The sequence below is a fragment of the Salvia splendens genome, chromosome 10, assembly GCF_004379255.2.
Source record: "Salvia splendens isolate huo1 chromosome 10, SspV2, whole genome shotgun sequence".
NCBI classification, from domain to species: Eukaryota; Viridiplantae; Streptophyta; class Magnoliopsida; order Lamiales; family Lamiaceae; genus Salvia; species Salvia splendens.
The window spans coordinates 693,477-814,507 of record NC_056041.1 but is presented as its reverse complement, the minus strand read 5'-3'; the positions used below and the strand labels follow the sequence as shown (position 1 = coordinate 814,507).

The 121,031-nt window shown below is 35.9% G+C and overlaps 17 protein-coding genes across 29 annotated transcripts; 7 read left to right on the top strand and 10 right to left on the bottom strand.

Annotated features, from left to right (window-relative positions):
* Positions 1 to 2,988: 2,988 nt before the first annotated feature.
* LOC121751536 lies at positions 2,989 to 7,818 on the bottom strand. 4 transcript variants are annotated; one of them, XM_042146290.1, is made up of 4 exons: positions 7,708 to 7,818; positions 6,380 to 7,444; positions 3,777 to 6,304; positions 2,989 to 3,263 (listed from the first exon to the last, which is right to left on the bottom strand). In XM_042146290.1, the coding sequence occupies exons 2-3, from the start codon at positions 7,431 to 7,433 to the stop codon at positions 3,789 to 3,791; spliced, it is 3,570 nt and encodes a 1,189-aa protein (XP_042002224.1). In that variant the 5' UTR covers positions 7,434 to 7,444; positions 7,708 to 7,818; the 3' UTR covers positions 2,989 to 3,263; positions 3,777 to 3,788. The 4 variants fall into 4 exon arrangements, with proteins under 4 accessions (XP_042002224.1, XP_042002223.1, XP_042002226.1 ...); XM_042146289.1 differs by having other exon boundaries at positions 6,380 to 7,551; positions 7,708 to 7,801; XM_042146292.1 differs by having other exon boundaries at positions 2,989 to 3,222; positions 6,380 to 7,551; positions 7,708 to 7,801.
* A 1,076-nt stretch (positions 7,819 to 8,894) lies between these two features.
* Positions 8,895 to 12,888, bottom strand: LOC121750622 (nuclear transcription factor Y subunit B-1-like). The gene is made up of 7 exons (XM_042145194.1): positions 12,776 to 12,888; positions 12,322 to 12,544; positions 9,991 to 10,120; positions 9,779 to 9,784; positions 9,612 to 9,695; positions 9,434 to 9,496; positions 8,895 to 9,196 (listed from the first exon to the last, which is right to left on the bottom strand). Exons 2-6 carry the CDS (start codon positions 12,513 to 12,515, stop codon positions 9,434 to 9,436), a joined length of 477 nt encoding a protein of 158 aa, XP_042001128.1. The 5' UTR covers positions 12,516 to 12,544; positions 12,776 to 12,888; the 3' UTR covers positions 8,895 to 9,196.
* Positions 12,889 to 18,493: 5,605 nt separating this feature from the next.
* On the bottom strand, positions 18,494 to 21,123 carry LOC121751015 (NADH dehydrogenase [ubiquinone] 1 alpha subcomplex subunit 8-B-like). 2 transcript variants are annotated; one of them, XM_042145711.1, is made up of 3 exons: positions 21,036 to 21,123; positions 20,006 to 20,194; positions 18,494 to 18,867 (listed from the first exon to the last, which is right to left on the bottom strand). In XM_042145711.1, exons 1-3 carry the CDS (start codon positions 21,077 to 21,079, stop codon positions 18,738 to 18,740), a joined length of 363 nt encoding a protein of 120 aa, XP_042001645.1. In that variant the 5' UTR covers positions 21,080 to 21,123; the 3' UTR covers positions 18,494 to 18,737. The 2 variants fall into 2 exon arrangements, with proteins under 2 accessions (XP_042001645.1, XP_042001646.1); XM_042145712.1 differs by lacking the exon at positions 21,036 to 21,123 and adding an exon at positions 20,711 to 21,029.
* Positions 21,124 to 23,695: 2,572 nt separating this feature from the next.
* LOC121752441 (protein RETARDED ROOT GROWTH-LIKE-like) lies at positions 23,696 to 26,727 on the bottom strand. Its single transcript, XM_042147518.1, has 7 exons — positions 26,309 to 26,727; positions 26,108 to 26,219; positions 25,678 to 25,837; positions 24,972 to 25,120; positions 24,724 to 24,875; positions 24,206 to 24,320; positions 23,696 to 24,123 (listed from the first exon to the last, which is right to left on the bottom strand). Exons 1-7 carry the CDS (start codon positions 26,662 to 26,664, stop codon positions 23,986 to 23,988), a joined length of 1,182 nt encoding a protein of 393 aa, XP_042003452.1. The 5' UTR covers positions 26,665 to 26,727; the 3' UTR covers positions 23,696 to 23,985.
* Positions 26,728 to 28,033: 1,306 nt separating this feature from the next.
* LOC121750592 (putative general negative regulator of transcription C16C9.04c) lies at positions 28,034 to 32,883 on the top strand. 5 transcript variants are annotated; one of them, XR_006039897.1, is made up of 11 exons: positions 28,034 to 28,190; positions 28,365 to 28,428; positions 28,691 to 28,839; positions 29,521 to 29,648; positions 29,718 to 29,865; positions 30,023 to 30,120; positions 30,969 to 31,052; positions 31,145 to 31,190; positions 31,272 to 31,363; positions 32,276 to 32,672; positions 32,780 to 32,883. XR_006039897.1 is itself a non-coding variant. In XM_042145154.1 (11 exons), exons 5-11 carry the CDS (start codon positions 29,554 to 29,556, stop codon positions 32,577 to 32,579), a joined length of 867 nt encoding a protein of 288 aa, XP_042001088.1. In that variant the 5' UTR covers positions 28,034 to 28,190; positions 28,365 to 28,428; positions 28,711 to 28,839; positions 28,973 to 29,157; positions 29,521 to 29,553; the 3' UTR covers positions 32,580 to 32,883. The 5 variants fall into 5 exon arrangements, 4 of the variants coding, with proteins under 4 accessions (XP_042001088.1, XP_042001087.1, XP_042001086.1 ...); XM_042145154.1 differs by adding an exon at positions 28,973 to 29,157 and having other exon boundaries at positions 28,711 to 28,839; positions 32,276 to 32,883; XM_042145153.1 differs by lacking the exon at positions 32,780 to 32,883 and adding an exon at positions 32,044 to 32,182 and having other exon boundaries at positions 32,276 to 32,572.
* On the bottom strand, positions 32,815 to 35,957 carry LOC121750591 (ethylene-responsive transcription factor RAP2-7-like). The gene is made up of 9 exons (XM_042145149.1): positions 35,047 to 35,957; positions 34,713 to 34,738; positions 34,588 to 34,618; positions 34,418 to 34,505; positions 34,194 to 34,339; positions 33,867 to 33,958; positions 33,655 to 33,785; positions 33,460 to 33,549; positions 32,815 to 33,348 (listed from the first exon to the last, which is right to left on the bottom strand). The coding sequence occupies exons 1-9, from the start codon at positions 35,517 to 35,519 to the stop codon at positions 33,124 to 33,126; spliced, it is 1,302 nt and encodes a 433-aa protein (XP_042001083.1). The 5' UTR covers positions 35,520 to 35,957; the 3' UTR covers positions 32,815 to 33,123.
* An 8,931-nt stretch (positions 35,958 to 44,888) lies between these two features.
* LOC121751740 (F-box/FBD/LRR-repeat protein At1g80470-like) lies at positions 44,889 to 45,758 on the bottom strand. The gene has a single exon (XM_042146534.1). It carries the CDS (start codon positions 45,756 to 45,758, stop codon positions 44,889 to 44,891), a length of 870 nt encoding a protein of 289 aa, XP_042002468.1.
* A 1,612-nt stretch (positions 45,759 to 47,370) lies between these two features.
* Positions 47,371 to 50,338, bottom strand: LOC121752329 (putative late blight resistance protein homolog R1B-14). Its single transcript, XM_042147335.1, has 2 exons — positions 47,711 to 50,338; positions 47,371 to 47,622 (listed from the first exon to the last, which is right to left on the bottom strand). Exons 1-2 carry the CDS (start codon positions 50,309 to 50,311, stop codon positions 47,542 to 47,544), a joined length of 2,682 nt encoding a protein of 893 aa, XP_042003269.1. The 5' UTR covers positions 50,312 to 50,338; the 3' UTR covers positions 47,371 to 47,541.
* Positions 50,328 to 52,098, top strand: LOC121751739 (50S ribosomal protein L10, chloroplastic-like). The gene is made up of 2 exons (XM_042146533.1): positions 50,328 to 50,349; positions 50,670 to 52,098. Exons 1-2 carry the CDS (start codon positions 50,328 to 50,330, stop codon positions 51,428 to 51,430), a joined length of 783 nt encoding a protein of 260 aa, XP_042002467.1. The 3' UTR covers positions 51,431 to 52,098.
* Positions 52,099 to 55,099: 3,001 nt separating this feature from the next.
* Positions 55,100 to 59,837, top strand: LOC121753176 (protein TONNEAU 1a-like). Of its 2 annotated transcripts, XM_042148377.1 has the most exons (8): positions 55,101 to 55,396; positions 55,741 to 55,873; positions 56,200 to 56,288; positions 56,371 to 56,493; positions 56,674 to 56,807; positions 56,898 to 56,923; positions 57,001 to 57,157; positions 59,515 to 59,837. In XM_042148377.1, the coding sequence occupies exons 1-8, from the start codon at positions 55,310 to 55,312 to the stop codon at positions 59,549 to 59,551; spliced, it is 786 nt and encodes a 261-aa protein (XP_042004311.1). In that variant the 5' UTR covers positions 55,101 to 55,309; the 3' UTR covers positions 59,552 to 59,837. The 2 variants fall into 2 exon arrangements, with proteins under 2 accessions (XP_042004310.1, XP_042004311.1); XM_042148376.1 differs by lacking the exon at positions 59,515 to 59,837 and having other exon boundaries at positions 55,100 to 55,396; positions 57,001 to 57,333.
* Positions 59,838 to 62,218: 2,381 nt separating this feature from the next.
* LOC121752513 (probable adenylate kinase 6, chloroplastic) lies at positions 62,219 to 64,761 on the top strand. Its single transcript, XM_042147629.1, has 4 exons — positions 62,219 to 62,641; positions 63,440 to 63,580; positions 63,912 to 64,184; positions 64,295 to 64,761. Exons 1-4 carry the CDS (start codon positions 62,360 to 62,362, stop codon positions 64,436 to 64,438), a joined length of 840 nt encoding a protein of 279 aa, XP_042003563.1. The 5' UTR covers positions 62,219 to 62,359; the 3' UTR covers positions 64,439 to 64,761.
* A 350-nt stretch (positions 64,762 to 65,111) lies between these two features.
* On the bottom strand, positions 65,112 to 66,911 carry LOC121750605 (elongator complex protein 6-like). Its single transcript, XM_042145170.1, has 5 exons — positions 66,576 to 66,911; positions 66,365 to 66,437; positions 65,755 to 65,963; positions 65,526 to 65,672; positions 65,112 to 65,425 (listed from the first exon to the last, which is right to left on the bottom strand). The coding sequence occupies exons 1-5, from the start codon at positions 66,900 to 66,902 to the stop codon at positions 65,303 to 65,305; spliced, it is 879 nt and encodes a 292-aa protein (XP_042001104.1). The 5' UTR covers positions 66,903 to 66,911; the 3' UTR covers positions 65,112 to 65,302.
* Positions 66,912 to 75,262: 8,351 nt separating this feature from the next.
* Positions 75,263 to 78,526, top strand: LOC121753170 (probable serine/threonine-protein kinase PBL7). Its single transcript, XM_042148370.1, has 5 exons — positions 75,263 to 75,530; positions 76,771 to 76,964; positions 77,060 to 77,249; positions 77,353 to 77,744; positions 77,838 to 78,526. The coding sequence occupies exons 1-5, from the start codon at positions 75,446 to 75,448 to the stop codon at positions 78,102 to 78,104; spliced, it is 1,128 nt and encodes a 375-aa protein (XP_042004304.1). The 5' UTR covers positions 75,263 to 75,445; the 3' UTR covers positions 78,105 to 78,526.
* A 565-nt stretch (positions 78,527 to 79,091) lies between these two features.
* LOC121753164 (TBC1 domain family member 9B-like) lies at positions 79,092 to 85,467 on the bottom strand. The gene is made up of 18 exons (XM_042148362.1): positions 85,151 to 85,467; positions 84,513 to 84,582; positions 83,827 to 84,411; positions 83,595 to 83,744; positions 83,392 to 83,505; positions 83,138 to 83,196; positions 82,902 to 82,968; positions 82,716 to 82,767; positions 82,520 to 82,612; positions 82,269 to 82,352; positions 81,735 to 82,120; positions 81,326 to 81,387; positions 80,834 to 80,903; positions 80,425 to 80,505; positions 80,256 to 80,357; positions 79,947 to 80,080; positions 79,684 to 79,771; positions 79,092 to 79,495 (listed from the first exon to the last, which is right to left on the bottom strand). Exons 1-18 carry the CDS (start codon positions 85,210 to 85,212, stop codon positions 79,385 to 79,387), a joined length of 2,370 nt encoding a protein of 789 aa, XP_042004296.1. The 5' UTR covers positions 85,213 to 85,467; the 3' UTR covers positions 79,092 to 79,384.
* Positions 85,468 to 91,457: 5,990 nt separating this feature from the next.
* On the top strand, positions 91,458 to 94,646 carry LOC121752917 (CDP-diacylglycerol--glycerol-3-phosphate 3-phosphatidyltransferase 2-like). Its single transcript, XM_042148018.1, has 7 exons — positions 91,458 to 92,015; positions 92,440 to 92,537; positions 92,623 to 92,673; positions 92,948 to 93,061; positions 93,722 to 93,778; positions 93,882 to 93,967; positions 94,079 to 94,646. Exons 1-7 carry the CDS (start codon positions 91,571 to 91,573, stop codon positions 94,197 to 94,199), a joined length of 972 nt encoding a protein of 323 aa, XP_042003952.1. The 5' UTR covers positions 91,458 to 91,570; the 3' UTR covers positions 94,200 to 94,646.
* Positions 94,647 to 94,974: 328 nt separating this feature from the next.
* On the bottom strand, positions 94,975 to 98,199 carry LOC121753232 (probable protein phosphatase 2C 38). Of its 4 annotated transcripts, none has more exons than XM_042148443.1 (5): positions 98,074 to 98,199; positions 97,114 to 97,625; positions 96,097 to 96,464; positions 95,591 to 95,827; positions 94,975 to 95,509 (listed from the first exon to the last, which is right to left on the bottom strand). In XM_042148443.1, the coding sequence occupies exons 2-5, from the start codon at positions 97,454 to 97,456 to the stop codon at positions 95,279 to 95,281; spliced, it is 1,179 nt and encodes a 392-aa protein (XP_042004377.1). In that variant the 5' UTR covers positions 97,457 to 97,625; positions 98,074 to 98,199; the 3' UTR covers positions 94,975 to 95,278. The 4 variants fall into 4 exon arrangements, with proteins under 4 accessions (XP_042004377.1, XP_042004378.1, XP_042004379.1 ...); XM_042148444.1 differs by having other exon boundaries at positions 98,079 to 98,199; XM_042148445.1 differs by lacking the exon at positions 98,074 to 98,199 and adding an exon at positions 97,932 to 98,038.
* A 12,291-nt stretch (positions 98,200 to 110,490) lies between these two features.
* On the top strand, positions 110,491 to 112,711 carry LOC121750341 (probable aquaporin PIP2-5). The gene is made up of 4 exons (XM_042144862.1): positions 110,491 to 110,863; positions 111,286 to 111,581; positions 112,218 to 112,358; positions 112,436 to 112,711. The coding sequence occupies exons 1-4, from the start codon at positions 110,575 to 110,577 to the stop codon at positions 112,559 to 112,561; spliced, it is 852 nt and encodes a 283-aa protein (XP_042000796.1). The 5' UTR covers positions 110,491 to 110,574; the 3' UTR covers positions 112,562 to 112,711.
* The last annotated feature ends 8,320 nt before the right edge of the window (positions 112,712 to 121,031 follow it).

Sequence of the window (121,031 nt, the reverse complement as noted above, 5' to 3'; positions counted from 1 at the left end):
AATGGGGATGATCTCTGAATATAATAATGCTATAAAATGTGACGTGTCTTGACTGTAAAAGTGTAGAAGAGTAATTATACTACATAGTACTTCTTAGTTTGTGGTATAAATGCTTAAAAATCCATCCCTTGTTGCTTCAATAAGCCTAGATTAAAACAATCCAGATTCATTATTTTTTATCATAAAAAATAGTTTTAACTTTTAAATTCGCTCGATTAATCTATCTATAGTATCATACATATATCTTCACACAATTTTCTCTCTTGCTATTAAATTTAATATTAATTAAACAATCATTTTTCCCTAACAAATACCACATAAACCTTATAGTACAACCTTAACAGTTAAAGTATATAGTTATCAACCGTGAAAATATAACCAATGTTTAATATTTTATACATAGGTTATTAAACATCGTTTACATTTTCACCCTTCATTGGCATAGCTACATTAAATATACATAGCACAGATAAAACGCGTATTAATAAAGTAGAATGTTGAATATAACAAATTCCACCGATTTTTTGCAAATTCATCAAAAATACTATACTTTGACATAAAGAAAATTTATTTTCAAGCAAAATAATCCTTTGATAGATAATTTTTTTAAATGAGAACAGAAAACCTGTACAAAGGAGAAATTGGCATGATCGAATTCTTGTTTCTCACACAATTTAAAAATTAACAATAAAAATTGTAAAGTTTGAATTCATTCATGATGAAAATTTTGGTAAAATTGTACTAGTATATGATATGGCTGCCAGAAAATTATAGCGGGTGATGAGTTTAATATATGATGTCGTCTCTATTAGTACAAAATCATAATATAATTAAACGTATAGTATTAGCAATATATTGATCAAATTTTTTCGTTACATGAAATGATCCAATTTTTCGAAATGGTATCCGCTAACAAAATTGTACTACTACCTAACAAATATATCACCAAAAGAGTTAATTAATTGAATAGAATTATAGAAGTAAGTAATGTAAATTGTGAAGTATATGTATAGCCACCTGGCTTTCGACATGTTCCGATTTGAACGCATTAGCTCTCAACATATTGACACCTCTCTTTTATGTTGTTTATTTGTTATTCTTTTTGTGGCTAGTTTTTATTCATTGTTTTTCTTCCCATCCAAATTCACCTCTTTTCACAAGAGAAAAAATAAAATAAAATAAATAAATTGTTCATATTTGATTTTGTGAAAGGAAAAAAGAAGAAAAATTGATGGGTTCAGAGACGTTTCTCGAAGTGATTCTGGCAATATTTCTGCCGCCGGTTGGGGTCTTCCTCAGATACGGCCTCGGAGTATTTCTCTCTCTTGGATGAATAAGAAAATGATGATTTTATAGATATGATATGAATCTCATACAATCATTTTGATTCAACTTATGTATGTTTCAAATTGATGATGTTCTTGACTTATTTCCAAAATTAAAAAAAAAAAAAACTATAGTCTCGTCTTTATAGAAAAAAATTGAATGTCATATTCGATATAATTTAATTCAAATTTTTACTGCTAATTTTAAAATTTGTGAAATTAAACTAAATTTGATCAAAATTCATGATTTTTCAGTCAAATTCAATATTGTATTATTAAAAATTTTCAAAATTCAAATATTTGGTTGACACCGGATTCGTATCTATTCATTCTTTTGGTCACTGGTTTACTTTTCCCTTATAATTTTTTCTTAATATAAATTTAAGAATTAAATTAGTATATTATGTTCAATTACATGAAATTGCAATTAATATACTAAACACGTTCATGTTTTTATTTTGCAGATAGAATTTTGGATCGATCTATTATTAACGATCTTGGGGTACTTACCGGGCATACTATATGCTATATACGTGATAGTCGTATAGATCCCGATGCCGATGCCGATCCCGATCCCGATCCCGATGCCTATACCGATACGGCAGCAGGAGGCGAATGGGTCTCGTTCTGTACATAATGATTTCGAAGGCATGTCTGTTGTAGTAGGTTTTTGGTACATCGCACCATAAATTTTGATTCTCTGTGCAATAGAAGTTCATAATCAAATGTTCATCTCTTCATCATGCATGACTTTTCTAGCTGCAATAGAAAAAAAAATGTTTAATAAATAATGCTCTTATTAGATGTTTAATCATTTCACCATATATAAGTAGAGTATAGTATAATATGATTCTCAATATTCAGAGCTCTTATTGTAAATCACATTTAACTTCAGGCTAGCCATGTATTAGTGTTTCTTTAGCAATTTGTATTTTATGTATTGTATACTTCTCCACTCGCAATGAAGTGTAGTTCCAGATTTGCATTTATTTGATCAATTCTTGGTGTGATTAAGTTCACATTAGTATTATTGCCAATGCATTAACTTCACGAGAAAATTATAGTTAGACTATGATTAAAATTTATTCAGAATTTAATGATTTTCAATATAACTAATACAGTATATAGATTTTATTAATTAAGATTAAACCGACAAAAGAGACTTTATGAATTAATGAATGAATCCGAGTATATTGATTCATGACTTCATGGGAATTTTTGGAAGTGACCCAAAAAATAAATTCGTGCGGGCTTGACCCAAAACAGACAATATCAATCTAATGTTGCAGTCGACGATCCTAACACAAAGTTCTAGTATAATGTATATTACTTATTTAAGTTATGAAATTTTATGATAATTAAATAATTTGACTAATGAAATTTCAATTTTTTTAAATTTCAGATCCGTATATGTCTCAATTGGCAATTGTCATTGTGTAGACCAATTTGTGGCTCCACGCAACTTTGTTCGATTTAGTTTTCTAAAAATATCAATAATGATTCTTGACTCATCATGTAGACGACTTTGTGAGGCTCTTGCGACACAAAACTGCTATGTTTTTTTTTTATTTTTTAAAAATAATCATGGCTACTTATTTATTCTCATAATAATTTAAACTTGTGAGTTTGGATTTGTTTGCAACTATCAATGGATAAGCAGAAGTAACAGTAAATAGGTAGTGAATTGACGTTAAGCAAGACAATCTACATGCAATTAAACGCTAAGATCTTCAACAGAGTAGAGCATGTGATGATACAAATTAAAGAAGCAACAAAGTAACATCTCTCCTACTACAATGCAATTATGCAAATACACAACGGATACCGGGAAGAAAAACTTGGCTAGGTACGACTTCTCCACCACCCGATCCCGACTCCAATCCGCAGCTTCACCTCTCTGTATATCGGTTTATGTAATGCATAAACAAGCCAAAAATTCTGAAATAGATGCAAAAGAGGTAAGCTTTGTTCATGGCAAAGTCTCAGCAATCATAGTAAGCCCTAAACCCGAGCAACAGACATTAGATAACAATCACCATTCTTGAGCCGGTTTGATCGTCTAATCCTTCCAAATGTTCAATCATATTTGTTCTCTTATCTAATATATACCTTACACAAACGCTCCCTAAATCATGTAATCCTTAAAATGCTTAATATTTGTTCTCGACTCCAAAACAATCGCTCCCCAAAATCGTCAAATGATCATTAATACTCGTTCTCAATTTAATATACGCTCCCTGAAATGTATAGTGGTATAGCTAATGCATAAACAAGCCAAAAATTCTGAAATAGATGCAAAAGATGTAAGCTTTAATCATGGAAAAGTCTCAGCAATCATAGTAAACACTAAACCGCCATTAAATAGCAATCAGCATTCATGGAAATAGAAACCATAACGCGACAAATAAAGGAAGCATTCTGTGATGAATTTAGTGATGAGGAGATACTAACCATACTTCCAATCTATAGAGCGATAGCTGCCTCTTCCTGCGGCAGGGAAATTGTAACTGGTGAAATTCGTACTGAGATCACGGGCGAGTAGCCTATCTCGTAATTAACGAGAACCGGTCCGAATATGTTGAACTTTTCAGCACTGTTGCGAGCAACTTCAGCATCCGAGCCCCGCTTAAAGATCACTTTGGCAGAGCCGGCTTCATGGTCAACTTCCGTCTCTGACTCCATCAACGGCCCGAAACGTCTAAACATTTTGTTTAGATTGATTTCCGAAGGGACACGGTTCCTTTCTGCAAAGTTCAATATAAGCTCTGCTGGAGATGTCTCTTGCTTAATCCTTTTGGCACTCTCATCAGGTTCGGGGGCTGAAGTCGGCGAGTTCCCAAGGGAGAATCTCTTTCTGGAGTAAGGTTTGCGGCCCGGCTTTGCAGGTTTCTCCGCGCCAAACGTCACTAGCTCGAGATTCCCAGATCCGTTCATTCGTTCGTGCATCAGTTGCTCAGCTGAGTAATTTTGCACGATTCTGTCGGTCCAATAAGAGTCGTTCACATCATCAAATTCAAATTCCTCACCAGATCCTCCGACTGCTTGCTCGGATCTTTTCTTTCTACCTCTTCTGCTTAAAGCAATCGAGCTTCTAAAACGCATGAAGAAAGCACGGATATCGGTCTGGATGCCAGGCCTTCTCTTAGGATCTTCCGCCACCAGCTCAAGTCGAGATAGCAACTCGTTCACCGATAAAGATTCCACTGAAACCACAACACCTTGCTTTTCCGAAGGCTCATATACACTCGGAGAATCATCAACTGCCGTTAGCTGGCTGGCTACTCTACGTATACAATCACCAATTTTAAAGGAAGGCTTCGGAGCTTGACTTGTTGGTGTGGGCACTTTTGCTACCCTTTTGTCCGACCCTTCTGCTAGAGGATCAAGAGCTTTCCGTTTCTTTCCAGCGACTGGATCGTCTTCAGCATCTGGCCAGTATTCCCCGTCGCCCATTAGATCATTCAAGCTTCTCTCTTTCCGCGACTGAGCACCTTCCTTTGTTCTGTGTTTGCGGGAAGCAGCTATTCCGTCACCTATTAGGTCATCTATCTCGAGTAATTCATTGGATGCGGGAAATTCAGGCGAGGAATGGTTTTCCTGAAACAATTCAGGCGGTGAACGATACCCCTTAAAACAACAAAACGCAGATAGCTGCGCTCGAGCAATCACAAGGTCCAGTCCATCAGCTCCAGAAGATGCACGTGGCGCCACACCTTTGATAAACTCAATAAGTTCCTTGGGTTCAAATTGAGATGCACAGCTCGACTGATCCACGCCATGTCTCAGGCTTGATTCTTCACGTATCCCCGTGTTCTCCACAACCTGAGTTTCAATCCTAGCATGTTCATCCTTCGGTGTGCAAGAGCACGACAACCCTAGTTGTACTCGTCTCTCAATCTCTTCCAAGGCGCAGCCGACTGCATTATGGAATGATTCGGAATTGCTTTGCTTCTGAATCTGGGAAAAATACGACCTGAAAGGCTTCAAGGCAGACGAATCGTTCCAAGCAAACGTTTGATCGCCAAAATACGCTACCAAGTAAGAGTCTTTCTTGTGATACTTAACGGCCTTCTCTGAGGCATCTGCTGAATTGAATATTTGTCCTGGCCACCACGGATGGCTGCGGACTTTACCCCAGACCAAATCAGACGGGGCAAAACAACCGTCTTTTCCTGGGGGCATCAAGTAACCAAATTGCTTCATCCTCAACGCGCCCGCATAATTGAACAGTGCTTCAGTTGATATCTTAGATTTATCACTCTCCAAAAGGGATCCCTCGGATGCTAATTCTGCATCGACCTCCCGCCCATCATCAACATCCATAGGTTTTGCCTCGGACATATGATCCTCAGGGGCCTCCATCAAATGAAATCCATTAGATTCGCTAAGCATTTCTGCACTCCCAGTTCCCTCTGGAACGATGGAGACTTGAGCAATACCAGAATCAGCTGCCACATCAGTCACTTCACTTTGCTCCATAATCGTATTCTCAGCCTCAGGATTTGATACTTCTGTTACAAGCCCTTCAGTCACCATCACATCAGCAGTCTCGACCTTTGCATTTGCACCTTCTTCGGCAGGAATTTCAGCACCTCCGTGCCCAGTTGAGGATCCCCCTAAAATTTCTGAACCAACCTCCATGCCCTCGTCCACAACGTCTCCATGTACATCTTTTTTTGAAGGAATTTTAGAATCTTCATGGCCAGCTACTGACTTCCCCAAATTTTCTGAATCAATCTCCTTGCCTTCTCCTTCAGATCCAATCCCATCCACAGCTTTCACGGGAGACATCACAACATTCTGATCACCTGTTTCTGCCCCCGTCTTACTTTGCACGGTTTCCTCTGCCTCATCTTTAATTTCAACATCGAGGCATCTCCCTTTGTTGGCTTCAGTAGTATCACCTCCATCCGCAAGTTCAATAGGTGTGACAGAGGAAACATCGTTTTGAGCTTTATGTGTTTCTAAATCATCCTTACCTGCACAAAATAAAACTTGCATATTAGTATTTGATGCTATACCTTTAATATCCAGCACATTACCAAATACCTCACCTTCAGTTTCTCCTGCCCGACTCTCAAAAGTACTCTTATGAATGGATTCTGGACCAGCATGAGAAATATCATCAGTTTGATCTTTCAGCTCAACCTTAGCACCACAAATTTCGTCCGATCTCTTTTCACTCTCATCTGGAACCTCTGAGACTATGTCATCCATTTCAGGAACCGAGTTCCTGTTTTCAGCAGCACAAACATCTTTCTCACCAATAGATTTTTCCTCCACGCCCGAATCATCATGATGCGTTTCCCCATCTTTCTGACCATCCGAGCCTAAAATTGCCCCATCATTACCATGACATGTTTCTTCAGTTTGCCCTTCAGACTTCACTGAATCTGCAGCAACATGGTCTTGACTAGCAGAATCATCACCAGTGGGAAGTTCAGATTTTTCATCAGAAATAGCTTCCACGGGACGGTTTAAAGATCGAAGCCTCACTTCCTCAGAACTCTCCTTATCAACCATTTCATCCTTTGTATTCTCCTCTTTACAAATCTCCATAGAAACTTCTGCAGGAACCTCACTAACCACTAATGAAGACCCTCCTGGTTTTTTAATCCTTGAACTCTCCTCGTCCTTGACACTACTAACCCCTCCTCCCAGCAATGCACTAACTTTTTTCATCTCAACACCAACAAAATCACTCAAATTGATGTTTATTTTCTCAGTAGCACCACATTTTTCATCCCTCGACTTAGAAACCCCCAAATCACCTTCAGCAGTTTCTTTCTTTTCCTCCACCACACCACCTTTCCCCATCTTCTTCCCATCCCCTTCAATTGAAACCTTCGCAAATTCCTCGTTTTTGTCAACCACGCCAACCTCCAAGTCCCCGGCTTCTCCCATCTCTACATCACCCTCTCCGCTGCCACTAATTCCATCTACAAAAACATCCGAACCCACAACCTCCACCATTATTTCCTCACCATCTTCGTCCCCAAAAACTTCTGCAGCTTGAGTTTCACTACCCATGTTTTCCACAGCCAATTTAGTACTCAAACCCGGGTCCGGGCCGCCATCATGACCCCCTGCACCTCGCTCATCTTCCATAATCAAGATTTCTGGATCAATTTTTCATAATTCAAGAATTAAAGACTTGACCTTGACATGAAATCCCAATAATTAAACGAAACCCCAACACTAAACAGAAATCCATAAAGCATAAAACCTAACAGATAAATAAAAAAATCAAGAAAAAATCAGCTGAAAGAACTAATTTTGGGCAAGAACAGCGAGATGCACAAGTAAATTCAAGATGTGAATTTTGCGGTAAAAATAGCGAAAATCAACGAGCAAGAACACTGATAGAGTAAAAGAAGAGTACCTCAAGTTGTGTTTTCTTCAGCAAGCGGGATTTGTTTGAGGGTTTTTAGAGAGAGAGAGAGAGGCGAGAGAGACAATAAGAGCTATTGTTCGAGTTGAGATTTGAAGTAAAAATACGAAAAATACAGCACGAGAGCTGTAAATACAGATATGTTAAGTACAGTACTAAAGTCACTTAGCGGTCATTTACGCTAAGATAATTGATTGCGTGTCAGTTGATGATTCGACGGTGATTTAATAGATAATATTCGAGGGTAACTCTGTCAATTTTTCCAAAACCCAACTTTTCGTTTTTTCTGTAATAATCTTGAAAGTTTGCTTATTTTAGTTTTTCAATTTTTGTGTATGTGCACAAATATATGGTATAAATAAGACAATTATTGTATTCTTTGCAATATTTATTTTATGTAATCTATGATAGTACTCAACTGCAAAGTCTATATAAAATACTAGTATGTCATAAGTTTTAAAACTACTTATAATTTAATCTTTTTGGCGGATGAACTAATAATTTTAAATGCAAATTATTTGAGCCAAAAATATATTGTCTATCCTTTGTGTTTACTTGAACTTAAGCACATGAGGAAGCGACTGCAAATTTCAGTATATGGAGTAATTTGTTGATACTATTATTAAGATTGACAAATTCAATTTCCATGTTATTTTTTGGTTGTCATCTCAAATTCAAATTTAGGATCAAATCAATCAAAAGTATACTTGTATACTATATGTAGCTAATATTAATAGGGTAAACTGCCAAAAAAAAACTAGTAGTAGTATGCATTTTGATTTAAAAAATTCTGATAATTTAGAAATTTGCTCACAATTACTCCTCGATGAGAAAATGAACCAAACTTAATGATTTTTAAAGATATTTTTGCCATATCAATATTATTAGCATTATGCTCATGGAGGAGTATGATTGCTCTATATTTTGCCCATATCAATATTATTAGCGTTATGCTCATAGAGGAGTTGGCAGATTTGTGATATAAACAGTTTCAAGATGGCAAACTTAGTTGGTAAGATACTAAGATGCATCCATTTCAGCTATATAGATCAGAAATTCAAGTCACTACAAACACAAAGTTAATAAGAAACTACTATTATTGATCATCTTAAAAAACCAACACCTTAAAGATCGAGCTGCACACAACACACGCGCAAAAAGCAGTCATAATAAGTAGCTAAAAATGAAACCCTAATGCCTTTGAGATCACTCGCAGCATCAAATATGTTTTAAATACTCGAAAGCAATTACAAAGAGTAGAATATTGAGATTGCAGAAGCATTCCCTGATATACAATACCAGAAACAGCCATGCATAATCACACAAACTATACTTCGTTTACATATATTTTCCTATAGAAATCCCAGCCACGTCGAACCTATATCAACTCGACATTGTATCCCGAGACAGGCTCAGCAAAATGGGAGCTCTACTTTGCAACAATCTCGCGATTTTAGAGAACCAAACAACATTATGCTTCCTGTTCAACAAATACAGGTATTATAAGATATGTGCTTTATGGAGGTATGGTATTACTATATATAGAAAATACATGCTGTTTGTATCTTTAGCTCAGTATCAACATTTTTCATATCAGCAGAACATATATGCATATATATTTACATGTGTGTGTGTGGAGAGAACATGAGATGTGACTAAAGAGGTCTTCTTGTGTTTATTTATGGGGAGGGGGATGGTTTGGAGAAGGAAAACTTACTTAGTATTCGATTTGGGAGTTTGAGTAGCCGAAGCCTTGAGCATACGAGTCTTGATGAGCAAACTGTTGTAGTCATCCATGGGGTTAGAGGTTGAGGAAAATGCACTACTTTTTAGTGACATAATTTTTTAGTGCAAGAGATAAATAATGGTGGTATCTAAGGAAATTTGAAAGTTACCTGTGCATCAGAACCTAGCTGAGTTCCGACTGTCTCTCTCTTAGGAGCTCCATCTGCACCCCTAGCAGATCCCTTGGTGTCACCCTGGCCATAGGTCACAATTTAGAATGATATCATGAAACATTAGCAGCTTAGAAGAAACGAAAAAAACTGTTTGGGTTGCTTACCTCTAACTGTAACATCAAGGCCGTTCCATATCATCAACCAAGGCAAAAAACAAGGAACAAAAAGGAAAGACGGGTTACTTAAGACTCGTGCATCATTACTCTTGTTTTTCAACAGATTATGGAAGTGTAGTAAATATCAGGAGGACTGAAGGAGAAAGGGAATAATCAAAGTATATGGAATAGGGATTGAAAAACAGGAGAGATTCAGATACCTCTCTGTACCTAGCCAAGTAGACCTTAAGTGGAGTAATATAATCCTCAAAACCTAAGGTCGCCATAGCCCACAACAAATCATCCCCGTTTATTGTCTTTCTTTTCTCTTTCTGGCATTTATCACTAGCTCTATAAGAAGCAGAAAAATTCACATGTTATTCGATAAAGTAAAAGTTTCATCAAAATAGATATTCAGTTACATATCACTTGCAACCAACTATGAGGCACTCATATAAATCTAATTATGAGCCACTTATATCTCATCATACCTTTGTGCAAATATTTGCACAATGAGCTTAGCTAGCCATTTATATACATTAGAAATACCATAATAGGTTGACAAATTTAATACGGAGTACTAATCTAAGTAAAATGTCAAGCAAAAATATAAGCAATACGAGTAATTTGAAGCTTCGAATTATTTATGAAAAAACAATTTCAGTGCAGAACAGGGATTTTACCAATCAACATAGTACTACTTAAATCTCTTTAACAGAGAAGGGATTAGCTGGTCGACTGAAAAGCGCTAATAATAAGGATTTACTATTGAGAAAAACCAATTGTAATGGGTCAGCTATGAACCAGTCCGGTAAATACACAGCAGCAGTACCGAGGGTGTAAGCTATGGTTATATACACTCAAGATTTAGGTATGCGTGAACATACTGCTCATTTCACAACCATTGAATTGATCAGAATGAAATACAAAGTTCAATCGGATAGGAAGCGAAACAAAAGAAAGGAAACTGAATGAAAACTAACACATCGTGGAAAAGGATGAACAACATTAACATGAGGACAAGGTGGTGAGTTGGACCAGATGGTGGTGGCTGCCTGGCAACCAAATCCAGAATGCATCAGCCAGAAGGTTCAAACAAAGAATAGAAGTTTGCTTACATTTGACATTTGTTAAGCAGTTTGAAATGCTGCTCATAATGTATGAAAGATAAGAGAAACATTGCCAACGTGCAACCAGAAAACGACAACTCTATGATGACACGTGTAAAAAACTGACTTAGCAACAGCATAAGGTGTTGGAGAATGTGAGGGTTTTAGTCAAAAAGATTTCAAATTATCATTGCATCATCACTAAACATGAGAATCTCCAGGTAGCCAAAAATTTAAAGGTGCTGGCGCAAATAATGAATGTACATTGGCACTTTCGCTAATGCTCTAGGCAACAACTCAAAGAATATGATACTGGATGTTTTATTGGAAAGCAATCTTAAATAGTTGTTAAAATGGCTAATTTTTTTCCTTATAAATCCTTTGGGAGATTGAAGTTTATGGAAACAGATCCACAAAGATTTAAAACAACTTACACAAACAAAAAGCTCCCAAATTGGATATCACAAATAACTACTCATTTTAATTATGTGGGCGATTCACTGCATTTTTCAGTCTTTATTGTCTTTAATTTCATGGAAAAGTATTATTTGGGAAAAGATCCAGATAGATAACAGAAAAGTAAACATACAATCACATAATAAATGAGAGAGATACATATACATAAACCCAGTAGGATCACACAATGAAGCATTCATAATCAAACGTACAACCCAGTAACAAAAATTCAAAAGTGGTAACCAATAACAGTTCCGTCTGACATGTCTAATGGCCATGCTTAAAAACCTATCGAGTTGAGACAAAGTATTCCATGTCTACAGGAATCACTCCTCAAGTACACGTTCTTGAAGCAAACTCATACCGTCGAATAAATAAACTGAATTTGGTAACAGACACAAATGTTGACATTAACAAGACCACACCATTCGAAAATAATAACTGATTATCTAACAAAGGATCCAATGCCATATCCAATTTCCACCTTGTGTTCAAAGAGGCAATTCCTCAACTAGAGTTTCACAGCACATAGTTTCTAGGGTTTCACTTTCGATTATGTTATTCGCTTCTCGAATTTTGTTATGTAATAATGGCTTATGACATGTACAACTTTTTTGATCTACTCTTCAATCAACTGAGATTTTAGCTTAGAAAATCAAACAAAGGATCAGTTTGACAAGCAATAAACTGAAGCAGCAATCCATCCATACAATAAGTAGATTCACATATTATACAGCACAATTTACGCACGTAGCATCATGACTGTAGAGAAAAACCTAAGCTCATATCCTTAACAAGGACAGCTTTAACTTTCAACCAATCAAGGCATTCAACACCAAATTCAATCAGACCACAAATTCAATCAACCGTATACCAAATGCAAAGGCTTCACATCACAAAAATCAGCACAGGCTCAAATCAAACTACAGAAACTTCAATTAAAAAAAATCAAATTCAAGCGTAACAGAAAAGGGAATGAGCTCATACTCGCTGGTAACAAAGCTAATGAACTCCGAAACACACTCCTGAACGGTATCTTTAGCATCCTTAGCAATCTTCCCATTCGCCGGCAGACCTTTCTTCATTATGCGGCCGATGTTCGCAATCGGAAGAAAACGGTCCTGCTCCCGAACACTGGACTGCGGGCTGTGGTCTCCGCCGCCGCCGTTGTCGTCCGACATTCTTCCTCCAAAAAAGGAGAAAAAAAACCCTAGAAACATACACCAAACGAAACCGAACTAAAACCGATAAATAAAGCGACGAATTACGAAACAGGCACAAGCAATCGATGCTCGGGAGAAATAAGCTGGAATTCATGCCGAAACGTTCATAGATGATCAAATAAAACGCAAATTTTTTGTGTGCGTAAGCTTATATGTATGAAATTCACACAGAAATATACATATATGTGAGTATTTAGAAGCAGGAGCAGTGAGTTTACCTCGAGGATTTGTATTTGGCGGGGAGAAAAGGGAGAAGTGTGATTGGGCGAAGAGGGAGAAATCTGAGAGGGGAGAGAGAGAGATCGGACGACGGAGAGCTGAGGAAGGAGGCTTATTTATTACTGCCGCGGCAGTAAAAAATAAATATATTTATTAATTAGTGTTTGTTACACTACAATTTTGACTGCTGAGGTTACTGGTTTCATGTCATTTTTTACTGTGTCCAGTTAAGCATGCACAAACCGAACTGGTCCGGCGGTTCAACGGTTCAAGCGGGTCGGATCGGTTCAGGTTCGGGAATATGACAAACCGTAACCGGCGGTTCAACGGTTCCAACGTGCAGATTCCAGCTAGGGCGTAGTGTTGCAGGCGAGGTGTGCAGAAAAACCGGCGGTTTCTGACGAAAACCGTCGGTTTCCGACCGTTCCGGTGCTTTTTCATGTGGCAGAGCGTAGGTGACAGTGTATAGGACTGAAAACCGGTCAGAACCCGTGGACTGAACCGCAGGTTCAGGCGGTAAACCGGCCGAATTTGAAATTAAAATTTTTTATTATTTCTTCCAATTTTGCTCCTATAAATACCCCACTTCCCCCATCATTTTTACTCACCCCATTTTTGTGTTAACAATGATTTCCTTCTCAATCTTCATTTCTCTATTTTCTCCTTATTTTGTCTAATTGCTCAAGTTGTTTACTAGTTACTACTTACTACTATATTTGTTGTTGTGTTCGTAATTTACCATTTATTCAATACTCCATATTCCATCCATACTACTTTCATTTATCACTATGTCTTCTTCTCGTGGTGGACCGGGATGTGGTGATCGGGGCAAAGGAATTGCCCAAGATCAAAGTAGTCGTCTCTCAAAATCAAGGCGACCTAGTCGTCGAGAAGTTATAGAAGAAGTTTCCCGAGTGGCGGCTGAACGCATGCAAGTAAGTTCTAAAAAATTATTTTTACAATTCATAATTTCATAAGATTGAGTTTTTAAATTTTTTTTGTGTTCCTACTTATAACTTCAACTTATATAATATTTATAGATAGAAGAACATCATAGGATGGTCATGCTACTCGCTGAAATGCATTAAGGTGGGGGGAGGGGCGGTGGTAGTTCCCAACAACAAGATGACGAGTACGACGTGTCTATATCGTCGGACTTGGACAACAATGATGATAGATCTCATTCTCGTATTCCGTGTAGCACCGGCGGAAATGAGGAGATGTCTCCTCCCCCTCCACCCACTAACATTACAAAAGCTTTGAAATCTGATATTTTTGTTAAACACTACAAGAAGGTCCGGGTGGTGATTCCAAGTCCTCATGATCCGCGCTCTCAAGAAGTGACATCGGCGTTTCATGCATATTGTAACTATTGTGATAAAGTCTACAAATTTGCGAATGGTGGGGGATATGGCACCCTCCGTCGTCATTTGTGACAAAGCACCCGGTAGAATGTGGCACTACCTCTACCCAAACTCAACTAAACTTCCAACCCGGTGGCTCAGGTTCGTCAAGCACGCCTCTTTTTAAATATGATCAAAAAATTTTTGCTAACATTATGACTAGATGGGTTGCAATGAAGCATTTTTCTTTTAATGTTTATGATGATAAAAAAAATTGAGGTTACTTTGCAAAGTGGTTTAAATGTAGCTATCAAAAGAGTAGGTCGAATAACCGTTCAACGATCTACCGTTACACAATGTTTAGAGAAAAAAGTTGAATTATCACGTCATTTACTTAACTTGGGCCACAAAGTGAACATTTGCTCAGATGTATGGTCTGGACTGATTGTTTTAACCGGCATTCATACATGGGCTTTACGGTTCACTTTGTGGACAATAGTTGGACTTTGAACAAACGTTTAATTGGTTTTAGAGAATTTGAGACACCACACACTGCACCCGAAATTGCTTCTTTAATTATTCAAGTTTTGAATGAGTTTCAATTATGCAATAAGATACTTTCTGTTGGTTTTGATAATGCAATTGCTAACACTGCAAGTATTAGTGATTTTATTGCTGCTTGTGCTCCGGTTATTGGAGGTAAGTATTTTCATCAAACATGCATATGTCATATTTTAAATTTATGTGTACAAGATGCGCTTGAATTATGGCAAAAGCATGTTAGTCCTATTAAAACTGCAGTTAGATTAATCCATCAAAAGCCAGCTATTGGCAAAGCTTGGAATAAATATTGTCATCAAAAGAATGTAAGATATACATATTTTACTATGGGTGTGTCTCATAGATGGAATTCGACATATGATTGTCTGAATTCTACTTTGATGCATAAAAATTCTTTATGTGGTTTTTTTAGAACCTATCTCGTTCATAATTTATATCTTTCGCATAGTTGTTGGGAACATAGCGTGGCTTTATTTAAATTGTTCAAATAATTCAAAAATGCAACTGTTGAATTATCGGGTGTTTATTATTGCACTGTTGTTCGTGTTTAGAGCATTGCATGTATATATCACTTGGTTTTAAAACTGCTATGAAAAATGCTTACTCTTCACCTGAGCTGAAATGGCTTAAGTATTTCAGTGAGATTCCAACTGTGTTTTTTATTGCAAAGGTCTTGGATCCAAAATGGAAATGACATAAAGCATTGCAATCGGATACCATCGACGAATTCAGAGTAGACCTCTCAGAAACATTTCAAATAAACCTCCCGAACCGGTCAATTATCCAACAAACCTTCGAGTTTAACTTGCGTGCTCTCTACACCGAATATAAGTATGATAGTACCCACCAAGTCAGAAGACCTCCCCCTCCTCAACAACATAACTTTGGCTTCGCATTTCAAGCCGATTATGATGACCCCGACGCACAATCCCAATTAGCCGACCTATACAGCTACAGCACCGGCGGAAGGTCCTCAGGTATGGTAAGTGAGTTTGGTGATGAAGGTCCTACTCCTCCCGCCCAAATCGACGTCCTCGATTGGTGGGGAACACACGAGAAAGAGTTTCTCATACTTGCGTCAATGGCCAAGGAGATTTTTTCTGTTCCGGCTTCCACTGTCGCCGTCGAGTCCGCTTTTAGTGTTGGATGAATCAAGAAGTAAGCTCTCCGCGAAAAATATGGAAGCTGTGATGTTACTTGATGATTGGGTCAAAGCTGACGTCAGAGAACAAGAAAAATGGTTGGGATGATCATCAGGATGGATCACAAGAAGAATTCACCGGGGATAAATCGTAGGCCAACTGTCAACCGCCGGCTAAGCCAAATAGGTAAGTAAGGTAAGAGAACTACGTGGGCTTTGATTCCCTAATGCAAATGAGCATTTGGGATACGTAAGCACCTCAACTTAAATTAAAATTTAAGTTGAGCTCAAGTCCTTTTTCCTTTATTTCTTTTTTTCCCATTTGTTTCTACTTTAAAAATATGCAAATACAATTAAATAATTGTATTTGTATATACTGTAGTCGATGAAATAGATTTCTATATAAGGCTAAATCCGGGAAACTTTTTATAATTCTACTATAATTATTGATTGTTAGACTAAACTCAACATTTAAAGTTGAATTGCTAAGTGTGTCCTCAATTTAGTTATGTAGAAAGATCTCATTCGCCGACTAAGAGTATATATACTTATAAAAGTATTGTTCAGAACTTCTAAGTCTTTTTTATAATTTGTAATTAGCTTCGTTGTTGACTAGTAGTCTCGTTGTATTTAAATTTTTGTTTAAGACTTCAAGACCTCAAGGTTTTTGTGATTTGTAATTGTTGTAACTTGTAATCTCAATAAAATTGCAACTTTCATCGTGTTTTTTGAATTTTATTTACGCACATTTCATAGATAAACAAATAAAAAAATGCAAAAATAAAAATTGACGAACCGCCGAACCGGCTCGGAACCGGCGGTTCAGGCCAAAAACCAGCAGTTTTGAACCGCCCCGTAAACCGACGGTTTTTTGAACTAGAACCGGAACCGCCGGGACCCTTGGCGGGCCGGTTCCGATTCATGGGAATGATGAACCATGAACCGCCGGTTCATGAACCGGAACCGGCGGTTTCCGACCCGTGTGCATGCCTATGTCCAGTAAATTTACGCGAATACTTTATTGGACCCTTTCATCTAACTATTTTATTATATTACTCTTTTTGGTCGCTGAAAATTTATCACCTAACTTATTCCCATTCACATTTTATTATAAATTAATATACAAAAGTAGGTATCGTATTACACTAACTTTTTCAACTCACTTTCTATTATGTTTCATAAAACTCGCACATAGTCAAATGGTGACAGATTATTAAGAACGAAGGGAGTGCATATTATTCCTTAGTGTTATTTTGTTTATATTTATTCCTTAGTGTTATTTTGTTTAACGTACTGAATGTTGTTCATATAGATTGTGTGGTGTAATTTTGAAAAAAAGTTTAAGATAATGTATATGGTAAAAAATGTGTGAGGTAGATGATAAATTTAGTCTAACACATTTTTAATAAATTGTTACTTTTGAGACATGGAAAAAAATTAATTTATTACTATTACATCATTGACGTCATTGGTCGTTTTGATGGAATAGAGATAGAGTCTTATTGCAATTGTTCGTTTTTATTTGATTTGGTAGATATGGCATGATACTTTATCTAGCGATAAGAATGTATAGATTAATCTTGATGGAGAGGATGGAGAGACAAGATTGAGTCTTATGAATATTGTATGCTTTTATTTGATTTGATAGATACGTCACGATATTTTATTTCGGAATAATAGTGTCATAGGCTAGTATTGACTTTTTAGTTTTGCTATAAATTGTTAATTATATTTAACCTAAACTAGAACAATAATCAAGAAACATTGTATAATCTGTTGTGATGGAAAGATCTTATCTGAGTCTTATGAATATTGTTTGCTTTTATTTGATTTGGTAGATACGACATACTCCCTCCATGCCACAAAGTTTGTCTCAGTTTGACTCGACATGAATTTTAAGGAGGTGTGTAGTTGAATAAGAGTCACACATTGAGGAGATTGATGAATGTATTTAATGTCCATTTTTTGTATTTCCAGGTGAGAAAACTTTGTGGGGTGGACGAAAATGATAAAATTAGACAAACTTTGTGAGACGGTGCTCGGAAGGAGTAATACTTTATTTTGGGATAACAAGTCTTGAATTTTGAGCTTTGGTATAATTTGATAGTTATATTTAACCTAAAATAAGAACTATAGTCAAGAATCTTGGTATTATTCGTTAATTATACCTAACCTAAAACAAGAAGCGTTTAGATGGTTAAAAATTTGCAGAAAATGTCTCACTCATGGTTCATGTTTCGAATCTACATTAATGATAAAAAAAACTACTAGATAGTTTTAATTCATCAATTTTCGAATTTGTGTTTCCCAATGAATTCGTAGAGTATTTCAGCAGAAATTTTTATTTTCTTGGACTACCATCATTTTTTTTGAAATCATCTTACTTTTTTTTATCAGAGTTTGTCTGATTTAATGATTATTAATTCTCTTTTATTTAGTAATTTTTATTTGACGTAATTAGGAGTACGACGCATATATAAAAAATTATTTTCAAAAATCTCAAACGCGCATATATTGTTAGTATTTTTAATGAAGATGGAAATGTATAGAGAAAATGGGCCCTTCAAATAATAAGAGGAAAAAAGATGTACACTGTGTCTGATATAATTCAATAATCACAGATCCTCAATCTTGATATATAATTGAAAATTTGAGCAACTAATACCAACAAGTTGAACAAAGTATATATATATCTTTCATACCCAAAACAAATGTATGAGAATAATAGCAATGAAAAATATGGCACATAAAGTTGAACACGAAGATAAAGGCGAAAAGATTTCCCCAAGCATGGCATTCCACGGTATAGGAAAGAGTTCTTGCTGGTTAAAAGATCGATCTAAAGTACATTCGACAGATAATCCGCAGGGTGATTTTATTATCACAATCTCACAGGATGGAGGTTCTTGCTGGTTATTAGAAGGGGCATGCTTTCTCAAACGCCTGCTGCTCCTTGCGACAAAGTTCGAATTCATTTGTGTGGTAATACATGCATCCGGCATAAGCATCCATTTCCTTGCTGCAGTTCTGGTGGAGATCTCTCAGCCTACAAACACATTTATAGTTAGATTTTCTGTTGATTAGGCACACAATCAGGTGCCCTCAAGATGGTAACAGTAAAAAATATATGGATGAAACTGAGATGAAGTATGATCTCTTCAATAATAATCTTGACACTTTATTCACAAGTAGTGAGATTTGTCAGGAAAACCACTCAGTTCTGTCCAGCCTGTACAGCATTGCATCATGAAAAAGTTTCCCTTTCTGATTTTTTCAGGGCAGTTTCCTAACAATAGGACATGGTACAATACAATAATGACGACGATGATGATGGAAACGCAGAAGAAGACAACACTGGGATAGGACAATGGCTTTCAAGATAGGCTACACATATAAACCATCAATTTTTGGACCAACTAATTCCATATTCTGATAGCTTGTTTTATAACTTTTGAGTTCCTGCGCAATACTTGAGTCTAGAACATGTAAGACCTTTAAGACATAAAGTTCAGGAAGAAAACAAATCAAGCATCAATAATGGTGATTGAGAAGCACATATTTCCTCTAGTAGTGCTACAACACCATTCAAAAGTCAGTGTTTGCTCAATCTTTAATGTCAAATCTGACTTGTAATTATGGGTTTCGTATTGCGTTTCTACTATAACTGTCTTTAGATGTAGGGGCCACAAAGAAAGCCCCAGAACACATATAAACGGAATCTCTACCAGATGAAAAAGGGCATAAAGATAAGTGGTTTAAGAAAAAATATAGATAAGAGGGAAAAGACTGATGAGAAAGTCGGAGGAAGAGGCGTGAGAAGAGTAGTTTTTATACTATCAGCAGATTGCTCGTTTCCAGACAACTTAACATTAATAACTATCCAATCACAAAGTAGCCTGGCAAGAAAGTATAACCATCAAGATTTATGAACCTGGAACCAAATTAATATAAAAACACTAAACTCTGTAAATCCAGTGGTCTCCGTGAGTTTTATAGCATTATAACTCACTTCAAGTAAGACCTTCAAGCATTAACATGATAGGACAAGGCACACACTTTCCATGGCCACGACACTCTAACAACTCCAGATCATAATTTGGCAGCAAGCAAAAATTACACAGTTAAACATGACTTAGAAAGAGCCTGTCTTGCAACCACTCTACAAGTCACAGATTTTAACTTACAGGTGAAGCACGCATTCAGTTACTTGACGTCCTTTATCAAGGCATTTCTCGGGGTTGGGATCATCCTTCTTGCACTTCAAAAATGCTATGTTCTCACCACGGCACCTAGTCCCTATATGCTTCGCAGCTGCCATCAACACCGATGATGTTGGGATTGGTTCTCCTGACACATCCATGGTGCTATCCATCCTAGACCAACAATAACTATCAGCACTCAATGAATATATACCCGCCTTTTAATGACTAATCGTCTCCTATGAAACACGCGGACGCACCACAGGTCCAAGTACTCATTCCAGGGACGTCACAGGGACGAATACGAAAAAAAAAATCTAAGAATAATGTGTGAACCATAATTATTTAGAAAAATGCAGCCTCTGCTTATTATCATGTTAAACAGAAATAAAGCTGTATTTTTTATGAATTGAATCTTCATTTTTTTGAAAATGAATGTAGTAAGTACCCGAACCATATCATACACGCATTTCATATTCGTCCCATGCTTCTTATACCATCCCCAATGCCCAAACAAAAATCAGAAAATAAAGTGAACATTCGTGAAGTTCCAAATTGTCATCTCAAACTTACTTCCAAGTTACAAGATAGCCATTTCAAGTGATCCAACATTTTACATTTCCCCTAATCTTCATAAACGAAATTAACAATTCTTCAAGCTACATAGCAACATAGTGAACAAACCTTTACCTGCATAACCTCAAATCCCTATTTTTCAATCACTGAGATTGATCAAAACGCTACATTTCACCTGTTCTTCATAAACTCATTCGATCTACTTCGAAAATAAGACAAAGCTAGAAAAATTAAATACATCAATCAGAATCCGTAAAAAAAAAAAAAAAAACTTTTTCCACAATGCAACCCTAGCTAGCTGAAAATACACCCAAAATTAACGGAAATTCACCAATAGCCAAACACAAGTAAAGAATAAAAGAGCTTCCATGTGTTCTTTAACTGAAATTAAATAGAGATTAACCCCCGAATAAAATGGAGAGATCACTCAGTCACTCACCTTCTGCAGACGAATTGCGTTCGATTTATCGGTTCCATTATCATACGGATTAAAGGTTATTTTCATCTCTTTCAAAGTTGGGCCTTTTAATTGGGCTTTGTCCTAATTAAATTGACCCATTAGGCCCATTGGAAGAAAATATTAGATGGGTCAATTAAGGCCCATATTTGGGGAATAGTTTCTCAACTTACGCCATCTCACCAAACACTACCAACTCATGTCTCAAATTCACATTGTAAAAGGACACCTCAAAAGCTAATGAACACAAATTTGGAATAATAATAATAATATGTCACAATTTGACTTGTAGAAGGAACGAAAAAATAAGAACGCTGGATTACTGATTTTACTTTAATTAATTAGCTTATTTTATTGCTTACGTTATTAAGGTATATCCCAAATTTACGTAGTCCGATATTGTCTAATTTAATAGTTCAACCATAAAATACAACCTTTGTCCCGCTTTAGCAGTCACAATTACTTTTGAGCATTCGTTTTGTAAAATGATAATAAATAGAGTAGTTAAAGTGGAGAAATGGTAAAGTAAGCCAAAGAATAATGTCTCTCAAAAGTAACTGGGACAACTAAAGCGGGACATAGGAGTACAAATTAGTGGGTAATGTATAGATAAAGGTATGTATATGAGCATTCCCAAGTACTTGGTATCATAGTTAACTATATGTTAGGCCTGTGTTTTTTCTCCATGGCCCATCCAAGCCCGCAGATTTTCCCTCAAAATACATAGATATGTATCTCACAAATTTGGTCGGATAGTATTCTGCATCAATTTGTTCAGTGAGAACAATAAAAGTTTCTCTTTTTTAGCCTTGGATCAATCTTCCACCCGTATACTTTTCCTCTGTCTCATATGAACAAGTAAATCAAAAGTCCACTTGTGAATTGTGATAATATTTTCACGATGAATTATGTTCACTAAGATTGAGTTGGATCAATTTTTTTTACATAAATTTTTGAAGAGCCTTGTTTGTGGCTTTAAATCCAGCATAGGTGATTATTCTTCTTCGGATACGTTTGAGGTTTTTTCACAAGTGAAGTTAAGTCATTATCTTCCTCCCCAACAAGCATTCTTCCATTTTTTTTTTCTGCAAATATTAAAGCAATACTTATTCTCTAATAATTTGGTTCGTTTTGTTTGTTTTTGAATTTACACCCCCAACAATGCTGGTAGGTAAGCAATGGCGGAGCCACGGTGGGCCCCCAGCCATTTGAATATTTAGCATATAGTATAATATATGTATGCGATATGAATAATATTAGTAGCTAGAGCAGTTGGCGTGGAGACAAGCTTCTCATTAGCGAGATAACAAGTTCGAATCCTGTTGGTGCATTTGTTTTCCTAACTGATGCTTATTTTGGATTCTTATACTCTACAACAAATCCTGCCGGAGTATGTCTATTTAGAGGGATGTTTAGTTCATTTATGGCTTTTCTGATTTATTTTTATCATATTCATTTAGAGTATTATTGATTTTCTCACATTACTATTTTTATTGATTTTCTCTCTAGTAATTTTGCATAAATGATTTAAATTTATATTCATAAAGAATGATATTTATAATTTAAGAATAAAAATAGTTCTATAGACATGTAAATATATAATTCGGTATAATATTAGTAAAATTGATATCAATGCTATGCCCTAAAAATATATTCATATTTTTCTTATTATCTATTTCTCACGCACGACTTTTTCTATAGCTTATGTTCGAGTTGTTTCCGAACACTGAACATACTCAATATATTTTAATACTTCCTCCGTTCATGAAAAAAGTATCATTTTGTCATTTTGAAATGTCCACAAAACATAGTTTCATTTATAAAAATGAAAATTTTCGTCTCATACTTTACCCACATTTTTATACATTCTACATTTTCTATCTTACTTTACCACTTTCTCATTAAAACTCATGCCGTCTATAAATGATAGTACTATTTTTTATGAACGGATAGAGTAATTGTTTGGGCCACCATCGTTAAAAGTCTGGCTCCGCCACTGTAGGTAAGTGCGTAACTCAGGAACGTGGTGATTGGAGCTTAAAAACTTTTCAATAATTTTTGTTGGTGTAAATTTTGTTATTGTTTGATAATATAGCTGCAAATTTATTTGATAAGATCAAATCCGTCATTGCATATTTTTTTTTTCTGATTTCATAACTTCCGTACAAAACAAAATAGGCTTATTAGAAAAAAATTAATTAGAATATCAAATGTGTGTTAGTAAAATCAAATATTTCCTTAACTTGGCCCTAAATTTTAATCACTAACTAACCTAGGCATATCCCATATTAGTTATCAAACAAGCCTAAGTACTGTACTTGCTTAATTTCATCCGTTTTATTTAAATAGTTTTAGATACAATTTTATTGATTTTTTCTAATAATCTTAAATATTATTGACTCTTCACTATAAACTCTCTTACTCTCTCTCTCTCTCTCCATCGCGGTAAAATCTCCAGCAATTTGCTTTTCCATTAAATGGTCTCACGGTTTTCAATCGATTTTCTCTCTCTGCCGCGTAAAATTTCTGCAATTTTGTGCTTTATCGTCATTCTTAATACACGCGATTTCTAGGTGGTTGTTGAGACAGTATCATGCCCAGGTGGGTTGTTGAGACAGTACCAAACATTTGAGACACAAGAATTCATAACTTAAGATTGTCTTGCCTTCTGAATCTTCTGTCACATAGTAAGATTTAGTACATTAGCACCAATTTGTCTATACTACTGCATTGTCTGCAAGGCTCAAAGATTCAAAATAAATTAATACAGAACTCAAAACAGCTAAAATATGGTAAAAATTTACATCATAAATTATGCATGCGACTGTCATCAAATTGCACGAAGCAGGAAAAAATTATAAATCCAGATTCGTATAAACAGCATATCTGCAAGTATTCATGAACTCATATTATTTGGACTGAGTGGTAGCTTCTATAACGCTGTAACGGACCTATGAGCGATGTCATATACGGATATGAGGATTTCAGCACCAATCAGAATGATAATCAGCCACTCGAGGAAATCTGACTTTCTGTTCTGGAGAATTTCTTGAAGGAAACGAATGTTATGCTGCACGTAAAGAAGACAATTAATCATTTGGTCCCAGCATTACTATGGAAATTTTGGGTGCACTGTAAAAGGTAATAAATACCTCGACAAATTTCAACTTGAAATCAAGGCTCGCGAATCTCTGAGTCAATTCGAATTCATCCCTCAGGTACTCCCAAATCTGAGCATATTTGGCATCCTTCCACGCGATATCTGATCTGGATCAGAAACACAACTTCATCTCAGTTCAAGTTAGAGCATAAGCAAAGAAGCGACATGCTCGTATTATTTAACTAATCCCAAAAAGATGATCTTCTAGGGATACATACAGGAAATATCAATATCAAATAAACTTCCCAACTAAAAAATTCCAATTTTATTCCAATTTTAAGATTCTGCTACTAATCAGGCCAGCGAGCATGCTAGCTATATTATGTAACACGCGCGCGCGCGCGCGTGTGTCATTCATGCTTGATAATAGACAAAAATCTCAAGACGTACAATAGGAAGAGAGAATACAAGTATTCTCTTATTCTCTAACTCTGTCCAACAAAATAGATTCCAGGCATATCCATCCACCTTGAATCAACCAATTACAAAATACTAATATTCACATCATACCTCTCGAAAAGTCCGAGTTTAAGTATTACATCAGCAAGATTTGAATTTGCCTTTCCAACCAGTTGAAAAAGCTTTTTGCGTTGCATTGTAAAAGTTCCAGTTTTTTCCATTCCCCGATTGATGTCAGTAAATTCAGCAACAATTCCATCAACCTAAAAGACCAATTGGAAAGAGCATATACACATAGATTGTCCAAAGTAAATAGCCTGATCTTATAGTTTGATTGTGACGGTAGATCGAAAACCAACCTGACGAACATAATAGTCAAGAGCAATACTTTGGCCAAGAACACTGCCAATTGTGCGGATTCCATCAGTGTTCAAGTATTGCAATGTTATGTAATCAAGTCCCCCCTGCATCCATGTATGTAAAGTAGGTTTCTCCCGCACCTCATATTCTGAATCCATAGAGAGAAGAAAGAAACTAGTAAGGCAGGAGGAATGGGTTTAGAGAAGACTATGAAATGAAGTATACCTATTTCAACAGATGATAGAACTAAAACTATTACAATAGAAAACGGACCAGGCATCTCAAGAAAATAAGTACTACTAGTAATTTAAGTACTACAACATTACTCTAAGCTCTAACATATGGTCGAAAACTGTTAACCTAATCCTTAAATCACTTTTTTAACTTGGCAGAACCCTGGTTATACATTATTCACATTCTGCACTGTTTGCAGAGTAAGATAATCCTTTATTAGGAGTATAAGTATGATATTTTAAACATCTTTTTGCGTTGCTAATTGCTATGTAAAATCACGGTTGTAGGCTTGTAGCCCTTACAAAGTTGGAAACATTCAATCCTTACACAAAGTAGATAATCAGATCCTTCTCAGTTTATGTACTACATTAGCATTAAACACAGGTGGGAGGAATATATATACCAACATCATAATTAGGCAATCGAAGAATACAATTTAAAATTCAAGGCAGAACTTACAGGTGAGCTTACCATCCTTTCTCATCTCAGGAAGCAATCCTGAAGCATGCCTTTCCACAATTTTAAGATATCCATCAATTTCATGGTCGCGGACATTGAATAGGACAATCGAACCATATTGGAAAACTACGACGAAGCAGCAATCGTTTCCACTTAAACTATAACCTAAACCCTTAAAACAGCAACATTCAACGACTTACTATCTACAAATTAAAGATATATATAGCACAAATATCAGTAACGAATTTAATTTGTCCACCAAAATCATTCCACAAGTACTACAGGTATCATCCAATAGAAATTATCTTCCAAAGCATATGCATGGTCTACAAAAAAGACTTTTCCAGCTACACAGTCATGACAAAATCAAAAGAATGTATCATCCCTGAAACTATGATACACAATTATGCAAACACAGCTTGAATACTAGATGAAAGCTTACATTAGGATCGGGTTTCAAATCACCAAACCGCAGAACCACATAATTAGTCATTCTAGACGATGGTGGAATAAAATTCTGCTTATTATGCTCCACTAAGCCCTTCAAATCCACACTGCCACAAAATCATTGCAACAAACAATAAAAAAACTCATTAGAATACGAAATTAATCCACAATTCTATAAAATAAAATCTCCACAAACCTAGTCGCGAAGAAATAAGCCCTAACTGGAATACAAGACTTTGATGCCTCACTAACGTCATCCTCCTCCACTCGGACGACTGCGTCGTCCGTCTCCAGTGTTCCGGAAGCAGAATACGAAAGCGAGGATACGCATCTCGACGCCGCGAAACCGGAATTGAGCTTCAGAAACGCCGCCGCGGGAGAGGAACGGCCGAAATCGAAGGAACCGGAGCCCCGGTGGAGACCGATGTAGGATGAAATTTTGAGCTCGGGATTAGGTTTCCGGCAGAGCGCGGGGAAGCACCGCGGTGCGGCGGTGGCGGAGGAGAATGTGAACATACCTCTGCTGCGGGAAGTGAATGTGAATACCCTCATTTCTGCGCGATTTGGGGCGAGGTGAGCTCCTTTGTTCTTTCCTCTAGAATATTATAAGAGCATCACATTAGTGATCTTTGGACGAATTAGGGTCTGGACTCACTTTTATTATTTTTTTACTTAATACTCTTCCCCAAAAATACACCACTCATATTCATACTGGACATGCTTCATGGCTCCACCATTCCATTATTTAATTTAAATATTTTAATTACTAAAAATACATTAAAATATAAAAATTACATAATTAAATCCTAAACAATAAAAATTACAAACTTAAAATCCTAAAAATTAAAAATTACATAATTATAAAAATACATAATTAAAATCCTAAAAGATAAAAAAATACATAATTAAAGGCTAAAAAATACCCCGTGAAAGACTAATTCTCCGGCCATATCCTCAATGTTTGTCGGAGACCCCGTATCATTGCCAAATGTGAATCAAGTTGCTCGAGAGTCATATTTGACCTATCGGCCAAATGTAAATCCTAAAATTGTTTTTTAAAATTAAATTCGATTTAAAAAAAAGAAAAATCGACCGTGCCGCCACTTCAGCCTGCTCAGCGGCAAGGACGTGCTCGATGCATCGAGCAGCGCCGTGCCAGCGGCAAGAGCACAGCGGCGGACAACACACCGCCGCACCAGCAGCACGGACGCCGTCCATCCGAGAGAGGCAGGAGAGCAGCGCTGCGGATGCTCTAACACTCTAATTCGTTGATTATGCTGTGATTTATTCACGGTTTAATGGTGATTATGCTATGGTTTACTGTTAATTATTGGTTCAATGGTGATTCTGCTATGAATATATGTATACATTTTTTTATTTTTTTAATTAGATTTAAAAATTTGAGTGGGGGTGAGTTATTTTAGTTAGAAAAATAAGAATTTTTTTATCATAAATTGAAATGGACTATAAAACTAAAGGAGTCATAAAATAAATAAACAAACAACTGAAAATACAAACAAGAAATATACTCCTTTTATACCTAAAAATTGGTTTTATAAATGGACTTTTTTCCATAAATTATCCCCATCAGACCATAATACGCTAGATGGACTCGCATTAACAGCATAAAATACTCATATAGTAATGAATTTATTTAGAAGAGTATTTAGATTTGGGAATGTGAAATATTAGGATAATCCAATTTTTTCACTCAACAAACGGATTATAACTAAGTTACCAGATTTTGCGATGTAAAATGAGTTGAATTAAATTGACTCCCCTTCCCACTCTAACAAACTAAATATAACCACCTGATTTCGCACACTGATTTAAGTTAAAACACATTGACACACACACGCACGTACCCGTGTTTGTAGGTGTATGTACTTATAGGCGCCAATCATAAAAATTGAGAATGTATATATATCGACAGGCAGAGCTCTGAAGCTAAAGCATTTTTTCCATTGAAGCGTTTTTCAATCATCACTCCTTGTGCCGCCATTTCCAGTTGGTTTCGCCTCTCTCTCTCTCTCTCTCTCTCTCTCTCTCTCATCGCTCCGCCATTTCCTTCCCCCTGGGTAAAATCTCTCGGCAATTTTACTTGTTTTGTATCGTTTTGTTTTTTTGAACGTAATCTCAAAACCCTACATTATTGTGCATTTCATTCTGGTTATTCGCGAATAAATGTGTGTGTGTGTACTGTTTGTGGTGCGTTGTACATGTTTTATTAACTATGTAGCTGTTTAATGTAGATGACTTGCACACGGCGTTTTTGAGAATCTCTTCGGAGTAAGCAGCTCTGTTTTTCCATTTCTGGTATGGAATTTGAAGGAACAAATTACATTTTGTGTTTTTTTTTTTCTTGGAGTTGTGTTAATGGCATTGTACCTTTCTGTTAGGGTTTGTGTTTCGTCTGTTTTCTTTTCTTTATCTGTAAATAGCATTTTAATGGGTGAGGTTGGAGGTTTGGGGCGAGAGGGAGGAAATGTATATGAATGTTTGTGAGTTTATCATGATTTCTGGTTTTGTGATAAGTAACTAATAATTGGATGACATTTTTCTTGTTTCTTTTGTTGAGCTTTTCTTGGTTGCGAAAAGATTTCTTGCAAGTGCCAAAAGGAAATAATGAGTGACGGGGGTAGCGAACAAGAGAAGAGGTGTCAGGTTTGTGATGAGGAGATAGATCGGGTTGACCAGCAGTTCGTACCCTGCAAATGCGGTTATCAGGTGATTAGCTGTTGCACTTTCAAATTTACTCTCCATGTGAATCGCTACATTGTTTCGTTTTGGTTTCTATTTTTGGAGGTAGTGTTACTGATGTATGGAATGAAGTCTAAAGCTTACGGATTTCATTATTTAGGATCTCGAAGCGCATGGCTGGGAATTGGTGCCTTGCGAATTTCATTACTCATGCTGTGAGAATTGTCTGTTCTGGGTGTTTCATGTGATCGCCGATGTCATATCTAAATTAAATGGATTAGAAGTTGGGGTTACAACCGCCTCAAGGGTGGCTTTTATGACTTTCTGCTATCCATATCGTAAAAGGTTTGCTGGATTTGTGGATTATGTAATCAGTTATGCCTTTGATTTTAAGAATATTAGGAGTTTTAATATGTGGCAAATGCAATGACTGCCCCATATTTTAATATATATGTGCAAGAGTAGATCTCTGGTCAAGGGGGATCCAGTTATGGGTTAGCTATGGTCTACTAAGCAATTTTACAAACTTTCCTATGTTTTCCCCTCAAAATAATTGTTTGTATAGTTGTATGTATGCCTGAAATTACATACCATATCATTCTTCATGTTTGCATGAAGAAGGGGAATGTTATCTGTATCCTGTTTTTTTTACTTGCAATGTTGTTTCTGAGCTTCCATGCTAAGCACATAGAGTTATGTATATTACAGATATGTGTTTGGTGTTGGCATCATATAGTAGAAATGGCAGAGAAAGATACATCAAAAGGGAAATGTCCTGCATGTCGGCAACCATATGAACAGGAGAGAATTGCGAGGATGCAAGCAATTGGTGAAAGGTGATTGTCTAGTTGTTTCTCCCCCCCCCCTGAATCTAACAGATCAATTAAAATGTTCATATGTCACAGGTCAGCGTCGGAAGCTGTTAACAAGAAGACCAAACAACCAAAGGGCAAGCGAAAGGCTAATGAAGTAAAGGACTTGACAAATATTAGAGTGATTCAGCGGAAAATGGCATATGTCACTGGACTACCTCTCAATCTAGCTCATGAAGATGTAAGGAGCAGTTCAATTAATTTGGTGGCTATAAATCCAGTGCTTCATTCTGTTATAATGGAATTGCTTTCATATTGTGATGTTTTGTTTTCATAAGCTTATATCTGTCATTGCTTGATTCTTGCTAGTTATAATTAGATTTGATCTGCCTCAACAGGTGTTGCAGCGGAAGGATAATTTTGGTCAGTATGGGAGAGTGACTAAGGTCTCACTTTCACGGACCATTCAACAGTTCAGCAATGATACCTGCAGCGTGTGAGTTTAATACAGCAAATATGTGAATATGTCTTCAATTAATGTGGGCAAATATGCTTTGTAAAATGTCACACTAATGAAATTTAAACTAGTTCAATAATTTATCATGCATCTAGAATGAAATATAAATTCAGAAAAGTATTCTTTGTATATTGCTTATATTTCAATTCCTGAACCTTGCTTCTCATTTTCCTCAAATACAGAATTAAAATATGGAGATGATTGTTGATTTGGTTCCACCCTAGGTAACTTTCTCAAATGGGTGCTTCTTTTCTGTTTACCAGTTGATGATCACAATAAAATACATGCTAGACTAACGCATATTCAGCAGATGAAAACTACCGTGGGAGGAATTCCATGTTTAGTATGACTTTACATCACTGAAAAAATTGAAGATTTCTTATTTATATAGTAATCGTATAGTATGTGTTTTAGGTGTAGAATTTTACTATAGATTCACTAGACATTCTTTCACGCCAGCACAACTCTTTTTCATACAGTTCCAGATTTAAATGACAAAACACTCATCTGTAGACGCACATAATGTGCCTGCAACCTCCTTTCTCCCACTCCTCTTCCTCCTCCTCATTCACTGCCTCCCCCTCCCCCCTCCGCCCCCCTCCTCCACCGTTGATGGCTTTTTCCCCATCCTCCTCCCCCTCTTCTTCAAACTGTATGAGCAGTGTATGGGAGATCTTCTCTTTTCATATTGGCTTATGGTATGTATCGTCGTATGAGTTGGCTTATGGGAGATCTTCTTTTCAAACTGTATGAGCAATGTATGGGAGATCATCCCGGTCCTCCTCCTATGTTCTTAATTCTTATTCCCTAATTATATGATTCTTCAGATATATAACATATGCAAAAGAGGAGGAGGCCTTGCGATGTATTCATGCAGTTCATGATTTTGTCCTGGATGGTAGAATTTTGAGGTAAATATCGTCGCCATTCCCTTCTTGGGCCCTGAACAATGCATCTAACTTTGAAGTTCTTATGCATTACGTAACAATATTTACTTGTGCAGAGCATCATTTGGAACTAAAAAATACTGTCATGCTTGGCTAAAAGCGGTATTGAGATGTCGTATTTATTTCATTTCATATTGAACATGTGAGTACATAATTATTCTGGTTTGTTGTTATTCGTTTTAGGCTTGCAACAATCCAGCTTGTTTATATTTGCATAGTATTGGGCCTGATGAAGACAGTTTTGGAAAAGATGAGGATGCTGCAGAATATACAAGGTATCATATGTACAATCTTTTCTCTTTTTTGTGGGTTGTCTTCCAGCATTTTAGTTGTGTTGGGTCTGTTTCTTTTGATAAGCATTTTCTGCCAACACTATGAACTAAGTTCTTGTTTTATTAGGAACAACCTTCATTTTAGGAGTCGGGCTCTACCTGGATTATAAATAATAGATCCTGTTTCCTGCAAATTAATTTTATTAAGACTATGATGCAGCTGGTATAAGCATGTTTCTTTTCTCTCCTTATTTATTTGGAAAGCATGAGAGCTGCACCCCGTTTAAATTGCTAACCTATGCAATTTATGTTGCCCGGTCTTTAGTAGTTTGGAAATGCTATGCCACATAGTATTTGACACCACTCTTCTATAATAAAAATGGATCGCGAACTTGTCAAACTAGCTTGCTGATAGCGGTGAAGGTTGTGAATATCTACTCTTCAATTGTCATTGGTTCTTTTCTTTTCTTTTCTTTTTTCCACTTAGGCTTAACTTGTTTTGTTGGGTGGTTTTTCTGTACCAGTTGTTTAGTTTGGGTATATATATGTGTATATTCCACAAGCAATGGATGAGTATATTAGATTTATTTCTTCATATGCAGATCAAAATTAATGTTTTGGCAAGTGTTGTATTTGCTTTTTTTGCAGCCTTTGAAATGTCCATTTTTTTTATTATTTTAAAGGAGTAGAGTTCAACAAATAGCTGGTGCTGGCAACAATGTCATGCCGCGCTCTGGTACTGTGTTGCCTCCTCCAATAGATGATGTCCATATTAGATCTAGTGCTTTTAGTGACAAATGTACCGCAAGAAGTAGCGTATCTGTAAGTCCCACTTATAAGAGTGTATTGTCATAACTGTGGTTGCCATGTATTGAGTTTTTCTGAAACATTGTCATTTCTGGTATCACTGTCCAGGATGGAGCTCATGGTTCTGGAGTTGGCACACGTGGTATGCATCCCGCTAAAGACAAGGAAGGACCTATTGCACTACCCCAGAAAATGTTGTCTTATGCAGATATTGTTGGGAAATCAAGTTCTGCTGCTTCGGAAAAAGATGGAACTAGTGCCTGAGACTCGACCGAGTTGGATGTGGCTTGCCTTCACGCTCGGTCGAGTGTGTTGTGATGTCACACCGTTGGATCGAGTGGTGTGCTCTGGCCCCCTTTGGCTCCCCGACTTCATCCCAGTTCCTTTCACACCTCAAATTTGCAACACGTGAAGGGAAAATCACATCTATTGTTAGTCCAAAAATACATTAAAACTCATGAAACCTAAGGTAGTGATCTCAATAAAAAAACATCCTGAAAACAAGGTACACACATTTTGTGAATGAGAGTTACTTTAGATATCACTAGTTGAATTCAAACATGTGCGCATCTGAATTTAATGAGATGTCTGCTTGCATTTTTCAATATGTAGGTGTCATCACTAGAACAAAACAATGAAGTCTTGAGTTGATCCAACATCTTGAACTTTGAAGAGTTCATAATGGGTTGTGAATAGCAATCAAATTATTCTTTCAAGTAAAGAATCTACACAATATTCAGACTCTGCAGAATCCTAATCAGCATTGTTCCAATATATACACATCATATAACTTGGTCAATCTATTATTTCTGCTATACGTGTATGGCTGCTGAGACGAATAACCCCGGTTGTCCATGGCTTCTTTTGCTAGCCAAATCTCAAACGGACTAAAACGATGCCGTTCCATTCCTGTCACTGATGATGCTTTTCAGTGTAGTAATTGGGACTTGCAAGGGTCACTGGAGGCTGTGGAAAGCCATTGAAGGAAATTGTGCACGATTTGTCAATGGCATGGCTGAAGTGAAGTATGGAGAAGTCGTGGGAGAGAATCCTGATGATGCTGCAGAGGAAGCCAATATGGGGACAGGGGTGACCATACCATGGCTCGACATTTTCCATTGCCAGTTTGAGCTATATCCAGGCAAAGGAACAGCTTCACCACTTGCTAATGTAGCTAATTCCTGTCAAAAAAATACAATTCTAACTGTTATTTATCAGAAGCTTCATAACTCAAAATGAAAGTTTCTGATAGCTTGAAAAGCTGCAACATATGTTTGACAATCAAAACTCACCTTATTGTTTGGGGCTGAACCAGAATAGATGCTAGCCCATATGGGAGGAAACATCTGCATTAGTTCTTGAGGGGCAGAGCTCGGCTCGACCTATAAAATTACGCAAAGATATCATTTCGATATGATCAAGGATCCGAAGATGGGGTGGAATCAACTGTTCTAGCATCATAGAAGGCTTCCATTTAAACTATATACCTTTAACCTCTTCCCATCAGGCAATTCACTCGACTGAACAGGAAAGTGTGGATTTCTGGTAGCCTTGTTCCCCTGTTGACCTTCGCTAGATAAAGACATCCCGAGGTTGAGATCAAGACTGCTGCCATTACCTGCCCATGCAAGAAAGATCAATCTTTGGTAAGAAACCAAAGTTCATCTCTTGTTATGAGAGAGATTGATTTGCCATATACCTCCATTTCCAGAATTAAATTCATAGTTACTAAGCTCAAAGTTTGCGATGGCTTCTCTCCCATTAGATTTGATGGCTGCTTTATCATAAGCCCTGAATCCACAACAGGAAACGACGGAAAGGTTATTACCAAAGATAACAGAGAGAAACTCGTCCTAACACAACACGGAGGCCTAATGCTGTACGAATTCATGACCACAAGGACCTTGCAACCTCTACTATCCTAATCTAAACTTGTACTCCGTGATCAGAAATTATCATGTACTACAAGGAAGTAAAAAATCAAGCTACTGTGATTAGTAATGAAGCAATGAGAAGATTCTCTTACTTCTTTCCAAGGAATTGGCCCATTCTTGCCTCCCAACGGCCGCATTTGTGCAGGGTTACGCCTCTATACTTGGAGCTGCCCCGGGCGAACCCATTGCTCTGGCGACGCAGGATGTGAACAAACTCTTCCTTCGTCAAACCCTTCATCTGCAAATCACCAACTTCATAAGCACAAACTGAATCACAAGAATCCAAATGTTGGCCATACACCTCCAATGTCCAAACCTGTTTCATCTCCTCATCATAATCACTGGTGGTGAAATTGATGTCAGCATCGAGTCCACGAAACTTGATTGCAGCACGATCATACACCCTGAACAAACATTTCGATATACGATCAGCACTAACCTGATCAAGAAAACATCCAAAAATTCAGTATGAATCATGATTTATACCTAGCTGCAGCATGTGCGGTATCAAACCCTCCTGAAGTAAAATTCAAGAAACCAATCACTAAAACAGATACATAAATTGATATTTGCAAACCTAAGCCGAAAAATAGCTCATTCATTCTTCTTACCCAAATATACTTGTTTGCCACAATCCCTGCAAGAAAAGGCCAAAATTCAGTAAAAGAGCCACAAAATACATACTACTACAAAATTGTCCACCAAACTTCATCCAATCACTAATCTCATCTGCAGATTCCAGTTTTATATGGTGATTGATCTCAAATTCATCAACAACAAGACCAAAATATATCCCCCTCTTTCTTGATCATAGTCTAACATCATTCTAGGGTTTAATCGGGAAAATATTGAAAAAAATCAACCCTGCCAAAAATAGAATTTCCCCCAAATTAGGCATGCATGCAATATGGGTGCGCACATATATATATATATATATAGACGAACCAAATATGCGATTCCCATCTTCCAGTCCGACGGTAGAAGGTAACCCCTCGATACTGCGAGCTCCGGGAGCGGGGCCCACGCCTGCTCTTCTTCGCTTGCGGCGGCTGAACCGGAGTACTCGCCCCCTTATTCACCCCCAATTCCAACCCGCCGACCTCCGGCATAGACAGATTCAGCCAATACTTCGCCCTAACCATCGCCGGCGACGTCGAGGGCGGCGAATCGGCGATCGGAAAGAGCTGCAGCTCGTTCCCGGCGTCATTGTCGGGGTCGTCCTCGATCTCGATCACGTCGTTGTTCAGGATTGCGAAATTGAGCGTGGAGGCCGATTTCTCGCGAGTCCAGCTGCGGCAATCGGGCTCTTCGGCGGCGGCATTATTGTTGGCGGAGGTCGTCTTCGTCGTCGACGCCACCGAATCGGCAGCGGCCTCCGCTTTGCCGCAGTCCACGGCGTCAACGTTCAGATCCAACATTTCACTCCACAGTGCGTGTTTGTGCGCGAAAAAAAAATAGCTACAAACAAACAGGCGTAACTAATCCAAGTGTGAGTGTGAAACGATGGAAGCTATGTGTATTTGCAATATTTGTGCAATTCAAATGAAGGATGGCGAGATAGAAATAGAGAGAGGAGAAAACGGAATCTGTGTATGCATTTCTTTTACATATAATTTACCTCTACCAGAGAGAGAAGAAGAATAAAAAAAACTGCAACAGAAACGCAATAAGCAAAAGAGAAGACAGATACAGGTGTGTATATATATCCACAGAGAGAGAGAGTGAGGGGTTTTCAAGTGTTTGAAAAAACGAGGTCAGAGGAGTTGCATTTTAAGACTGGCGGGCGTTGATTGGTTGGTTACTTTTATGAAAAAATTAAGAGAGAGAGAGAGAGAGGGGAATGCATGATGATGAAGAAGATGAATTGAATATGGGTTGATTGGTAATGTAAAAGCAATATGCATTCACTACTACAACTTGTGTGTGCCAATTGCCTTCTATTCTCATTTACTACTATACTTTCTTTTCAAATATATTATCAGATCAAATCACGAAATTCCTTTTTTTTCAATCGTCTTATACATTCACAAAATACTAAGGAGTAATATTTTTGGTGTTATTTTATTAGAATAAAAAAGATAAAACTAAGAGAAATCGTGACGTGATTTTATATTAGTATGTTTTTAAATCTTATAAATTTATTCAGAATTTCATTAAATTTTCGTGATTCAAATTGGAGTATTTATAATACTGTATGTGTTGAGCTCTGATGTGAAGAAAGTAAATTTGATTTGAAATATTGTTAATATTAGTAGATTAATTACTTGAATTATTTTGTGGTTGTTCATAAGTCAACATATAATGTTGATGGTGGTACAAGAAATTATTAAATCACCCAAGTAAAGTCTTATGATAGCCGACATATATAGTACAAACAATGGAAGTTTATTTCGGAAATAAGTACAGTTCGAAAAAGTTGTAACAGCATAATGAGATTGGTACATAGACAGCTGCTCTTCTTACCTGTTGGCCCATAAATGTCATATAACCACACACATTGAAAAATTCTAAGGGTGTCCACTATAGGGGCGGGGTGCCGCCTCCATTCCGATACCGCCCCGCCGACCTATAGTGGAGGGAGCGTCCGCCCTGAGGCGGACGATTTTTGTTGGGGCGGACGGCACTCCGGCGAGTTATGTGCGAAGACGTGCCGGTCCCCGATCGTTGCGCCTATAGGCGCGCAGGCCGCCCCCATTAATTTTTTTTTTCTCTGAAAATTCTACTATAAATACCACTCCACCACACCCATTTTACACCCTTTTCAAACAATCTCCATTCATTCACTCTCTAAAAATGCACGGTGGAGACGACGAATCACCCAGCACTGACGAATCGGGATATGGCGGCTATCCTTCCCAGCCGTCAGGATATGACGGCTATCCTTCCCAACCGTCGGATTGGAGTCAAACTCACCCTCCGTGGGGCTATTGGAAGTGTCCACCTTATAGCTGCGGATAATTTTTTTGTGGGCGCGGACAAATAAACTGGGGTTGTGGACAAAAAAGGGGCGGGGCTATTGGGTTGTCCGCCTAGGACACTCTAAACATATTAACTAGATTTTGTTTTCTTGTGCTATACATTATTTTTTTTCTAATTTTGTGACTTAAATCATAGCGTGTAAATTATAAATTTATTTTATTTTGTCATTTTGATAGTTCTCATTTTTTCCGGATCATACTAAGTCACATTTTATTTTGTAGTCTGAATATCAACTATAGCCCAGATTTCAAAAATTGATTTAATTATAAGTAGCAAGAAAATTTTTTTTCAATAAGTGTAGTATATGCACCAAAATGCTCAAACCCTCATCGAGAGATGAGCAGAGAGTTACAAAACAAAAAAAAATAAAATAAAATAAAACAACATACCAAAGCCACTTGGAGCAAACGTGCACCAAGCTAAGACAGTACAGACAATGAAACAATATTTTTTTTAATATATTTCTTGTAACCTTTGTAATTTTGCTTTTATCCCCTTATTTTCCTATGCTTTTGGTTTTGTCAGGGTGTGTAATGATAGTTTTAATGTTTTTTTTTTGTGTGTAAAATAAAAGGTTGCTTTACCTAGTGGTCATCTTCTTCTTCTGTATATTTTCTTTACTGAACACACCGTTACAAACTTAAAATATTGTATAAGCGTTATTATTTTTATTTTCCAAAATAATTCTTAGTTCTGTAAGAGCTCAAATTAACTTAAAGATGTAACTATTTTTCTCTTAAAATTATAGATAGGATCGATAAACTTCTTCTCAACGTGGGGTGATAATGTTATTAATTAGTACTAGTATAATATATAAAGCACGAATAAATAACTAACCAGATTAGAAAATTATTTCACATTGCATCGTTAGACTAGTCAAACGTAGGCACATAGAATAAATTTGAATAAAGATATGTATTGTAGGTGACAATTGATAAGTTATAAGTAACCGAAAAAAGTGCTTATCATGTAGTAGCATATATTTATATAAAATAGTTCGATAATACTTGAATATTTATACATATTAACAATCCGTGCATTTTATATTCGAAGTCATCCAGTTGATGCATAAAAAATAGTGAGGGTCATAAAAATACTTATTCAGTCTTAGATTGTATCATCGGTATAAGATGTCACGAATGATGTAAAATACAACATAGTACTATTATATTACATTCAATCTAAAATTGATTTTTATTTAGACCAAATTATTAATCATATTATTTTCTTAATAAATTTTCCTGATTATATTTTAAAAGATACCATTAAAATGCCTTGATTTGAAAATTCTATGATAAATAATAAAAAAAAAACTAAATTTGAAAATATTTATTTTTAAGAAGTTAATATTTTCCTTCTAGTTTTAAGAAGTTAATGTTTTCCTAAACCATCGCAGAAAGGTAAATATATAATATTTAAAAAAAATTAAATTATTTTACATGTATAAATTGATATTAAATGTAAAATAACTAAAAACACTAATTATATTTATAGAATTTATGTAACGAATTATGTTAAATAGAAATTTAAATAAAATATAACAACAACGATTTACTACCCATTCTTCCCTCAGACATAAAAATAAACATATCCACATCTAATATTAGTTTAATCAAGAAAATAAACCTCATGTCATCCTCAAATCTTGTATGATTATAAAGTTTTGAAAAGGGTCAATTATATTATAGTAATACTACAAAAAAGTTATTGAAAAAACCATCATGGATGATGCCATTTTCCCATAAGGGGGCATTTCAGTCATTCTATCACCCATATATTCCCATTTCCAATCAAATAATTGTATTGCCTCACTGCGAAAGAATCAATCCAAACTAAGAATATTTAATGAAAGAATATAGATAATAAAAAGAAAGTTGATTTGTCAATATACATTTATAGATACCCACACACCAAGAATCTTGACTGTACTAACTACTAACTTTCCCTTTAAGGCAAACTATTATTCCTTAAATTTTTTCTTGGTTACATTCCTTTTTGGGTAAAAAAACCACTCACTCATTCCCTTTTATTTGTTCTTTTAATTACAAAACTTTTTTATCGTAGGAATTTATACAAAAGATTTTGGAAACCACTTTCACTTATGTAATTGAAGAGGCTGAAACGTAATTGAAGGGTGACCACACTCTACCTTAGCATGGGCAATTCCATATGTTTGGTACTTACTTTCTTTTCACAATTTTATAAATAATGAACTCTTATTTTTTTCGTTCGTACATGATTGATTCAAAATACCAAAAGTACAATTATTGTTATAACTCGTACCTTCGTCTTTGTATTGCGTATCAAATTCCATAATGTGTGGAAATGGATTTCTTGTTTATTTACGAATATTTTTGTTGTGTAAAATTTAGTACTACTAGTATTTGAAAAATTATAAATGCTATGAATCATTATTTATTAATTACGAATATATTATCAACAATCAAGTTGTATTTTATACCACGTGTGGGTTGAATTGTTTTTCATTTTAATTTTTTTTTTGTCTTGCGATTTTGGATATGAGATTGGGGTCATTTCTCATACTATATAATACTAGTAGTATTGATAGCTAATAGCTAATGTCTAAATAATGTTTAAATTAATGAAAAGGAAGAAATTTTGCAAGACTAGTAGCTATCCTATAATTAGAACATTATACCCTTCTAATTTTCTTCTTAAATAAATATGTGAGGCGTATGTAATAATCCCTCGTTTCTATATTGATCATCTAGTTTAAAAAACAATATTTTTCTACGTTTAGTTGTGTTAATATTTTATAATTAACCTTCTTATAAACAAAAAAATGAGTATTTATAGGAAGAAACGCATATTTAGGTTTTGCCTATGCGAAAAATAAGTTACCTAACCTAACCCTTGATTTTTTTGGCTTGTCCTAACTCCTAACCCTAGATATTATTAATGCTTATAATTAAGTGGGTAATCTTTCAAACCCTAAATCTTACTATAATAGTATAGTATAAAATAATATACAGGGTAGTGACAATTGGTGCCCACCACAGTAGCCCCACAATTTTTAAACGATGAAGTTACTATTCTAATTTCAATTTCCTTATTTTGTTTGGTATACTTTAGAGTTAATCTTATTTAAATACATCTATCCTATTAAGAAAGTGGTCCTTTTAATTATGTTGTTTTAATTTAATTCGGACTTTTTATTCCCGCAAACAGTACTCCATATTATTCACCAATAAATATTAGCCTCTTCCCGCAAATAGACACGCGGATTTGCCTTAATTTGATCAACTATAAGATTAATAGGTTGTAGAATTAATCAATATATAAACCTTAGTTTGTTGTTCTTTAAGTTGACTTGATTATTCTATAAACATTATAAAACTAATAGAATAATTTATTAGGTTATCGATATATAGAGGTAGTTTTTATATTCTTTACTTTGACTTTGATTATTCTAGAGAACATTATAAACCTAATGGATTACATTTAAAATATTTTCTATATATCGAGATACTTAGTACATTTTGATTTGTTGAGCTATTATAAGATAAATTGATTCTCGCCTAACTAAATTAATAAAAGTTGAAAATATCTATATAACATTGAACATGACACTGAAACGTTAGTTTTAAGATTTCTAACCAAACAAAATTGTTATACAAAAATTTTAAGTTTGGTGGAATTTAATCTGGTCCGTTATTAAATTATGAATTTTAAAATTCTTTCAATTGTTTAATCCATATACAATAACTAATTATTTGATGATATTAAAATAACTAGTTGTTTAATCCATATACAAAATTATATAATTAAAATAAGAATTATTTTAATAAGAATTATTTATTTTAATCCATATCACATCCATGATAAAATTATAATTTCGTGCTTTGATATTTATTATATCAAATAATAGATGATCAAAATTTAATAAAAAAATGTGATGATTTAAATAATTACTCTCTTCGTTTCTAAAAAATATAATTTTTCTTTTAGTCCGTTTACTGAAAATAGAAACTTTTCTTTTTAGGAAACTTCTCTCTGATAAGTTGGAATCCGTTTTCACTAATACATTTTCTCTTTTTTTTCTTATTTTACTAATTTTACACTAAAATTTGTGGTGTTTCAAAAAATTTCATTTTAAGCAAAGGAAGGAGTATTATTATTAAGGGACTAAATATACTGAATATATCTATTTTTTAATAGTATAAATGATCAAATCGTGAAATCTCTCCTAATCGCCTCTCCCTAATAGTAATTCGCCACGTGTCCCCATAAGCGCAAATTCGGATAAGGTACGGTCGGCGCTTCGCAGGTTTAGTGGTACCTTTTCATTTCGACCCTACTGTCACTTACACGCTCTATTTAGCGCGTGGGTATTCCTTGCCCAATGCCCAAACGAGGAAGATTTGATGGACGGTGAGGATTTCTTCAACAAATGCCTTCTTTTTTGGTCCCTATTCTATTATCTACAATCATTAAATTATTTAGGACAGTGACACCAAGTTTGTAATTATTTTCTTGCATAATTTTCGTTTGCTTTAATTTTGCCAAATCATTATACTATCTTGTAGGATCTTGATCCCTTGTTGTTTTCGCAGCAAATAAAATTAGATAAGCATGTCATTGCCTCGTTAAAAACTATCGTAGATATTTTTGGTGCAATATGGAAACTGTGGACATACCACTCACAATACTTTTGCAACCCCATATACATAATTACCAAATTTATGATCCAGTCATAATTTTACTGACAATATTAAATTTCGCACAAATAATGTTCTTATATTCGAGTTAATTTTAATTATGTGTAATTTTAATCAAAAGAGTTGATGTTTTGGTATACTATAATATAGGACTATTCAGACACCTAGGATTCCAAGGCGATCATATTATTGAATTCACATCGCTAGCAAAACAAAACAAAATGAATTGATAGTTAACAATGATTTTCATGTAGACTTCTAAATTGGCATGAAATTCTGATCAAAGTCAAATATTCTAAAAATCATTATCTTATTGATAGTTTATCATGGGAGTTTGCATATTCAAACATGCGTGTAAAAAAAACAAAAAATAAATAAAATTAAGGTGCTGATATTAGATTTGGCAACACTATCAAACTTAATCATACAATCACCCCATTTACAATTATTAGTCATAATTTCTATCTTGGGACGTCAATAAAATTTAGTCTCCTATCATTTTGAAAAATTTACCTTTTTAATGAAATTTACCTCATTTTTCATTAATAATATTTTATATTTTATCTCTAGTCTATATTACTAATTCGCATTAAAACATTATTCGTCCTTAGTTGACACAAGTAGAATATGAAACATTTATGGAAGAAGCATACAGTTTGAAACCTGACATCTTTGAAACATGCAATTCTTATTTACCACCATTCCATGATCAAACACTTTTTTAATTTACAAGTTTTACTTAATATATATTTGTACAAACAAAGGACATACTATGAATAGGTGGCTAATCAACCCCCATAAATGGAGGCCGCAATCTTGAAATTTCATTAATCTTTTCCCAAAATGGCAATAACCCCCCACGGCCCACCCCAACCCCCATTTTTTCTTTCTTTTTTTGATTTATTCTACAAGAACAAGAGTATAAAAAAAGCAGCACATTCCTTAAAGATTGACATTAACTCTCCCAAAAAGGCATAGCCTCCTTCACTACTTAATGTTATCTTGCAAGTATCTGATGTTCTTGTCTTGGCAACAAAAGTATATGACCATGATATGTGGTGACAAAGCATCCCCCGACCCCAACTAGGACAGGAGAGTGGGTCCCATCCCAAATATTTTATTCAAATATTCTGCAAGTGGGCATATGATTTAAGTATTGTTATGGTATAAAAAAAGAATTTGTTGTGAAAAAATCAGGGGCGGAAAATAATAAAAAAAATGGTGGGGAAAAAGTAGATAAGATATCAGTGTACAGGGTGTACTTGTCGGCAGGGGTACGAGGTTTTAATGCTTTTTGGCTGTCAAAGGGCGACGTGGCCGCTTCTGCTCCTTTTGTATGTTGAGACTTCTCTGTTTGGGCTATTATTTCATGGGGAATTTCCGGAAATGCCCCGCCCTTTTTCATACTAATAAATCACATGTGGTTTTCAGGTTGGGCCTTTTATAGCAATATCATAGTGGGCTTTGTTGGGTATGGTGGAATTTATGCAATATTTACATTTTACCTCTTCATTTCTCTTATTTTCTATCACTTTTATGGAGTATTTAAAATTCGTGTTGTACACCCTCAAAACTATTATATGTAGCCGGTTAGTTAAGTTCGAGTTCGGCTTGGTTCGACTCCTTGACGTCCCTTCGTAGTGATCTCTAAAACCTACCCAAGAAAGGTTATAGAGACTAGAGTCGCAAAAGAAAAGTTTTAAATAAATGTCATCACATTGCAATTCAAAATGAGTAGTAATGAAGTGGAAATATTAAGGCCCAATTTGTTATCACATGGGCTTTTGACACTGGGCCCAATTTAAATAAATGTCATCACATGGGCTTTTGACACTGGGCCCAATTTGAACATAAATCAAAGGCCCAAACTTGCAACATGTATAGTACATTTCCAACACTCATTTTGATCTGCAATGTGAAGAAGATATTCAAAACTTTTCTTTTGAAAACAAAAATTAAGTTCGGCTCGTTTGTTACCAAGTTGAGCTTGAGCTTAATTAACTGGGTAAATTCAAAGATCTAACAGCTGAAGTTGAATCATCTATTTTATAATTATTTAAAAGTTCAATCATCTATTTTATGTATAAAATTCAAAACATGGAAGATTTGAAATTATAACTTAATTTTAAATCCAAATTTTTTTAGGTACGTTACACTGCTTTTTGTTTTTGATACCAACTAAATTGAAATATTTATCAATACTAATAAATACTCTCTTTGCTCCAAGTTAAATTATTCATAATTTTTATGGGATGTTCAAAATTAAATAACTTATTTTTTCTTTTCAAGTTTATTTTCTCTTCAACTATTATATTTATATAGTTTTCTGATTTTTTATGCCAAATAAAATATCTGGGTTAAGTTGGAGTGGAGGGACTCATTTTATCTGATCAAACACAATAATAAATTCTAAAAAAATAATTATATATCCTAGTTTGGTGATTCTACTAAAGCATAAAAAATTGTCCGATGTAAACTAAAGTCAGATTCATTTGATCTGATCAAACGAATCCGATGGTTCATGCCTCACACCTACTTAGTAACTCGCCGTCGTGTGAGTATGTTTGAACATCGGTTCGAGATTTCGTCATTGTTTCAAATCGTGCTGTTCAATAACATCGTACACTGGGCACCAAATTGTTGTAGTACTTTGAAGAATTCTACATTGAAACATTGTTACTTTCAATTCTGTGTGTGATAATAAAATGCTACTCATACAGGGGCATGCCAACATTGAAATTTGAGTATAATGAGTTAGATTACCTTACTGAAAATGCTTTGCAATTTTCAATCCAACATTGAAATACTCTTACAAACAACGAAGTTTCCTAAATGTAAGTGATTATTGCCACAAGTTTGAATCTCATCGATACATTTCAAAAACTCCAACCTTCAATCAGGTAAAAAGCTAAATAAAAAGGGCTCTTAGATTTTTTAAAAAAATTACTTAAAAGCATAGGAAAGGTTGATAAATTAATTAGAAAGTGCATAAAATAAGAAAAAAAATAATTAAACAAGTCAAAAGCTTATACTTCCATCTTCACAATTGGCATCCGCCATAGATTGCGTCGGATATATTTTTCATAATCACGAGAAAGCCTCACGTCCTCATGAAATACTACTACTTTATTACTCCCTGAAACACCGAAACACTGAGCGTAATAGGCTACCTCTTTTCTTCACCTCGAAGGGGCCATCATTGTGTTCAAGACCCTGTAAGTGAGTTCCAAATTCAAATCTATATGTGGTGGCATTCCCTAATAATTGATCAGACATCCTTATAAAGTTGTTATGATTGACACAATAACGATGGTTATAAATGTGTACGTAGACTTGTTCCAACATTGGGAGATTCACCTTTTCACATTCCCAAGCCTTATTACCACGGTATATAAACGAGGTAAGCAACGGGGCAGAAATCTCTTCCACTTTAGGGATATCGATGATTTCAAGAAGTCGAAGCTTTGGAGCCTTTATAACAATGCCATCCCGCGAATACTTGATCAGAGTAAGCTTCTCCAGCTCCGGGAGCCCGGAAAAGGGCTCCATGCTGATGTCATCATCATCGAAGACCAGAAGGGTTTCGAGATGAAAGGTTTTCAAATTTGGTAAAAATAGGCGTTGCGGTAGTTTGACCGAGCCGTACGGATTCCAGAGCTCGAGCTCCTGCAGCGTCTCGCAGGTGAGAAACGCTGCTGGAAGCCTCAGTTTGAGGCTGGTGGGCGCGAGGAGGCGGAGGGATTCGGCGCCGTGATTGATGGCAAAGAGCACGCACTTCTCCACGGATTCCGTGTCAGCGTCGAGTGGTGAGAGGTGGAGTTCGTGGATGGCGTATTCGGTAGCGAAGATGAAGAGGAAGCGGAGGCGGGGGAGGTGACACCACAGGTTTTTCCATCTATGGGAGAGGATGCTGGTTTTAACGGCTTCAAATGTGTTGATTTTATCGAGGATGAGTAGAAGAATATCATCTGAGAGATTGCTCATTCTGTCTTCCTTCATTCTTTAACGTCTCTAATCAATTTACAAAAAAGACAACACAGGATCAGATTATAATACTCATTCTATATTTATCAAAATACAAAAACAAAAAGCATGGAAAATAGTACTTGCACAGAAAGAACACGCGGGAATAAGAAATACTGTAATAATTTAATTTAAATTATTAATATCAAGTTAGTTAAGATTAGTGGGATATATAGATTAAACTAAAACTTCTTACTATTATTATATAACAGTAAAAAACAATGTTTAATAAAATAAATTAGCATGGAATTGGCTGATTCGTCTTCCTCCAAAAAAAACATTAATTGCAGCATATTTTGATTGACTGATTTTTAACTAAAATTCTAATAATGCTTCCATTCCATATATTAATTCATCCTCACTCCAAAGTAAAATATAGTTGAATAAAGATACCTGAACCAGAGTGGCAGACGGCGGCGGCCGGTGGCGTCGTGTAGGATGGAGAGGGTGGCGGAAGTTTATGGAATTTATTTATAAATTGGTGATCACTGCCCTCTCTATATATAATAAATAAATCAAATCAAATAAGATTGTTATTCTAATACTAGTATCTGTAATTTAGGCATCAAAATAATTAAAGGCCATGATATTTTATTATTGTAGTTATATTCGCCCATAGGGAAATTAATAAGAATCGCAAAATAAGAAACGAAAATTAAGAATAGAGAAATAAAAAAGAATGCATTAAAAAAGAGACAGAGTTGAGGAAGTAAAAGAGGTTTACCGATTTCTTGCGGCTGCTAGTTTGCTACTGAATTGAATTCGTACAAGACGTGAAAAATTATTGTATGTATATATAGATATTTATTATTCTAATAATGTTTGTAATTTAGGAAAATTGTAATAACGATTTTGGAAGGAAACCGATAGAAAGTTTAGGAGATTATAATTTTATTCTTTATTCATTATTTCTTACCAAAGTATTATACAAATATATGAGAAAAAAAAATTCATGGAAAAACAAGTGGGTTTCAAGATGGAAGGTTTTCAAATTGGGTAAAGGTAAGCGTTATTAAAATAATAAAATTATTATTGTAATCATATTTGTAATATAGGCACCAAATAATTAGAACGATAAAACAATATAGAAGGGAAATTATTTTGGTCATATTTGTCCATAACGAAATAAGAATCGCTAATATATGCAAACGAAAGTTAAATTGTAAGGAAATAAGAATAGAGATGCAATTTACTAAGATGTTTCCATAAAGAAATAAGAATCGGAGATAGGAAAGTTTAGGAAAATATTAATTTTATTTTTGATATTGATATGTGTAGCGGAGATGTTTCCATTGCCACATTTGGAAAATCTTTTTTCTTGTTTCGGTAGGTTTCTTGTTATGGGCTATAATATTTCGGTAAAATTTGAAGACGTCAAGACATTTATGTCACAAACAACCAGAACATGTATGTGAATATGTGATCTCTTGAGTTAATGTTTAATTAAGGAGCCTTTAAATGCTGCATTGTCTTTTTTCAATGTTTAATTTGGTGTTATATGGGCTTTTAAATCCTTATCATACAAATTGTCCAAAATCATTAGACAAATAAATACCAATTGTAAGAAATTGAAGGGTTGGGACTTAAATTATAGAAGTTTTGAGCTCTTATATTCACATAGGAAATCGAAACATTATCATCTTCTAAAATTCATCTCTCACATGTAAACATGGAAGATGAAGATAATAAAAGAAGTACGAGGTGAAAAATCAGTAACAAATACAAGTCCCTGTCAATAGAAATGAAAATGCTGACTAGTTTACCTTTCCTCAACACTCCCTGCATCATATTGGCTTGGACGAGCCCTCTTTCTACTGGTGTGTAGTGAATTCCTTCGAATCTGCAGAGCAGTAATACACCAAGATAAACACAAAGCCACTAATAAGCATCCATATAGTATATAATTCAAGAATGGCCAAAACTCTGACCTCATGTGAATGGGTTACACAAACATGAAGACCATAATTTCCATAGCTCTCTTGATCCTCCTTTATCTGTTTGGCTGACTCCACAAGTGATATATTATGGTGATCCACTTCAATCAGTTCAAGTGTCGAAATTTGTCCTATACCTTCCGGAATCTCCCTCAACATTGGACAAGAATGAAGCACTAGGCACTTGAGTCTTGGTAAGTGGCTTCTCTCAGTTATCCAGTGTTGGAGCTTAAATATCTCAATAAGCAAGTATTCTAGATTAGGAAATCCTCCATCAACTGTTTCCCAAGTTTCTCCCCAACAAGCGTGACCTCGTAGCTTAAGCATTTGAAGATTAGGCAACGAACCAATAATCCTAGTAATATCTTCCCAAGGGAGTTTCCCACCCACCAGGGTCAACTTCTTCAGTGTGCTAGGGAAATTAGGATTTTGCCTTTGCCAAGAAAAGCCGCGATAACCATGTACCTTCAACTTTTCAAGTTGATCCAGATGTTTGAGGAGATTGAGGTGAGACTCTGTACTGGTCATATACACAAGTCCCAATCTTTTGACGTTTGGAATCATCTTCAAGATGTTTTCATTCCATACAAGATTCTTGATGTATGAAAGAGTATGGAGATTTTCTAGAGGAGGATTTGAATCATTTGGGGGATGAGGTAGAGTGTAAGGCTGACAGAGTAAAATATGCCTTAACTGAGGCATCCTCCAAATTTCCAATGGTAATGACAAATGAGATGATGGATCACAATCACTTAGCCAGTATCTTTTCCAACTATAAAAGGTTGGAGCAATGAGAGAGGTTGGAAGGATGGTCAAGGTTTGAAGATTCATGAGATTACATATGGCTGATGGAATAAAAGAGCAAGTTAAAGCAAGATATCTTAAATGAAACAGCTCGAATACTTCTGAAGGGATTGAAATAGAGTTTTCACTCATGGCTTCAAATATCCTAAGCAATTTGTAGCATCGTAAAAAGGATGGCGCATAAGGAAAGTTCAGAAGGTTTAAGTATAGAATGGTGCGGATGGTTGGAGCCCAAATGTTATTCATATGAGACTGCCCAAAAGTGAAATGTTGCTCATTTATGAAACTGATGTGCCTCTCATTTGTGACGTCTTGTCGAACAACACTATCACTGAGAACACAAAGAAACCTCTCATCGTGGGCTTTCTTTATGCATAAGTCTCGTACCATATCATGGAGGCTGCAACACTTGATTTTCCCATCACTCTTCCTACTAGTCACAATAACAAGATTTCTCTTGACTAGATCCTCCAAATACTCCTCCGCCTCCTCTTCCAAGCTTTTACTACATCCATTTTGATGCTTCAAGAAACCCGAAGCTAACCATAATCTAATAAGCTTTGAAGCACTAATATTTTCATCCTCAAGAAACATTGCCATAAACAGAAAACACGGCCTCAAATGATGAGACAAGTATGTATAGCTTAAAGATAGAATCCCCTCCAACTCTGGACCAACGATTGGATTCACATTTTTGGAAATTTCCTCCCAGGAAGATGGAATTTTATCAACACCAGACAGGAATCCAGCAACCAGGACAACAGCAAGGGGTAGTCCCCCACAACTTCTTGCAATCCTTTTCCCAACATCTTCCAATTCAGGTGGGCAATTTCTGTCTTCAAACACTTTTCCCTTGAGCAAATCCCAACTTTGAGAATCATTCATGAACCTCATCTCATGAGAAGCACTACTCGAGTCAGGATAAACGGCTAGATCTGCTACTCTTGTGGTTAACATGATTCGACTTCCATTACCATCATCCGGAAATACAATCCTTACATCATCCCAAACCTTTGTGCTCCACACATCATCCATTACAGCAAGATACCTCCTACCCTTCAGGTTTTTATACACTTTCTCTTTCAAAGTTGAAATATCATTCATCTCTATTGTAGACACGTGTTCTCCTATCAATTTCATCGAATCTACAAGCCCTAAAAGAACTTTCTGTTCACTGTAATCTTGCGATATTGTAAGCCAAACACGAATATCAAAACGATACATGATAACTGAATCGTCATAAACGGTTCTAGCCAAAGTGGTCTTACCTATTCCACCCATCCCCACAATGGGTACAACTTCGAGTTTGGATGAGAGCCCACAAAGCCGATCCTTTATCGCCATCACATCTTCCTTCAAACCAATCGCCACACCGTTGCCAGTAACTGCAACTCTTGATGATGCGGATGATGATGATGATGATGATGAGAGAGAAAGAGATGAGTAAGCAGGTCGCTCGTCCATCACATCTCCAGCAATTAAACCGAATTTTTCCGTTACATTTCTGAGCTCCTCTTCAAATTTGAAGCTTGATATTTTCACCCTTCCATAAAACGACAGCCTCCAAGTAAATTCTTCGATGATATCTTCAGCTTCATGAGCTAAATCCCTCAACTTGCCTTCCCAACGGCTGGCTCTCTCTGGATAATATTCGAGGAAGGTGAGCAAGAAGACGGCATACTCGTGGATGGATCCAATTTTCTCTTTTGCATAGGTAGAGAAGTGAGATTTGGAATGATTTCTGTTAACTGTAGTTTGAACAAGGGAAGCAAGAGCGGCATAAGCTGCCATATTGAGGAGACGAGAAATGCGAATTGACTTGGAAAATGGCACTACTATTGTACAGTAGTCTTGTAGAGGTGTTAAATGTTCAATTAAATTAATTATTTTAACAGATTGCAAATTACTACTCCCTATTTCATCAATCAAAATACATAATTATGCATCCTTCGAATTTACTATCATTTAGTACTATCGTAGCTATGTAATCGTGGAGAATGAATCATTTGGATTAATCTTTTCGTGACTTTCTCTCTTTTGATTTCTATTTCTACTATTTTAATCAAAGTAATTGTGTTAACTCAATTTTTTTAAAATACTAATAATATCAAATTGCTACTTATCCCTAAACCCTTCAATTCTTATTTAGTTGGAAGGAAGACCAGATGCGAAATCCCAAGAATACCCCTCGGCACTGCAACTGAGATAAGGAAGGCGTGTTCACTCTATCCATTTCCCACCATTTCTCAATCCCCCAACAATGGAAGCTACTCTCTTCACCCTCCCCTCCTCCTCCCGCCCTCCCTCTCCCTCAAATCTCACTTACGCAACCCCTTCCTCACTACCACCCACCTCCCCCAATTGCCGCCCCTCCCCAAAATCCACGCCGCAATCAGCCGCACCAAGAAGGAAGAGACCGTCGAAAAGGTCAAGCAAGAGCTCGATTCCTGCCACCTAATCGCCGCCATCAGCTACAAAGGCCTCGCCGTGTCTCAATTCCAAGAGCTCCGCACCCAATTGCCGGAGACCAAGCTCCTCGTCGCCAAAAATACCCTAGTCTACAAGGCAATCGGGGGCACCAAATGGGCGGCGCTGAAGCCCTGCATGAAGGGCATGAACGCGTGGCTCTTCCAGAGGGAGAAGATCCCGGCGGCGCTGAAGATCCCGGCGAGGGAGAAGAAATTGGAGGAGAACGACTTCACCGGGGCGGTTTTCGAGGGGAAATTCTACGGCCCGGGTGAGTTGAAGGCGCTCGAGAATTTGCCCACGAGAGCGGAGGTTTACGCGCAGATTTTGGGGTCGATAAAGGGGCCGGCTTCGGCGGTGGTCGGGACGATTCAGGCGCCGGCGAGGGATTTGGTATTAACATTGAAAGCTTATTGCAAGAAATTGGAGGAGGAAGGCCAATGATGGTAATGTAATGGGTTTTTTGTGGGGGGTTTGGTTAAAAGGGGAATTGTAGCATAATTTGTTTGTATAATTGATGATATTTTGTTTGTTTGAGGTATTATGCGAAATGTGTATGTGATTTTGGAGCTTAGCTATGTTGGTTCTTTGTGATTAGCTATGGTGTACTAATGTAGAATGGTTGCTCTTTTTGAGGTCAAGCTAAACCAGCTGGTTCTCTTATTTTCTTTTGTGAACTTAGCATTGTATGGCATTGTTCTCGAAGAAACTGGCTCTCTTAGTGTCGGAAGGTTTAGGCGTAGAGAAACTTGCTTTTCTTAATATGGAAGAGTGTCTTAACTCTTTTACTATAATGATCCCCAATAGTTGTTGGGTGAGTCCCCGTGGTGTACTTGTCTTGTTATTTTGCTCTTTTCATGGTTATGGCTTAAACACCTTCCAGATTTTGCATTGATCATCACATCACATTGATATGTGTGTCTGTCTGTCTAAGTCTTGGCGTCTCTTTTCAAGGGACATTATATGTGGAACGAGTGTCGTCGTGAGTAAACGCAGAAATGTTCATTCTGCCATTTGGGATTATGTTTGCCTCGTTAGCTGATTACAATATTTTTAGCAATTCTGGTTTATTTGTAACTTCTTGACATAAAAATTGATCTCCGCCATTCTCATTCGCCCCTTGTACTTTGTCCTGGTTGTGGATCGTGTTTTTGGCCCGTTTTTGTTTCCTGATCCAAGAGCACATCTTAAATTCATTACTCCATTTACTAGTATTGCTTGTCAGCATTAGAGCATCCATATCGATGCTCTTTGGCAAAAGTACGAGTGTGGGCCCAGATCCACTTTTATTAATTTTTTACTCTCTGCTCTTCCACAAGAGCACAACACTTACATTCATGCTCTTTCGTAAGGACATGCTCAAGGTCCCACCATTCTATTATTCAATTTAAATAAAAACATTTCCACAATATTAAAATGCATTAAAAATATCCGGAATACTATTACAAATTACAAAAAAATAAAAATCACATAATTAAATCCTAAAAATTAAAATTACATAATTAAAATCCTAAAAATTAAAAAGTACATAATTAAATTTATAAAATTAAAAAAATCCACTACTCGTGGTCGAATTTCTCCCAAATGTGTTTGATTAGGTCTTCTTGTAGCTCAATGTGGGTTCTGGTATCGCGCATTGTGTGTCTTGTTTCGATCCTCTCGCCCACCGTCGTATGCACACCTCGCCAGACCTCGCGGTTGAGCTTCCAGCTTCATCCTCGTCGTAAAAGTTGGTCGCCCTCGGTCCTTCGTCAGCTATAATCATGTTGTGCAAGATAATACACAAGTACATGATGTCGGTGATATTCTTAATTTACCACAGCCGAGACGGGGCCTTCACAATGTTGAATCGGCCTTGAAGGACCCCAAAAACTCTTTCGACGTTTTTCCGAGCAGACTCTTGACGCTGCGTAAAAAGAACCCTTCTCGGGTCTTGCAGATTGCTGAACGTCTTCACGACAGTCGACCACCTTGGGTAGATACCATCGTCGAGATAGTAACCCATGTGGTATGCATTTCCGTTGACGGTGAAGTCGATCGTCGGCGCTACACCATTCAAAACATCATTGAAGAGTGGTGAATAATAGAGCACGCTCAAGTCGTTGTTGGATCCGGCAACACCGAAATATGCAGGCCAAATCCATAGGCGGTACTCGGCGACCTCTTCAATGATAAGCATTGGGCCGCCGCCTTTGTGGCCGCTTAAGTATTGTCGCCTCCAAGTAGTCGGACAATTCTTCCACTTCCAATACATGCAGTCAATGCTGCCAAGCATACCGGGAAAACCGTGGACTGTTTCGTGAACATGAAGCAACCGTTGACAACCTTCGGTGGTGGGTGCCCGAAGGAATTCCTCACCGAAAGCAGAACGAACGCCATCGCAAAAATATTTGAGGCATAAGATTCCAGCTGACTCACCCACATGCAAATACTCGTCGAATAGGTCAACTGTTTGCCCAGTAGCAAGTTGTCGGATGGCACAAGTACACTTCTGCAACGCCGAAAGTCTTTGCCGACCGGTTGCGTCTCTACGTGATTGAAAGTATTCAACACGAGCGGACAATGTGTTGACAATACGCATAAACAACCCTTTTGACATGCGAAAACGGCGCCAAAAGTAATCTTGTGGAAACCGCAGCTGGTCGGAAAAATAGTCGGCAACGAGCCTTTCGTTGGCTCCCTCCCGGTCACGAGGAATATAGCGTCGAATTGATCTAGTTGGTCGAGGAGGAGGGGCGGGGGTAGTGGCGGCGACATAGGCTTTATAGGCGGCACGATATTGTTCATAGTATTCTTATTCTTAACGCTCCGCTTTCGCAATGATATCGGTGTAATCCATTTTTGAATTTTTTTAAAGAGGGTTTGAGTGAGAGAGGAAGATGTAGATGAGTTGTATGAAAAAATATGAATGAGAGATAATTTAATGTGAAAAATGGATGATGAATGTGTGTATTTATAGATGATTTTGGGATTTAAAAAAATTATTAAAAATTAAAAAAAAAGGTAATAAAACGGCTATATTTTTGGGAATCTGATTTTTTTAATTTTTGGCATTATTTTTTATTTTAAAAAAATCCAACGGATACCGTTGGCGAATAGAAACGCGCAACATCGCCTGCTCAGCGGCACGGACGAGCTCGATGCATCGAGCAGTGCCGGACAGCGCGTTGCTGCGCCAGTAGCACGGACGACGTCCGTCCCAGCAAGCACCGCTGCGAATGCTCTTAGCTTACCCTTGTTCTATTGAATTTGAATCTTTATTTTTTTTATTGAATTTGAATCTTTATTTTTTTTTATTGAATTTGAATCTTTAAACTTTCTTGATTTTACTCTACTGTTTGATCTTAATGGATTTTGAAGTTCTTTGTTACTTCATTTGTACTACTTCTCCTTTACTGGTGGAGGTTTTATCTTACCTTGTGAATGGAATTCACCTTTTGAAACTATTTAGAAAAATCCACAATCACAACTGTTTTAGGGAGTATTTTTTTATTTAGTCTCTCTGTTTTTATTTATAAACTCTTTGTGGAGTTTCATTGATTATGGGACGGTATGAGACCTCTGTTTACTGCCGATCCATAGTAAACATGTGGGACGGTATGAGACCTCGGTTTACTGCCGATCCATAGTAAAAAAGGGTGCAACGTCTGCGTCCATCAAGGCGTTCATGTTTTAGAGACTTCTCTACTAGTTCTTTCGAACTGAATTTTTTTGAATAAGATCATGTGCTTTCTTATCTTCACTGACTTATTGTATTCGGGATTTGTTACTTTCTCTGTCAAAAAATATTAAAGATAAAAGGAGTTAAGTTAAACGATAACTTAAACAACACATTTTTATTAACAACCGATTCAAGTTCAACCATAACAATTAAGCTTGCTTAAAGTGATTTCTTAACCATTTATGCAAACATTAATTTGGTGTAAATTTATGATAACCCATTTTCTCAATACACAAAATGCTTGCACAAAATAGAAAGAAAAAATGAAATTGAAGCTACACCAGCAAGTTAAAATTGTAATTTGTAGCCACTCCTTTGCCAAGACGCGGGTTTTATGCATTACTAATAGAAGTCGTATTTTTCTCTTCGTTATAACGCGCGATTTCACACGATTTACTACCTACGGTGAAGCTTCACCGAACCGGATAGAAAGTTCGCGATTTGTGAATCAAGCACCCTTTATCTTCAACACTTGCACAAATCCATCAGCATTTGCACTTAGCTCCAAACTCTGCAAAATCAAAACCTAATAAGCTTGAAGGATAGCGGGGCGCCTTCATTTCTTGAGCTCAGGAGAAGGTGGGCGGAGAACTGGGGGAGAAATGGACGATTACACGCGAGAAATGATGGATTTGAAAACCCTAGTTACACGTACTCTCGAGAAGAAAGGCGTTCTCGCCAAGATCCGTGTGAGCATTGCCGCTCTCCTTTTGTGTTTATGATTCTTCCTTCCTTTGTCATTTCTGATTTTTTACGTCGCGTGTAATGGATTTGAATTGCTTGGGCGATCGGGTAATTTTGAGTGAATTATCAAAGAAAGTTGTCATTTTGGGTGATTTATGAAAGAAATTGAGTGTAATTGTTGGTTTTTCTGTAGCATGTTATGTTTCTAGATGCTTAATTATACATTAACATTAGTCATTGCATTATGAGCATTTGATGCATGATTGCATTTCATATAAGATTCTTTGTGCAGCTATCATGAAAGATTTTCGACTCCCTTGTGAAAGTTCTGTGTTTTCTGGTTTATTAGGCTGAGCTGAGAGCTAGTGTATTTGAAGCAATAGAAGAAGAGGATAGAGTAATAGAGAAAGACGATGGGCTCCCTCCCGCTCTTCTGGGTAGTTGCAACGATCGTGCAAAGCAGCTCCACAACTCTCCTTCTGGTACTTCTTAACATAAAAATGTTCCCTTTCCTTCCGTTGTCATGTACTGATATATATCTCTTTGTGGTAGGTTGAAAATATGTATTACTTTGAAATAGAAATCTATTACTATAAGCAAAGTCCTCCGATTCAATGAACTTATGTTTACCTAGAGGCCGAGTATGGCTCTAATAGTGACTCTTCTCTTTACTTTGAACATTAAGTAAATCACATGTTCATCAGCGTTTAAAGTTTCGTGGGCAATATTTCTCACATAGATGCATTTGTAATTTCTGATGCTGTTCTGAGATTCGTGATATTAATCTTGTATTATCTTGTAATTGCAGGAAGACTTCTAACTGCGTTGATATGTGAATATCTAGATTGGGCTCAATTAAACCATACCTTGAAAGTTTACTTACCAGAGTGCAACTTGGTACGGTCCTGGCATGTTTTTGCTTGTACTCTGTGTTGTTAGCTTTGTTTGTACAAAATTTTGAACTATCTTTATGTTTCAGCCAAAGGATTCGTGGAAATCAGAATTAAGAGACTTTAGCAGCAAAAATGGATATGACCTTAATCGGAATGGAGACAGCGGACCTTTGCTTTTGGACGTTCTTGAGGGATTCTTGAAGTATGAGGTATGATGGAATCTGCTTCTTATGATTATTATATAAGCACAGTAGCAAACTGAAAATCCTACAAATGCTCTATCCATTTGCTGAAAATATTAACTGGAGGTGTTAGCTTGTAGTTATTGTGGTAATGTAGCTGATGAGTGTTGCTGATTGTAATCTCAATTTTAATTTGTGCTGTTTCAGAATTTGTCCCAAGGAAGGGGAAGCAACAGGAGATCGACTAATCTAGATATCGACTCTCTATCAAACATTGATCCTAGAAACCTGAGGAGGACTTCACCAACATCTGCAGCTGGCGGTTTACCTCCATTAGTAAGGTTTGTTGTGAATAAATAATTTCACTGCCACAGTTTTTGTAACTTAATTTGAAGTTTTATTTCATAACATCTACTTTGTGCTCATTTCAGGGGTCTTCCTTCTTCACAAACATCTGGTAAGTAGCTAAAGTATCTGAACTCACTTATGCAAAACCATATAATGTGATGTACCTTCTAACTCCCCAATTTTCAGATCGTCGAGCTGGGTCATCTACATCTGGCTATAGGAAAGACGAATACAGTTGGAGATATGATAACAATGAACACCCAGAAGATGTACACCAGGCCTCAGCTGCACTAGAAAATCTGCAGTTGGATAGAAAAGCTCGTAATTTAACCAGCTCATGGAGGTTTGTTACTGAACGTTGGCCTTATGGTTCTTTACACCATCCTAAAGATCCTTGAATCGTGATTTTGAAATTTTACTACAATAGTGTAAACATTGTACTGTTTCACTCTCAGGCCATCCACAACGCTGTCTCTATACCGTCTCTTAAACCGTCTCTTAACTACTATTTGAGCACTATTTGAGGGCCCCACTGTCCTTTTTTCCTCCATCTCTTAACTAAGAGACGGAACCTGCAACGCTCCGTCTCTTAACCGTCTCTATACCGTCTCTTAATTACTATTCATTCAATTTAATTTATAATTTTTTTTAAAACCCAATTCAATTTAAACAAACACACTTTATTAAAATTAAAACAAAATAAAAAAACACACAAAATAAAAAAACACATAAAATAAAAAAAACACACAAAATAAAAAAACACACAAAATAAAAAAAATTAATCGGAAGGGCTAATCATCCTCCGGAGGCGGTCGAGGTTGAGGGGGAGTCGGAAGGCCAAGTTGTGCTGCCATATGCACAATTCCGTTCCACCAGGCCGCGTATTGGGAGTGCGAGAAGCGGGAAGTGTCCGCCATTGTGGCGGTCATGTACGCCACCATAAGTGTGTCCGAGCCTCCTCGCGAGCCCGATCCTGAGGCCAGCTGGCTTGATTCGCCTCGGCCCTTCCTTGCTCTAGCCGCTTTCGCCGCCTTCGTCCCTTGCGGCCGACGGCGCCTACTCGCGGATCCTCCTGCATCGCCGACCGTACCCGCAAACTCCTGGGATTCAGCATCATGTTGGCTGATGCCTTCAGCAGTGTCACCACCAGACGCACCAGCACTAGACGAGTATTAGCCACTCGCCGTATGCTTCGTGCGCTTCGAGTTTGAGCCCGAGCTGGAGCGGAAACCGCCGGCCCATCGTTCCTCGTCCTTGACGGCGCGCCAAACATCAACAAATCTGAATTGATGTCCCTCGTCCTGGTAGTAGGCGCGCAAAGCGGACGTCAAAATGTCGGTGGCCGTGGCGCCGCTTTGGTAGCGCGCCTCTTCCGCCGAGTAGATGCCGCAGAATTTTTTGACCTGTCGGTCGACTCGGTCAAAGTGACAGCGGATCATTTTAACTGTGCGCTTGCGGGAGCGGTTCGGCTTTATTTGGTGGTAGACCTCGACAACCTTTTCCCAGAAACACTTCCGGGTTTGTTGATTCCCGACGATGGGATCGTACGAGACCGTGATCCAGGCGTTGTACACCGCCATCGTTTCGAGGTTGTTGTACGGATGTCGGCCAAGATCCTCTTCCTCTTCCTCTTCTTCCTCCTCGTCCTCGCCCGTCTGGGGTTGTACACTGCCTCGCCCACCTCCACCGCCTCGGCCACCTCCACCGCCTCGGCCTACTCCCGGCGTGGGATCAACTGGAAAATCCTCCCGGATCTGGGATAATCCCTGCGAAAACCGCGGGACGTTGGGACGAACATATGCATCAAGGTCAAAATTGGGTGGTTGGTACCCCCCGGCGTCGCCGAACCCTGGGTCCCCGGCGTTGACGAACCTCCACCGCCCAATGTGTTGATCATGTTCTCCCAATCGCCGAATGAGTTGAGATCCCACCCGCCGGAGCCGGAGCCGCCATAGTTGCCCTCGCCGTCGCCGGACATCTTGAGTTGGGTTATGAAAATTTCAGCGAAAATTTGAGAGAAAATTTAGATGATATGAAGAATAGATGTGTAGTTGTGTGTAAATGAGGATGGGTTTAGGAGTATTTATAGAGTAAAAAATTTAATTAAAAACAAAAAAAATATAAAAAAAAACAAAAAAAGGTAATAATACCGTTACAAAATTTTTTTATTTTATTTAAATTCGAATTTTTTTTAAAAAAAAATATTTATTGCGTCAGCACGTGACGACGCCCACTCGCGGGCCGGCGAGTGGGCGTCACGCATGACGCCGGGCTGCGCCACGTCGCCTAGGCGCGTGGCGAGACAGCTCGTCTCCTGGCTCGGCGAGTCGAGACGCGGGACGAGACGGGACGAGATGGAGGCTGCAACGCGTCTCGCCGGGGTCTCGTCTCGCTGAGACGAGACGCGAGACGCCGGCGAGTCCCGTTGTGGATGGTCTCATGTAAGTGGCCAATGAAATCCTTAGGTTACAACATACGAAAAATCGATCAATGTAGTACCCGCAGCAATCTTGTATGCAATACCATTTTCTAAACCCTGCCTTATATTCAGGAGAATTGGTCCTTCAAAACCGCACATACAATTGAGCCTTCTCGTCCTGGATTATGAATACTTGTTAAACTATTGGATTTAGTTTGGTTGTGTGTTACTGTATTATTATCTCAATAGAATATGAGATTGATTCATTGATTTGGTGGCAGGCATGCTGGTGATGGTATGTCGGATGAAACCAGCTGAACAAACCACATAGCTGCTCGATCTTTGACATAGTCCATGAACTATTTTTGCTGCATCAACAATGTAGCAAGGTGATTCTATGTAATAGATCAATGTGTATTTTGTTCTTTCTTTTCCTGTTACCATAAATCTTAATCCTAGTATGGTTTCCTCTTATTTCATTTGTTTCCCTTGTCCCTCTTCGTCGTTAATATTGTTAGTTTCATGATTATGATCATGTAGGGTGTGCTAATTGTATAACTGATTATTGTTTGAGCTAATGTAAGGCCTATTTCTAAGTTGATCATATCTACGCACTGCTTACATACCAAATGAGCCAAAACAGGACGGTTTTGACCATGCTGTGTATTTCTGAACTCATCGTTGGACTCTTTTTGGAAGGTTGCTGCAAGAAGGGTGGGTTTTTGCTGATCGGGACTGCTTTGGTCAACAAAAATCCACCCTTCGTGCTGTAACTTGAATAGGGTTGGCACGGTACGGTATACCGTACCGAAATGGCCATACCGCATACCGTACCGAAAAGTACGGTATGCGTAAACACGATACCGTACCGTGCCGATTTTTTCGATATACCACATTTCGGCATACCGCAGGCATAGTTAATTTAATTAGTGTGCATCTGTCAATATTTGTATAGATTTGGTTAAGGGACTACTATTAAGTACTTATGCGGTGTGGGATAGCTTTTATACCTTGTGAATAAGCTCATTAACATCTTATATCTATCTATACACAACTCATGTTTTTATTTATATTTTCTGAGATTGGCAGCATACGAAGAGACACTCAACATAAATTAAAGAGAATCAAGTGTAACAATGATTAATATTTTAACAAAATTTTAAATATGAAATGGAGTAGAGACTAAATAAGTCGACACACCTTCTATATACAGTAATTAATAAAAGTTAGATACTAAGTTGGTAAACTATATAGTTACATGTAGAATATTAATCTAATTTCTCAGTTTACAATTATATTTAATAAATATTTTGGAAAAATATTCTTTTGACTTTTTCTTACAATTTTAATGTTTGTTTACACCTTTAGATACATTATTTTTTAGTTTTAAGTTCAATTATTTTTGTAAACTCTTTTGATAGTTATTTCATTTCAAATATTCGAAATTAATAATAAAAATTTATATTTGTTTGATAAGTCGTCCCAAATTATAATAATATTTGAGATAGTAGCTAGAGGTGGTGGCTAACCAAGTTGTCCTACATTGAAAGTGGGATAAATGATATAGGAATTGTGCAGTATAAATATATGATATATTCTACTCTACAATTCTAATCGGGTATTTATTCGGATATTCGGGTATACCGATACCCTGTCGGGTATACTCGATACCCGATATTTTGAAAATTTTACTACCCGATCCCGACCCCGATCCCGATTTTTGCGGGTAACGGGTATCGGGTTGGGAAATACTCGATACCCTCTACCCGTTTCGACAGGCCTAGCGGTATATATAAAATTCATACTTTTGTCGTACTTAAATCTATCGGTTAGGTATCATATCGTACCGAAAAGTGCAGTATACCAAAAATTCAGTATTTTCGGTATTTTTTTGGTACAGTAAGTGGATTTCAGTATATTTTGCTAGCCCTAAACTTGAATCTTTAGGAATCTTTGGGAAATTGCATACATGTACACTTATCCATTGATTGTGCTATACATGCTAGTTGGACTGACCATTTTCAACTAAATATGTGGGTCCAAACTTTCATGTATTGCATAATCAATGTTTAATTCCCAGTTTAAGGTTCTCTGGTCATTACTACTATATAAATTATTGAATGTATTTACTAGAGTATATATAAAATGGAGTATTTGAAAAATTACATGATCTAATAAATTTGAAATTTTGCTCAAATAATGTGTGGTAGATTACCTAATGAGTTGGATTGACAAATTGGTTAGACTTGTTTAATTAATAAAGAATGACTTAAAAGTTCAAATTTCAACTAATAAAGAGAATTTTATATAGAGTTGAAAATTTGGTCTCCCCTACCAAGTTGCCAAACAATCTAGAATATCCCTTTTTCTATTAGAAGTGTTTAATAGGAGTTAATAATCTATCAAAATGTGAGCTTTAACAAAACGATTAGTCCCTTTTTAATTAGGCGTGCAATTATTCTAGGAACAAAGGAAGAGAATATTTCTCCTTTTTTCATTTAGAGTAATTATTCTATCAACGAGATTAGTTCAAAGGAAAAAGACATTCTATTTTCAATTGGAAGCATAAACATCCTATCAAGATTATGTCGGCAAAATACATAGAATCTCTCTATTAAAATATAAATTCAGAATTTATCATTAATGTAATAATTCATATTCCATCCATTTATAATTAATAGTTCTAACTTTTTATTTTTCAGTTGCAAGCCTACAATATCACAATTTGCGCAAAAACTTTCGTCATGGACTGAGAAAAAATCTAGATTCCATAATTTTATTTGACTGATTTTCAAAAATTTTGAACATACCAAAATTTGAGAAAACTACTACTACATGATTTTCTGATAATTTGACATTATTTAAAAATCAAATACAGTACTATAATAAAATACACCATATTACAACAAAATAATGAAAATTTTCCTATTCAAAAAGGCAATAATTAAATAAGCACGTGTTTTTCTGAAATCGCCCGTGCCTCAATTCGGTCGCTTTCTTTCGTCAACCTCACCTCCGTCTCTCCAACTCCAATCACCCTCTCTCTCTCTAAATCGCACCGAATAATTCGTTGCTGAAATTTCTATCAACACGTGATTTCTCTCTCTCCTTTCTTCTCAATCTTCGATGGCGGTATTGAGCCGCCTTATTTGGAGAAGAGCCGCTTCAGCTCGAAGTTTCTGCACGAAATCGGACCGACAAATACTCTCATCGCCTCTTTCTTCCGCGCTTCCCGCCAATGATTCTACGGGAAAGGGGAGGAACGTCCAGTGGGTGTTCCTTGGCTGCCCTGGCGTCGGCAAGGGGACCTACGCTGCCCGCCTCTCCAAGCTCCTCGGCGTTCCTCACATCGCCACCGGTGATCTCGTCCGCCACGAGCTCTCTTCCTCTGGCCCCCTCTCCTCTCAGGTCGATTGGATTAATTCAGTATGCACTCATCAAATTGTTTAAGGATTTGAGGTTTCTAAATCTCTCCGATTGTCTATTAATTTAATTCAGTATTCAATGATCAAATTGTAGAGTTTTGAAGGTTTTATTGTTAGAAATTGAGGTCTCTCTGTCTCTATCTCTCTCTCTCTGGTTGTCAATTGGATTAATTCTGCATGCAATGGTCAAAATGTTTAGGATTTGATATTTTCATTGCTAAGGATTTCAGGTCTATCTATCTCTCTCCAATTGTCAATTGAATAATTCAGTCTTCACTGATCCAATTGTCAAGGTTTTGAGGTTTTATTGGATTAATTCAGCTTGCACTGATTAAATTGTTCAGGATTTGAGGTTTTCTTTGTTAAGGATTTGAGTCTCTCTCTCCAATTGGATTAGTTTAGTTTGAACTGGTCAAATTTTCTTAGTTTGCGCAGCTTCTGTCATTGGTGGTGAATATTGTTGCTTTTTTAAAAATAGGGATATTGTCTACTGTATGATTTGAGCAAAGCCTATTCTTTGATCCAGATTATGATAATTAAGTTTGTAAAACGTTAATTTAGACAATCATGTGATGATTAGATTCTTTTGTTAGCTCAAAGGATATAATTTGAGCATGCTAAAGGTGGATTATTGTCATTTCATATGAATAATTTCAGATGGAATTGGCCTGTGGGAATCCATCTTCAATGCATTAATGTCGTATTTGGAATTACATTATAATTCCTGTGCTTTGATAACTGTTTTTCTATGTTGCTGTACTAGTTCTCTTTCCTTGTGCAGCTTGCAGAGATTGTTAACCAGGGGAGGTTGATCTCGGATGAGATTATCATAGACCTCCTTTCTAAGCGTCTAGAAGAAGCTCAAGCTAAGGGTCAAACGGGGTTTATACTTGATGGATTTCCTCGGACTGTAAGACAGGCGGTAAGCAATAGCTTTTGATAGGTTCGATCAGAAAAAGTTATATTCGTGTGTGTTTTAAGAGTCTGCTAGATTGATTGGCTCAGCGTTTTTGAAAGCTTTTATAAAACTCACTGTATTGTGATCGCTTATTGACTCTTTAAATCGCGTAGCATGTAATAGTATTCACTTCATATCCACTTTCAAATTGATCAATGTCTTCACTTATGCATAGTATCAATGTATCCCTCTCCCTGTGGAATTTGGAGTTCTTTCTCATCTATGAATGGAATGCTGCAATTAGAGGAGCGGCAAACTTGTCATTATATGTTTCCTGAATGCTTTGTTGACACAGGAAATTCTGGAAGATGTAACGGATATTGATTTGGTAATCAATCTAAAATTACGAGAGGAAGCATTAATTGCAAAATGCCTCGGGAGAAGAACTTGCAGCGAGTGTGGAGGGAACTATAATGTTGCCTGCATTGACATCAAGGGAGAAGATGGAAATCCAAGAATGTACATGCCTCCCCTTCCTCCTCCTCCACAATGTGAATCGAAACTGATCACACGTTCTGATGACAACGAAGAAGTTGTCAAAGAACGCCTGCGAGTATATAAGGAACAGGTAATTTCCATACGCTCTATAATGACTTTTAGAGAAGTCAATATCTTCAGCGTATTCAAATAAAAATATTTGAATTTGATTTTATGTTAATATTCTTAATCTTGATACAGAGTCGACCTGTGGAAGACTTTTATCGCCTACGTGGAAGACTGTTGGAGTTTGATCTTCCCGGGGGAATCCCAGAATCCTGGACCAAGCTGCTGCTTGTTCTAAATCTTGATGATCATGAAAATAAAAGAACAGCTGCAGCCTGATTCCCGCAATGGCCAAGGCAATTTCTCTACTGTAAGCAAACTCATTCTTCGCATGTGGTCTTCACATGCATATTTAGTATCAGTGGAAACTTATATATACGTAGAAGAAGGCTTCAAGTGTAGTTTATTCTTTCAAGAACATTCTAGAGTAAGTGGCTTGCTTAGCTACTCCTGTTAATGGGTTAATAACGTTATAATTATTTTTCACAGTTTTGTATTTGCTGATATTTTAGAGAGCTGCCAATCTATGTTAGTTTCTTGCTAGTTTTAACGTTGAGAGCTGCCAATCTATGTATTCCTATAATTCTATGTTGATTTTTTTATTTTCTTTTCTAGATGTTATTCTCCTCAGCAGAACGCCCTATATAATAGTATATATCATCAAAATTGAGACTCAAATCCAATGAAATATTAAATTATACTTCCTTTATTCCATAGTAATAGAGTCATTTTGCTATTTTGGTACGTTCCATAGTAATAGAGTCATTTCTCTTTTTAGTAAAAGTCAACACATTTTTCTACGCCTACTTTACTCTCTTTTACTTTATTCGCTCTTCATCTGTCTACCTTTTTTCATTTTTCACTTTATTCTCTCTTTACTTAACTCATCTAACACAACTTTTCTTAATCTCCGTGCTGAAAAGAAACGTCCCTATTACTATGGAACGGGGGGTAGAGTAAATACTATATGAAAATATGGCTGTAGTTTAACAGATCTTGACCCATTAGACGGGCAACAAACAATGAGGTCTCATCATATGGAGCTTGTCAAAGGAGAAAATAGACTTCAGTATCACAACAAAGATCGATTCTTGACTTCAACATCCGCAACAAAACTCAATTCTTGAAGCTCGTTTGTCGATTTCAAGTCTTACTCCCGGGATAGAAATATTCGACACTGTTATCCTTTATCCTGAACTGGAAATTATGAATCCTGCTTCTTGATTTGCCAGAGTCAACTCGAAGATTTCTGTTTGTAACAGTCAACTATCAACAAACAAAAGAGTAATCAGAAAATTTTCCAAAGAGAGCATATTCAGTAAACTACATAAATAGATAAAATACGACTGTTTTCTTCAACAATTACCTGTCCATGAACATCTTTCGCCAAACCAGTAGCCAAAGGTTCGATCTTTATCACTATATCCGCCAAGTACTCCAATTGTAAAAGAAGGTTAGGTTGATCCACAGTCGAATAAACATCTCCGTGATTAAGAGCAATAAGCGAACAACCCTGTCCGAATCATATGTAGTAAGAACATCTTCATAAAGCTGGGAGCAATAAAGCGAAACAGAGAATTGCAAATGAAACTTACAAACTGAGCTGTTAAACTGCAGCAGTAGCGCAGAAAATCAAGAACAAGGTCAGATGAGCCATTGGCATCCACTTCCATAAGAGAGACATCATCTATCACTACAGTAATGTGATGTCTGGCTTCGTGTGATCGAGAAATCTCTACTGCTTTCTGAATTTCTCCATACAAGGCAATGAGTATATCCTCGCTAGTCTTTCCCCGATTCCTATCTAACAATATCATACAATTAGTTTACATCAAATACTATACCCAGTCGTTCGTTCACAAAGAAATACCACTACACTACTAAGGGGATGTCTACTCTTTATGCTAGAATGCATAGATAAAACATATGATCGAGTAGTCAAAGGATTAGATGATCAAATGTTATACTATCTATTTATCCTATCACTGAAAGTAAACGGCCCCTAATAGTTGAGAAACACATTCAACATAAAATCGGAAGTATGTAGTCTCTCCTCCTACTTCATTCTGCTCCACATTCAAAATGTCCAGCACTACTATGTTTTCACCAATTTAGCATTTGTAATTTCTAAACATCAGAAATCAACAGCTAAGATCACATACACGATAAAACCCTATAACTCGATTTTCGACATAGAATCCTCACCTAGATGATCCAATGCAAGCATGTCCAAGAACAGCAATCTCTTATTATCTCTTTGAACACTGAGATTGCAGCCCTGTAACAACAAGCAACCTCCTCTTCACAACTTTGGATTCAACAATAGTAATGAAAAAAATCCGAGCCTAATCGTTAGATTCTAACACAAGATGAAACTACAATTTTCACTAAGAAGCAGCACAGGAAAGAAGGTTACCATTTTTCGGAGAACGCGATCGTAGTGAGAGAGAGGGTGAGAGAAGGAGAGAAACACGACTGCGTCGGAAGAGTGAGAGTTGAGAGCTCGCTTGAGCAAGTGGTGCACCACGAAAGCTCCGCTGGTCTCCACGCAGTCCTCCACCAGAATCATCCTTCCGCCGCCGGATGAGCCGCCGAGTGACTCGTCGAGAAGGTTGGACGGCAGAGCATTCGCCATTACTGCGCGAATTGAATGGTAATTTCTCTGGTTTCTTTGGTAGTTGATTATGCAGTAATTTGGGGGTTTTGATTTTTCAATTAGGGTTTTGGATTTAAGTAGGAGCATTTGCAGTAATTAAGGCACTCTCCTATTTGAATTCTTTATTCATTTTTTTAGAGAACTATCTCATAATTATTTTATTACCATTCGTAACTATCCCAACACTACTTTTCGATGAAATTGATGATAATATGGAACCCAAATTTTTTTAATGTGTTCAAAACGCTAAAAACAATGTCATCTAGATAGAATTAAAAAAATGTCAATTTTCATCATTTTAATCAATTTCAAAATTTTCCTTCTAAATTTGCACTGTTTACATCTTAATTTTAAGATTTACTCCATTCATCACGACGTGAAAGTTGGGTTTAAACTCTATTGTACTACTAATACATAATGCCATCTCATTAATTAAGCACCTTATAATCGTGAAAATAAGTTTTATAAACAAATGTGAACTATATTAAAATTTTAATTAACTCGCATAGTTTAAAAGTTATGGATTAATAAAGTTTCTTTCTTGGATATTCTACTTTCCATTTCACTTCGTGATTTGTAGTAGTATTTCTATATAGCAGTAGAATATTCGATTACACACTAATCCATTGATTCCATTCAAAATGATTCAAATTATCAATATATCTCCTTCCACTATCAAGCCTAACTTTTGTAGACTGTATTTTTTTAAACAGTTTGTGTCATTTATCAAGGACCTATTACTCAGTCAATAAAAATGGTGACATGTGTTAAAGAAAATTGAATTGTGTCCTCCAACAAATTAAATGAGCTATTATTTTATACACATTACATATCCTTTTTCAAGCATATATTCATTTTCTAGTATTTTCGGTTGTGACCAATTGTGGGTAAATATAGTCTAAATAGAGTTAGGGAAAATTAATGAAACAAACTGGATCTAGACAAGAGGAATGAATGGGCAAATTTATGAAAAAAGGTGCTTAAATTGGAGTACAAAGTTTGGTGCAGATGTGTCCAATTTATATTTTAATGATTAAAAGTAATAAATACCTCACATGAATTGCTAATATAAATTAAGCTAAAATCTAAAAAAGTACTGATAGTGCAGCAATACTAATTATACTATTTCTGTGTCTCAGTTCATTTTTGTGCCATAACTCCCAACCCTAATTTTTATATAGCTTCTCTTGTGAGGGATAATTTTTTTAAACTCTAAAACTCTTGTCAAATTTTAATTTTTATAGTAGCTTGTAAAAATGGATTTATATATTCAATCAGCATAATATTACTTTATTATGATTATTCAATCAATCAATATTGATTTATCTTGGTCTGGTAACCATAATATTAATTATTATGATTATCAATCAATCAATATTCTCGCGTTAATGTAACTTAATGATTTACTTATGTAGCTTTATCGGGCGTCAACCAAAATGATGTCACATTGTAGATAACGAAACAACGTCGTACTATATTGACTTAAGATTTATTTATATTAAAAAAAGAGATGAAACAGAGAAAACGGTAAATGAGAAATGAGATGCATAAGAGTAGAACTAATGAAATTATTTATTTGGTATATTACAACGATGTTTGATTGCCTGGAATGTGATGTTATCATATGTAATGTTCGATAGTGCCGCGTAAGTCATCAAGTTTTGCCAATACCAAAATCGTAATTGAGTGCATAATCATAATAAAACAACAATTTATTAATTTACAAACAAATTTTGAAATTGAACAGAACTAAAATTTGATGGAAGTTTATAAACAAATACCCATCTTATAAATAATTTATAGCTATAAGTAATAGGAGTACTAATTTGCTATTAGAAAAAATATGAAAAATATTATACTACAAAACTATCAAGAAAGTCACTTTCAACAATTTCCTAGTTGCTGTTCCAGCCAACATTTGGATATTTCCCAACACCTTCATTTAATACCAAAATAGCATATTTCAACTTAGACTATAGCCTTACTCACAAAAATCTAAATTTGACAGCATATACCAGCTGTCATAAAATGTTCAATGCATTTGGATAAATTGGGTAGCATAAACAGTCTAAATAGATTAATATAAATAATAATTAAAAAGTTTATCAGAAAACAGTCCAAAATTTAATTTGATGTTATGTTTCTATTATATGTTTGACTTCTGTATTAAGTCTATACATAAGATGTGTAAGCATGTAAATGAAATCAACAGGATGTGAAACTATATATTGTAGCACTATTTCTTTCTGTCTTTTAATAAAGCTAACCTTGCAATCATTGACATTGTTAAATACTAATAATTTGTGATGATTTATCAAATAGTAGTATCAGATTAGAGTACAACTTCTTTTGGTCCAAAACATATGGTCAAATTACGAATTTTGTCCGTTACATTCATTTTCAGGTTTTCGGGTCCATAACATACGAAAATCGATCTCAGTTAAGTCCTTTTTGGACGGCTCCGTTAAAATACGCAAGTCAACCGTTACTTAGCAAAAGTTTGACTAAATTAAATAAAAAACTAGATTATTAGTGACTAAATAATTTGCTAATTATTTTCTTTAAAAATACCAATTATCTGTTTTCTTTAAAAAATACCAAATATTTTATTTTCATTAGGGTTGACTATTATAGTGACTCTTCAACTCTCATTTTCAAAAGAAGAAGGCAAAGCGTCGTTCCAACGATTCAGGGCGATAAATTCCAACTCTTAGGCGATCTTCCGGCGATTCGAGGCGATATACCAGTGTTCCAGCCATGAGTTGGGAATCGCCGTCGCGAAACCCACCTGAACCTGAGAATGAAGGCGAGAAGGGTCATGGTTCGTCTGTAGCTAACCCTAGTCCCGAAGGTGGGTTGGCCTCGTCGAACCTTAGCCCCGTCGCGGAAGTCGAAGTGGAGCTACATTCCGGTAACGACGGGTCAAAGTCAAACCCTAATTCTTCGAAGGCTGACCGACGACCTCCGACTGACGCCGATGACCCCAAAGTAGAGAGGAGGACGAAGATGAGACTCGACCGCTCGGTTTCTCATAAGCCGCCACTTCCTTCGAAGGAGAAGGCTGCTGCTTCTTCTTCGAAATCCAATTTGAGTTCGCCAGTTGAAATCCTCAGAGATAAGCCGCCATTTGAAATTCCAGTTCCACGCCCTCGAAATCCACTTCGAGAAGGTTAGTTTCGAACTGAGCATATGAGTTATTCGTTTCATGTAAAAAACTAGGGTTTACAATAATTGGTTATGTATGAATTTGTCTGGAATAGATTGAATTTTGGTCCCATAGAATATGTATGTAAGTGTGGTCCCACCGAATATAGATTGAATTGGTGGTGAGGAAAACAAGTGGATGGTCTGGTTGTAGGGAAACCCGACAACAGGGATAAATTTTTTTATCTTGATATGTGTTGGACTAATAGGGTTTGTTCTGTATAAATGTTGGACCACTTTGTTATGTTTTTATTGTTTACTTATGGTTGACACCTTTGCTTACTGATGATACATTCACTACAAGGATCCACTACAATGGTGTTATGGAGACATTGAAAGGGGGTGGAAAGCGTTATGTAAATGGTGAGTGTGATTACATTCATAAATGCGATATGGACAAGTGGTCAAAACTGGAGGTTGATGATGCTCTGGAGAAACGGGGGGTAGACATCAATGGTTTGGAGTACTTCTACCTGTGGCCAAGGATGACCTTGGAGAATGGATTGGTGCGGCTGTTTGACAACCAATCCGCAATTGACATGGCAAATTTAGGAGTCTATTATGGAGTCGTGGATGTTTATGCAGTTCAGGTTGGGGGTATGGTGATTGATTGAAGTCTGAGTTTTTTATTTGTTGTGCTATAATCTGTTCACAAAATTAATTTGATTCATTGATTATTGTTTTGTAGAGCCAACTGTGAGAAAGAAGCGGAATCATGCCGAGGAACAACCAAAGTGCAGTTTGTGCCGCCAGCCGGGACACAATAGGACACGTTGTCAAAGTACGATCGCGAACATGCTTCCGGAAGACGGTGCCTCGTCCTCTAACCCTCTCAACAAGAAATGTGGTTCATCCTCACTCACTCGGAAGAAGAAATGAGGGTTGTCCTCAGTCCCTTCAAAGAAGAAAACAGATTGATTTAGTGTGATCGGTTTTTTGTCATGTAACATATACAATGAATACTTGCTGGTTTTCTTGACTGTTGTTGGATTGTTGGTTTTTGGATTTGAGTGTTGTTTTGTTTTGGTATGTGAAGATGCAACCAGCTGCAAGTAACGTAACGTTTGTTTAGGACCAATTTGAGGTACTTTATGAATATGAAGGATGGCCTTCGCATGTATATTTTTTGCATATTTATGCCCCAAATTCCAAGCCCAATTTCGAACAAGAACAGGTTCGAATGCCAAAGAAGAAGAAGCAAGCAAGCTAGCTCGCAAATGCATCGAACTCAAAATACAAAATTCAGACAAAACGATATGTGAAGATGCAACCAGCTGCAAGTAACGTAACGTTTGTTTAGGACCAATTTGAAGTACTTTATGAATATGAAGGATGGCTTTCACATGTATATTTTTTGCATATTTATGCCCCAAATTCCAAACCCAATTTCGAACAAGAACAGGTTCGAATGCCAAAGAAGAAGCAAGCAAGCAAGCTCGCAAATGCATCGAACTCAAATACAAAATTCAGACAAAACTAGGATTTTCATCAAATTAATTCAACATACAAAATAACCCAACAATAACTACAAAACATAGAGTATATACAACAACATACACTAATTTCTCCAATTTTGCCTTCATTTATGCTTTAATTTCGTCCAACATCAACTGTACAACCTCAATGTTTTCATTAATTTCTGCTAAAACCAACCCTAAATCAGAAGCAACAACTGAGGTTGACGAAGAAGAGGCTTCGCCTTGATTAATTGGCTCACACCACTTGAAGAAATTGCATTCGTTCTTCTCACAAGTAAAGTAAAGCTTCACTTTTGACGGTTTGGTGTCGCTACTGACGATTCGGAGTGCCGCTACCTTCTTACAAAAGCAGCGCAGGGTCCTAAATCGAATGTCGCGCCAACCGCCGTTGTCGCCGGAATTGCCGCTGGAAGTCGACCGATGCATTTCAAACGGTTTGTCGGTGTGTTGCAGGGATGGGGGAAACCAGACGAAGAATTAGGGTTCTTCGCTGATTGTGTGGGGAAGAAAGAGAGTAAGAGTAATACAAGAGGATGAAGTGTGTTAGTGTTAAAGAGAGGAAAATAAAATAATTTGGGGAAAATAAATAAATTTTATTTTTTAATAAAATAAATAAATGGTAGTGTTTTTTAAGAAAAAAGATAATTGGTATTTTTTGGTATTTTTTGTTTAATTTAGTCAAACTTTTGCTAAGTAACGGTTGACTTGCGTATTTTAACGGAGCCGTCCAAAAAGGACCGAACCGAGAGCGATTTTCGTATGTTATAGACCCGAAAACCTAAAAATGAATGTAACGGACAAAATTCGTAATTTGACCATATGTTTTGGATCAAAAAAGGAGTTGTACTCTATCAGATTATACTGTTAGCACAAGAAAAAGTGGAAACAATAATTTGCATCAAAATATGTGTTCAATTTTTTCTTCAGATATTATATTTGTACTTTCTTCTACAATTTTCTTATCTAATTATCTCAGATGAGTTAAATGCTACTGTATTTTTAAATACTCAATAAAATTAATTTAGGATATTTAAATATTCAAAAAATGAATGTGCATAAAACTGTATTGTTAAAAATGGATAAAAGTTGTTATAAATTATACTCTTAATATAGTTATAGCATCATGTTGTGATGAAAGTTGTATTTGAAAGAAAATGAAAGTTGAATGCCGACGTTCACATAATTTACAAATAAATCGAAATATCCATGTCATAAAACTTTATAGCAAGGTTGACAAATTCTTGTAAATTGTAAATTTTTTTATTAAATATCTTAAGTTGAAATGTCAAACAATTGGTCTTAAGCACCTGGAATCTCTCACCAAAGTAAGCGGCGAAATATTTTAACAAGACCACAATATATGGCTTTAGGGCTTAGGCTTTGTTTCTTTCCCCTCCCTTTTTTTTATCTAACTATATAATATTTTGAAAATGTGAGTCTTAAACATTAATTTAAAGTTAAAATATATTCTAATATATACGAATCTAAATGGGATGAAGCCGACCAACTTCACCGTCAGTTTAAAAAGATTAGAAAATTTCAAATTTTGAATTTTAATCGATCATTTATTGATAGCGACAATCATCATATCACCACTGTCTCTCGATGCTATGGTATCAACTACATTCAATTAAATTAACTACCTAAGCTTCTATTAAATTAAAAAATTGTGTAATATATGCAAAAGTCCTTATCATCACAATAGAACATATGATGATTATTATCTCAAATTTTTTAATTTCAATTTTAGAATACATAGTTTTGATAATGAATGATATAACTTTTAATGTAAAATTTATAAGTTAGGAGAAACATATAGAGCAAAAAGAGTGTTTGTGAAGAATGATGACCACCCAAGATAGATGATGCCTAATAATTAAGTATGACAATTAAAAATTGAAAAAATAAGAACAATAACTGTGGACAAAATGAGTATGATATAATTGTAACTGATATATAATAATTTTATATAAAAAAACACGGTTTTGACCATAATATAATTCAGAAATTATATATCATTGTGTATGTCGTCATTGCATACAAAAATGCTGGCCTTAAAAAGTACTCTCATATATTTAAATATTAAATATCAATTGTTTTCTTATTGAATTAGGATGAGTGAAACCAATTCTATTTCCAAATTTTATTTCACTAGTTCATGTAGAATAATTGTTCGTATACTTATAATTGCATAATATAATTGCAATATCTATATTAAAAATTTTAAAAATTGATATACAAGACAAAAAGAATAATATGTGCACCATTTGGCGCAAATGACAATACCTGCCCTCATCAGTTGGCTGGCAACAGAATATATGTGGAGGACATAACTGTCTTTTCAGTTGTATCACTGAGTGATGTATACGAATGATAAATACAAATAAAAAGCCCCTTGTTTATAGAGTATTTAATATTTATGCCCTGAAATTTTACGCTATTACAACTGAAGCAAAGGATGAAAAGAGTCAAAGAATTTACATAAGCTGTTTTTCTTCTTGATTTATTCCCTAAAATTTTTTGAACTCTAAATGCTTTATGATCTTTTTTACTCCATCATATTATCTAGCACTATGATTTTGTTTTATATTTTATATTGGTGACAATTTATATGTCAATTAATTTGCGGGACCATTATTATTAAATAGATTTCCATTTTGCTTTGCCTTGTAAATAAAAGAAAAGAAAAGTAGCAGTTCATAAATAACCACACCTCAATAGAAATTGTACATTTTGAATATGGGGGAAAAGGATCCAAAATTTCTAATCCGCAACCATTGCTTAATTTCTATTTAAATAGTAGTAGTAAAAAAAACATTTTCCCCTTTGGATTTATTTACTCTTAAAAGTAGCAAATCCTAACATCCAACAAGGATGAGATGAACGAGTATTAAAAAAGTACTCCATTTTTTAGGTGTTTTTGTTCAATGTTTACATAAAAATATATTTTTCAATATAATCTTGTTTAGGAGTTATGATAATTGCAATTCAATTAAAAACTATAGTAATATTTATTAGCATTTTAATCTGACCATATAATATAATCGCATTAGAGAAGACGTTGTATTTGGTATGCCACATGAAATTTTAGGATATGTAGTAGTTTAATGTTAAGTAAAACAAAAAAAAGATATAGTTAAATATATTAACGGTGATAATCTAAGTAATAATAAAATGACAATAAATACTAATTGAATATATTAATGATAATGTATATATTTTTTAAAATGGAAATATGACCTATGTAAGGAACAAATCCAAAAGTTTCATTTACTTTGATTAGCCGTTAAGATTTGTAGAAATGGTAATTTTTTTCCAAATTCTAGTTCGCCGCGTAATTTATAAAGTCGGCTAAAAAACCCATAGGATTTTATCTCATGACGAAATATTTTGATTCTCTATATTTGTAGTTATGTTAGAAAAAAAGATAAAGTGATCTGGTCCTTATAAATTGTTTCAGATGTTATATTAGATACAATTTCATATAAAGTAGACCTATAAGAAAATTGAGTACAATGTTAAATTTCATAGTTTTTACTGCCAATTTTTAAAGTTACGAGGAGACGAAATAGAATTTGACCTAAATCTTTAATTTTTCTGGTAATTCATCCCATAAAAAATAAAACAAAATGTGTACCAAATGTCAATTTTTGAAGAGTTTGTGGGCTGGTTAAGAATAAGTCAAGATAAAAGGGACCAACAATGCAAAAATAAACCAAGGGCGAAAAAGGCATAAACTAAAAGACCCCTGTCTGAATCCTCAGTTCACTCTCTCTCTCTCCCTCTCTCTCTCCCTCCCTCAAATCGCGTTTGGTCTCCCTTTCTTGGCCCCCCACTCCTTCTCGACTTCTCAATTTCTTCCCTTTTTCGTTTTCTCCTTTTTGCAGCTGTTAATTCTCAACTAGAGCTCGCATTATAGGGAGAGGGAGAGAGGGAGAGAGCTGAGAAATGGGGTGGTTCCTTTGTTCTGGAAAATCGAAGAAGAGAGTGAAGAAAGAACATGATAAGAAGTGTGATGATCAGATCCCTTCAGGTACAGATGTTTGTAGAAGTGGATATTAGAGGAAATTTATTTGGGATTTTGTTCATTTGGTGCGTCAGAATTCTGGTTTCTCTTTATCCCCTTTATTTTTAATTAATGTTTTTGAAATTTTTTATTTGATTGTGGGGTTTTTATTTTTCCGCATTTTCATGTAAAAAAATGTTCCAGGTTCGATCGTATTGGAAGGATTTTTGGGTTATGCAATTTCTTGATCCAACTTTTTTGGTGGAAAGAGCTTTTTTTGAGTGCCTTTGATTGTATTTTGATGGGGTTTATGTGAGCTTTAGTTTCCCCCCCCTTTTTGGGTGGGTTATATAATGAGTAAGTAGGTTTGTAGCTTTATGAGAGAATTAGGCTAATTATGATTAGTGATTTACGTGTAAAGACTGAATCTTTGATTGTATTTTGATGGGGTTTATGTGAGTTTTAGTTTTCCCCATGTTGTTGGAGGTTTATAAGGAGCTAAGTAGGTTTTTAGCTTTATGGGAAAATTAGGCTAATTGTGAATTGGTAATTTCTGTGTAAATATTGAATCTTTACTTATATTGAGTGATAATATAAGCTTGTTGAGTTGAATTTTTCTGGTGTCTATGGTTTTGCGTCATTCTCTCTCTCTCCACTGGGTAGCTCTTGACTCTTGTGGAAGTTGATCAACCTGTGAAAGTATCATAATTACTATCTTAGCTCATGTTAAAATTTCCGGATTATGTCAATGTAGTTGGCTCTCGAATTCTCATGAGATCAGTTGTGATGAGCCAGGAAGTTACGGAGTCTTTGTTGTTCCTTCATGATTTGTCATGTGTGACTTTAGTACATAATTTAGTCATTATTCATTTTGGTCACTCTTTGAAGTTACAATTGTCGTTGTGGGCGGGTATAGTTGCAGTGAGCTTTACGATTCTGTTATGATTCATTTTGGTTGCCCTTTCCACTTCTTAAGCTCTAGAGAGTATTGAATGATCAGTTCTGCTTGTGAAGTTTCATTGTGTTGATTGCCAAAGGTTATATCTGTTTCAGTTGCATTCTAGTGTCAGTACAACGTTGGATTAAGTTCCAGACTTACTAATGTACTTAATAACTAGGATGCGTTGATTTTGAATTTCAAAACCCGTTCTTGCATTCACATGTATTGTATGTTGTTAATACTTCTCCGGCTATTCATAACATTTAGTTCGCTGTATGTCCTTGCATTTTCATATTGATGTTGACTCTTTATGTTTCCTTTTGGCAGAAAAACTAAAGGCGAATCCATTGTTTGATGTAAAGAAGGAACCTTCTAAAGACGGAGGGTCTGGTCGCATTGCTGCTCACACGTTTACCTTCCGTGAGTTGGCCACGGCTGCCAAAAACTTTAGACCAGATTGTCTTTTAGGTGAAGGTGGATTTGGTAGAGTGTATAAAGGAAGACTAGAAAGCACCAACCAGGTTATTCTTTCATCAGTCGAATCAACTAAGTTATAAGTATTTATTTCGGTGCATAATTTTCAAATGACAGGAATCCTCTGTGCTGTGTTCTGTAGGTTGTGGCTATAAAGCAACTTGATCGCAATGGTTTGCAAGGAAACAGGGAATTTCTTGTTGAGGTCTTGATGTTGAGTCTACTTCATCACCCGAACTTAGTGAACTTGATCGGATACTGTGCTGATGGAGATCAGAGACTCTTGGTATATGAATTCATGCCATTAGGATCGTTGGAAGACCATCTACACGGTATGCATTACATATTCTTTAAAACTAGATGTGCACGTTTTACAATATACACACGAAATATTCATTTTATTTGTGCCTAAAGCTAATGTGTCGTATGTGACAGACCTTCCACCAGATAAGAAGCGCCTGGATTGGAATACAAGAATGAAAATAGCTGCTGGAGCAGCAAAGGGTTTGGAGTATTTGCATGATAAAGCAAACCCGCCTGTTATATATCGAGATCTAAAGTGTTCAAATATCTTACTCGACGAAGATTATCATCCCAAGTTGTCTGATTTTGGGTTGGCCAAATTAGGCCCTGTTGGTGACAAGACACATGTGTCCACTAGAGTGATGGGAACCTATGGTTATTGTGCACCGGAATACGCCATGACGGGACAACTCACTTTAAAATCCGACGTCTATAGCTTTGGAGTTGTCCTTCTAGAAATCATTACAGGCAGAAAGGCCATTGACAATTCAAGAGCTGCTGGTGAACACAATCTTGTTGCTTGGGTAAGATATCTCTCCGCCATCTCGTTTTTACTAAATCTTTAACGAAGAAACGCCTCAACTGATTATCTGAGTCCCCGTGCTTCCCTTTTGCAGGCTCGGCCTCTATTTAAAGATCGTAGGAAGTTCTCACAAATGGCCGATCCCACGCTCCATGGCCAGTATCCGGCGAGGGGACTATACCAAGCTCTCGCCGTCGCGGCAATGTGTGTACAGGAGCAACCAAATATGCGGCCTCTAATGGCGGATGTGGTGACGGCTTTAACTTACCTTGCTTCGCAGAAATATGACCCCGAGACTCAGCCCGTGCAGAGGCCGAGCTCCAGCTCCTCGACTCCAAGAATGCGAAGAGAGTCGCGATGATAAGCTACTCAAGATTCCTATGCCATGAAGAAAGGTTTGTGTGAACCAATGTGAGCCCCCCTTGAGAATGGATAAATATAGTGAAGTTTCCGATCCTCTCGATTATCGGAAGCTGCATCTCGCTGGGTGCTGTTACGGAGTTTGGATTCGTCTAGAGGTGTCTGTTGGTCGTCATCTTTAGTTATGGAGAAGAAGGTGGTGAAGCTCCCCACCCAAACCATGTTTTTGTGAAGATTTTCCCTTGTTTATTGTACAGGCTTTTCTTGATTCTTTGGTTTTCATTCTCTCTTCCTTTTGCCTAATTCCTCTTTCTCAGACCTATCTCTAATGTGTACTTGAAGATTTCAGGAATTTGAGATGAGAGATCTTGTAATTTAAATATGTTAATACGAATGGGTATAAACATCATATTGCTTGAATTATTTTTGGATCTTCATGTTAGCATGTCTTATTTCCGAAAAGGAGAGTATTTGCTTTTAATCCTTAAATTTTTGCCGAATTTTGGTTTTGCATATAATTATAAAAATGTGTCAACGAATTATTCAACTGATTTGTTCTAATTCTATAACTAATCAAAATTTTGTAGCGAAACAGACATTAGTACAAAAATTTAGTTATTGTACGATCTTCCTTATGAGTATTTCGCATTTCTTGCTTTTAAGTTTCATCTCGTTCTTTCCTAATATATTCTAATCAACAAAGAAACTATTTAATTTTGTATAATACGACATCATTTCCCTATCTACGATATAACGCGTTTTAGTTGACGTCTGATAGGGCCACATTGTTAAGCCATCAAACGCCAAAAGTCTTAATTAGTTGGAAAATTAGAACGAAACAATAGTTCATTGATTTATGATAACTTAGAAAGCTTATATGCAAAACAAGGATCTAATGAGAATCTAAGTCAAATGTCAAAAACAAGGCAATGTTACTAAAAGTGATCAAAGAAGCAAATTTTGAGAATGCACAACTTTGTATACATAATTTCCTTGGTAAAAGATATGTATGCAAGAGCAACCATTCATTTAAAGATGTTTGTACAAAAATAATATCATGCTATATAAATTTGATAAAACCTATAAAAGCCATGTCCTTGTCTCATAATTCTTTACTCACCAGGCAAATTATAGTCAAATGAATCAAGAAACCAAAAATTTAACCTTCGCGACTTGTCTCCTTTGATCGTTTACCATACAAAAATCGAAACTCTACATGCCTCAAGAAGGTAGCTTGAACGATGGGAAGACATATCGAGATATACAATTGCCTTAGCTCCTTTAAACCTTTTTCTGCACCTCATGGCCATTGGTGTCATCCTCTTTGAGGCTCGAATTCTCACCCTCGTGCGATTTCTCATCAGTTGGCTCCTCAGCCCCCGTTGGCTTCTCCTGCACATTCAATTTTTTGGTGTGGTTAAGAGTACTCTAAGCATGGCAAGTGGAAAGATATGAACTGCTTTCTCTGTGCAGATTACTTAACGTGAATCCGAATAGTAGAAAACACGTCTACAATCACCAAATGAAGAGCATTGAACATTATATCAACGTAAACATGGAAAGGGGATTGCATTGCTCACCTTGTTCCTGTCCCGCCATCTAGAAAGCAAACTCGTCTTTCTAGCTTGAATCTCGGGTGAGTGATCTTGATTACTTTGTGGCGTGGATCTACACAGAAAATATGGTGGATCACTTAGGTTCCCTATTTAAGGAAAAGGGAATTTGTAATAAAGAATAAAAATGGATTAAGAACAAGCAATTATGTTGTATAAAAGGAAATATCAGAATACAAAAAAAGAAAATATCATTCAACTCGATCATGCATTTCGAAGAAGCAGGTTACCGAGGAGAACGCGGAGAACGCTGTGCTTTGCTTTGAACAGACTGGTACTGCAAGGTGGCCTCTAGCATGGACTCCGCCAAGACTGCTCTCTTTTCCATCTCAGCCAGGGTCGCAGATGCTTCTTCGTACTTGTCCTGCACGTGGTGGTCAAAAACACGATGAGATCTCCACTAGTAGAATGAGTACCAAGATTATATATTCATCGTATGTTTTAAAATAGTGATCAATTCCCTCAGTGTACTAGCTTCGTTGCACAGAAACAATGAAGAAGACGTGGAGCTACAGATATTATGAAAAAAAGTGAGAAACCTGAAGCATTTGAGCAGCATATCTCTGGGCAGCAGCATCTTGCTCGGCAAACATGCGGGCATCTTCTGTGACCTTCTGTTCTTGTTCTACCCTCATTAAAATCTGTAAAAGGAAAAAATTTAAGGCATAAGAAAAAACGAGAGAGAGAGAGAGTTAAGCAAAAATCTACCTGAAGCATGGCATTCTCCTGTTCCTGCTTATCCGCAAGGGCTTGCCGAATTTCAGAGATTTCGAGCTCTAACTGCTCAACCTACAACCACATACCAATGGCCAGTCATCAGGTTGGAAGGTTAGAACAAAATTTTATAACTCAAAAACTGATTGCTTATAAATAAAATTGAATACATCCTCATAGGTTTATAAGAACAATCAAATCCTAAGCCTCTCTATGTATATTCTTCCTGCAACACGTAATTGATGGATGGAGAGTGGAGATGATAGGATTTATATATCTCAAGGAAATCATTAACTAAATTTGGGTGGAACTGGAATAGCTAGCATGCAATACTTCACACAGGAAGAACCGTGATACAGAAATAAAACTCGATATCTGAGCACACATCAAGCTTCTTATATACCCTTGCACTCAGCTGCCGCCGGTTGTCCTGTTTGACCATCTCCATTAGTGCTGTTTCGAGCTCCTCTGCTCTGTGAGAATAGATTGAAGACTGTGCATCAGTTATATGAAAAGCACATGGACCGGCGGTAAACATAACAATTAAAAGAAAATGAATCGGGAACATTAGAAGTGAAATTCTTTTGAAGACCAACGGCTTAAAAATCTCATGAGAACATCTCATAATATAACAAGAAACTTCACTGTTAGGAACATTAGAGAGGACAACACACACGAATATAAGAAATAAGTGTCGGGAGACAAATAAAATCAAGAGACGAACGAGCAATTCATTGAGCCCAAAAATCCACTTTGGTACTATTAGTCACAACAACATACAGCCATATGTTTTATTTTGCAAAGATAAATTACAAGGCAATACCACTAGACGATTATGTAGAAACAAAAATTAATGGAGTGTAATAATCAATTATCCTCGTAATAGAGTATCTACCTTAACTCAGAAGATCTTTTTTCCTCAAGCAGGTTGCACAACTCAACCTTAAGCCACACCACCTGAATTCAGCCAATGCTCCAAGAGTTAAACGGGAGATACGATGTTATGACTCTTTGATACAAAGATAAAAATAATTTCTTAGAGATGCATCATAAAGGGATTAGAGATTAATGTAGATTATTCAGATGAAGCAACTCTTTTATGCTTTAAACGATTATTGATGACCATTAGATAATGGCCATTGTGTAAGTTGAACCTCGTCAACTAATTCAAGCATTCTCTTAAAAAAATGGTCAGAGACAACGAGAGGATGACATACGAAAGCAGAACCAACTGAACGATCAGACAAGGCAGGTGGGGGAGTAAGCATCAGTATATAGAGTTCAAATATGTAGAAATTGACTACCTGCTCTTTGAGATCTTTCACGGGATCCCTTTCTACATCCCCATCGACTAATGAAGAGTCCAAATGCGAAATATCACCATTCATCATATCCCTTTGTTCTAGTTCATCACCGCCTATAAATCCTGGGTCCTTTTTGAAACTATACAACTTAGAAGCTAGACCCTGGGAAAGCTTCCAAGCTTTAATGTCCTTCGATCTTTCCTCTAGTGAAGCCTTCACAGATGGTCGATGTTTAACTCTTAGTTCTTCAAGTCGTGTTTCCTGAACATTTTGATAAGCCATACAAGCTGTCAAGACAAGTTGACTGCTATCAAAAGTGGAACCGGCGAGTGATTGAAGCAGTGTGACTGCATCTCCGGCATCCTTGGTTGTAACCAATGCGGGTCCTACACAAAACTGAACAACAATAAGATTCATCGGGTAAAGGGATCAAGAAACTCTTTAATTGAAAACGCTCAAAAGTCTATAAAAGGATAGCTTTCACGTTTGATTTTCAATCAAATAAATCGGTCAAAAATTGTAACTAGGATGTACCATATAACTCCATCAAAGCAAGTGTAGTCCGGAATAGCATGACACGGTTCCCTTCGAAGAGTAGCACATCCCAGACTCTTAGCACTGAAGGAACATTTAATATCCGACATAAGATTTATTAATTTACAGAGGAGAATCATATATCTCACAGCAAGAGACAGAGTGCAAAGATTTTTAAGAGGGCTGACTAAACCAAATCTAAAGGAAAAATAAATTTACACTAATGCTTCAAGATTGATATAAGAACTGACCGCTTTCCCATGGAAGCATATTCATAAATATTGTGAGGAACCATGGCCCGGTGACCCATGCCACCTCCACCCCCAGGTAATCAAGATGGTTTACTGCAGCACAAACAAGAAGATAATGAGGAGCAGAAACAATGCGGAAAGAAAGTCCTCTAATGAAAATGTACTATATTGAAAACTAATCTAAAAAGGGACCAACCCAATTTTGGAAATTTTTCGCGCAATAAGTCCTCAAGAACTAGTTGGTCAACCTGCCAAGAGAAGACACAAGGAAGTTTAATTATATTATGCCATTTGACCATGATCCGCTAAAAGTAAAACAGATAGGCTGGGTCAGCTCCTTACTCATATAACGTAAGAATTTTACAAAAACTAACAACAGTACCTGTGATTCTAGCATTTCTTCTGAATAGTACCCATCAAAATAGTCGTCTAGGACCCCCACTAAAGTCCTGAAAGTCAAACAAATTCTTATGTTTCTGCCCAATCCAATAAGAAGTAGTATTGAACAAGCACCAAAAAGTTTTCATTTTAGGCAGCGATTCTCAAGCAAAATGCAGCATCTTAACAACTCCATCAATTGTTAGATATGCAAAAATATTTATAAACATCTCAACTAACCAAAATGCATTCTCCTCTGGCATCAGAAGCAATAACAAGCCTGCGAAGAAATTCATGGCCTGCACATATCAGAAATAAAATCAGAGGTGACAAATGATAATAGCTTGATCTTGAAGATATAAGCAGTTAGTGATATCTGAATGTAAGTGCAAATTGCATGGTTTCATCCAAAGCATAACACATAGTGAAAGCAATCAAGCCAGGAAATTTGAAGAGGCTAAGCAGTTTCTTTTGTTCATAATGCAAGAATATACCTGGCAATATCCAACAGATGGATTATGACGTGCATAGGCAGTAAGCACACGTCTTAAAGCATTTCTACCATCCTCATCTAGAGCAGGATGACCAGGAAAAGTCCGAGGTAAGTCCTGTTACAAAATAGAATTTCTAATTGTTATATCTAGCAAAAAAATGATACTCTATATAGAAACTCTATAGGTAAAGAAGAATTGCTAACCTTCTCAATTTGGGCTCTCCATTTCTCAGGTATACCTACACGCACTAGATCTGACTCATGATTGTCATCCTCATCAGTCTCAGGAGACAGTAATTTGTGATAGTAATTATCTACTCGGCGTGATCTAAGACCAACAAAAGCTTGCCAGAGCTGTAATTCCAAGAGAAACGAATAAATGAAAAAAAAGTGTGAGGCAAACGGTCACAATAGAGTTCAATTAGGCGCAATCTACCTCTCCCCTCAGTTCCATAGGAACCCCTCCTTGAACAAGACATTCCAGTTCTTCCTTCCATGGAGGCACAGACTCTGAATGAGTTGCATGGCCATCGACCGGTGAGTCCAAAGCAGGACTGTTTTCTGCTGAAAGGGATTCTAGATTGGTGTCTGATTCAGATCTCTCCAAATCATAAAACTCTTCATCAGAGTCATCTTCCGATGCTCCTTTTCCAGGTCTAGCCTCTTCAATTGCAGATAGCTTCTTTTTCATACCAGATACTGGCTCATTTTTCATAAAATTTACTTTTTTCACACGGGCACTCATCAAATCCTCTATGGCTCGAAGAGAAGGTCTGATTTCTGCCCATGTTTTGACCTGATGACCTTTGTTTCCAGTTTCAGGCTGTGCATCTTCATTCTCTTCACTCAGATTTTCAGGCTTCCTGCCATTTGCATCTTTAGCTTCGGCGCCATCTTTGGAACTATCCTCAGCGGTTGATTCATCGTTTGACTTAGCAACAATGCTGTCACCAGATTGAGTAGACTCACACTGCCTTTGTAGAAAGTCCTTCCATCTCTTCGATCTCTCCTCCTCTTCTTCCTAAAAGCAGAACAGATTAAATAAACTCAAGTTTTCAGTAGAAAATACGAAAAATATTGAGCTGCAAAATCGAGTTCAATTGTCAGAGAGGATTAGCAAACCTTGTATATATTTGCATATTCTCTAAATCTCTGAAGATGCTGAGGTCTCACTGCGAACCCATAAGCATCCCTGTTGCTCGAAAGGATATCAAGAAACCGAGTCAAATTCTGACTCATACAAGATAAGGAGTACATAACCTAAATCTCTTTTAAAGAGAATCTGGCCAACTAGAGGAACCCCTTCCACTTAATCCTATCCTATGACACCATGAATTAGCCTCCAATGATGCATATTCGAAAACCTAAAACGGCATTAACCATTACAACTTAAAAGTATTTTGTAAACTTACCTATTTAATTAATTACACATCCACCAACCTCAAGCATTTCATTTTGATCACAATCTCTTCAATTCACAAGCACTCAATCAACAAACACCAGCTCTAATCTCTGTGATTTATCCAAAATTATACCATTTCATCTCTACACATTCATCCATCATTCCAAAACATGATTCCTTCAACTGTCGAATGCAACAAATCCCCCCAGATCGTAAACCAACACACACATTTCCTCAATAGTAAAGTGGCAGATCAAAAAGATATCACCGACACCGACACACACACACACACGCACAAAAGAGCTACTCCAAATTCAGTCCAAGAAACCAAAATGAGGGCTAGAAATCCGCCCAATACCTCTTGTGATCAAGCGAAATCGCCGGAGCTGGGGCCGCCGCCGCTCCTCCTCCAATCGTCATTGTCGAATTCCTAAAAAAAGAAACCTTTTTTCCCACTTGCACTTTTCTGGGTCCTAGATTTTCTCTTACCCCGATTGATCCGCCGCGGATTAAGGTGTGGAATTGATAAATGAGAAATGGGTCGTCTTGTTTTCTTGTTTCTTGGCTATTGATATAGCCCGTCAGCCTCAGTCATCGCAGCAGCAGCAGCTTCCACACTCGAACTACTGATTTAGTATGTGGGTGTTGGGGTGGGTGGGTGGGTGGGGTAGGGGGTGGGGAGGTGGTTATTATCACATGGAAAGCGCGAGTTTACCGTCGAATGAGAAATCTAAACATGTGAAGAAGGGGGTTGTTTCTTAGCACGGAATTCCAGAGAAAAAAAATCTGCAAATGGAGTGAATTTGAAGAAGGTAAACTGTAAAATGGAGTTGACAATTTTGAGGCTTTCAATTTTTTGGATATGTTTGAAAATTCAACTTTTTGTTCTTGGATACTTATAAAAGTAAATCTAAATTAAATGCCAAAGGGTAATCATCACTAAATCGTACTGTATTTTTTTTCCTTCTTGGTAATTATGTTAACTAGTGTTATCACCCGTGCTATGCACGGGACATAAAATTTTTAAATATTAAAGATAAATTCTTAGGTAAGTAGATTAAAAAAAGATCATAAAAAATATAATGATGTTTATAATTAAGAATATGTGTTAAACAATAACAAAAAGAAAAATGTACTATAAACAATAACAAAAAGAAAAATGTAGTACTTCTCTAAACCCCTTCTAAATGAAATATTTCATATTCGACAAATGATGCTACACAATTTTAATTTGATATGAGTGGAGCAAAATAAAATAAAATAAACGATAAATAGAAGATGTGCGACTAAAGATCAAATAGTACGTGTTAGTTAGAATAAGATATGCAAGTAAAGGAAAATGTGCGACTACGAATTAAAGAGGAATAAATTATATAATTTGAAAAAATAAATAGCTCAATAGTTTTAATAAAAAAACTATATTCTACCTAGTTATTTAAATAAAAAATTTAAGTTAATCCATGTTTCTCTCCCTTGATTTTTTTTAATTGCCTCTTCTATCCTTCTTTCCATTCTCTGTGGCCGCCCGAGGCGTCGCGGGCGACACCGGCCAGCCGCTCACGTCCACAAAATTATGTGAGTTAATTCGAGCGCACATCATTTTATCCAAGCTAACCCAAATACTAATTAAAAAAGTGGTCCAAAAGAAAAAAGAAAAAAAGGAAAAAATAGAAGTAAATGAGAAGGCTATTAAAATGTCATTCTGTTATGTCCTCTCGATTAATTTAACACCGCAATTTATTAAAAGGAAAAAAAATCATCACAGTTTCCATTGCTCCACCATAGTATGTTGAATTATTATCAATATAATATCTTTTTTTCTATTTCTTCTCTGTTGGAGAATCCAATTTGAAATCTCTCAAAAATTGAAATCTTACATCTATATTAAAATCTAACAGGTATATGCATGATTTATAGACTATTACCACCATTCAAGTTAAATTAAATGTACTACAAAAAAAATCAACATTTTAAAGTACAACAAATTAATAGAATTCATGGTTTAGGAAGATATATAGAATTAATAGAATTTTTTAGTTCATGATTTAAAACATGTTTTTTAGAATTAAGAAGACATGAGCAAACAAATACAAAAATCATATTTTTCACAAATAATAAATTCACTTTTATCAATACTAATTTCAATAATGCATGATAATAATCATAAACATAATATTTTGAGAATCATAAAAAAAGAAATAGAACTCAGTCATAAATAACAATATCTTAGGTAGTGGAATAAATCAAAATCAACTCAATTATAACTATGTATACTACTTATAGTAATTTAAATATAAATATATTTCTCTCTCTAGAGGTGTGATCAAATGCAAACTCTCTATCTTTGATACAAACTACAAACTATGTCAACGGACTGTACAAATTATGTCACCGGAGTGTACAAATTATGTCAACAGGGGTCGATGTCAACGGACTGTACAAATTATGTCACCGGGGGATGTACGGAGTGTACAAATTCTGTCGACGGGGGTGTCCAAATTCTGATTTTTCGATGACAAAAAGTTGACATTAGAAAAATCTCTTATATTAACCGTTGATTAATTGTATTAAGTGAGTAGGATTAAAGTTTGTATAGTTTGTATTATAAAGAGTTTGTATTTTAACATGACCCCCTCTCTCTCTCTCTCTATATATATATATATATATATGGGAGCGTTATTCTCCTATTCATCCCTTAGATCCTTTATTCTTCTTAATATGAGCCGTTAGATCTCATTCATCAACGGTCTAGATGATCTGCATTATTACACTATAATGATGCATTATTAATCAGTGTGCATTATTCAACTGAAAATCTGCATTATTACACTATAATGGTGCATTATTAGTCGGTGTGCATTATTCAACAGAAAATCTGCATTATTAACTGACACGTGGCACTAATCTAACCGTCGGATGACAAAATCGTGGGTCTGAGATCAAGGAGGAAAAAAGAGAAAATATGCAAAAAGGAAATGAATATATCACTATATATATATATATATATATATATATATATATATATATATATATATATATATATCTTGAATGTAAATATATATTTATAAAGTAATTTCAACACATTAAATTAAATTAATATATTTAAATAATTTTAAAAATATATACTATTATATACAATAACAATCCAAATGTAATTTTAAAAATGTGTTCAATTTAAAATTCTACTATATTATTAAAAGCCCATATTATTAAATACACAAAAAAGCCCAAACTAAACCCGAATAGACTAAACCCACGCCTCCACATCTACTCTCCCACCTAGAATATATATTTATAAAGTAATTTCAACACATTAAATTAAAGCAGTTCATTTCACCATTTTTTTGTCCAATAGATGCTACCTTTTATTATAGATCCACGCTGCCACATACACAACCCATATACATATATAGTGTGAACACAAATTCTGCAATTAACAACATTCCCACAAAATGACTAAAAGGGTAAAAAATTAGGCTTCACAGTTTCTCGCCAAAAGGACATTTTTGACTTTTCATTAAACTGTCACTTTAGATTAGTATAGATTGTAATAGGCATGTAAATACATGCATATTCAGTGTTTTATGATTTTATCTGAAAATTGAATTCAAATATGTTGAATTCGGTTTATTTAATTTTTGTTTCATTAAAGTTGGTGCAGAAATCGAAATTTGCAAATTGAAATTAGTTAAGATCCAAATAAAAAAATGATGTTTTTATTACCCCAATGCTAAATTTAATTTATCATATAAGCTTTATAGACTTCTCCCCCGAAATTTGTATCGAAAAATAAGATAAATAAAAAATTTGTATATCTGAATTATAAAAAATGGTGAATTTTTAAAATACATTAAAAGTTCGAATATTTACCGACCCACTATAATATAAATTGTTTATCATTTTTTAAAATTGGGCATAAATAAATAGTGATAGTATTCGATAGCCTATTCATGTCATAATTAATTTTGCAATTACTCGATACATAATCGGTATAGTATATCATTAAATAGCGTATTGTAGGCTATAATAGTATAACTCCCATTCAAAATGCAAAAATTAAACGGCACAAAAAATAAATGATCTTGTAAATAATTATAGGGTTTAATGGTAGAAGTATAATTATTGGAGTAGTCAAAAAGCGAAAACAAATTGTAACTAAAACAAATTGCCAACATCTTATATCTTCTTATTAATTTCCCTATTCTTTTCTATTTTATGTACTAAAACAAATTGTAATGGAATTTCATAGAGTGGTCCTTGTGGAATTTAAAAAATCGAAATGACTTCTTTTTAAGTTTTTATTCTGAATTTTTTATTATTATTATTATTATTATTATTATTATTATTATTATTATTACTACTACTACTATTATTATTATTATCAATCATTTACTAAATTTATCATCTGTGGAAGTTTGTGTAATCATGTCGATATTTAATTTTCCTCTTAACTTTGAGGACTTATTCAATCAATAATTGATATTGGGTGGACTATAACCATCTGATCAATTAATGCTAGTGTGAACACAAATTCTGCTGCCCACAAAATGACTAAAAGGATAGATTATTATGCTTCATAGTTTCCCGCCAAAAAGGGCATTTTTGACTTTTCATTAAACTGTCACTTTATATTAGTATAGATTTTAAAATTTTACTGATATAAAATCCTAATTAAAAAAAAATTCTCAATGATTCCTTAATCGTCAAATTAAGATTAATATGACAAATCAAATGAGATTAACATGACAAATCAAAAATCAAATATTTATAATATGGTAACAAAATGAATATATGTGATTATTATTCTAATTTAATTAGTCATGGGATTGACTATAAAATAATAAAAACTTATAATTTTAATAATAATTATCAATAAATTGGTTATAAATGCCTCGAATTCAAATTAGGATAAAAATTTATAGATGGAATGTGTTACACGGTATTTTTGCAATAAATGTACAGCTATACGTAATGTAATAATGTATTAGTGTTATTGTAAAGATTGTATTTGCAATGTGATATTATTACCTCTTATAGGACAAATATATTCAATGCTTGTACTTTATTTGGTAAGGATAGTCCATATTCTCATGACATAAAATAATATGTTTGACATTCCTCATTTGCTATTGGTATTGAAATATATTTTGTTCATAAAAATGCAAATTAAGGATTAATAAAAAAAAGACACATTCTAACGTCCTCTCACGTTTCATTCGTGTCAAACCCAACTCTAAATTACGTTTTATTCGACAAGAGGGGAATGCATGAGATGAAGAGGAGGAGGCAATAACACTTAAAAAAATTGGTGATGCCTTATAACATGATCAATGTGCCATCTAACTTCTAAAATCATCTGCAAATGGAGTACTGTTATATGTAGATATTTAGCTCTCAAATTTATATTGGTTATATTATCATGATATAAGTTCAATCCATATGAATTGAGTGCTTAACTGTTGGACTTAATTGTAAAGTGAACAAAAAGAGACAATAAAGGAGGTGAATAATTATAGGCAGGCCCCTGAATCACTGCAAATTGTATGTTACTAAATAATTATAATTTCAGAATTAACTTGTCTAAAAAATTATCCAAATTTATAAATTATTGGGATACAATTTTTTGGTGGAAAGGCTAGCCTCATTTATATTCCTACCAAACTTCACAGCAATCAGTGTACATTGTTATATTTATAATTCAATCCACGATCATACAATTTTGACTATGAAGCTCATTATTTTGACTATGAAGCTCAAGTCAATGTAAACAATTTTTAATTTTTAATTTGGCATTGTCGAGAGCAACTGCAACATTGAGTAGATATGCAAGAGGAAAATGGGTACTAAGAGAATTCTACAATATTCTTTTCAATAAATTATTTGAAACATAAGAAAAATACAACGCAAAATAGAAAACTATAAAAAAAATACACTGAAGAAAATAAATAACCAAAAAAAGTTCTACTACAAAATATGAAGAAAACACAAATAAAATTGTCTACACTATATAGCTTGGTTGGTGGTGCATGACTCTTCCGGCCCAATGTAGCTTCGTAAGTTCTTAACTGAAATTTTAAGCTAAAATTAGCTTTCATTTTATAAAACTCTGTGGCTAAACAATAGTTAAACTAATATTTTGATATGTTAAGTCTTAGTGTCACAATATCTGGATTCTTACAAATTTGTGCATTCTAGTTTTTCTTATGCAGTTGAAGTTGTAATTAGACATTAATCCAACACTGAAATTCAAAAGTAACTGAAAGCTGTTGAGGCCCATTTTTTGTATTGTCAACTTTATTTATAATTACTACCAAACTCTTTAGCAGTGAATGGGCCTTTCTATACTAATAATTCAGTCCACGACTACACAACGTAATTAACAGAAAAAAACATTACTTTATACTAAAACTGGCTCTTCAATTTTTTTTTTTAAACTTTGTGGCTAATTATAATCTTTAAAATAGAAAAACGAATATAAATATCAATAAAATATTTATAATTAACATCACACATGACATTTTCGAGTGTATCTATAAATTAAATCAAATCTAACATGTATTGCTTATTATTGATATATTCAATTATAAATGGACAATAATAGAACTATAGATAAATGCAAAAATAAATGTGACACCAAATTTCCTAACATGTGATACGTGTATGAGAAAAATTAGGTCGTTAGCAGTGCACACGCAAAATCGTTCGTCTTCACCACCGCTAACCTACGCCTCCCCCACTAACTTGCGCCTCCCGTGACAATTTAACTCCGTCCCACACTATGCCTGGCGCTCTCAAATTCACCAATTCCGTTATCCTACACCCCCACCAACCCTATACATTTCTCTCCCCCTCCTCCGCCACCACCACCGGCCAATCGACGGCAACTATCCGACCGAATCAATCCGCCGGCTGGTGGCGAAGGACGATCGCATTCTCACATCCGACGCGCCGTAGAATCGCTTCGCGGAGTGGCCGGGAACGTCTCCGATTATCATCGGATTCTCGAAACGGAGAAGTAGGTAGAAATCTGTTTTTCAATTCGGATACTAATTTCCGTTCCAATATGTGCGTCACCGCCAATGGCAAGGCCGGGAGCCAATCCGACGTGTCGCCCGCGGCGCAGAAGCTAACCGGAAAGCCAGCGGCGCAGCCGGCGAAGCTGCTTACGCTGCCTACGATTTTGACGATTGGACGCGTCGCCGCGGTGCCGCTCCTTGTAGGCAGTACGTATCGAATAATTTCACATCGTAAATTGATTATTGATTACGAACATCTTTTGGAAACCTCTATAGTTTAATCTCGAATTATGCGATTTTGCATATGATTGAGCACAATGTGGTAGGCTACTTTTGCAGAATTGATTGTATTCTGATTTTATAAATGTGCTTGAAGGGTTGTTCATCTGTTGCATAAGAATGTTGCCGATATAACATCACCATCTCAATGATGACAATGCAGTCTATTTGCTATCGTTAATCTAGCTGTAATTTCTAATTTTCTACGTAGAAATGCATAACCAGTTTTAGATTTAGTGATTGGTGGCGTAGGCGTTAATTTGGTTCGACCATGCTTCCTATCTATTTTACAGTTGCTGTTTGTTGTGTTTATGGAAGTCATGAGATTGACATTTTGCTTTCAATTGATTAGCTTTTTATGTTGAGAGCTGGTGGGGACCTGCTGTTACAACCGGTATTTTTATCGCAGCAGCCTTTACAGATTGGCTCGATGGATACCTTGCTCGAAAGGTGTGGTCTCTGAGTCATCTTGTTATGCTTCTCTTTATTTTTTTTGTATATATTCCCTCTTGCTGATGAAATTTTTGTTTGATAGATGGATTTGGGAACTCTGTTTGGTGCGTTTCTGGATCCAGTGGCAGATAAGGTAACTCTAAGAGCAACTGGACTCACTTGGCAGAAAAACAAGTTTAATAAATACATTGAATATGTAAATAAATTTGAAAAAATTTCTTCAAATGTCAAAAATTGAAAATTTACATTTTTTCTGAGGTAAAACTCTGGTACTTCTTCCAAGAGTACACTTTAACCTATGAAGATGCGTATATCTTTTTATCTTGCTGTAAAAGTATTATGCTTTATTTCTTTTTCAATTTTTGTGGACTACATAGCTATTTTCTTTCTTCGTAAAATGAATGCAGCTTATGGTTGCTGCCACATTGATCTTGCTATGTACCAGACCTTTTGAAGCTGGTGGGTTAGGGCATGCACCATGGTTGTTAACTATACCTGCTATTGCTATAATTGGCAGAGAGGTAAGAGCTTAATACTTTCTTCTTACAGTAGCAAAATATATGTCTTTTTTAGCATATCCACACACAAGGTAAATTTTCCATTATAATTCAACCCCCCTCTCTCCTTGTGTCAATGATATGCATTGTGCCTAGAAAGTAGAAGTAGAAGACTGAGTGGAAAGTTATAGTTTTTATCCTTATAATCCCATGATGTTTGGTACAGTTGCAAGGAACAATGAGTTAATTCTCTTAGAAATAGGGAAATGGTACATGGTTATTCTTATCCCCCGCGACACTAATATTATGACTTTCTGAAAATTGTAATCGAGCTTGTATCTGGATTAATGGATATGCTTTAGAATAATATCATAATGACATGTAATCTTCATATGGGGAGAAAACATTCAGCTACCAGCTTGAAATGTGCATGGATATCTATTATACATGGAGCATACAACCAAGAAGAGAAATTCCTTTCCATTCCTTTTTGTTTTTACTAGTATATAGATAGATATCATTAACAGAGTTTGATAAGGCTATAACTGATTTGGACTTTGGAAATCTTGTTTTCTTCACTGTTAATTTTGCACTGAAGTTCATCTTTTTCGAAGCATAAATACTTTGTCCATGTTTTGATTTGGTTGGTTCTTGCATTTACATGTTTATTATGTCTTCATGTAGATTACTATGTCTGCTGTTAGGGAATGGGCTGCTGCTCAGGACAAAAAGCTTCTTCAGGTTTTAACTGATGGAATTGAATTGTTACTAAAATTAATACTTACAAACTGGTGAATTATGGAATCCTCAAAACTCATACGGACTCATTGCTTAACTTTTCTAGGCTGTTGCAGTCAATAATTTGGGGAAGTGGAAAACTGCCTCACAGATGAGTGCATTAACCATCCTCTTGGCTGCCAGAGATGGCAGGTTCAGTTTTCTTCTTCTCCTTCATATAATCCAGCTATGTTCAATTCAATCTATCGAATATATATACGTATATGTTTTCTGAAACTGGTATTCTGCTTCCTTTATCTGCAGTATCATTGGAGCCAAAACTTTTGCTTATTCAGGAGTTTTCTTGCTATATATTTCGGCATGGCTTGCCTTATGGTCGTTGGTTGTGTACATGAGTAAGATATGGAAAGTGCTTCTGCAGTAACTCCGCGTAGCAGTTTTTATCACAGCAATTATAACGAAGATTGGAGGAGCGAGGACATCCTCACCCATAATGAAGTGCTGCTCCTTTTGAGATTCTTTAGCATCTTCTGAGTTATACCCCAGGAACTTCTTCTAGTTATCCAAAAAATATACGAGACAGAATAATGCTCGTTGCCCTAGTGACCTCTCATCACCGATGCAACGAGCGACCAGCAGTAGATGGCATTCCCACATCTTGCTCAGGCAGTCTTTTATTTTGTTTTAAAGTTTACTGCATTAGCAGCTTTGGTGACTGATTTAGGTTAGTAGTGCCAGAATGCTCGTTAAAAAGAGTTAGGAGAAAATAAAATTTAATGTACTACTATTATACTCTACTTATTTGTTACTAAATGTTCTGTATAGTTGGTATGATAAAATCATGAAGCATGATCATAATGCTGTTTATCTATACTATTGCAGGTTGTTCAAGGAGTTATTTTGGGTAAAAGATGATTTTTTTTGTAATTTTTACTTTGTTAAAAAGTTAGATGTCCCTTTATGAATAAAACATCGTCTAATCTCTCTTCATTAAAACATGCAATTACCTTTTTTCTATCTGAATACATATAACAACTTTACTTTAAATCTCATGTTAATCACTAATAAACACATCAAAAATATTGTCCATACAAAAATGTAGCTACATGGAGTGATTAATTTAGTATCCACATTTTACCAAGTAAGTGCTGATAACATTGGCGTGTTTCTCTTTCATAGAATACAGAAAAAGGTTCTCATTCAATGAACTTTTTATCATAATATTATCCTAAACAAGAATTTTTTCGACTTAACACTGAATAATAATTTTCTCATATCATCACCAGTAATTCCTATGTTTCTTATCCTGCAAAATTCGTGTTTCATATGCCAGTGAGCATGAAAAATTTCAAGAACATAAGTCCCTCTGCATCTTCCTGGCATAATCATTAACATATAATCAATTTTTTTGAGATGCCAAAAGGCAGCTCTATACATCTATCAAATATCTTTCTTCCGATGAAACTTATCAAAAACAAAACATGTTTATACCACCAATCTAGTCTACGCGTCGGCATCTCCGGGCGCTACCCCGCTTCCTTTCACCAAAAGAACTGGCCGCTGAAACGAGCTCTGGCTGATCAAATGTGAGTCGAGGAAGAGGACTATTACAGTGATGTCGTCATGGAAATGTCTCCTCACGCCCCTGTCGATCTTTTTCAGGTCTGAATATCTCATCTCTCTCTTCTTCGCGGCAACCTTGAGCGCAGCTTTTACTAGCCTCTTGGCAATGCCCTGAGATGGGAAGGGACTACGCCCGTTAGCAAAACTTACTCGAGGAAGAAAAATGAGCTTTTGTCAGTGTATAAACTGTACGTTGCGTGGAGAGTGGTGGACAATGTTGACTGCGTCTTGATTGCTGAGGTGTTCCCATAGACCATCCGAGGCGTATATGAGAAATTGATCTCCGTGTTGAAGTTTGTGTACGTGTATTGATGGCTCGGCCAACAGGATTGGCTTCTCAAAAGGATCTGGAATCCTGAATTTTGCTATCAAAGGCGGTTTGTTGAACTCTGCACTCTTCAAGTAGGCGTCGCCTATCGATCTGGAAATCTAGGACAGAACGAGGAGACGAAACACAGAGTTAGGAAGGAATTGCACTGCAAAGAAAGGAGAGGACAACAATAGCTTTCAAGATAATGATGCACTCTTCCTAAGTAGTATTTGTGGATAGATTCTTGCTCGATTTTGTGATATTTTTTGTAAGTCCATAAAATGGATCATACTGTCATTTACACAAGACTCCCCTGGGGTTTTTTCGGTCCTTTACTCGATCAAATGGAAACAATTAGTAAAAAGATATCACTGAAACAAGAGTTTACCTGAATAACACCCTTCACTCGCCAAACATTGTGCTTAAGAACGACGATCTTTGGATCTTCAGGATGCAACGAGCGCAGCTCCTCCCGGACAGATTCAACACTGGCGTTGTGTTCGTCTGATAATTGAATGGCTTTGACCTGTTTACCAGACTTTTCTACTGCTGCTAACACCACCCTAGAGTCTCCAGCATTTGCAGTGTATATCATCCCGTCACATACTACGCCTACTAAACAACACGAACCCACAGATGCGATCTGTGGTTTGATTTCCCATTGCTTCTTCACCATAGAAAGAAATTGTTCTTCCGTTGCTAAATATGCATTTTTTATAACATCTGCCGACATCTCTCGACTCTCGAATGTATATCCTGCATTAAATCTCTGTAAAGTGAGTAAACCACGAGTTTTAGCAAGTTTACAATGAAAGGGACTTTAAACAACAGATCAAGAACTGTTCCAGAAAAAGAAAGTACTAACAAATTAACAACATATCACGAAAGCCCATATCTCATAAAAAATCATTTGAACCATTGAATTTACTTGCTTCTTTATACAAATATAACACATAGACAGAGTTCAGCATATGCACTGTATGATATTCAAATAAAACTATCTAGTACTACACGAAAAGATCGACAGAAGCAACTCACACACACACACACACACTACACACTCTTCTAAATTTTAACAAGATGTTAGGAAAGAGTTCTAAAACAGTTATCTAAGGTACATCTCATTAAGCTACTTATAATCAAATATTGTTTCCCAGCTTCTGTTCAATCATTAAACATATGTTTTTCACAACAACACACATTTTTCATGAATTTTTTGTAGAATTAGTGTGGACGACCTACCAGAAGCGCATAACTTTATCGAAAAGAAAGTCCAGCACATTCCACTGTAAAAGAAAGTAACATTAACTAGAAGTCCAAAAAGAGTCTAAACATAAAAAAACATCACAAACACAAACGGCACGTTGAAAGACTACAATACCAACAAGGAGGCATAGGTTCATACTCTTAATATTTTCCAATAGATGGTTGTTTATAAACCGGGAAGCTTCAGGGCCAGCATGCCCGTCGTAGATTCCAACAAATGTCCCTTGAGGGCCAGCCTCCATATAACTCATCGGCCCCGACTCTACTTGGCATTGATCCTCTAATACATTGTTTGCTTGGATAACCGCCATTGACAATTCCCCGTACATATGTAGTCCTATATCTTTGTACCACCACAACTTGTCCGCCCGACCACTAGGATCGCCCACTTTATTGCTGCAATTCTCCCCTTGCCTCAACACTGAGGGCCGCCAACAAGGGGTGACATACTTTCTCCATGAATTTGCCACCAGTGTACCCATAGATACAATTTATCACTCAACAATTTGACCTCTTTCCCTTCACCAGACCAAACCTTAGCCCCAATATTTTCCTTTTTTCATGTATACAATCACCTGCCCTAACCTCTACCCCTTATATCAAACCCAATTTCACAATTTCCGAATGCAGTCAAATGTAAGCACCATCAATCTGTATTGTGCCAAAAGAAACTAAGTAAATAAACAAAAACAGCTAAATTGAGCCCAAAAGGTAGTAAATTCATACTACAATGGAACAAAAAAGAAACATAAGTACATAACGAAACACCAAAAAAAAACTAAATTAAGGATAAAGATAAAAGGATACAGCAATGAAACCAAAAAAAACTATGTATATTGTACATAAACAACATAACATAAGCTACATCCAACAAACAGTCAATTTGAACTCTCAAATCACAACAAGAAAAACTAACTTTGAAAAACATAACCATACTAAAAGCTATAGCTCACACACCCATCTCAACATTGAATTGGAATCAATGAAATTACAAAAGGGGTGGCCAAAAATTGCTTCTTTTTTCACATATATTAACAAACAATGGCACAAGATTGGATCAGGAGATGGAAAATGTAGAGAAAGATAACGAAATTCGTACAATACATTAGTAGAAGTGCACGCGTGTGATCAAATTCCAATGGAGCCATTTGTGCTGGCCAGTTTCTGGGTTGGGTTTTTGGGTATTTTCATTTGTCAATTCGTATGAATTTATAGGTGTTTGTTCATGGAGTGTTAGGGGGTTCTGACTTTGACCAAGAACACACCTTTCTTTTAGGCAATTTTATCTCATCCCTTCCCTAATTTAATTTACTAAAAAAATAGTAGTCCTATTTCCTGAAATATTCACTGCCAAATTCTTATTATTGCTTCATGGAGAAGAAAATAAGTTACTAGTCCTATAACTTTAATCATAATAAGTTATAGTATTTTTGTATTTGTATAGTATAAATATTCATCTATACAACACTCTCTCATTTCCGAATAATTCGACTGTATATTAGTTTATTTTTAGGTCATTTTAATAAAAATAACCTAATATGATACATCAAATTCAAATTTTATAAAATGACTTAAAACGGAGTATTAATGACCTTCCATATTTTTAGTCAATCTAATCTTAGGGCTACAATTTGGCTGCATTTCTGGATTTAAGCACATTTTTATTTGGATATAATCTTAGGGCTACAATTTGGCTGCATTTCTGGATTTAAGCACATTTTTATTTGGATCATCTCCCCACATACATATATATAGGGGATGTAATCAAATGCAAACTCTAAATATTGTATAAAATCCAAACTATGATCTGTACCGTTAGAAAATCTCAACTGATGATGACAAAATAACAACAACAAAAAATGTTAATACATTGCCAACGATTGATGCGGTGGGTAATCGCTTGAAAATATTAATTTAAGAAAACACAGACAAACTACCGCTGACCACGCTCGTCGGTTTGTTTTAGAGGTAATAGATCTTATAAATATAATTTTGTAACTTTCAAAAGCCCAATGGACTTAATATCTCAGTAGCCCAATAGTAAAATCTATCTGTGGAGGCCCAATATTACTTGGTTATAGCTATCGGACCAATTAATAAGGCTATTATTAAACTTTAAAAGTATGAAGTGGACTATTTAGACCAAAGTTAGTCAATATTATAATAGTCACCTAACCATAATATGAGATTAATTCCTTGAAGTAACTTTCATAAAATTTTATAGAATATTTCAGTTACAAATTACTTATTCCTTTTGCAATACTACTATACCTTCACCAAGACCATGCCACAAAGTATGATATGTACCTTCACAGAGACCATGCTACAAAATGGGTACTTCCAAGAAAGAGAAAATTTTGAACGTTGTAATTTGCAAATATATATATAAATATAAGTGGTTGTTAAAGCAAAATTTAGAAAAAAATTGTGTGCTGTAATTTAGGATAAACGCTTTGTTATTTCTAGCAATACAAAATAAGCAGTACAAAATACATGACATATATTTTGATTGATTTACTCTCATGAAATAGCAATGGTTTACAAATTTGTAATACTTTTTATAGAATTATTTATATACTCCATGGATTTATTTTATAGGATATGCCACCGACATATATAAGTAACACTAGATCTCGATTTCTTAAATTGGAAAAATACCTTTATTTAATTTGTGTTGGTCCCATCACCCATGAATGGTTTAATTGTTCACTTTCCATTCCATGGCTTCCATTTGGTGGAATGGTGGTAATTATATATCTTCACCACAGGCGAAAAGCGTGGTTCACGTTTTTCAAACCTTAGCCTAATTTGGATGGGGTGTTAGTGCATGTCGGAAAAGAACATATATACTTGCACTAAATTAGGTGGACAGTGGACTTCCAAAATTTAATGTTAGATCCAAGGTATTCACATAACTTGGCCATTGCACTTCTTTAATGTTAATAGTAGCAATCACTCATGTGCCCTAAGTTGCTTATAAAAAAAGGCTTTACCGAGCACACACACTCCTCGGCATCTACCGTGTATTTTGAGCACATGACCACGATCCACGATATCGAGCACTTTAAGAGCCCGACGAAAGCAGTCTGGAAACATCGAATAATTATATACAACCGAGCATATACTTCTCACAAATTTAGTTAATTAATCAAACTTTGATCGATACTAGTATGCAGTAATCAATTAGTTCATCATGTTTTGTTTTGGAGTTTAAATGCAATTAATTAATATTGGGTCGTTTGGTTACATGTACCTTTTCAATTGAAATGTCATAATAACGATTGATTGAGAAATAGTAGCATCATAAACTTATTAGTAATCTTTTTATGAAACAAAACTATAGAGCTAGCTTCTAACATCTAAGTGAGAGTACTCTACAATGCATACCGAAAATGGGAGCGGGATCCAAAAATTTGCCATATGGTCACGGAGGGGACGAGATCGGGTGCGGTGAATGTTCGAAACTAGCTAGTTATGCTTTGATGGCGGTTCGGTGCAGCCTTGCAGTCCGCTGGGCCTAGGGCAGGTAATTCGGTTGGTTCGGTTAGAACCGAACCGAAAACACGGTTAACAGAGCCCAAGCCTAACCGAGACTGAAGCACCGGAACCGAAACAGAATTAGCCTAGGTTCGGTTCGGTTCCTAACCGAATAGCCGGAACCGAATTAAAATTTTTTTTATGTAGTTTACAGGTATTGATCCTTGGACGTTGCGCACGAAAAATTCTCACCTTGGCCACCACTTGTACTGCATTACGGTTTTAGTGTTTAATCGGTTCTTTAATTTAATAATCGGTTAAACCGATCGGTTCTTGGTCTACCCGAGAACCGATCAAGACATGCAAAATTTGGAAACTAATATAACCGATAACCGAATGGGGCGGTTTTCGGTTAACCGAGAACAGAGGTGATCGGTTCGGTCATCGGTTAACCGACTAACCGATGACCGAATTATCAGCCCTAGCTGGCCGCACTGCAAGTTAAATTTTTTATTCAAATTTTTTTTAATAAATTTTCTTCTATAAATATGACATCAAATAATCACAATTAATCAAAATTTTATTTATTTTTTCTAAAAATCTCTCTTAAATTTGATGGATCCCATGGGAGAATATAGCAAGTCAGACATCGAAGTTGATTCGATCCAGTTGATCTAATTAAGTTGCAAATGTAATAACTTTAAAAAGTGAATTGCAAGTATAATTTGGGATTTGGAACTAGGCTCCATTAAAAATCACAACAGAAACATGTTGAAATTTTAATTGGAGACTGAGCAAGTCATCATGTCCCAAGGCATGCACAGAATTTGGACGGCTCAAGGGCCGGTGCTGACGAGCAATACTCATTTTATTTTTTTGTCGTTTCAAACAAGCTTTTATTAGACAAATAAAATGTATTGGGTTGAAAAATATAAAAGAATGTATAAATTCGACAAATAAAATGTCACCCACTTTCTTACACAAATATATGATCCAAGACGTTTTGAATCTAAAAGGTTCATTTTTATTTTTAACTTTTATTTTGATTTATTAGTAGATAATAATCAAGTGGTTGTAATATACTAATATCCTTGAAGAACAAGCTCAAGATTCAAATTGAGTCTAGCAATAACTTTGTCTTATTTCTTTGGTTTTTCTCTACAAAAGTAATTCTTCATCAACATGTTTGGTAAATTTAGCAAACAATTTAATAGAGTTGCAGGTTATACAGTTATACTGCTCCAACCATTTTAATACAATAGTAGTAGTACTTTTTTTTATAGCTCATGTTTTTTATGATGAATTTATTTTCTTTTTATTTGCAATTTTTAATTAGTGATTATGATTTAGGGGTCATTATATATAGCAAAGTCAATAATTCGAACACTAGCTAACGTTTATCACAACCAATAAATGATATTAAGTAACCTAACATTAGTTCAACCAAAAAACATAAAATGCAATATTTTATTAGCTCTTTCAAAGAAGTATATACTGGCAGACGCCTCTTACGTAATAAAATCTAATAAGTAGTAGACAAAAAACATGAAGATTCCCCAAATAAGAGTAAACACTTTTGAAAAGTATGCATTTATTTAACAACCTATTTGGGTGAACCCCATGTAGTTCCCACCTTACATTTCACAAGATCTATCAAATTACGTGCAGAGAAAAATATTTATAAAAACTAGTAGTATTAGAAAAAACATTTTTTTAGGTAATTTAGATAATTGATATGATCATATATGTTAAGATTACCTCCAATATGCAATCTCATATCTGTATATTCTCATAATTTGTATTGTATATTCTCATAATTTGTATTTTTCTAAGTGTGTTTCAATTTATTTATGTAACCTTACACTTTAGTAAGAATCGCAAGCTACACCGAGCACTGGGAGTATGTTACAGTCGGAGTTACTCGACTCAATTGGACTCGATTTATTCATAAATATAAGTTAGAAATACATGAGACGTGACAAGAATGGTGAGTAAAATTGAATTGGAATTTAGTTGTGACCACTCAAGAAAAAGGTGGGTGTGGGATGCTATATGTCACGCTTTGTTTGTCATGTAATCATCTCTCATGTCGTTGGGCATCATTACTTGATTAGATAATCTCTTGTACAATCATCTTCCACCACATTATTCTTATTATTATGGGAAAATATACTACTCCATCAATTATCATCTTTCCAACCACACATTTTGGACATATATGTCGGGATTTAATTAGATAAATTTTGTTTTAACTCCACTTTACAAAATTGAACTTTCTAATTGCTACAAAACTTAACTATATAGTTTATATGATATACTATATTTTTCTTGCGTCCGACCCTGAAAACTGTCATGTGTGAGTCGGATATAATTGTTTTCCATTTGGACAATATGCTCATGCAATAATCATGAGTGTAACTACGTGGATTAATGACGAGTGATGAGCAATTGTGTTGTTTAACCCTTTTGCTACCTTTGTTGGTTTGTTATTTGCTTGTTGGATTATGATTTATGAGTGTTTAGTTGTTGTTTGAGTTTGCTTTCTTATTATTTGTCGCGTGACTCTAAGCTTATTGTGAATTTTTATTCGCCTTTTTTGAGTTCGAGTTTTTCAAATGATCTCGAGTGCAATCAATTTAAGCATAATAGATTATTTTATTACAATGAGACCGTTGGTCATTTGAAAAGCTTAATAACTCAAAGAAAAGAGTTAGATGACTTATACGTCATTATTGCCCTTTTTTCTGATAGTGTGGTAAAGGTAAAAGAAAAAATTAAACCATGTCCACTTAAAAGTAATTTTTGTAGTAATAAATATTACTTGGGAAACACTACTTGTCTAAAAAACATACCTAATAATTCCATGGTTTCATCTTTAGCACAAAGAGGGGCTGTCATGATTAATTGACATGGTCAATTTTAATTCTCTTAGGTTCCTATTCTTCTATCAGATGCAAATTTATTCCATTTCTGATTTATATATTATAATGTTAATGTTTTGTTTTTATAAAAATAAAAATGATGGGTTTTCAATACAAATAATTCACTATCAAGCAGAAGAAGAAAATGAAATTTGGGCTTTGCAAATTTAACCGCCCATTGAATACAGGCCTTACATAAAAGTCCTCGTGGTAGACGAGGAAGTGGTTTACGCCCCTCCACGTGTCCCTTGATTTTGATAAGTATAATAATTATTGGAATAATTGTCTCACATGTTACTATCTTTGATTCAATATTTTGACCTAATTATATTAATTTTCTAAATTTATTTTCATTATATTGAACGTATATATTCTACTTAAATAAAATTGGCCTACTTAATTTTCGATCTGTATAAATCTGGATGTAAATGAGTATGAGCTACTTTGATCTTGAGTCGATAGAAGTTTCGTGTAGACGTGTGTCGCCTCCTTTGCGCAGGTTGTTAGCATGCATCGATTTAGCTTGGGAATATAAATTTATTAACTAGTTAGCATAAAATTTCTAAAACTAACTTTTAAAATATTTGTTATATATAAGAAAATAATTAGCTTAGTAACATACAAAAAATGATCTTTAATGCAAAAATGGCAAGCAGCAAAGTATCAATTTAGGCTCAGTTCATTACATAAATAAACAACAAATCAATAAAATAGATAAAAACAAACAATATTCGAAATTATTGTAGAAGAAAATCAGCAAATAAAAATAAAAACACATAAACAAAAAGCACTACAGGACATTATCTGTAATCATGTTAAACAAGAGGTAGGAGTATATAATAACCACAAACAGCAAAAAAACTAAAAAATTACTCCTACATTACAATTAAATCATAGACCTAAACTGTCGTTAGCCATTTTGTTAGAATTTAAATGTGTTATATTGGTTAGCATTACTCATTATAACCCTGTAATGGTATCAAATACGCGACTCAATCTTGCTATCACAACAAGATCGATTCCGGAACAAGAAGAACAAACACTCGATATGAAAATGAATAAAGCTAAGAACAACTCTCGGAGAATTAATGGAAATCTTGTATTCAATTTCTTGTGGAAGATTACAAACTGATGGATGAAAAATCTTTTTCTCACTCTATTTGACTAACACTAATCTAACAACAAAAACAAATCCAACGGCTGTCATTTAAGCTAACTAACTAATCGCATCCGACGGCTCACGTTTGTCTATGCATTAGTTAATAACAACGGCCAACACCGAACTCGACTAAGTTCGGCTAATACCGAGCACCAGCAAGCTCGGCTAATCACCGAGCACGATTAAGCTCGGCTAACACCGAGCTTGACTGATTGTGCAGTTTTGCCCCAATCCTCATAACAAATCTCCACCTTGGGACACAACTGGACAATCCACAGAGCATATCCATCTTCCACAATCACTCCAGCTGAATCAGATTCACCAAATCCATGCAATACTTCAACTTAAGTCCGGGTAACACCTTTGTTAGCATATCAGCAGCATTGTGCTCAGTAGCTACTTTCTCAATCTTTACTGAGCCCATTTCAACTTCATCCCTCACAAAATGAAGCTTAACATCCACATGCTTGCTCCTCTCATGGAATGTCTGATGTTTTGATAGACATATGGCACTATTTGAATCACATAATACAGTCACAGCTTCTTGATCGACTCCAAAATCCGAGCAGATTCCTTTCAGCCACATGCTCTCCTTTACAGCCTCAGCCATGGAAATATATTCTGCCTCAGTTGTTGAGAGTGCCACCACAGATTGCAAACTCGATCTCCAACTTACAGCAGCTCCATACATGCAGAAAACATAGCCGGATTGGGACTTCCTTGTGTCAATGTTAGTTGCAAAATCAGAATCACAATATCCCAATAGAGGCTGTGTATCAAAATTCTTACTTCCATCAAACAGTATGCCATAATCCCGAGTGCCATTGAGATACCTTAATATCCATTTTAAAGCTTGCCAATGCTGTATACCCGGATCAGCCATGTACCTGCTCACAACACTTATTGCCTGGCTGATATCTGGCCTTGTACACACCATGGTGTACATGATACTCCCCACTATGTTTGCATATGGGACCTTATCCATTTATCTTCTCTGTTCATCATCTTTAGGGCTTTGATTGCTGCTGAGCTTGAACTGTGAACTCAGGGGCATGCTCACTGGTTTGCTATGATCCATCTGGAATTTCTTGATCACACTACTGATATAATCCCTTTGAGTCAGCCATATCTGCTTGTGATCTCTATCTCTGATAATTTCCATCCCAAGAATCTTCTTGGCATCACCAAGATCTTTCATATCGAATTCAGATTTCAGATCAGCCTTCACTAACTCCACCTCTTCCTTATGCTCTGCAGAGATCAGCATATCATCTACATATAACAGTAGATATGCTACAGCAACTCCACCTCTTCTCTTGATGAACACACAGTGATCATACAAAGATTTTTCAAACCCAATCTTCTGCATGAACACATTGAACCTCAGGTACCACTGCCTTGAGCTTTGTTTGAGACCATAGAGACTTCTTTTTAGCAAACACACTTTCTTTTCATCTCCTGGCTTCACAAAACCAGGTGGTTGCTCCATGTATATTTTTTCTTCAAGTTCACCATGGAGAAAAGCAGTTTTAACATCAAGTTGTTGCAATTCCCAATCTCTTTGAGCAACTATAGCAAGTAATAGCCTGATGGAGCTGTGTTTGACAACAGGTGAGAAAATTTCATTGTAATCCACACCCTCCCTCTGTGTGAACCCCTTAGCCACCAACCTTGCTTTGAACCTGATATGGTTGTTGTTGAAGGCCTCAACCTTCTTTTTGTAAATCCATTTGCACCCTACTGTTTTCTGATCAGTAGGCCTCAGTACCAAGATCCATGTGTGGTTTTTATACAAGCTATCAATCTCCTCTTGCATAGCTAACAACCACTGATCCTTTTCAGGGCTTCTGATTGCTTCTTTATAAGATGAAGGTTCATGGTAATCCATCTGTTCAGCCACTGCCAGTGCATAGTGCATCATGTCATAATCATTAAATCTAGAAGGGAGCTTAATATTCCTCTTTGCTCTGTTTCTAGCATTCACTCTCTCTGGTGTTCTGATTTCAGCTTGCATTCCAGAAGCTCCACCACCACTGACATCAGATGTAGCATTTAGATCAGTCTGAGTTACATCTGTAGTTACTCTCTGGTTCTCCACCTCAAAATGAACTTTCTGATTATCCTTGTTGAGGAAAGGCATTTCAGATTCTTTGAAGATCACATCTCTGCTAACCACCACTTTCTTGTTCCCTTCCTCACAGCACCACAGCCTGTACCCACTGACTCCCATCTGATACCCAATCATTACACACCTGAGAGCTCTAGGTTCCAATTTACCTTGCTTTATGTGAGCATAAGCTCTACACCCAAATGGCCTCAGTTTTGAATAATCCCCATAAGATCCATACCATTTGCTGTCTGGGGTCTGATTTTCAATGGCAGCTGAAGGACATTTATTGATCAAAACAACAGCAGTAGAGGCTGCTTCACCCCAAAATGGTTTAGACATTCCAGACGCTATTAACATGCACCTCACCCTTTCAAGAATGGTTCTATTGATCCTCTCAGCAACCCCATTTTGTTGTGGGTTGTGAGGGACTGTTCTGTGCCTCTTTATCCCCTTATCTTTACAGAATCCATCAAATTCATGGGACAAGAACTCAAGCCCGTTGTCAGTCCTAAGACACCTCAATGGCTTTCCTTTCTCCAACTCAACACCTACACACCATTCTTGAAACCTCTGGAATGTTTCTGACTTGTCTTTCATTATTACTATCCAAACCTTCCTTGAAAAATCATCAACAAAGGATAAGAAATACCTGCCTCCTCCAAGGCTATTCACTGGTGCAGGTCCCCATATGTCACTGTGAACATATTGGAGAGGCTCTTTCGATGTGTGCTTGCCCACTCCATATGGCAATTTTTTGCTCTTACCAAGTATGCACTCCTCACAAGATCCAATGTGTCTTTGTACATCAGACTCAGACATCTGAATTATGCCTTGTTTCACCAACTGCATCATCCCAGCAACTCCTACATGCCCGAGCCTTGTATGCCAATTGATGGTTTGTTGAGTTGAATTTGCAGAACCATCAATAGGCTCAGCTTGTAGATAATAGAGTACATTACTTCTGATAGCTCTCATAATCATCTGGCCATCCTTTGTAACAAGCATTTCTCCACCATAAAGGGTCAATCTATAACCTATCTTCTCAAGAAGTCCCAATGAGATCAAATTTCTCTTGATGGATGGGATGTACCTTACATCAGTAAGCTTTCGCAGTGATCCATCTTCCATCCTCAAGCATATGTTCCCAACACCCCTTACATCACACACATGATCATCTCCTAGCAACACCGAGCCTTCAGATTCCTTTAAATCTTGGAACCAGTCAAGGTTGGAGGACATATGGAAACTGCAACCTGAATCCATGATCCACAGCCTTGATAATGGACTATCCTCCACCACATTGAGAGCTCTTGCCTCTTCAATTTCCTCAGTGATAGCTGCTGTACCATCTTCTTTGTGATTTTCAGCTTGTCTTTTCTTCCAAGCAAAGCAATTTTGCTTGATGTGTCCTGGTTTCTTACACCAAAAACAACTTCTTGACTCCTTCTGATCACCTTCCTTCGCACCCCGTGGTCTCCATTTATCAGATGAGGGTTTCTTGAATTTGAATTGTTTCTTTGATGCAGTCTTCACATTAAGGCTTTCAGCAGCTTGATCGATTTGCTTGCTGACAGATTTCTGCATTCCCTTCAGCTTTAATGCAGAATATACCTCCTCTAAAGTCACCTTCGAATCCCTTCCAAGAAGTATTGAGTCTTTGAATTGCTCAAAACTCTGAGGCAGAGCATTCAATAACATCAAAGCTTTATCCTCATCTTTCATGGCATCATCCACACTCTCAAGATCATCTATGCACTTGCGAAAATCTTCTAATTGATCTGCTAAGTTCTTGGAGTCAGAAAACTTGAAATTGAATAACCTTTGTTTGAGATGCAATCTATTTGAGATCGACTTCTCCATATAGATTTTCTCTAACTTCTCCCAAACTCCTGCGGCATCATCTTCCTTTTGAACCTCCCTCAAGACTCTATCGCTGAGGCACAAGACAATCGAGCTATACGCCTTGTATTCCAGTTCTTGAGATTTCGCCGCATCCATTCCTTGAATCTCCTCCTCATCCGCCTTGGATTTGACATAATCCCAGACTCCTTGCTGCATAAGAACAGCTTTCATTTTCAATCTCCACAGGCCGAAATCATTTTCGCCGGTGAACCGCTCAACGTCGAACTTCGTGGTAGACATTGTTGAATGCGTCGTCCTTCTTCGTTTTCCCACAGACGGCGCCAATTTGTAATGGTATCAAATACGCGACTCAATCTTGCTATCACAACAAGATCGATTCCGGAACAAGAAGAACAAACACTCGATATGAAAATGAATAAAGCTAAGAACAACTCTCGGAGAATTAATGGAAATCTTGTATTCAATTTCTTGTGGAAGATTACAAACTGATGGATGAAAAATCTTTTTCTCACTCTATTTGACTAACACTAATCTAACAACAAAAACAAATCCAACGGCTGTCATTTAAGCTAACTAACTAATCGCATCCGACGGCTCACGTTTGTCTATGCATCAGTTAATAACAACGGCCAACACCGAACTCGACTAAGTTCGGCTAATACCGAGCACCAGCAAGCTCGGCTAATCACCGAGCACGATTAAGCTCGGCTAACACCGAGCTTGACTGATTGTGCAGTTTTGCCCCAATCCTCATAACAAACCCCTTATATGATGATCTAATTGGTAAAAGAATCTCCAGATAGATCATGAATAAAAAATAAAAAAATGTGTTGTTATATTGGTTGTCATTACTCATTAGCTTCAAACTTAATAAAATAATTTTAAAAACTAATATCCATTCTTATGCCTTGAAAGTAACATGCAGCAAATCATACGTCTAAATAAAAAAATGATCATGCATAAGTACAATTCATTGTATTATCTAAAGAAATTAATTGTTTTTATTTTGAAGGAATGATTGTTTGAATTTGATCATACTCATCAAATAATTTAACACCTTTTAAGCACTGTAGAATATGCAAGAAAACAAATTATTGGGCAGAATGAAATCATTTGAGATCATCATAATATATTAATATGATCTTCGGGGTCCACTCTTTATGAAGTCTTTTTTTTCCAACCATGTGCCCATCTCTTTGGAAAAGAAAAAATATATAGTAGAAACGTTTAATTTCATAAACCACTCATCACTATTGACATTATTGTAGTTATGACAAAAAAAAATTATAATTGCAAAATTAAAATGCTGTGTCAATTCCTTTAGTTGAAAATCACAAGGAATTATTTGTTACTTGCTTGATTCTTCAAGCTAGAATTCAAGAAGAAATTCCAAGTTGAGAATCTCACACATTCGGAATACATATTCATTAAATTATTACTACTAAGGTAATGGTCTAGTAAAATCATAAACCTTAATCTAAATGATGTATTTACTTAAAACTTATTCACTAATATCATTTGCACTTTATAGCGAATTTCACACGAGTTTCATTTTTTTTATAAATAAAATTTGATGTAGCATGCCGAATTATGTAACTAAATAAAATGGCGGATATAAGAAATGATGGCACTTTTAATAAAATAAACGACGTTGTTTTGCAAAATCACACCCAAATTTTACCAGAATTTCAACTCACTGTACAACATTCATAACTTTTATGATCAGATTTAAATTCGTGGTAAATATGAATTTCTTTTGGCAAAATTTGTGATCTAATTCAAAAGTAGCCGTTAACTAGAAAACGATGGAAGGTGGTGGGCCACAGTCTCGTGGGTCGGTGAAAACGAAACCCAGCCCTCTTATAACCATTGGACGGCCCAATCTCTAATTAATCCCATCTTAATCACTTTCTATTACCGTTAATTACCCCCTAATCCCATAACTCATTTCTACCATAAATACCCCCCACTCCCCACCCTATCTCTCACTACACATTCACATCTCTCTCTCACTCTCTCTCTCTCTCTCTCTCTCTCTATTCTCTACGCATCTTTCTCACTCTCGACGCAATGACGAAGGAGGTGGCGGAGCACGGCTCCTACGGGGCGAAGGACTACCACGATCCGCCGCCGGCGCCGCTGATCGACGCGGAGGAGCTGACGAAGTGGTCGTTCTACCGAGCTCTGATTGCGGAGTTCATCGCAACTCTGCTCTTCCTCTACATCACTGTGCTCACTGTGATTGGGTACAAGAGCCAGTCTGCGGCGGACGAGTGCGGCGGCGTCGGAATTCTCGGCATTGCGTGGGCGTTCGGAGGCATGATTTTCATCCTTGTCTACTGCACCGCTGGAATCTCTGGTGAGTTCTTAGCTCGTTTTGATTTTTTTAGAGTGTTTCGATCTGGAAATGCTGTGGAATTTATTTTTGAATTTTAGGTTTTAGGTACTTTGTTTCAATTTGGTAATTTTGTTCATCTTAGCTGCATGGAACAGGGGAACATTTTCTGGCGTTGGAAAGTTGGATAAGGTTTTGCTCTTTTTTAAAAAGTAAAAATAAAATTACACGAAAAAATCCTCGATCTGTCGAAGAAAATTATGCAAACAATCGAAAAATCTGATAAAATGTTACGCCGCGTTAATTTTGCTCTTATATTTAAATTCTGCATAATTTTCATTAACTATGTTAATTCCTTTTTTGTCCATTCAAAGCAGAATAGTATATATAAAAACCTCTTGTTTTTACATGAATTGGTATCGATTTTCCTTATGTTGTTGTTGCAGGAGGTCACATTAACCCAGCCGTGACATTCGGGCTTCTGTTGGCCCGAAAAGTGTCTCTGATTCGGGCTGTGATGTACATGGTGGCTCAATGCTTGGGCGCCATTTGCGGAGTCGGGCTGGTGAAGGCCTTCCAAAGCTCCTACTACAAAAAATACGGAGGCGGCGCCAACGAGCTCAGCGACGGCTACAGCACCGGAGTTGGGCTCGGAGCTGAGATCATCGGCACCTTCGTCCTCGTCTACACCGTCTTCTCCGCCACCGATCCCAAGAGGAGCGCCAGAGACTCCCACGTTCCGGTCAGTCTCTATTTCATTGCTAATTGCTATTACAATGTTGAGTTTACATGAAAATCTAATTCTTTATTAGTAGATGAGACACTAACATTCTAAATTTAGCGATCATTGTATATTTAGTTTGAGGAACACTCCAACATTATTGAATGCCTACCTTTTTTATAGCTAAGTCCAACCTTTTCTAATGTGTTTCTGAGTCAGCAAATGTGGATGCAGTTGCAAGAACATGTGGTGGTTACACTTCTAATGATAAAGAGGATTTGGAATTTATTACCATACTTTGAACATTAGGATTTTATGCATAGGAAAGATTCCTCCAACAATTACTACTATTATTATTAAAATAATGAATAAAATTGCTATTGCATGAATGCCACCGTGGATTTTCCTCATTACTAAGGAAAAATCCAATAAAAATAAAATTTTGTTGTGACACATGGGATAGGAAATCCATGTAGCTCTTTTCAAAGATTGGTGGGAACTTGATATTGTGTCATTTTTAACTGTCTTTGGGAACAAACAACCTCTTGCATTTTGAGACTTATGAATTCAATAAAAGGGACTCTATTTTAGTCATTCATTTAACTTAGATAGGGATGAAATAAACTCATTCATGACATTATCTTGAATATATATTAGGTCTTGGCGCCTCTTCCTATCGGATTTGCAGTCTTCATGGTTCATCTCGCCACGATCCCGATTACTGGCACCGGCATCAACCCGGCTAGGAGTCTCGGAGCCGCAGTGATATACAACAAGGACAAGGCTTGGGATGATCAAGTAAATAACTTTCTTCATCAACTCCAAATACTATAATTTTTAGAGTACTATTGCTTATTTTTTCAATTGATTTGCAGTGGATATTCTGGGTTGGACCCTTCATTGGTGCAGCCATTGCAGCTTTCTACCATCAGTTCATATTGAGGGCAGGAGCAGCTAAGGCACTTGGCTCATTCAGGAGCAGTGCTTCCCACCATGTTTGATTATTTTTAATTTTCTATGATGAAATTGTCAGAAAAAAAAAGAGAGAATTGTTGTCTGTTTTTCATTTTATTTTATCATGAGCAGAAATGGAACAAGAGAAATATTTATCATTTTCTTGTGAATTATTAATAAGATATCCCTTTTCTTTATATGCTTGTTTTTTGTGTATGGGATTCCTCATGCTTTCCTCCATCATCTAGTTTATTCTTGAAAGGCCATTTGTCTTTTATTGATGCAATCTTATATATGTATATGTATTCGAAATATTCCAAATGCCATACATATACTATCAATTCCTCCAAAATATTCCACTTACAAAGTAAGTAGGGGTATTACTTTTAGGGTTGATTGTAACTTATGGTAAACAAATGGAGGTATTTCCAAATGTGACCTAATCTTAAAAAATAGTAAGAAGAAAAGCTTTAATCTTGCAAACATGGCACAAGCTTGCACTTTTCAGCTCCAACTATGACGTGGAAAACCAGAAGTTAACGTTTATATTATGTGGAAATTCAACAGAATTTATGTATTCCACCTAGAGTTGAAAAATATCGTTTTAAGTTTTGGTGAATGCTAAATTAAACCGATAAACTTAAAACAATGCTACTCCATATGAAATACTCATTCTATCTGTGATATGCTAATATAATATTAATATAATGTCTTGTTTTGATTTGGTATGGTATATAAAAAAATTTGAAGGAAAATTAGTGAAATATATGTTTCACTTTTATATATTGCATTCCGAGTGTAATAAAATAGTTGAATGAGTTTCACATATTTAAAATGTAATTTTTTATTTATGTTGTATTAAAATAATAAAATAGATATTTTACAGTAGGGAGTATGAGATTCCACAAAATATTTTGTATAATTCGAGAACCGCAATTATTTTACGACTTCTTCCTGCACTCACGCTATTTTATGTCTGACTTAGATAACATATTTGTATTTATGTTTACTTGCGGTTTTTTATGTCTGACTAAGATAACAATTTATCTTATCAATATAAAGCTTTTAATATTATTTAATAGAATATTATATGTAGTTCTGCATTAACTCAACCAAATATAATAGTCGAGAACCTTTGCTTACACAACATTTTTAAAATTTGTTTCTTCAATTCCCATGCAATAATATTACGTACTTTGATGTACTTTGTCTCTAAATGACAGTTGCCACCTAACTTATCTTACCACTAGCTAAAAAAAAGGCAATTAGTACAAGATCCAATGTAGTAGTACATTTTGAAATTCAATTTTCCATAAATATCTCTAGATTTACATAGGTAGAGATGATAGTACTAGCTAGTTGTCATTATCATACTGTCGTTTTGCAGCTTGTTAATAATATAATTAATCTTACGATGATATCTTACTAATATTAGATAAGTACGATAATTACGTAGCATGCCAAAATTGAACCATCAACACAATCAATTTTACTATAGTTCACTTGGTCACTATTATTATAGAAAAATCAACCAATTCTATTACATCCAACCATTTTTTTCACTAGGTACATTAAATCAAACGACGTGCATTATTTCTCAACTCACAATACACACTACCAACCACTTATTAAGATCATAGCTCCAAAGCCTTCTATGCCTATAACTAGCAACAACCTCCCTTTCCTTTCCCTTTAAAGGAGGATATGCATATCCAATTCCACCTCCGCTATCGGAAACTTCTGAATATGGATATGGATATGGATATCGACTTCCGCAGCCGCGTTTTTTATTCGGGCAGATATCTCCCTACTAGCTAGACAGACTAGCCTTTGATCAATTGTTGCACCAACTTTTATTTTTATCTATTACTATTATAATTTAGGGATTATTGACGTTAAATATATCAACCTGAAAATTTGAAAATCTAACCGTTGGGGACTAGAAACGCTTCTTGAAATATTTCTTCCTATTATTATTTATATTTATGAAATTTGCATAAACTAAGCCTTTTCGTTTCGTATGTTTAACTAAAGAAAGCTTTGGAGTAACCCCAAAAATACCAGGTTACGATCAGTCTCTATACATTTGCAGGATATGAGAAATTAGTATTCTGAATTTAGTGATCGATGCATATAGTTTATGAATCACTTCAACAATATTCAATGATTTGAATGCCTACCTTATTTGTAGCTAACTCCAAATAAAAAAAAATCACAGAAACAGATATAGAGAAAGATGTGTCTAACCAGTGGGGAACGCCTGATTGATGTAATCCAAAGCGCTCTGCTTGTCAGGCGACGCCATTTTTCGCGTTCAAAAACTAAAGGAGATCGTAATCCAACAACCAATTACTCACAAACACTTCAAACTCATCGAACGGATCTGATTCATGCGTCCAAACTCATCGAATGAATAAACGATCTCTTTTTCCGAGTAGTAGCTGCTAAACATGAAAAAAAAATCTTGGATCTCCTTGAGCTTGAGTCGTCAATTCGCCTGCGAAGATGAGCAAACCGGTCGATTTTCTGCCACCATATAGCTACAGTTAACAATCAAAATAGATAATTTGATAAGAGAAAGATGTACATTAAACTTTTACTTAATTTATTTTTGTTTTATTTTATCTTTTACTGTTATATTTTTTTATTTTACTATCTATTGTTTCTAATTTTCTGCGGTTGCTAAAATTGACAAAATTTTGTTACAAATTGCAATTTTTCCATCATAGTCGAAGAGATGCTCAAATTTTTTTTTAATATGAGGAACACACGAAGTTTGTGATCTAAATCATATTAACCAAATTTTCAAAATATAATTGATATACTATACTAGAGGATATGATCGGTTGACAAGTATCTTAACTTGATAACCGAGAATTATGTCAATAGCTTACGCTATGAATGTCAACGACTCAACGGTTAGTTGTCAACCTAGCATGACCTTATAAAAGTTTTATTTACATTTTTCCATACTGTATGTATTAAATAAATGAACTATACACACCACTAAATGATTGAAGTTTTAAGCCAATTCGGTTAGTGGAAAGACAAGTGTAAATTTCCCTCAAACCCCAATAAAAATAAGTTAGGAACAACCCAACAGAAAATAGTGTGGATTAGCCCAAACAAATATTATGGGAGGTTAAAATTCTATTATCAATCTATGTTAATATTTGAATCTGCCAAACATACTAAGATCGCATGATTAATTTCTCTATAAATATATGATTCCTGAAACGTTTCTTCATCCAAATCAACCACACTTCATCTCTCTCTTGATCATAATCGGAGTTCCCAAAAAAAATGTTTGATTTTGTTGAGACTATCTTGGCCTCGTTGAGCTCTGGTCTCAGAGCTAGGAATGAGATGAAGAAAAAAGAGGTGATTGAGTTTGAATCGAGGCCTTTGATTGAGGGGAAAAGTGGAAGGAAAGTGAAGATTGTGATGAGGAAGGAAGCAGCTTATCGACTTGTTTCCAAGTGCAGAAATGGAGGGAGAGTGGAATATCAAGACATGGCTAAGGAGCTCAAGCAATTTTATTGCTATTCTAAGCTTGAATAGTTATGTTGTGTCTCTTTGGATTTATATTTCAGAGGAATTGAAACTGATGTGAGACACGGGTGTCCTATTAATTGTTTGGATCGATCCACATTATCGATTTAAAAATAATATATTTTCTATTCTTTTTAAATTTATATAGTCTCCTCTCATCTCCTCTCCTCTCCACCGCTTCCGGCCAGCCACCTCGGCCACCAGCCATCGACGTCCTTAAGCCATCTTCGGCTGACTCGGCCAGCCAACTAGTCGATTGGGTTTAAACAAACTAAATATGAATAATTAATAGTTTAATTACAAAATAAGAATAAATTATACTCCCTCCGTTCCATAGTAGTAGAGTCATTTTGCCATTTTGGTACGTTCCATAGTAGTTGAGTCATTTCTCTTTTTAGTAAAAGTTAACACATTTCTTCTCACTTACTTTACTCTCTCTTACTTTATTCTCTCTTCATCTCTCTACTTTCTTAATCTCCGTGCCGAAAAGAAATGCCCCCACTACAATGGAACGGAGGGAGTAGTAGTTTGAAAATTTAACCTTTTGTTGGACTTTGACTCTTTCAGTCTAAGCTTGCTGCTATTTTATTGGGTGGGAGTAATTTGTTATTGCTCAGTACTTTAGCTTGCTATACCTTTTGGTTGGACCATATAATTATTAATTACTTTATACTGGTAGTTAATTTTTTTCAAACAATTTGGCTACTTTACCATTAATTAGTAAATAAAATAAGATAAAATAAATGATTACACTTATTTAAAGAAAACAACTGAACACGAACTTTTGAAAAAAAAATGTATGTATTCATCAAAGGCAAACCTCCATTTAAATTAATATGCAAACAATTGTACAATAAACACCATTCTTATTCAACAATATTGCATACTCGTACTTGTATACGCCCTCGGTTCACCAAAATAATTCTTTGTTAGTATTTTAATTTGTAATCAACTTACAAGTCAAGATTTATATAAAGAGTATTATTTCCCTTACTCCAAGGATTTGTGTCGTATACAGTTTTAAAACGTGGATTTGGGTCAAAGTGATTTAAGTACTCCTTAAATACTACTCCCTCCGTTCCATAGTAATGCATACGCTTCTTTTCGGCACGGAGATTAAAAAATTTGTGTTAGGTGAGTTAAGTAAAGGGAGAATAAAGTGGAAAATGAAAAAGGTAGAGAGATGAAGAGAGAATAAAGTAAGAAAAAGTAAATTAGGTGTGGAGAAATGTGTTGACTTTTATTAAAAAGGGAAATGACTCTATTATTATGAAACGTACCAAAATGGCAAAATGACTCTAAGACTATGGAACGGAGGGAGTGTTAGGCCTCCTAATTAGATCCAAGTATCTTTACACGTACTTCACTACAAACAAATTAAGGGAAAACGAGTTCATGATACAGAAAGCTATTAAATATTATAGGTTTCAAACTAAAAGATCCAAATGTTCAATTACTTCCAAAACATACAGTATTCAATCAGTTAGATCTTATAACAAACGTTAAAAGTATATGTGAACGATATTTATTTAATTAAGGAAACTTTCTCGTAAATGTGGCAATACATATTTAACTAAGGAAACTTTTTCAAAGCACAAAACCGCAGACACATACCTGCATATATATGTGTGTCATGTTATGAATTACAGTATGATTCTATCTACATACAAATTTCTAAATTTTTGAATATGGATTTTGAAGAAAATGTTAAGAAGAAGACGACGAAGAAGAGAGTGCAGTTTGAATCAGAGGCGTTGATTCAAAGTGATGGGAAGAATAAATCTTCGTATCAAGTGAAGATTTTGATGACGAAAGAAGAAGCTATTCGATTATTGAGCAAATGTAAGGATGGAAATATTCTTCAATTCAAGGATGTGGCTAATCAATTGGCTCACACCAAGAAAGATAAATGATATATGTTCAATTTTTTTTATTCATATTATTTACTGGAAATGTTTTTTGTAATTAGTTGTAGTGATCCAAGATAAATCAATATAAGTATTTCATATTTTCTTTCACTAATTACTTGGTTGGACCATATAATTATTAATTACTACTTTGTTAGAGTTTATTCAGACTCTAGATTGTGATTTTGCTATCTTTATTATTACACACTCGCACCTTGTATACTTGCTGTCTTAATTTCCGTGTTATATTCATTGCCCATATTTTTTACCAATTAAAATTCATATTGTGCACTATCAAAACTAATTTTGGAGATAATTAGTTGAAATTATACCAACCTAGTCTCCCAATCCAAACGCAAAGATAAAAGTTGATGGAATTGGTCAATACCATACATTACCTTAATTATGATTATCTACCAAACATATATAGCATCTCGACACCACTAATGTATGTAAAATACACCTCAAATCCACCATGATTTCCTATATATACCTGTTTTAGATTGGCTCCTCATTCCTGCGTCTAGTTTCATCTTCTTCTTCAATTAAGGTCCCAAAAAATGTTCGATTTCTTGCAGTGGATTTTGCCGTCGCTGAAATTGGTTCGACGAAGGCAACGGCACGGGTACGGGAAAGAGCTGAGGAGAACAGTGAGGTCGGATTTCGAAAGGCGGCCTTTGGTTGAGAAGGAGAGTAAAGTGAAGATAGTGAAGAGAAAAGAAGTTGAATCAAATGGAGGGAAAGTTTAACATGTTCAAAATTTAATCAATTAAAAAATGTTGTTTTTTTACTGCTCCCTCCGTCCCATGTTGCTCGCACTGTTGCTTTTCGACTCGTCACGAACTCCTTACACTATTTATAGTTTAAGTTAGAATTAATGCATTTAATTTATATGTTAGATTAAGTTAAGAGCTCCTTTATTAAGTGATGTCTCGTTACACTTAAAATTATAATTTAATTACACTAAAAAATCAATCCCAAATTTACGGCCTAAAATGAAAAGTGCGAGTAACATGAGACGGAGATAGTACTTTTTAGGGATGGTTATTATCCGATTTAAATGATATGTATTTTTGCATCTCCGGATTGTTGATTTTGGCATGCATTAGATTAGTTGGTTTAAATATTAATTAGGCCCACTTCATTAATTAAAACATATCATGGATACATATCAGGCCCTGGATTTAATAATTTTTAGCCCAGAAAATGAGTGAGACTCGGCCCATTTTTAATTGATTCGAGGCCCAATTTCAAGAATGAGGAAGCCCACTCATAAAAATACGCCCAACTACGACATATGATCGGACTTTTATCTAGGCAAATGGACCGAAATTTTAGACATATGATCGGTCCACTCCTTTTTTTAAATAAGAAAATAGACATAAATTTAAATGTCGCGGAAAGGAAGAGGATCATCCTCCGGTTCTTGATCGTCGCTGAAGCCATTTTCGTGTATGGCTCAGTTGGTCGGCTGATCGAGGATTCTGGCCCTCGTCGCCATCCGTCCGGTCATCAGGTCTCGCCCCAATATATTAAGTGCGTAGAACTATTAAAATTGTAGAAACCATAACAATTATATACTGTTAAAAAAGAAGAAACCGATCAAATTAAATTTCTTCCGTTAATTTAATAATAAAGAAAAAGAAACTGTAAAAAATAAAACAAAACCGTAAATGCATACAACAAAATCCGTAGAAAAATGAAAAGATTTCGGTCATACGAAATAAGAATTAAGCTATTCTGTTGGGCAAATGTAAATGATAACTACTATATATATATATATATATAGTACTACTATAAAACTTTTTTATTCATACTATACATTTTTTTCTTCTATTTCCGTCGGTGTAGACAAATAGAACTTGGACTTTGTAGACATGTGCAACGTGAAACTAAACCGATTTGCGAATCTAATTGGTTGAAGAATAGATCATTCACCGAAAATAAAAAGTGACTTTCTATAAATCTTTGCACAAGACAGAATAGTTGGTACACATCTCGATTAAGAAGTGAGGGAAAATGCAATTATACAAAAATAAACGGACTGTCTTAACATCTTCCTCCAACATTTAATAAAATAATCAATTTTGACATTTGTGGTAAATTCGTCACTCCTAATTTTTTTGCACTTATTTGGGGCTAGGATGTAGACATATATATGAAAATTATATGTAGGTTTTTTTTTATCATTTCTCTCAAATTATTCTTACTTTTACTATTTTTCAATAAATTTCTTCTAATCTTAAAGGATTCAACCGTATGATTTCAACGAAGAATCAAACTAATGTACAGTCGAATATATACCATAAATATATCACTAAATAAAAAATTACACAAGTAGTAGTAGTATATCTTTAATCACTTACTTACGTGTCATAAATGTGACTCACATTACAAACAAAGACGCTCTTCTACGAGCAGGTGAGTATCAAAGTAGTCGATATATACCCAAAAGTGCCCGGAAATACAAAATACCGAGCACAACACCTGCTCTGTAGCTCGTTGCTACATTTCCGAGCACGAGCTCACAGACATATCGACCAGTCCTATCGCTGACAAATTATAACCACCGAATCGAACACAACGTAATGTGGTATAGTAGTACTTAATAAAGTGCTATGTATCGTGAAAACTACGCGTTCGGTAAAGCCCTTTTTTTTTGTAATGCGATCTCTCCAATACATGATTGCCATACCAAAAACTCTCATTACACACAACAAAAAAATATCATACTAAAAAACTAACAGATCTAGATCTAGAGAAAGAGAGAGATGGGAGAGAAGTTCATGTGTCCATCTCCTCACCGGTTGTCTCAGCAATGCAATCCAAAGATGGCTTCCAACCCACACTACTCCTCTCTCTACTTCTCTGTATCTCTTCCAAAACATCCTCAATCTTCTTACCTTGTGTCTGCCGCAGCTCAATCATCAGCCATTCCAGCTCCTCCTTTGTCAGCACTACCTTTATTCTCACCTTCTTGTTGCCGCTGCTGCTCTCCGATTTTCCCTCCATTTCTTCGTTGATTATGTCGGTTTCCGGGCTGCTTCTCGGCGTCTCA

Excerpts from the sequence above, each read along its gene's own strand:
- LOC121753170 (XM_042148370.1), top strand. The coding sequence starts at position 75,446 with ATGGGGTGGTTCCTTTGTTCTGGAAAATCGAAGAAGAGAGTGAAGAAA. Across the intron at positions 75,531-76,770 it reads TGATGATCAGATCCCTTCAG|AAAAACTAAAGGCGAATCCA; the intron begins GTACAGATGTTT and ends TCCTTTTGGCAG. Across the intron at positions 77,250-77,352 it reads GTTGGAAGACCATCTACACG|ACCTTCCACCAGATAAGAAG; the intron begins GTATGCATTACA and ends CGTATGTGACAG.
- LOC121752329 (XM_042147335.1), bottom strand. The coding sequence starts at position 50,311 with ATGGCAGCTTATGCCGCTCTTGCTTCCCTTGTTCAAACTACAGTTAAC. Across the intron at positions 47,623-47,710 it reads GTGTAACCCATTCACATGAG|ATTCGAAGGAATTCACTACA; the intron begins GTCAGAGTTTTG and ends ACTGCTCTGCAG.
- LOC121751740 (XM_042146534.1), bottom strand. The coding sequence starts at position 45,758 with ATGAAGGAAGACAGAATGAGCAATCTCTCAGATGATATTCTTCTACTC.
- LOC121750605 (XM_042145170.1), bottom strand. The coding sequence starts at position 66,902 with ATGCTCCTACTTAAATCCAAAACCCTAATTGAAAAATCAAAACCCCCA. Across the intron at positions 65,673-65,754 it reads GCAGTTTAACAGCTCAGTTT|GGTTGTTCGCTTATTGCTCT; the intron begins GTAAGTTTCATT and ends TGATTCGGACAG. Across the intron at positions 65,426-65,525 it reads CGAAAGATGTTCATGGACAG|TTGACTGTTACAAACAGAAA; the intron begins GTAATTGTTGAA and ends GTTTGTTGATAG.
- LOC121752513 (XM_042147629.1), top strand. The coding sequence starts at position 62,360 with ATGGCGGTATTGAGCCGCCTTATTTGGAGAAGAGCCGCTTCAGCTCGA. Across the intron at positions 62,642-63,439 it reads CTGGCCCCCTCTCCTCTCAG|CTTGCAGAGATTGTTAACCA; the intron begins GTCGATTGGATT and ends TTCCTTGTGCAG. Across the intron at positions 64,185-64,294 it reads TGCGAGTATATAAGGAACAG|AGTCGACCTGTGGAAGACTT; the intron begins GTAATTTCCATA and ends ATCTTGATACAG.
- LOC121750592 (XM_042145152.1), top strand. The coding sequence starts at position 28,738 with ATGAGTGACGGGGGTAGCGAACAAGAGAAGAGGTGTCAGGTTTGTGAT. Across the intron at positions 29,649-29,717 it reads ATGCAAGCAATTGGTGAAAG|GTCAGCGTCGGAAGCTGTTA; the intron begins GTGATTGTCTAG and ends CATATGTCACAG. Across the intron at positions 30,121-30,968 it reads AGCAATGATACCTGCAGCGT|ATATATAACATATGCAAAAG; the intron begins GTGAGTTTAATA and ends ATGATTCTTCAG.
- LOC121750591 (XM_042145149.1), bottom strand. The coding sequence starts at position 35,519 with ATGTTGGATCTGAACGTTGACGCCGTGGACTGCGGCAAAGCGGAGGCC. Across the intron at positions 34,506-34,587 it reads ACCGCACATGCTGCAGCTAG|GGTGTATGATCGTGCTGCAA; the intron begins GTATAAATCATG and ends ATGTTTGTTCAG. Across the intron at positions 33,550-33,654 it reads CTGATGGGAAGAGGTTAAAG|GTCGAGCCGAGCTCTGCCCC; the intron begins GTATATAGTTTA and ends GTAATTTTATAG.
- LOC121752441 (XM_042147518.1), bottom strand. The coding sequence starts at position 26,664 with ATGAGGGTATTCACATTCACTTCCCGCAGCAGAGGTATGTTCACATTC. Across the intron at positions 26,220-26,308 it reads GCTTATTTCTTCGCGACTAG|TGTGGATTTGAAGGGCTTAG; the intron begins GTTTGTGGAGAT and ends ATTTTGTGGCAG. Across the intron at positions 24,124-24,205 it reads TCAAGTTGAAATTTGTCGAG|CATAACATTCGTTTCCTTCA; the intron begins GTATTTATTACC and ends CTTTACGTGCAG.
- LOC121753176 (XM_042148376.1), top strand. The coding sequence starts at position 55,310 with ATGGACGATTACACGCGAGAAATGATGGATTTGAAAACCCTAGTTACA. Across the intron at positions 56,289-56,370 it reads ACTTACCAGAGTGCAACTTG|CCAAAGGATTCGTGGAAATC; the intron begins GTACGGTCCTGG and ends TTTATGTTTCAG. Across the intron at positions 56,924-57,000 it reads TCCTTCTTCACAAACATCTG|ATCGTCGAGCTGGGTCATCT; the intron begins GTAAGTAGCTAA and ends CCCAATTTTCAG.
- LOC121752917 (XM_042148018.1), top strand. The coding sequence starts at position 91,571 with ATGCCTGGCGCTCTCAAATTCACCAATTCCGTTATCCTACACCCCCAC. Across the intron at positions 92,538-92,622 it reads ATGGATACCTTGCTCGAAAG|ATGGATTTGGGAACTCTGTT; the intron begins GTGTGGTCTCTG and ends TTTGTTTGATAG. Across the intron at positions 93,062-93,721 it reads TTGCTATAATTGGCAGAGAG|ATTACTATGTCTGCTGTTAG; the intron begins GTAAGAGCTTAA and ends GTCTTCATGTAG.
- LOC121751536 (XM_042146290.1), bottom strand. The coding sequence starts at position 7,433 with ATGGAAGATGAGCGAGGTGCAGGGGGTCATGATGGCGGCCCGGACCCG. Across the intron at positions 6,305-6,379 it reads TCGGGCAGGAGAAACTGAAG|GTAAGGATGATTTAGAAACA; the intron begins GTGAGGTATTTG and ends TATTTTGTGCAG.
- LOC121750341 (XM_042144862.1), top strand. The coding sequence starts at position 110,575 with ATGACGAAGGAGGTGGCGGAGCACGGCTCCTACGGGGCGAAGGACTAC. Across the intron at positions 111,582-112,217 it reads CCAGAGACTCCCACGTTCCG|GTCTTGGCGCCTCTTCCTAT; the intron begins GTCAGTCTCTAT and ends AATATATATTAG. Across the intron at positions 112,359-112,435 it reads ACAAGGCTTGGGATGATCAA|TGGATATTCTGGGTTGGACC; the intron begins GTAAATAACTTT and ends ATTGATTTGCAG.
- LOC121751015 (XM_042145711.1), bottom strand. The coding sequence starts at position 21,079 with ATGATAATGGAACCGATAAATCGAACGCAATTCGTCTGCAGAAG. Across the intron at positions 20,195-21,035 it reads ACGCAATTCGTCTGCAGAAG|GATGGATAGCACCATGGATG; the intron begins GTGAGTGACTGA and ends TTGTTGGTCTAG. Across the intron at positions 18,868-20,005 it reads ACTGAATGCGTGCTTCACCT|GCTGAGAGATCTCCACCAGA; the intron begins GTAAGTTAAAAT and ends ATGTGTTTGTAG.
- LOC121753232 (XM_042148443.1), bottom strand. The coding sequence starts at position 97,456 with ATGGGTACACTGGTGGCAAATTCATGGAGAAAGTATGTCACCCCTTGT. Across the intron at positions 96,465-97,113 it reads TCTATTGGAAAATATTAAGA|GATATACATTCGAGAGTCGA; the intron begins GTATGAACCTAT and ends GATTTAATGCAG. Across the intron at positions 95,828-96,096 it reads GAGTGAAGGGTGTTATTCAG|ATTTCCAGATCGATAGGCGA; the intron begins GTAAACTCTTGT and ends GTTCTGTCCTAG.
- LOC121751739 (XM_042146533.1), top strand. The coding sequence starts at position 50,328 with ATGCGAATTGACTTGGAAAATG. Across the intron at positions 50,350-50,669 it reads GCGAATTGACTTGGAAAATG|TTGGAAGGAAGACCAGATGC; the intron begins GCACTACTATTG and ends ATTCTTATTTAG.
- LOC121750622 (XM_042145194.1), bottom strand. The coding sequence starts at position 12,515 with ATGTCGGACGACAACGGCGGCGGCGGAGACCACAGCCCGCAGTCCAGT. Across the intron at positions 10,121-12,321 it reads ATTAGCTTTGTTACCAGCGA|AGCTAGTGATAAATGCCAGA; the intron begins GTATGAGCTCAT and ends TGCTTCTTATAG. Across the intron at positions 9,497-9,611 it reads AGCTAGGTTCTGATGCACAG|TTTGCTCATCAAGACTCGTA; the intron begins GTAACTTTCAAA and ends TGACTACAACAG.
- LOC121753164 (XM_042148362.1), bottom strand. The coding sequence starts at position 85,212 with ATGACGATTGGAGGAGGAGCGGCGGCGGCCCCAGCTCCGGCGATTTCG. Across the intron at positions 84,412-84,512 it reads AATATGCAAATATATACAAG|GAAGAAGAGGAGGAGAGATC; the intron begins GTTTGCTAATCC and ends TTCTGCTTTTAG. Across the intron at positions 80,081-80,255 it reads ATGCTGCTCAAATGCTTCAG|GACAAGTACGAAGAAGCATC; the intron begins GTTTCTCACTTT and ends CACCACGTGCAG.